General features: G+C 51.7%; 8 protein-coding genes across 8 annotated transcripts; 4 read left to right on the top strand and 4 right to left on the bottom strand.

Annotated features, from left to right (window-relative positions):
• The first annotated feature begins 8444 nt into the window (after positions 1–8444).
• LOC119041750 (keratin, type II cuticular Hb5) lies at positions 8445–14966 on the top strand. The gene is made up of 9 exons (XM_037135146.2): positions 8445–8864; positions 10545–10753; positions 11340–11400; positions 11549–11644; positions 12277–12441; positions 12664–12789; positions 13187–13407; positions 14293–14324; positions 14773–14966. Exons 1-9 carry the CDS (start codon positions 8445–8447, stop codon positions 14964–14966), a joined length of 1524 nt encoding a protein of 507 aa, XP_036991041.1.
• Positions 14967–23108: 8142 nt separating this feature from the next.
• LOC119041617 (keratin, type II cuticular Hb5-like) lies at positions 23109–32848 on the bottom strand. The gene is made up of 7 exons (XM_037134998.2): positions 32426–32848; positions 29452–29660; positions 27953–28013; positions 26849–26944; positions 26017–26181; positions 25634–25759; positions 23109–23333 (listed from the first exon to the last, which is right to left on the bottom strand). The coding sequence occupies exons 1-7, from the start codon at positions 32846–32848 to the stop codon at positions 23109–23111; spliced, it is 1305 nt and encodes a 434-aa protein (XP_036990893.2).
• Positions 32849–45637: 12789 nt separating this feature from the next.
• Positions 45638–52137, top strand: LOC119041744 (keratin, type II microfibrillar, component 7C). The gene is made up of 9 exons (XM_037135134.2): positions 45638–46021; positions 47590–47798; positions 48788–48848; positions 48977–49072; positions 49686–49850; positions 50106–50231; positions 50510–50730; positions 51420–51451; positions 51950–52137. Exons 1-9 carry the CDS (start codon positions 45638–45640, stop codon positions 52135–52137), a joined length of 1482 nt encoding a protein of 493 aa, XP_036991029.2.
• Positions 52138–58225: 6088 nt separating this feature from the next.
• LOC119041737 (keratin, type II cuticular Hb6) lies at positions 58226–64805 on the bottom strand. The gene is made up of 9 exons (XM_037135120.2): positions 64437–64805; positions 63433–63641; positions 62574–62634; positions 61695–61790; positions 61317–61481; positions 60936–61061; positions 60437–60657; positions 58547–58578; positions 58226–58407 (listed from the first exon to the last, which is right to left on the bottom strand). Exons 1-9 carry the CDS (start codon positions 64803–64805, stop codon positions 58226–58228), a joined length of 1461 nt encoding a protein of 486 aa, XP_036991015.1.
• An 8798-nt stretch (positions 64806–73603) lies between these two features.
• On the top strand, positions 73604–78717 carry LOC119041728 (keratin, type II cuticular Hb1). The gene is made up of 9 exons (XM_037135108.2): positions 73604–73972; positions 74731–74939; positions 75737–75797; positions 76580–76675; positions 76890–77054; positions 77310–77435; positions 77712–77932; positions 78185–78216; positions 78473–78717. Exons 1-9 carry the CDS (start codon positions 73604–73606, stop codon positions 78715–78717), a joined length of 1524 nt encoding a protein of 507 aa, XP_036991003.2.
• A 3825-nt stretch (positions 78718–82542) lies between these two features.
• On the bottom strand, positions 82543–97052 carry LOC119041611 (keratin, type II cuticular Hb5-like). Its single transcript, XM_037134984.2, has 5 exons — positions 96960–97052; positions 86029–86133; positions 84154–84374; positions 83211–83242; positions 82543–82718 (listed from the first exon to the last, which is right to left on the bottom strand). Exons 1-5 carry the CDS (start codon positions 97050–97052, stop codon positions 82543–82545), a joined length of 627 nt encoding a protein of 208 aa, XP_036990879.2.
• A 2581-nt stretch (positions 97053–99633) lies between these two features.
• LOC119041721 (keratin, type II cuticular Hb1-like) lies at positions 99634–107286 on the top strand. The gene is made up of 9 exons (XM_037135100.2): positions 99634–100198; positions 102362–102570; positions 103219–103279; positions 104170–104265; positions 104767–104931; positions 105079–105204; positions 105480–105700; positions 105874–105905; positions 106393–107286. Exons 1-9 carry the CDS (start codon positions 99815–99817, stop codon positions 106566–106568), a joined length of 1470 nt encoding a protein of 489 aa, XP_036990995.2. The 5' UTR covers positions 99634–99814; the 3' UTR covers positions 106569–107286.
• Positions 107287–108593: 1307 nt separating this feature from the next.
• KRT7 (keratin 7) lies at positions 108594–123023 on the bottom strand. Its single transcript, XM_037137488.2, has 9 exons — positions 122612–123023; positions 121080–121291; positions 118988–119048; positions 117730–117825; positions 116140–116304; positions 114973–115098; positions 111688–111908; positions 109333–109367; positions 108594–108945 (listed from the first exon to the last, which is right to left on the bottom strand). The coding sequence occupies exons 1-9, from the start codon at positions 122933–122935 to the stop codon at positions 108767–108769; spliced, it is 1419 nt and encodes a 472-aa protein (XP_036993383.2). The 5' UTR covers positions 122936–123023; the 3' UTR covers positions 108594–108766.
• Between the last annotated feature and the right edge of the window lie 691 nt (positions 123024–123714).

Raw genomic sequence — 123714 nt, 5'->3', positions numbered from 1 at the left:
CCGTGAGCTGAGGGTGGGCCCTGGCTGTGGGGCTGTGGACCACAACATGGCCAACCAAAACTCCAACAGAAACTCTTTCTTTCCAACCAGAGAAAGTAGAAAAAGGGGCCTCAGAGGCTGGAAAGTGTAGGGAGGAATCCTTTTTTTCTTTTTCCTCCCGTGGCTTTGCCAGAGGAGCAGATCCCGGCTGTGGAGCTGTGTGGCTGCAGTGGTTTGGGAGCAAAACTCGGAGAGAAACGTGATCTTCCAGCTGAGGGACCCCTGGACTGGGGGGAGGAGGGGGAGGAGTCCTCTCCTGTGAGCTTCACACTCAGCAGAGACCCAAAGCAGCGGGCGAAGGCTTTGAAAACTGAGGTGAGATGGAAAGCACTGCCCAAGTTTCAGGCAAACCACTAAGCGCCCTACACACAGGACAGGCACAGAGCAGTAAACAAAAGCTGAGAAAACTGAGTAAGTTTGGAATCACGGCCCACACAGGAGGGGCAGAACCTGCAGCCTGAACCTAACGAGGCTGATTCCGCACTAAAGCAAAACACGGCAGAACATTCTCCAGTGGATTTTAGCAGGGCCAACAGCCTATACATTATAATATTTTAAATATCCAGGACATGAACCAAAATTATTTTTTGACACTCAAGGAACCAGTAAAATGTGACCAATTCTCAAAGGGAAAGAAAATCAGCAGACGCCAATCCCAAGATGATTCAGACATTGAAATTATCATGCAAAGCCATGAAAGCCCAACTATAACTCTGTTCCAGGAGATAAAGGCAAATGCATTTGAAGTGAATAAAAGTTTCTCAGGAGAAAATAGAAACTGTGAAAACAGAGCTGAATGGAAATTTTAGAACCGAAAAAAAAACAAAACACTACCTTTAAAAATTCTAAATCACTGGTGAGCTCCAGGGCAAAAGGAGACAATATAAGACAGAGTCAATAACTTGAACATAAATTCATAGAAATTATCCAGTCTGAAGAATACAGGGAAAACATATTGGGAAAAATCTTTTTGAGCCACATAAAAATGGCACATTACATACGGGGGGGAACATGTCCAAGGACCTCAGATCTTTCATCAGAAACCATGAGAGACGGAGGGGGGCAGACCAGCATTAAGGGCTGCCAGCTCGGAATTCTGTATCTGGCAAAACCATCCTTCAGAAGGGAAAGCAAAAATAAAAAATAAAAAAGGACATTCTCCTATGAAAGAAAACGAAAAGAATGTGTCACCTGCAGAATGGCAGAAAATAATCCTGGAGGAAAACAGTAAGCCCCTTGCCTTATCCAGATAATGTCCTATGTCAAAGAGTTGTTGTGGAAATGTCACACAGTGGCACAACTAGCGTGTGTAGCACATAGCCTAGCGCACAGTGGGCACACAATAAATGGTTGCTAGTGTTTTGACGATGGTGGTAGTGGTGTTTCTAGTTTTATTACTAGCAGGGAATAGCTTTGATTGGCAGTCAGCCACTCGGGCGAAGCACAGGTGGATGCTGTAGTGGCAGTGGACTCTTTCCAGCATCTGCATGAACCCTGAGGTACAGGCGGGCAGGCAGGCAGGCTGCTGCCTGGCTTTTCCTGCTCCTGCTGCCAGGACTGAGCCTCTGCCCTCCAACTCTGGGGGTTTGCTGCCCTCTGCTGGCTACTAACTTCCCAGGTGCCACTGCACGTGCATTTTCAAAGCAAAGTAACCTAGTATTTGGTGATTTAACATTATGTGGGGAGAGGGGAGTTTAGAGGCTTTTAAAACAAATTTTTTCTCCCACAACTGCATTTAGGACACAGACACTACAACAACAAATAGCAACTTTAAGAAAGAAATTCACCCCCTCTCTTAGCGGCCCAACACAGCACTGTCTTCACTGTTCTGAGCTTATGTCAGTCTTTGTTCCCACAGGTGCTCAGAAAACCACAGCCTCGAAGCAGGAAAAAGCCACAGAGGTCTCTGAGTCCCATGGTTTTCAAGCTGGACATGATCCTTGGGGCCGAAGCACCAGAGCTTCCCACAAGGTGACATTTTCTGCCAAACATCAAATATCTAAAGAATCCAAGGTATCCATTCATTTATGCGCATTCAGTCAGTCAACAAACATTTACTGAGCACTTTCTATATTCCCAACAGTGCCGTGAGTGCTTGAAAGCCATCAATGAACAAAACAGACAAAAATCTTTGCCCTTATTCTATAAGCTTTTTTATTTTTAAAATTTATTTTTAACTTTTCTTGGTTAATTTTGGAGTTTATTTTGGAGTGAGAGGCAAGACTACAATCAATAAACAGAATAAATAAGTCAATTATGGAGTATGTTAGAAGGTGTTAAGTGCTATGGAACAAAGAGAAAGGTCAAGCAAGATAAGCCTACTGGAGAGTGCCTAGGAATGGGAGGACAGGTTGCCATTCTTAAAGGGCCATGGGCCCTTTAAGAAACCCCCTGCGAGAGGCGGTTTCCAGAGAAGCCTCTCTGGAAGGCAGCAATAGAGAAAGCCATGTGGCTGTGGGAAGAGCATTCTGGACAGAAAGGACGGTCAGTGCAAAGGCCCTGAGTCAGGAGTGTGCCAGTGTGTCTGAGGAGCAGCAGGAGGCTGGTGTGGTTGCCAAGAGCTGGAGCTGAGGTGAGAGAGGTAGGAAGAGGGGCAGGCGGTGCATGGCCCTGGTGGCCATTGTTCGGACGTGCCTTTTACTCCCAGTGGAGTGGCGGATTATTGGGGTGTCTGAGCAGAGGAGCGACACAACCCAACGGAACCCTGTAAGGGGGTCACTCTACTAGGTCGAGAATGGAGGGTAGGGGGCCAGGCCAAGCAGAGAGACGAGCATGTCAACCGTATCCATTTTTCTAAGTATATATCCAGTCGTGTGTCACTTAACAACAGGGACACATTCTGAGACATGTATCGTTAGGCAATTTCACCATCGTGTGAACACGAGAGCGTGTGCTCACACCCCTGGGGAGCACAGCCTGCTGCACACCCCGGCCGTGAGGTGCAGCCTGTTGCTCCCCGGCCGCAGGCCCGGGCAGCGTGGTGCTGTACTGGACACTGCAGACACTGTCACACAACGGCATTTGTGTCTCTACATACATCTAATGCTAAAATGGCACAGTAAAAATTTGGTATAAAAATGGTACGCCCATACAGGGTGCTTGCCATGAATGGAACTTGCGGGACTGAAACCGCCCTGGATGAGGCGTGAGTGCGGGGTGAGTGACGGCGAGGGCCCAGGATGGTGCTGCGCGCCACGGTGGACTTCACAACTGCTGACCTTGGCTCGCTGTAATGTTTTCACTGCACTGTGGAGACTCCTTTATAACTTTTTGATTCTTTTGTAATAACACTTAGCTTGAAACATAAACATATCATGCAGCTGTACAAAAAGATATTTTCTTTCTCGAAATCCTTATTCTATAAGCTTTTTTATTTTTAAAATTTATTTTTAACTTTTCTTGGTTAAAAACTAAGACATGAGCACACACATAAGCCTAAGTCTGCACAGTGTCAGGACCGTCTCCAACCTCCGCATCTTGTCCCACAGGAAGGTCCTCGGGGCGATGACACGCTTGGAGCTGTCGCCTCCGGTGATGACCAGTCCTTCTTCTGGAGCACCTCCAAGGGCCGCAGGAGGCTCTCCTGGACATGTGATTCTTTGCAGCAGTGTGTCCTTAGTGTCTGCTTGGTTTGTGTTATTTTTCATGATAGATTTTCTTGCAGGCAAATAATGCACCATGAACATTCCTCTCTGTTAGTGAGAACCTTTGAGATTCTGAGCCTGTGTTTTCAAACTTTTTACAGAGCTTGCTGAGGTCTGCAAAACCTTCTACTAAAGCCTTCACTGTGAATACTCTCAGGGGTTCTTTTTCTTCTGAATATTCTTGCCTCTTCTTCAGCCAGTGCTCCTGTTCCAGTTCCCACAACCCCTCGCCGGTCAGTTCCTCAGGGACCGTCTCGAGGGACTCTCCAACATCATCGCCATCCACACCCAGTTGAAGTTGTTTGCCATCTCAACAAGGGTTGGCTTTCGCAACCACCGCACTACAACATCACGAAGGCTACGATGTCACCTGGCAACGGGAATTTTTTGGCTCCATTATAATTTTATGGGGCCACTGTCACATTTGTGGTCTGTCATTAACCCAAACATCATGATGCAGCACATGGCTGTAGGTCAGTCCCCCAGCACCAAGATCTCAGGGGGGCTCCTTAGCCACATCCTGAGAGATGTCGGGGAGGCCTGACTCCCCCGAGGCCCTGCCTGTCTTCCCAGCACACGGCCGTGAGGGGTCCGGCTCAAACGACCATCCCCACTCTGCATTACATACCTGCTACCATCAATAATCAGCTTTAGGTAGCTGTTTTTCTCCTTCAATTTAGAAAAATGTTCCTGTGCTAAAAAGAAAAATGTCAAAGCCATTAATATGACCATTTTTTAAATTAAGGGCTCTGTATTTATTCAGCATCTGCTCTGACCCAAAGTAGCCATAGGACGCTGCCTGCAGGAGGGCGCGTTCGTGGCTTTTGGGAGGAGGCTAGAGCTCCTGGTGGAGGAGCCTGTGAGAGGAAAGGTGGGGCAGCCCAGGGAGCAGCTCTGCCACCTGGATGAGGGGCCGATGCATGGTGAGTGGCCCAGTGGTTCATCCAGCTCCTTCCAGCTGCTCCATCCTCACTCCTCTCTTATAGGATCTCTAAGTCATGCCCAAATTTTAATAAAAGCCAAAGAAAGTGTCACAGACCTAGAAGACCCTTCACAAGCTGTGCCCCAGCACCAGGCAGTGATGTAGATTCAAATACATAGTAAAAGTGTGGAGAAGACCTGCAGAGGAGATGGGCGGTGCCCGACTCCGGTGAGTCGTGTGGGCAGCCCTGCTCAGGACATGCCTTGTCCGTAGGGAGCCAGTCCGGGTCGATGCCCCAGAACCAGCCAGCCAGGAGAGACGGTGAGGTGACCCGTGAGAACCCGCAGGGATACAAACACGGAATCACAAGGGTCAACAAGGCAGGACGGGAAGGTGCCGCGCTGCCTTATCTTTGGACAAATGCGGAAAGCACTTCTAGAAGCAGGGGGACTTTGAGCCCAGTAGAGAGGGCAGCAGGAAAAGGAGGTAGAAGTGCCTTCTCCCTGAATGGAGAAGAGCAAGCCTTCCCCCAGCAGACATCACAGCTTAGGTACCATGAGGAGGATGACTTGGGAGCATTTTAAATTACAGGAAGGACATGGGTTCTTGAGTGGACATTCCCGACATTGGGTGTGACCTTCGAAATGTTTGGGAGCAGGAAAGTACAAGACCAAGAGGGCGATGAACAACAACACCCAAGACAAAAGGGTGTGGAGGGGGATAATTGGAGTTACCTGGGGAGCCCCGGAAAGGGCGTTTTATGAGATGCTTGCTGAGACAGGGAGGAGGAGGAATCACAGCCTCCCTCTGACTAGTTCACAAAAGCTTCCTGGCAGTGATGGCGAGCCATTCTGGGGCATTTCCGGCAAAGTGTAACCGGGGAGAATGCCTGGGGATGAATAGGGCACAGGTGGGCAGTAAGCGAGGAGGAGGAGGCCAGGGAAGGTAGGTCCAGCTCCCATCCCAGTGCAGGACAGGGATCCGGACCTACCGCACAGAGGTGGGAGGTGATGGGCAGAGACAGGCATGGAGCTATGGGTTTTCTGTCCTTCCCTTGGATGCAGATACATAGGACAAAGGCCTATGTGCCACGGGTCCAGGGCAGCTACGTCAGACTGGTCTGGTTCATGAGTTTCTCACTTGCTTTGAATGAACTGGTAACAGCTACAATAAGGACCTAGCCTCCTCTCCAGCCCAGCCCGTCCAATCCAAAGTGCAGACAGCCATCCCAAGCTGCCCCCACTGGCCCCAGTCTCAGCGGCCATCTGCAGTGACACAAACTTTACTCAGTGTCCATGAGTGCATCCCTGTGCTGGGTTGGGCCTTCCCTCACACCCAAGTGCCCACACCATCGTTCTGGATAGTCCTGCTGGTCCTAGGTGGGTAATCTTATCTGTGAAACCAGAGGGGCCTCTCCAGGCCTCCTGAGTCCTCCAGCTCCCCGTCCCCATCATCAGTGTCCAGGCCCAAATCAGGGTAGAGGTTTGGGAAGGGTGTGTGTGTTGGGCGCATAGGGAAGCAGCTGGCATGGGAGCCACCCTGTAGGAAAAAGACCTCACTCTTCCTGCTCCCAAGAAGAGGCAGAAATGGATCCACTTCTACCCTTTTCAATACACTGAAGGTGAGCAGAGGCTCATAGGAGTTTAGAGAAGAGGGTGAGGTTTTCATGGGCTCCTGAGGCTGGCTGAGCAGAGGGCTCACCCACCCTCCACCTCTCACACTCAGCCCCTATCTTCCTCCCCACTTTCGAAGGGCCAAATCCCTCTTGGCCCACACCACATCAGCTGCAGGGCTACGCTACTGTCAGCCAGCGAGCTCACTGTCCAAGGCACCAGAATACACCCCTGGCCCAGGCCAGCAAAGCCCCCGTGCTCCACAATCTAGCTTCTGCTCTCCACCCCCAGACTCCACCCCAAATTTTCACACTTGTGAAATCAGGTTGGAGAAAACATGAAAGGCAGCTGTGGACGGGTAAGGAGTCATAAACATGCAGAGGAGGTGAAGACCATGGGTGGGGCACAGAGCAGGCCCAGTCTCTGCCGGGGGGAGAGGTGCAGTGGGCTGAGGGAGGTGCTTCTGACCGGAAGCAAGAGTCCTTTCCTTGATCCAGTTTTCTGATCCCCAAAGCACATTTTTGTGTATTATCCACTTACTCCTCCCAACAGCCCTGGGAGATAAGGGTGAATTCCACATGACAATGAAAGAAATAGAAGCTCAGAGAAGTTAAGAATTCCCTCAAAGCCACACAGCTAGAAAGGCTCCAGGTTTGAACCAGGTCTTCCAACTTTGGTTTTGTTGCCCAAGTTGCTAAACCCCAGCAGCTTCCCCATCACTGACTGTGCTCTGAAGGTCATCTGGGGCCATAGTTACGTGACTGCTCCTACCCACCAGTTACCCGAGGTCGCCCTGCCCTACTCTAAAGAACGGGCGTGGAATGTGGGGCTAGAAACCAGCCTGGTCCTGGCCGTAGAGACGAAGGCAGACCCAGGACAGAAGGTTTTGCGTTTGAGGGAAGATTCAGGAGATGGGGGCACAGTGGCAGTGTCTGGTTCCGGAAGGCTCTCTGGAGGGATTGTCACCCTCAAAGGAATGTCATTGGCTCTTCTTCCTGAGGCTTCTAACACCTCAGGGTTCTAGCCAGCCTCCCTAGGCAGGGACCACATGCCCCAGGTCTATGCTCACTGAACCTTAAAAGAACAGCCATCATTTTCCTAATAAATCACCCCAGGGCACACAGGGTAGCAGGGAAACTAGAAGGAGCCAGAAATCACCATGCCTTTAGATGAGAAAAGCCACCTTCCCACCCAGCAGTCTCTAAACGTCCCTCTAAGAAACGTCCCTCTAAGAGGGACACCCCAAGGCTGATGGAGAGCATGGGGACCTCCTCTGGCTGATGGTCTTAAAAGAGAGATTCAAAGGGCCCGTTTCATCTTAAATAGCCAAGGAAAGCAGCCCAGAGCAACTGCACAGCAGCCAGGTTGTACCCCCAGGTCAGGTTTCTCCCTCCTGCAGCCCAAGCAGGAGAAAGTAGCTGAAGGGGAGGCTCCCCATTACCCACAAATGGCTGTTATTGGAGCCACCGAGTGTTATGTGGTTTGCAGTTTTGCTGGGTGAGAAATGAAGGCTCTCAAGCAGGGTCTTCTGGTCTGGAATCCAGAAGGTTCTGAAAGATGGCGCCCCACCCCTCGGTCCTGCAGGGAACATAATGGCCCCTCTGGCCCTGAACCACACCCTCCATGCTGCCCCCGTGTGGGTTTGGAGTCGCCTCACCTATCAGCCCCTGAAACAATGATTTACTTGACCACAAATGGTGCACAGAACCGGGAGGAAAGAGGTAATGACCCCTGGTGGTCTCACCCAATTTGGGACCCTGGAACTTCTCCCTGGGACAGTGGCCCCTGCCTCTATCCCAGGTCCACCCACCTCAGGCTGTTGTGGAGTTCAAATCTGTCTCTGGGTATGGGTTGAGGCCATCTCACAGGGAGAATACGAGAAAATTAATTACTTAATGTATGTAAACAAGCTTTGAAGATGAAAAGTGCAAACGCACAGTGTTCCTAATAACCTCTTCAACACTTCTACTGAGCCCCAGAGTCGCCACTGAGCTTGCCTTTAAGACGAGTCCTTGGGGAGTTGCTGGCGAACTCCCCAAGCCAATAAACAACATAAAATGCCTTTTCACTCCTTTTATGCAGCCAACCCTAGCTCTCCCCGCCAATAAAAGGACCAGGAAGGATCAGAGAGGCCAGAGGGAACCTAAGCAGCGCACCCGCAGCCCACGAAGACTCCCCGCAGCGCGAAGACTCCCGCAGCCCTCAGGCTGTGCTCAGTTCCACACGATGTCCTGCCGCTCCTACCGGATCAACCCTGGATGTGGGGTCACCAGGACCTTCAGCTCCTGCTCGGCTGTGGCCCCCAAAACCGGCAGCCGCTGCTGCATTACTGCCACCCCTTACCGAGGGGTGTCCTGCTACCGGGGGCTGGCTGGCTTCGGGAGCCGCAGCCTCTCTCACCTGGGCGCCTGCGGGCCCCGCATGGCTGTGGGCGGCTTCCGCGCTGGCTCCTGCGGCCGCAGCTTCGGATACCGCTCTGGCGGCGTGTGCGGACCCAGCCCGCCCTGCATCACCACCGTGTCGGTCAACGAGAGTCTCCTCACGCCCCTCAACCTGGAGATTGACCCCAACGCGCAGTGCGTGAAGCATGAGGAGAAGGAGCAGATTAAGTGTCTCAACAACAGATTTGCTGCCTTCATCGACAAGGTCAGTGAGGCCCAGGATGGTCCACAGAAGGTTCCAGCCCTGGCCTGCCTCCGGGAGGGCCCAGTCTGTTGGGGAGACAGTATGGCAGCCAGATTTGAGGCAGGAGAGAAGAGAGAAATGCAACCATTATACGCAGGATGATCAGTTTTCATTGTTTAATTTCAGCAGTGTTGAGGGCCCAGAGTAGTCCAGAAACCAGGTCTGTGATCTAAAGTGTCTGTGTGCTTCCGGAGACAGCGTAGGAATAGCAGAGTTGACCCCCCAAAACTAGACCGGGTGCTGGAAAAGCGGGAGCAAGTGGGGAGAACAGAAGGCGTGTAGCTCTTACCCCAGGCGGCCAGAAAGTGGCTGGGGCATGGCTGGGAGCCACGCCGCCTCCCCCACTTTCGCTCTGCCCCTCAGCAGTGTGGGTCCTCAGATGTGTATGTGTCTGGATAACAGCACCAGCCTCAAGAGGTGGTTGTGAGGAGTAATGGGTTTGTGCATGAAAAGTGCAGGCACATAGTAAGTGCTCAAAAATATTAGCTGTTAGTACTGTTTTCCAAGGACAGGAGTGAGTGCGGAGGTGTGAGAGATGACCAGCCAGGCCTGGCAGCCTCTCCCAGGGATGGAGGGCTGGGACCACGGCAGGGAAGGCATGCAGGCTGGCAACAGGAGGCCCACTGACGTGGTGTGAAACATGTCACACTGCCATGAGGCTGCCACCCAAGAAGGCCACCTCTGCACCGCCCTTCACGTTGGCCCCTCAGGGGCCACTCTGGTGGAGTGGACAGGACCAGCTCTGGGGTCTGGGATCAGGGGCTCCGGCAGCAACAGAGTGACCCTCCTATTGTCACTTTCTCTGTAGTGAACTTAGTTAATCCTCAAAATGCCCTAGGGGGGTATGTTATTATCTTCATTTTTGAATAATAAATTGAAGCTGGTAGAGTTTAGATGAGCTGCTTCGACATACGGTGGTGGGCCCGTGAAGGGGCCTGAAAGGGACCGTATCAGTGTGTGACAAGAAGCTAGCCATTCCACACCAAAGGACAGTCTCCCTGTCTGTTCGTTGGGGAAATAACATCCCCCACCCAAAGGATTGTAGTAACTGAGTGAAACAGGTAGGTAGATGGAGATAGATGGAGAGAGAGAGAGATACAGGTGCAGGTACAGACAGATGTAGATGGAAGTGTGTGTGCATGTATCTTGGCACAGGCCCTGGCACCACATAATATATATATTCAATGCGTTGTATAAATGAATTGAAATAATAGTTAATTTGAGTAATTGCAGTAATGATCAAACTGGTGAAGCACTTACTGTGTATCTGGGACTGTTCTAAACACTTGGCATGCATGAACTTGCTCAATCCTACAACCCTAGGGAAGGTACGACAATCATCTCTGTTTTAGAAATGAGCAACCCAGCACCAAGAGGTCCAACAACTTGCCTGCTTACAGTGACAGAACTGGGGCTTGACCCAGACTTTCGGTTTCAAACCTTGGTGCTTTTGCTCACACCCGCACCGCCCTGGGGAGCTGGGAGCTAGGCCCCTTTGATTGCAGACACTCAACCCCGTGGCTCAGCTCTTGGCTGGCCCTGGCTGTTCAGGAAGCATCAGGGCAGCAGGAGCTCTGTGGACTATGCAGCACCCCCCCAGAGACTCCCCACTGAGTCTCTCTCCCCACCCCTGGGCCGCAGGTGCGCTTCCTGGAGCAGCAGAACAAGCTGCTGGAGACCAAGTGGCAGTTCTACCAGAACCAGCGTTGCTGCGAGAGCAACCTGGAGCCGCTGTTCAATGGCTACATCGAGACGCTGAGAAGGGAGGCCGAGTGCGTGGAGGCCGACAGCGGGAGGCTGGCCTCGGAGCTCAACCACGTGCAGGAGGTGCTGGAGGGCTACAAGAAGAAGTGAGTTCAGCACAAGCCGGGGACCCAGGGGAAAGGGGAAAAAACCCACCCACAACCTGATGGAGGCAGCTTCTCTGAGATACCTGCCTGTCAATAGGAGCTACCTGGGACCCCAGGGAATGTCCAGCAGAAACCTAGATTTCTTTGGATTCTTTGGCTTCATCTCATCCCTTGAAGTCCTGGGGGGTCTTAGAGCTGGTTCCAGGGAAGTAAAGAAAGGCAGCCCAACGGAGTTCCGCAGCTGTCTTTGTTCCTGCCCCTCCCAGCTCAGTTGTATTACATAGGCTCTGTGCTCTCCCTGCCCAAGGCATTATCTCTCTGTGGATCGAGGGTGCACAGATGAGTCTAGACTTGGGGGGCAAATTGTGCTTCCCTGATCTCACCCCACAAGCAGAACAACTGGGGTAGAATAACCAGGCTGATACGAGGGCTAGCCCATGGATAACACAAAATAGACCCCGGCGAGAACGAGATAACATTTGCAGCAAGTTAATCCCTTTTGGCCCCCAGAAGAACTTGCCTAGGAACTGGGGCGGTATCCAAGCACTGATCCCTCAGCTCTGGCACCTCTGTCCCCCACACTCAGGTACGAAGAGGAGGTGGCTCTGAGAGCCACAGCAGAGAACGAGTTCGTGGTTCTAAAGAAGGTGAGTGGACGGGTTGAGGGGCAGGGCAGGAGGTGGACCCACCTGTGCAACCTCCCCTGGGGCACGGTCACCACACGGCCCACAGAGGCACCTTCCCTCTGTGGGCCTCCTCCCACACGCGTGCCCCTCCTCCTCTCCGCACCACCAGGACGTGGACTGCGCCTACCTGCGGAAATCAGACCTGGAGGCCAACGTGGAGGCCCTGGTGGAGGAGTCGAGCTTCCTGAAGCGCCTCTATGACGAGGTGAGGCCAACCAGCAGGGCAGTGGAGGGGACGGAGACCTGAGGGCGAGGGGCGAGGGTGCACTGTGTGCACGTGTTTACCCCATGTGTGATATAAGCATGAAAAGAACATGTATACACAAGCAAAGAGGGCATGTTGTGTGGCTGCCACAGACATGTGTGTGTGTGTGCTGAGTTGGGAGCCTGGCACACATGTATGAAGCCGGGATTGTGCATGGTCAGGACCTCTATGTCTTTGAGCACTTCTGCATGTCGCACTGTGTGTGCCTGTGTGCTGGTCTGTGCCCTGTCAGTCTGCACATGGACATGAAAATACCTATGTGGGGGTGGGCATCAGGGTGGGGTTCTAGCTAGAGAGGGGTCTTAATTAATGGACAAATCACTAGTCCTGGCACTGAAACGCCAGTTTTCTTGCTGGGTGACTTAGAGTTAGGCCTTTTCACACACACTAAGCTTCTTCCAGCTTCATTTTATGTGTCCGTGTAACAGAAAGAGAGTGGGAGCTTGGGGAGCAGGAGTCGTGTAACATTTATGACCAGTGTCCCTTCCAGAGAATGGGCACTGCCCCCAGGGGTGGAGCACATGGTCCAGATCAAGTAACAGAAACAAATGCATTGGCTGTTGGTCCCCCAGGAGATCCAGATTCTCCACGCCCACATCTCAGACACCTCGGTCATCGTTAAGATGGACAACAGCAGGGACTTGAACATGGACTGCGTTGTGGCCGAGATCAAGGCTCAGTACGATGACGTCGCCAGCCGCAGCCGGGCAGAGGCCGAGTCTTGGTACCGCAGCAAGGTGAGTGCCCTGCACCCCTGCCTCCTAGTCACGGCCTCAGGAAGGAGGGATGAGAGGTAGATATGAGAAGAGGCTTCTTTTGGCAGAGAGCTCTCGGGCTGAGGTGGCAGAGCAGGGCTGCCATGGAAGGTTGCACAGGCTGAGAGCTGTACAACCCGCACAGTCACGTGTGGTGTCCTGAGTGGGTGGGACACGCCATCCTGAGTCTCTGCTTCCCCACAGTGCGAGGAGATGAAGGCCACGGTCATCCGTCATGGGGAGACCCTGCGCCGCACCAAGGAGGAGATCAACGAGCTGAACCGCATGGTCCAGAGGCTGACAGCTGAGATCGAGAACGCCAAGTGCCAGGTAGGGTGTGGGGAGAGCTCAAATACCCAGAACAGGCAGACTGCAGCACTGAGCCCTTTGCCCTTCTGGCCCCAGTTGGGCCCCCCAGTGTGCATATGAGGAAGCAGGGACCCAGAGACAGGGCAGGGGCCCTACCACCTCACACAGCACTTGAGCTGGGTTGAGCTGTATCCCTGATGCCCCTTTCCTTGGCCACCCCGTGACCACCACCAAGGAGAGATGGTAAAAAGCTTACCACTCTCCTCCTTGTGTTTACATCATATTAACTACTTGGTCATAGGCAGTTAACCTGCCTTCTCTCTGGGACCCTCCTCTCCCTGTCCTCATCCATCAGCTCGAGTGAACCAAGCTGTGCTTCCTCTCTCTGATCCTTGTCTTTACACCTCATTCCCCACAGCGGGCCAAGCTGGAGGCTGCCGTGGCAGAGGCTGAGCAGCAGGGCGAGGCGGCCATCAGCGACGCCCGCTGCAAGCTGGCCGAGCTGGAGGCCGCCCTGCAGAAGGCCAAGCAGGACATGGCCTGCCTGCTCAAGGAGTACCAGGAGGTGATGAACTCCAAGCTGGGCCTGGACATTGAGATCGCCACCTACAGGCGCCTGTTGGAGGGCGAGGAGCACAGGTGGGACTAAGGAGGACCTTGTGGGGTATAGGAGGTGGAGGCCCTGGTCCCCTCAGAGTGAATTTCCTTAAGGCCAAGTGTGAGCTACATCTCCACCAACCACTCGTACAGGTCAAGCTTCAATAATAATAATTATCAAATTCTTATTATGTGTTAGGCCTGTTCTAAATGCTCACTGTAATCCTCACAATCCAATGGGGTAGGTATCAGTTTTCCCATCCAAAGATAAGGAATAAGGCTCAGTGCTCAGTGACTTTGTCATGACCATACAGTTACTAAGTCCAAGAGCCGGGACCTGCACCCAAGTCATGTGCCTCTGAAACCCATTGTCTTTAAGTAGCTTCCTATGTGAGGCTGTAGCTTGGCCTGCAGGCAGGCTTACCCATTTTAAGGACAATTTACTCTATACAGAGGTGGGCAAAAGTACAGTTGCTTGTATGAAAAATAATGTAATACAAGAATAAATAATACAAGAATACACTCTGAGTTTCAGGAACTCACAACTGTAAACCTACTTTTGCCTACCCCTGTATGCAGCTAGTGGCTCTTCATCGCCCACAAAACTCTTTCACACACGCCGGTGCCTGTGATTCGGCGCTTTCTGGGAGCCCAGTCCTACCACCCAGCGTGGGCCTGGGCTCTCAGGTTGGAAGCAGTAGGTCGGGTCTATAATCTCACCCCCCTCTGCGGAAAATCAAAAGGCCTTGTCTCCATGGTCACAGAACAGTTAGAGAAAAACGGTGAGCCTTTAGTGCAGACTGGGGGAGCCCTTCTTGCTTCTGGGGGTAGGATCCGTACACAGGAGGGCCCTCTCTGTCCCCAAGCAACCATCTTCTTAAAGAATGGGGCTCAGTGTCCAGAGTTAACAGTTTTCTTTCTCTACAGGCTATGTGAAGGAGTGAGCGCCGTGAACGTTTGTAAGTATCTGCTGGAAACCACCCCCACCCCCCCACAAAATGGCTCTGTGGGTGGGCAAAGCTGAACCCTACAATCTAACCCAATGAACCTGGAATGTTCCCGGACTGGGAGGCTGCCTTTCATCCTGCCCTGGCATCTCACTGGGAACACCAAGGGAGTTATAGGGAAAGTAGGGTTAAGCGCCCTCCCCTGGTGGCGATGTGAACTGCAGGCCATGGAAATCTGGCGGGGCAACTGGGTCCCACTGCTTTCCCACGGGCCCCCTTGTCTTTCTTGTCCCATTCCCCTAGAACGGCTGAGACACTGAGAACAGGGCCTGAGTTATTAACCACTAAAACTCTTTGAGGAGAAGGAACGTTCTACCATGTGGAAGCCAGTTAGGGCCTGTCCTGGGGTTGGTGAGATCACGGCAAGCCATTCATCCTTCCGTGTCCCCTCGTCCTACAGGCGTCAGCAGTTCCCGCGGCGGAGTCACCTGTGGGGGCCTCACATGTAGCACCACCCCTGGGCGCCAGATTGTCTCTGGCCCCATGGCCACGGGGGGCAGCATCACCGTGATGGCGCCAGACTCCTGCGCCCCCTGTCAGCCCTGCCCCTCCAGCTTCAGCTGCGGGAGCAGCCGGTCTGTCCGCTTTGCATAGGGTCCAGGGCTGCCTGTGTGTATTTGTGCACAGATGATGTGTGAATGGAAAATGTATGTTTGCTTCTGGAATCTTCCACATGTTCCTACAGAGATACAGACCCTGGAACCGCTCTGCTACCTTCTTTTTTTAGGGAGTTGTTTCCTGGTTCTCTTCTTGGCTTCAGTTAGAGTCATTCCCAGCTCTTCACTTAAGTCCAATTTGTCTCAGAAACACCCATGCCAATCTGTATTGTTTGCCAGTCACCCAGTGTGGCTGAACATCATGGGAACTTGATCTTCCCTGGGGACCAGAAATGAGCCTAACTCCTCAGGTCTCCCACAACCTGAGAATCAGAAAGGAAGCTACCTCCCCCATACTCAGTGGCTCCCTCTCCTGGTTGGGAATGTCTCAGCAGGGAGCACCTACCCAGTGGTCATTTTTGTGTGTGTTTCTCTGGTGTCTCTGACTGACTGCCTTCCTCTGGGTTAGCCTGTTCCAGCTCTCTCAGTGACCTCCCAGCTGAGAGGCCCATTATGGAAAGGGAAATCCTTCTGACTTTGGACAGGTACTGCTATTCAATGCACCTTATACATTTCAGAGAAAACTCCATGGTTGCTCCAGATCTGCCCCTGCCCGCGCAGGAGGGGTCTGTCCAACATGGAGAGGGTGAGATGGGGAAAGTTAGGCGACTTCCTGGGTCTTCCGCTTGTGAACGACTGTCTGTGGGTGGCTTGCCTTCTGGGTTGTCTCAATTGGTGTTTCAATAAATGCTGCCGCGATGCAAGGACATGCGATCTTATGAACACAATGTGCGTGCGTCCCCTCCAACGTTCTGACCCTCTGCTCCCTCTTGCCCCATCGCCAGCTGGCCAATCCTTTCCCCAATCCATGTGGTGTTTCCCCGATTCCCCAGTGACTCTGCTGCTTCCTATCCACTTCCATAGCCTGATTCCAATGCAGCACTTCTCAGTCCACTTAGGCCTGGACCGCAGCTCCAGCTTTGCCCATGACCTCTTTCTCCTTGACCATACCCACATACCCCCAGCAGCCGGAATCCCACCCCAAATTTATTATTCTCACCCCCTCGCCCCTGGTTCAAACCAGTTCCCAGCCTGTGTGTGTGCTCCTTATGCCAAACACAGGCTCCCTCCATCTCTTCTTCCCCCTGCTTCTCAACCCTGCACAACCCCTTCACCCAGTGCTGGTATCCTAGATGAGGGCACCACCTAATGGAGACAAGTCCACCCACTGAAGCCACCAAGGACCATCCCCCATGGACACATAGGCCATCCCACACCCCTCCTCCCACTTGCCTTTGCTCAGTGCTCTCTGTACTCTTCTGCCCTCCCCTCCCCCACCCCCCCCACATCCTCCTCCCCCTGCACCACAGTGTCCGGAACTCTGAGGATCTCTGGTTCTGTCCTTGTGGCTCAGGGCCAGGGGTGTCATTGGGTGTGTCTAGAGCCTGGATCAAGCTGGAGGTTCCTTGAGAGCAGGAGTGTCTCCTCCTGGCTCTGACCCCCAACTAAGCCCCAGGATGGGGGTCCAGGGCATATCAGGTCTGGGATGGTTGGGTGAACTCAGGCAGCGGGTAGAGCAGGAGTTGTAGACATCAGCCCTCTCGGACTCACCTCCATTTATCCATTGGAGGTGAGTCCAAGACTAGCTGTCACTATTCACAAATTGGCTGCCGCTATTTCACACAGATGTCCACCTGCCAGCCCCCTCTGCTACCCCATCCCCCCAGCCTTGCCCCTGGGAGAATAAGACCTTGCGCATTCTGATGAATTTCACTTCAAGCCCAAAGGGCTGTAGCTCTACTGGAGGCAGTGGCCTCTTCTGAGTGCTTAGGCTGCTGCTGTTTGAAGTTTGCCAGCTGGCACCATGCTGGCTTCCTCCAAGTTTCTGGCTTGTTCTGCTCTTTTCTCCCACCTGGCTGGGCCTTGAGGACATGGTCATAGTCACAACAGGCTAACACTTGATTTAGGGTACCACATTCAACCCCAGGAAGGGTAAATCTCAGGGGTTGAGAAGTCAGGAGATCAAAGTTTGGGCATCAACTCTGCCATGTCTCAGGGACACCTTGAACAAGAAGTGACCTCCGTGCTCCAGCAATCAGCCCGGGGAAGTGTGAGATGATCCCCGTCCAGCCTGGCTACCTCCTCTGGCTCTGGGTTGCTGGAGAGAGTCCATGTTGGGGAAAACACCCCGATGTTACCACGAGTCTGAGCCAAGCCTAACAAAAATGCCAAATCTGATACCTACCCCCAAATATGACACCATGCAGTGAAAAGTCAAACAGCCAGAAGCTTAGAGATATTAATGAGCTTTTTAATAAGTTCCCATGCTTTGTGTGCAGAGACCAGCCAACTGACTCAATCAGAGAGAGGCACCATTGGTTGGAGAAGGAAACTTCTCCCCCGGCCCTCCTTGCAGCCAACAGCAAAATGCAGAGCAAACTCTTCTGGTTCAGGATTCCAGGGCCCCCACAGCCCTCTGCTGATAGAAGAACTATCTCCCATGGAAATGAAAGGGTACGATTATAAGGGTAACTAAGAACTAAAGTTGTATTAGGAAATAACAAATTTAAAGGAGAAGCTGAGTGGTCTAGAATCAAGAGTTTGGGGGAAAAGCCAGAGAGCAGGTGGCCCAGATGACCAGGTTGGCCCATGTGGGTGATTCCAGTGCTCTCTCCCCGGGCTCCCCTCTCCTCTGAAACTCCACGGACCAAGCTAGGAACCTGACAGAGAAAAATCAGACCTTCTGCCTGTTTTCTACTCTTATTCAAATACTCACAGTACCCCCAAAAGTGCACAGGGTCTCCAAAGGATGAGAAAGTATGCATTACAGTCCTTTTGAAAACTCAGGGAAGCTTGGGCCTCAGAATCTTCTTTTCTCTCTGAGGTCACAAGCACTCCTTGCTCTCAAGTCCCCTCCACTTTGTACCATTGTCACCAACACCCACTTCCAGACTGGCTCCAGCTCCCAGCCCCAGCGTCTCCAACTGTCCCTTGCTTCATTCAGCCTTTGGGAACTCAGGAAACATAGATTGGTGTCACTATTCACCTGAGCCAAACATAGTGAGAAGATACAAATCAACCACAAGATCAAGGAAATCACACCGCATGTTCCCCCTTTGCAATGCACCTGGACCCAGGAAATGACCACCTGGGAATTCCCCCTGTGTGCGTACTCACAGCCCTGCTGCTCTCAGGAATGCGGACATCGAAGGAGACAGAACTGAGTGTTTTGTTCATTGCAAATTGGAGCAGTGAGGACACATGCACTAAGTTCTGCTCTCTTTGGGAGGGGAGACTTGCAGTGGGAAAGGCTTCATGCACGACTGCCTCACACCACTTTCCTGCCCCCCCACCAGACCCCTCTGTGCCCTCAGATGTCCCTGCCCACTTCTACTTTGTTGAAAAGCAAAGTGGTCCCCCAACATGCCCACTCTTCTTCCCCTGGGTGCTCTTGGATGGTGTTGGTGAGAGGCGAGCAGCCGGGGAATGGAGTGTAGTGGAGGCAGCCCTGGGAGGATGAGGATGGGCGTGAAGTAATGAGAAAACACCCGAGGCACACGTATGTGTATACACACATGTCCTCCACCGCCACCACCAGAAAGAAAAGCAGACACCCCCCTACACTCCCCCCAGAACCCTTCCTGGAGCAGCAGGCGCCTGGCGGGACTCCTTTCCCTCCTCACAGAAGACCTGGTAGTCCCTGAACCTGATTCCGCCCCTTGGTGGGATCCAGGCCATGATGTGCCCAGAATGCAGCCCAGGAAGTCTAGGAAGACTAGGGGATGCTGCACCGAGAGAAGTCCCCCCAAGGTCCCAAAGGATCGGTGTGCTCCCTGGGCACACATGCTGGAGGCATCGGAAGGACTGCATTGCCAGGGAGAAAACAGCTGAAAGGGTTTTCTATGTCTTGAGGTCAAATATATATTCTTGTGGCAAAATATCTTCTACCCATTCAGGTCTTTTTAAAAATCTTGTTTTTTCATCCCAAAATTTTTTTTAATGGGAGAAGTAGAGTTCTTCCTGTAAAACAAGTGAAAGAAAGTTGCCCATCAGAAAGCCCTCTCTCCAGCTCATCACACCTGGGGGACGCTGCTGACTTGCATCAGCAGGACACTGAACAGACTGCCCCAGGCGGCGCTTCTCAGAGACTGTCAGCTCAAGAGCAGGTCAGAGACAGAGCTCCCCAGTCAGTGGCCCCCATCCAGGCCATCGGGAAGACGCCCTCAACCAGAGGTCTGAGTTTTCGTTCTGGGTTCCCACGTAGGACACCTGACTTAACCACCCCAGAATGAGGTCTGTCCAAGATTCCCAGAGAGGAGAGAGTCTGGGGAGGCGTTTCTACAAACACCTCCAGGAGGTTCCTCTGTGTCGCCTTCCATCTCTTTTCTCCTGAGGGTCAGACTAGTGAGGTGGGACTGGTTAGAGCCCCTCATCCGGAGGCATTCTGCTGAGCCAGGGTGTTTAGCATGAAGGGAAAATTGGGGTGAGACAGTGGAAAGTCTATGAGCTTTGGCATTCTCTACATTCTCTGTTCGGGTCCCGGACTAGCTGTGTGACCAAAGTAAAGTTGCTTAACTTCTTTGGGTTTAACTTCCTTACCTGCAGAAAGAAGATAATAAGACTGTTGCTGCAACAATGAATAAAATACGTACGTAATGTATTGAGCAGCTGCTTGTGCACAGGCTCCCTTCTCTCCCCTTTTCTACCTTTGTCTCCACCACACACGGCCTAGGCATGCTAGACTGGCTCTGACCTTCTGCAAAGAGATGAACCTGATCCTGTGAGAGTCGAGGGAAAGCCTCCTTCACAGTCAGTTACCTGACCCTCCTGTTCCCTCGGCCCACACACAGCAACCAGCAGTTCTCAGCTTTGGTTCGCATAGGAGTCACCTGGGAACTTGTTAAATTCAGATTTCTGGGCTTATCTCCACTCCCCTGCCAGATGCTGATACAGGTTGTGGTCTGGGGATCACACTTGCAGAAGCAGTAAGACAATCGGGAATATGGTAGGCGGGGGGAGGTGAGGCGCAGAAAAAGGCAGACGTCAACTTGGTTAACCAGGAGAAAGCCATTAGCCTTCGACATTTAATTACAGGCACATGGAAGACAGAAGGAGCCATAACAGGAATCACCCAAATACAGTAAAATTTCAAACCACTGAAAACAAAACTCTCAGCAGAGGAGCCTCCGTGAGTCTCCCCATCCTGACTTATGAGTAGTTGGGGGACACTCCAGAGACATACAATCTGTCAGATCAAGTGAGGGTCTCCCTCAGCTGCACTTCCCCCACGGCCCCTCAACACTGAGGCGAGGACACACACAACCTCATCGAGGGCAAAAAGCCCAGAGGCTGCCCATACACTGACATCCCCTGACCTGGCTCCCGTCCCAGAGTGTCTGGCACTTGGTCAGTGCCTGGGAAATGTCTGCTAACCTGAAGTTAGTTGGGAGAAAAAGTGACTAGGCCATCTATATCAAAAAGCCTTTATGTCCTTTTCCGACCACATCAGTGGAAGTGGCAATAATGCCAAACCCAAGGTTTGCATCAGAGGAAATCACAGCTCCAACAAGAAGGAAACTGAGGCTTCCCAGTAAGAGGAAATGACAACATTGACTTTTGGGCCTGAGACAGAAAAGATTATGCCCTGCTGCTCCGCACCCTTGCCCCATCAGACCTCGTCCACCCAGAGTCCCAGCACCCAACACCCACTCCCACCCCCACGCCCCATCCCCGACCGCCGCTACGCAAACCGCACAGGTCTTGCACTGGAGCAGAGCCCTGCTGCAGAGGCAGAGCACAGAGCGCTGCTGCTGATGGCCACGCCGCCCAGGCCACGGGGGACACTGGAACTCAGGTCCCCGCAGACCACACCGCCCTGGGAACGGCTCACACCTGTGAGTGGAGACACCGGGTCAGAATTCTCTCCATCCCAGACATGGTGTGACCCAGAATTTTGGGGAACCAATAATTAGCTCTTGTCACACTCCAAGGGACCAACATGAATCTTTTAAACCCACTGCCATTTGCTTCTCGAAGAAGCTTGGTCAGAGAATTGGACACCTAACTCTGCTTGAACCAGACTAATGTTGAGATGTGTTTATTCAATCTTTGAGCAAAAACTGATGATCACAGTGGAGGAGTCATCCAGAAATATGGTTGCAGGGAAGATGAGGGCAACAGACAGACGCCCAGCCTAGGCTCTGTGTGCACACGGGACCATTAGACATAAAGATCTGAGAGTTGCCTGCAGTGGCCCCAAATGATCAGAACAGACACCTAGTGTCTCTTCTTATGAAAACATTGTACTGCCTAAGGAGTGCTTCTGTGTGAAATTGAAAGACTTGGGCTGTTTTTGCAGAACCAGTTGTGGGGGGCGGGCAGAATTCGCCACATTCATCAGCCTAGACTCCATGGATGTTCCAGATGGATCCATGTGGCGTCAAACATTTTGGACCATCAGTTTGTCCAGATCCCAGAGACCTCAGCTACCACCACCCTCCCCAGAGCCCCACAGACCGAGGTTCAGTCACTGTTTAGATGCAACCTAATGTTAAGACTGTTGACACCCAAAAGAGCCATGTCCACACACACCCCCAACTTACAGATGTTGACTGAGCCCACGCCTTCACACAGCCTGCAGGGGAGAGGGGAGAGTGAGCATTAGAACCGAGCTCCCCTGCCTTTGCAGCAGGCCTATTCTCCTTCAAGCAGGGGAGAGGTGGTGAGGGGGTGGGGTCAGGCTGTCCACCCACTGCAGACAGCATCAGGGTTGGCTCTGCTCCCTGGGCTCCCCAAAGGACAGGCATATTAAAAAGTCAATGGCTACAATATGCAAAGCAGAATCCACTAAACTTTTTAAAATCTCACGTGTTGGAGACAGTACATCATCCATTATATGACTGAGTTATCAACGTACTAATGATTATTATCACAATGAAAGTTTCACTATGCAAAGGCCAAGTGCTTCACAGAATGCTGGAGAATGGGTTGGGTTAAGGGCACAAAGGAGGAGATAGCTCTGTTGGCACCACCCGAAGTCCTGAGGAAATGAATGCAAAGTTTGCCTGCCTCGGTCAAGCATGGTGCAAGTCCAGCAGCAGGGCCAGCTGCCTTGGGTGGCACTCATGTCAGATTTTGGACACTAATCATGTTCACGGGGAGCATGGGTGCAGCCCTGCCTGGCTACCCTGGATAGAGATACTCTTATTCTGATAATAAACAGCTATCACTTTTGCTTACTGTGTTCCATTAACTTATTTAACCCTTGCACGAACCTTAAGTGGTGGGTCTTATGATGACCTGTTTTGTAGATGAGGACACTGAGGCATGGGGGTTCACAGCTAGAGCCGGGCTTTGAACCCAGATCTGGCTCACAGTTTGTGATCCGAACCTTGTATACTCCACTCCCCAGTGTAGCCTGCTGCCCGCTGATGGGACCCAGCCAGGAGGCAGTGGTGACACATTGACCTCAAGGCTAGGAGCCCAGGCACCGTCCCAGGCGTAGAGACACTTTGTTCCTTCCCAGGCAGACTTCACCTGCCTCCAATTCATGTTTGGAACTGTCAGCACAGCCCAAAGTGTCCTGTCCCTTTTCTACCTTGTCCTCTGAGACACCTCTGAGAGCCTCCCTGGGACACTAACCGCCAGCCACGCCCCACACCTGGAGGATGAGTCTGTGCCCACCTCTGTCTTCCCCTGTGCCACTCACTTCCGTTCACTGGTCCTGAGCACCCGAGTATCTAGGTTCATAGGATTCATGTCTGCACCTCCCAAATCAGATGGCCTCTAACGAGGCTTCTGAATGCTGGCAGCCTTTCCAACCCACTGAAATGTGACTGTGGAAATGTCCTCTCAGGCAGCAGGGTAGAGTCGTTGCCTTGGAATGGACTTTAGGTACAGCTGAGGGGAGGGCAGGGTAGGAGGGAAAAGACCACTGGAGTACTACTAACCAGGAGACTGGTATCATTTCAGCTCAGCCACTAACTAGCTGTGGTCTTGGACCAGGCCCTTCCCCTCTCTGGGCCTCCGTTTCTCTATCTGAAAAATGGGGAAATGGCTGGACCCCATGATCTCTGGAGTATTGCCCAGTTTGAACACCGTCAGTCTGAGTGGGGCTGGGAAGTGACCCTGAGTCCCATCCTCACCGGCTCTCCTCGCCCTCCAGCAGCTTGCGGTAGGTGGCGATCTCCACGTCCAGGCCCAGCTTGGAGTTCATCACCTCCTGGTACTCCTTGAGCAGGCAGGCCATGTCCTGCTTGGCCTTCTGCAGGGCGGCCTCCAGCTCGGCCAGCTTGCAGCGGGCGTCGCTGACAGCCGTCTCGCCCTGCTGCTCCGCCTGGGCCACAGCAATCTCCAGTTTGCACCGCTGGGGGAAGGAGGTGAGGGAAGGAGTTTGAGAGGGTGCAGGCTGTGGGACCCCTCGTGGGTCTCCCACACCTTGGGCATCCTATTTCATCTCTATTCAAAAGGTCAACTTTTAAATTAACTGAGCAGTGAAATAATAGCCATTCGGAGCTTTCTTCCTTTATTTTTACACCACTTTCTTGTAAAATTCAAGTCCATGGTAAGCCATTAGAGGGAGGAAATGTTAGCACTGGAGTAGGACTGACAACAATTAGTGATATTTTATATTTGTTTACTGTCATTAATGTACGGGGCACTTTCAGAGCAGGCCTTGTTATTCCCATTATGCAGATGAAGAGACAGACTCAGAGAGGCTGTGACTTCCCCTAAGCTACCCAATTAATTTTTGCCAACCCCAGGTTTTCAGAGGCCACTGTACAGGGTCTCATTCTTTGAGGTCAGCAAACTAATAGCTCAGTTTTAAAAATGAGTTAAGGACTTGAAAAGACATTTCTCCAAAGAAGACAGAGGTGTTCATTAGGTATATGAAAAACATACACAGTATCACTGGTCATCATAGAAACGCCAATCAGAACTACAATGAGGATCACCTCATACCTCTCAGCATCTCATGTGGCGTTCTTACAACGATAAAATTAACATTTTTTAAAAGCGCACCAGCATGCAAGTGAAGATGACTTCTAATCTCCTCTAAGGTCACTTCTGGAAAGTACGCCATTCTCGTATTTCATTTCCTCAGCTATTGACAGCAACCAATGACTTGTGACACACCCCACACAGTGGCCGAGAGCAGCGAGCGGAAGGGGAGGACAGGAACCGAGCCAGGGGTGTGTGGGAACTCGGCCCACGGCAGAGGTGGAATCACAAGCCCGTGGGTAAACAGTAGACTTCATGATACATGTTCTAGCTACAGTATATGTAGGAAATTTTAATGAAAACTCTACTTCTTAGCCCTGGCTGATGTAGCTCAATGGATTGAGCACAGGCCCGCGAACCAAAGGATTGGGGTTCGATTCCCAGTCAGGGCACATGCCTGGGTTGTAGGCCAGTTCCCAGCAGGGGATGTACGAGAGGCAACCGTACATTGATATTTCTCTCCCTCTCTCCTTCCCTTCCCCTCTAAAGGTAAATAAATAAAAATCTAAATTTTTTTAAAAAAAACTTTACTTCTTGTATATACAAAAAATAAATTTCAGATGGATTAAAGACCTAAACGTGAGAGTTAAAACTATACAACTGGTAGAGGACAAAACATAAGAGGACACATCTGTGACCATGAACCTTCATAAGTGTAGCACATTTACAGTAAGAAACAATGCATTTGGTCGTATCCAGGTGAAAGATTTCTGTTCAGAAAAGGACACCAGAGCAAAGCAGACAAACAAGTGACAGGTTGAGAGAATCGCAGCATGTGGGACTGACTAAGGATTAAAATCTAGATAGAATGGACAGAAGAATAACGCAAATCAGCAAGAAGAAGACAGGAATCACAACAGGAAAACGAGCAGACGATAGGAACAGGCAATTCTTAGAAAAGTGCAAATGAGTAGCAAGTGTATGAGGAGACATTCGATATCACCAGTTAACCAGAGAAGTGAAAACTTAAATACCAGTTAGATTCTGGTTCAGGTGTCTCACTTGCACAAGAATTTGAAAGTCTGGTGACAGCACGTGCTGAACTGAAACTCTCGCTTGCGACAGTGGGAACGAGCGCTGGCCCGCACCCCGCAAGTACCTATGGAAAGTAAATAAGTGAATGTCTTACACCCTGACAATTCCACTTCTTGCTTTACACTTTCAAACATCTCTCATGTAGGTGTAAATGGAGATGTGTACAAAAGTGTTTGTGATACAACTGGTTGAAGTAGCAAAAATTTGGAGGAGAACTAAATGTCATCAACAGGGGAATGGAGAAAAACTTTGGTTTATGAATATTACAAAATTCTACAAAGGAGAAATAACAAACAGATTATTTATAGCAGCATGCATGGTCTCAAAGAGATAATGTCAACTGGCAAAGGGAAGAATCAAAATAAGATTTATGATATAATATCATTATGTAAAGTTAAAACACTAAAATCTTTAACATATATAGTGTTTGTATGTAAATATATGTGTGAGAGAGGAACTGTGAGGACATATGTTAAGTAGATGGACTGATCTTCTGCCCAAAGTGTTTTGTGGACTGTTGGTCCTTCAGATGCAGGCAGTTAAAATATCAGCCTTTTTGAAGGTAGCAGGAGCCCTTCAAGGTAGAAAGCAGATCAGAAGCAGCATAAGTGGCTCTCCGCGTCCCCCTACCTGCTGCTTGGCATTCTCCACCTCTGCTGTCAGCCTCTGGATCATGCGGTTCAGGTCATTGAGCTCATCCTTGGTCCTACGGAGGTTCTCACCCTGCTGGGTCACCGTGGCCTTCATCTCCTCGCACTGCGGGTTGGGAGACAAACATGAGGAAACTCCCAACTATCGCCATGTGGATGGAGGGTGTGCTGGGAGATCGCTGACCGCTGCTCCTCAGCCCAGACCAACAGCCTGCTGCTTTGAGATAGTCCCACCTCCTTCCCCTGCTCTAAACTTGGACCTCAGCCGCAGCCCCTGGAAGTGCCTGGGTACATTTCCCAGGGAGGGACCAGGTTCATGGCTCTCTTCCACGCCCATCAGGGCAGCCTAGTCACCCAGTTTACCTTGTTCTGGTACCAGGACTTGGCCTCGGCCCGGCTGCGGCTGGCCACGTCATCATACTGAGCCTTGATCTCGGCCACAACCGAGTCCATGTTGAGCTCCCGACTGTTGTCCATCTTGACAACCACCGAGGTGTCAGAGATCTGTGACTGAAGGACGTGGATTTCCTGTAGGAGACAACAGCCAGAGCCCTCAGTTCCAAATCCCCTTCCAATCCCTGTCTCTCCATGTTATCAAAAGCACAGTCCCAACTCTAAAAATTTAGGAATTAAATCAGAAACCTACTGGCTAGTCAGGGAGATTTTAAGTGTAGCTTTAAGAAGAAAGGGCTGGAATGTGGGCCATGCCTCCAGGCAATGAGTAAGAAGGAATTCCATTAAAGCTGGGATACTTAGGGGCAGGTTTCTATGGTCGTGAACAAACTGGACTCCTGTGCCTAAAGCCTAAACTCTCCGGGTCAGCTATAGATGTCTGCATTAGTCCAGCCAACCGGGTGGTGGTCAGATTTGGAGTCCTGGGTTTTCCTACAATAATTATTATCATATCTATATGCCTCTATTATCAAATCTCTATTTCATGTTGTGCTGTGCAGACAGGCAGTGAATTACAGCCTTTCGAATCATTAAAGGAAAGACAGCATCCACTGTCATTTTTAAAGGAGGCCTAAACAAGAGAAGAATCTCCTTCAGTCATAAAAGGAAAGGATGTTGAGATCCTAGATGAGTTAGGAATGGGCCCCTTTCCCTAGACCCGAGGAACCGGGCAGGCCACACCCCAGGAAAACCCTCCTCTGCCTCCCCTCTCTGTGGCTCTTCCAGAGGCAGGGAGACTCACCTCCTCATAGAGGGCCCGCAGGAAGTGCATCTCCGCCCTCAGGGCCTCCACATTGGCCTCCAAGTCGGCCTTGCGCAGATAGGCGCTGTCTATGTCCTGGTGGAGAAGACAGAGAGCGTGGGGTGTGGGTCACTCAGTGTCCCTGGACACTGCACTCTACAGTGGCTCTCTGATGCCACCTCCTGGCCTGGCCCCCTTCCCCTGCTCAACCAACCTACAATTACAAGTCACCTTCAGGGCCCCACTAGTAGGGACTAGGCCTTAGATATCTGCCACTGCCATTACCTTCCATTGCAAACATCAGTGAGACCACGTGGGGTAGAAAGTGAAGAGAAGTCTGGCCCCTACAGATTTTTCCCAATTCCTACAGATCTGGGGATTTTGATGAAGCAGCTAGCCGAAGATCAAAACCCCAAACCTCAGGCTTCTGCCACCAAGCCAAACTGGCCCACAGAACATGGCCCAAGTTGTGGCCACAGAACCCTGGGTGCACCTCCCCAGTAGGTCATCCTTGGCACCCTGGTCAGGCAACCCCCAACCCGCAAGTAGCTGACTTTGCTGCCTGAGACCAAGGTCACAGCTCTATGGGCAGATGTTTTGTTGTTGTTTTTTTACTGGCCCTCTCTCCTTTCTGTGATTACTCACGATAAGATATCTGGTAAGCACATTATTTGTCAAACTACACAAGTATAGATATCAACTCAACAATTTGAAACCAAAGAGACATTATTGGCAGTTTTTTTCTTTTGGATTTTTCATCATCCACAATTGCCACGGCTCACAAAATTACTAGTAAACTGGGAACCAACTGGGAGGTGATGTGAACATGAGAGTGAAATGGATTTAAAGTGGCCATTTCAGTGAGTCGAAGAGTTTACAAAAAGTCAAACAGCAGTATGACGAGGTTTCCTTTCTAAGAAGCCTCATCGACATGGGCTCGATTCTCGAATAGGGGCCACAATGGCTGCCGAAGCCGGACCAACCTCCATTTGCCAGGGCACACGAGTGCCCTGCCACCTCAACTGGACTAACATGACCTTGGTCACATCTCAAGCATCCACCATTCAAGCGGTAGCCGCCTGACACCCAGGAAGAGTCACTCACCTTCTTCAGAACCACAAACTCGTTCTCAGCCGTGGCCCTCAGGACCACCTCTTCTTCATACCTGAGGGGAGAGAGTCCAGGGCTGTGGGCTGCCGGCTGGCTAGTGAACCTAGGTTTTCAAGACTCCCTGATTCTGCCTTTGACTTTCTGTGTGCTTTGGGAGAAGAGGCTTAGCCTCTCTCAACTCCTATTTCCCAGCCACAAAGAACCCGCCAAAGGGCTCTGAACATGGTGTTCAAATCCCTGGTTTCTGGTCCAAGCTTGGAAGTGAAGTCCCTGCAAAAAAGCTCAGGCAAGTCACTTGCATCTCTCTGCATCTTGGGTTAAATTGTCTGGTATGCAGTAGGGTGCTCAGTAAGTCTGTGGGGTGAATGAGAGACAGTTGCTCCAAGGAGTCCCGCATCCCTAAAATTGTGCGAAGCATAAAGTTTTATATGGCCATACATTCTTTTCGCCCCCCTCCTCCCCAATATCCGAGGACTTGACATACTGGAAGCAACCTGCTCTGCCCAGACCTCTGGGGGACACTTCCGCCGCCCTCGTCCACCAGCCTTATTGTTCTTTTGCTCTTGTCCATGAAGCCTTATTCCCCAGAGCAGTCTCACCCCTGTTGACAAGGGAGACCGAAGTTTCCGGAGCACGGTTTTCACAACTTTGTAATTACGGAGTAATTTGGGGCTGCTGTAAACTCTGAGCTCTGTGATTACCAGCCCTCACACCCTCAGAGTGGGAGACAGACTTTGACACTTGCAAACAGAACTGTGTCTGTATTTACGTCCCCCACCCCCAGGGGAAGTGAAGACCTATTGTTGTGTCTATCTGGATGGTAAAACCTGACCTTCCAAGACCAGGAATCCAATTACTTCTGGTTAGAATTACCAGAAGTGATTATGTCAAAATCACTCTGTGTCTACCAGACAGAGTGGGGCAAGTTAAGTGATCCCGTGGTTAAAACTAGATAATGGCTAAACTAAACAAGGCAGGTTAAAATAAAAGATTCACATGGACTCTTGAATTGCAGAGCCTTGTGGAACAAAAGCCTGATGATTTACGTGCAGTGTAAATAAAAGAAGTATCCAACTTTATCAGATATCTTGAATGGCATCAGCCTGATCATTCTGGGATTTCTCTTGCAGGATCTTTCCCTCCCACCCATCCTGGTGCTGCCTGCCTCTCACATTCAGCTTTCCTGCCCTGCTGATCTCAGTCCTCCTGTTTCCTCTGTTCTCTATCTCTGTGTCAGTCTGCACCCTGGATTCACATCCCCCCTCCCAGGCCAGGAGAACCCCTTCTCTCCTGACCATTGCCCAGACCCAAGGATGAGCTAGCTGCAAGAGCTTGGAGTCCAGACAAGACGGAGCAGACTGATAAAGAGAACCATCTGACTGGTAGCCTAGAATGACCCTGACCTTCAAACATGTCCGCCTCTAGGATAGTTGTATAGACCCAGCCAAGATCTACCTCACTTCTATTATCAGCCCTGGCTCTGTCATGCTTACTTCTTCTTGTAGCCCTCCAGCACCTCCTGCACGTGGTTGAGCTCCGAGACCAGCCTCCCGCTGTCGGCCTCCACGCACTCGGCCTCCCGCCTCAGTGTCTCGATGTAGCCGCTGAACAGAGGCCCCAGGTTGCTCTCACAGCACTTGCGGTTCTGGTAGAACTGCCACTTGGTCTCCAGCAGCTTGTTCTGCTGCTCCAGGAAGCGCACCTGCCACCAGGGGTGGGGAAAGAGACTTAGTGGGGAGTCTAGGGAGGTGCCTGCCCCCCGAACTCTCTCTGCCCTTGGGGATGGACTCTGACTTGCAGCAGCTTGTGGCCTTCCCCAAAGACCAAATCATCTACAAAGTCTGAAAGTACAGCTCACAATTGTTCCCCAAGTAACTTCCCCTCACCCCATCCCCATCTCCCAGAAACAGCACCCAATTCACGTGTGATTTGTTCACTCTGTGTAGACAGAATGAAATAACGTCTGATCCTGAAAAAATACTGCGGACTGCATGCGGCAGGTCAAAAACATCCCCCGAGGATGGCCACGTCCTAATCCCCGGAACCCATGTGGCATTACAGGAGAGAGGGACCTCACAGATGGAATTAAGGGTATGCACCTGAGAATCAGGAGATCACCCTGAATTATCCTGCTGGGCCCTGCAGTAGTCACCGTTCAACATGGAAGAGGAAGGTAGAAGAATGAGAGACATGTCCAGAAGGAGGAGGCAGAGGAGAGCTTTCGAACATGAGAAGCCAGAAACACTTGATCACTATCACTAGCTCTGAAGACAGAGAGGGGACCGTGAGTCAAGGACTGCAGGCAGGCAGCCTCTGGAAACTGAGGACACCCCTCACCCCGTTAACCAGCCAGGGACCTCGGGGAACAGGCACCTCAGTCCTACAATCACATGGAACTCAGTTCTGCCAAGAACCTGAAAGTCCCTGGAAGCAGACCTCCCCCAGGGTCTCCAGAAAGAACCACGGTCCTGCTGGCAGCTCAGTTCCAGCCTCAGGAGAGAAATGTATGTTGTTTTAGGCTGCTAAGTTTGCGGGAATTTATATGGCAGTGATTTAAAAATGCAGCCACCGTGACCTTCCTTCACTCTGCCTCTGGGGCCCCCAAGGGAGAATCCTGGACCGGCGGTTAGGAGATTTCCCACCGCCTAACTCACCCCCAACCAAACCACTGCGTCTCATTCTTTCTGAGCCTCACTATAAACCGAGGCAGTGGGAACACATTGTCCATTTACATGGGCAGCTCCCAGGCTCCATCTGGCCCACAGGCATGTTATATTTGGCTGCACTGATTTATAAAAATCTGATTAATTGCCAACATTTAATAATTCAGTGACTTCAGGCAAGAATCTAGAGTTCCCTGACCTTGACAAACAGGACACTCAGGTGATGCTGGGCCCGTGGATGGAGGTGAATGGCAGCAGCTGCCCCTGTCGGTGGGCCTGCCTCTCAGTTTGGCTTCACTCATCAGACACCATGCAGCTGCTGGTCCTAAACTATGATCTCCTCTCAAGCCCTAAACTTCTGGGAGCACAAGCCTGATATAAAGGAAGCAACACTCAATGAATGGCTCATGCTTGTGGAAAAAGCAACCAAAACCCTGATTATCCAAAAGGCACCTGCCTAGGGTCTGTGCATGCAGGCCCCGGCGGTGAAGGCAGCTCTCTGGCCTGCCTGCTCTGCAGGCTTAAACCCACCACGTGGATGCACATTGCATGTCTGGTGCTCATCCTAAAGGAAGAATGTTGGGAGGAGGCGAGTGGCTGGCAGCAATCCCAGGAGAGGGATTGATTCTTTCCAACAGAGAAAACAGTATACCTGCTTGATACCCAAAAGGCCTTTCCTTTCAAGGAACTTGATATTCCTTTCAAGTCTGCATGTTCAGGGTCCTCACTGTGTTTTTGAGCAAATTAGGAAAAGGTACCCCCTCCCAGCAGATGTAGCCCTCTGCCAGGGCACACAGCCTGGAGAGCAGAGCAAACATTGTATTTAATCCTCCCCCTCATCTCTCTTGGTGACAGTCTTCATGCAATGAGTAGCCCTCATGATCCTAAAGTCAGCTTCTGTATGCCGATGGAAGGGAAGAGTGGTTAGGACAGCCAGCAGCATGCTAAGTATTGATGCACAGCACCTTCACTTGCAGATATGCCTATTTCTGGTGGTGGTGTCTGTCTGGGAGCAAAGCTCCCACCTGCATTGCCCAGTGTGCACCTTCTGGGTGTAGCTATGCACACCAAGGAGCACTGGAAGATGAGCCTTTCCTCTCTTGGACTCCAGAGGCTATCCTCCCCCAAACATCGGATTGCAGGCTCTCAGGGGGTTATCACTGAATCAAAGGAAACCAGAATTGTGTATCCAGCAACCAGAAGGCTCTGAAACCACAACATTGGAAAAGTGCAATTCAACAGCCCCTCCAGGGGACCTCCCTTAAGTTTCTCAACTCATTGTTTTTCATCTGTGTAAGTGTTTGGTGGGGGAGGGCACCTGGGGCAGAAGTCCTGGGAATTCACAGCCTTCCTACCATGTCCCTGCCAGGAATGAGCAGGGAAGGAGCTTCTGGCCCTTCTTTGTCCTGGCTCCCCTCCGCGTGCTGCGGATGGCAGCATCTCCTTCAGGAGCAGGGTCAGACACCAGCCTTAGCAGAGATGCTCACCCCACCCACCCCCTCACTGTGTGATGGCTGAGACCCAGAGGGTGGGGCCCCAGACACACATTCAGATCTTGCTGGACGAGGTCAGCAGCAGCAGTAAACTTTCCTGCTCTGGCTGGTGGTTTCACATCCATTGTTGCAATTTTGACTTTCATGGCAGCATTTGACAACCAAGACCCTGATTCGGCCACATTCCTGAGGCCACCTGCTCATCGGTAGCAGGTCTGGGACCCCTCAATTTGAGCCCAGCCAGTCACTAGGCTCCAAGTCCCTTGCTGTTTCTTAACCCACAAGCCCCAGGGGACAACCCACAGACCCACCTTGTCAATGAAGGCAGCAAACTTGTTGTTGAGACACTTGATCTGCTCCTTCTCCTCGTGCTTCACGCACTGCGCGTTGGGGTCAATCTCCAGATTGAGGGGCATGAGCAGCCTCTCATTGACTGTTACAGTGGTGATGCAGGGTGGGCTGGCCCCACAAAGGCCACCTGCTCGGTAGCCAAAGCTTCCCCCACTGCGAAGGGGGCGCACACAACTCACTGCTATCCGTGGGGACCCCACAACACACAGGCTCCGGCTACCAAAGCCCCCAAGACGCCTGTAGCCTGGCCCCCCAGGACTGCCCCCTCGGTAGGCCATGGCACTGGCACAGCTGTGAGCCCCAGGCTTGGGCATGACGGCCGAGCAGGAGCTAAAATTCCTGGCCCCGTAGCCAGAGCTGATGCGGTAGGAACGGCTTGCCATGCCTCTGCTCTGCAGGCAATGCCAGGGAAGGTGGAGGGGACTGAAGGACACCGGGTCTCTTGCCAGAGACCTGCAAGTGCTCCTGCCTTTTATAGGTCAGACGACAGGCACCCCTACAACATGAAAGGCAGGAGAAAGTTATTAATGCCATTTATGAGCATGAGAATCACCCCAGGGGAAAATTGAGAAGGAAAGCTGAAACTTGCCACCTTTAATGGTATATCAAGGAGACCCTGAATCCCAATAAACCTGTCCCCTGCATGTTCAACCCCACAAGCCCAGACATATCTATCTATCCAGCCCTAATTCTTCCCCAGACCTCAGGTCATTATCCCACATAGGCAAGCAGAGGCCTGGGCCAGCACATTCCTGAGACTTGAAGGGCCCCGTGTCCTACTAAGGTCCCCAGCCATATTTCCAGACAAATTGCATACTTCCCTTCTAAGGCTTCAGGGATGCCCGGCTCATCCTCCCAGGGCTAGCAAACGTGGAGTGAGCTTCTTCAAGCCTTCCCTGTTACTGCTATGAACTATGGTCCACCTTATAGTAGAGTCATTGCAGTTGGTACTGCCCCCTGGATTCAGAAATCATGTCTTCTCTACTTTTATATACCTCGTGACAACCAGCAGATACTAGGTCCTCAGGAAGTATTGCCTGAATGGAATAGACTACACCCAGGAGGGAGCAGCCAGTAGATGCAGAGGTTCTTCATCTAATCGACGAATAGCAGCTGGCCCTCCACTATGTGCCCAGTGTAGGAGCTAGTTTGGAGGAGGCACCTTTATTCACAAGCAAGTGCTGAGGTCCCACCAGAACAAGGCATTAATTTAGATGCTGAGGGAAATCAAGCTGGGTGCGCAGGGTTTGCTCTTAAGGAAGCTGTGTCTTGTGGGGAGAGCAGACAGGGGCATGAAAGACCCACTGCAAGAGAGGGAAAAGATGACTGACCGGGCAGAAAGCGTGCTCTTGGTTTCTGAGGGGACACTCACTCATGGCAGGGGGGGGTCACGAAGAGGGGAGACCTGAGGCAGGTCCTAGAGGTTGATGAGATTTGGCAGAGAGAATCAAGGCAAGGATGCCAGCCTGACCCTCTGGTCTTCAGAGAGTCAGTTACTCAATCTTGAGATCCCTTGCAAAGCCAAGGCCCTCCCACCTTCATCCTACAGGATGCCTCCTCGTTGCACCCAGGAAGAGCAGGATGGAAATGCAACCCAGTGGGGAGAGCACCTGCCTCCTTGAAAGGGTATAATAGTGCCAATGCTCCCGGCTCCCCAGGCCTTGAGCAGAGCTCTCATTGCAGCGGATCGCTGTGCACCGAGACAAGAACAAGAAAATTTTCCAGAACGCCCAAATGAAACAAGTAAGAACGGGATTCTTTCTGATCTCTCTCTTTCTCTCCCTCTCTCTGTCTCTGTGTGTGTGTTGGTCTCTCTCCCCCTTTCCTATCACGTACACACACACACACACACACACACACACACACACACATCAAACACACTTCCTGTGGGGAATGTAGGAATGAATCCAGAGGAAGCAGGTGCTGCCCCAGGAGCACAGGTCTGAGATGAGGGCCTTGTTTCTGAGGATGAGCTCCGAGGATGAGCCAAGTCAGGAGGGAGGGCTGGGGAGACACCCTGTGAACTGAATTCCCACGGAAACAGCTTACTCCAGTCCTTTGTTCTTGAGGCCACACAGCTGCCTCAGCACTGGTGGGCCACAGAAGCACGACTCCCACACTAGCCTCACTGATAGGGAGGAGTCGAGTGTGCCAGAAGGCAAGAGAGCTCCTCCATGGTAAATGCACTGAACGAGGCTAGCAAAACAGGAACCGAATTCAAAACTGATGCTCTGGAAGGGACCTGCCTCACATTGGTCTCTATTTGTTTCTCTCTTTCAAGCAACAAGTGTTTATTGAGTACCCAGTATGTGCCAGGCATCATTCCAGGAGCTTGAGATGCACCAGTGAATAAAATAAAGATGTATACTATTGTTGGAAGTATTGACAATAAGCTTTAATGAATACACTATATGTTAGATGGTGATAAGTGTTATCAAAAGCAGTAATAGAACAGAATAAGGAAACAGAAAAGCTGGGATAAAGGCGGGGTCCAACTGGAACAGGAGGTCCGAGAGGGCTGCACTGAGAAGGTGGCATTGATTTTAGAGGAAGTAAGGGGATGAGCCCTGTGGGCAGAGGGAAAAGCCAGTGCAAAGGCCCAAGGTGGGAAGAGGCCTGGTGTGTTCCCACCAGCAGCAAGGAAGCCCCTGTGGTTTGCAGAGCAGGAGCCAGAGAGTTCCGTGTGCAGTGAGTTGGGGAGGCAGAGGGAAGGAGGTGCTCCCCTCCAACCGTGGAGGGCCAGCAGGCCATGCAGGGACTTCGGCCCCCACCGAGTGCAGTGGGGAGTTTCGGGGGCTCTGTGCAGAGGACAGACACGATCAGACATGCTAAATGATCGCAGTGCAGTGATGGCTGCCCAAAAACAGAGTGTAGGAGAGGCAATGGTGAAAGGAAAGAGAGGGGTCAGGAGGGTCGCAAAGTAATCCCAGGGAGATAACAGAGGCTCATGCCAGGATAGAAGCCCTAGGCAGGGTGAGAACAGAATGGTTTTGGATTAAATTCGAAGAAAATTTTGAAAAGAGATTTTGTGACAGACTGAATTTGAGATATGAGAGAAGGGGATGAGTCCAGAATGCCTCCACACTTTCTTGAGGGTTAAATTTGTCTCCACAGTAGAGTAAAACAGTGGTGCAGTGAGGGAAATGCCAAGGTGAGCACCCAGATGCTTGTCCTGGCTCTGCTGACTCTGCAACCTGGTGCACGGTGCCTCCCCACTGTTCGCAATGGTACACGTGAGGGTCGAACCATACATTGTCTAGACCATTCCATTGTCTGGAAACCATGAGTCTATTTTTTGTTGGAAATCCTTTAGGGTCCATCATTCCACTGGGCCCATGCTAAATACACTGGATGGATGGATGGATGGATGGTTGATAGACAGATACACACACATATCACTTAATCAATTCCCAGCACCACACATGGGTCTATAAAACCTCTTTTAATCTCTTTTTGTGGGAGTCATAGTGCATTCATTCTGTCAGCTCAGGCCAGGAGGTGTGACCGTGTAAGAAAAGTCTTGTTTTGTTTTGGTGCCACCCCCCTGTACGGAAGAACACCCTACAGAGTTGGCATCATTCTTGGAAGGCTCTCTGCTGAAAGTCAGTTAATTGGGTGTGGGTGGGGTCTGGAAGGGCCATAGGGAGAGCTGGAGAGTAATGAGAAATATTAGGGTCAACTTTGATGTGCAGGTAAATTATCAGGTTGTCAGTTTCTTGCCAGTATTGTGAAATCTGCTTAGTTAGCTACTACACTGCACGTTTCTGCCTACGCAGACCAGTCTGGTGCAGCACTGGCCAGGCTCTGGCTGCACTTCCTCTCATGTGCACTGACCCCCCTGAAACAACCCGCTCCAGATTTGTCCTTCACATGTCACATGACCGCTTTATCATTTCCAAAAGTGCTCTCTTCCCTGCTGTGACAATCAGGAGATCACCACCTCTCCAACCTCAGGGCCTGCTTTTGCTCCCCAAGGACCCACATTTCTGACAATCATGCCCATCATTTCTACTGTCTTTCAGGCCCCCTGGGGTGTGGGGTTACCTGAGCTGAAGGCCTTCAGAGCACTGAGGAGATGCGGCCTCACTATCATGACCCTGACCTCTTCTCTCACCTTGTGACTGTCTCCTGCTTTTCCAAGGGGATTCTTGGATTTCTTACTGACATCACCAACATTATGAGGGTGTCTCCCCCAAATAAAAATCTAGAAGGGAGGATCTCAGTTTGAGTGTTCTGCTGTGCTCAGATTCTGAAGGAATGTTGGCAGTCCCCAGCCAGATTCCCCAGCTGGAACACCACCAGGGCCGGAGCGTGGGGGGCCCTGTCAGCAGGGGACACAGCCGCCAGGGAACCCTGATCATCCCCTGCCAAGGAAGCCCTGCCCAGTGTTCCTGTTTGGCAGCAAGCCTTTCCCAAGCACCTAAATGTGCCTGGCAAGGGTATTACAGCCACGCAAGCTAGAGCTCTGTGGTTTAGGGCGGCATGGTGGCCACTGAACACCGGCTCTCTGCCCTCATCCATGAGTCCTTGTCCTGGCCTCCTCCACTCATTCATTCAATCAACAATTACTTACAAAGTGTCCGGGTGTTGTGCATAGCACTAAATGCTAGAAACATTGAGAGAGGCAAAACCCAGTCCTGTCCTCAAGTGGCTCACAGCCTACTGTTCCCGATGGAAAAATCAGTCACCTACAGTGAGATACCAGCCATGTGCAGAGATGTCTGAGGCCAGTCCTGAGTTCCCAAACCAGGGGATAGAGCACATAAAGGCATGGAGACTTGAGCAAGAATGACCCATTCAGGGTCAGAGCAGCTACTTGAGCATGGCTGGAGCACAGGGCGTTCTCTGAAAGGTGACAAGAAGCAAGGTTGGAAACATAAGCAGGCCAAGACATGAGGACCTGCGGGTGAGCCTTCTAAGAGTGTAGACTGTCCCGTCGGCAGTGGGGAATTTTCCTCTAATAGGGACACACAGAGGCGGGTGGGTTGGGATAGATAATGACAAATGTATGGATAGATGAGTGGAAGGGAAGTGACTGGATGTGTGGCCAGATCAACTACATAGTAGGATAAAGAGTGGATTGTGGGAATATAATAAAAAGCAGAAAATCCAGTTAGCAAGCTATTCCATGAAATGAAATGCGAAATAGCACGGGCCTGAGCCAAAACAGTGTTGAAGAAGTGGAGAAGAAGTGTAAAGAACCATGAAGTATTAGGACTTGTCAATTTAGTGAATGTGGGGAGAGAGGAAAGGAGTCCAGATGATGATTCTGCTGGCTAGTCCCCCCAAGTTCTAAGAGAACTACCCATTGGGCCTGGTCACTGCCCCTCATGGTCACAGGCCCCAAAGGTGGTCTACGAGGAAAGCTGAGCTAGAAGGGTCACAGTCTGGAAAGTGCTCAGCAGCATGGAGGGCAAGATACGGCCAAATGCTGCAAGGCAGCGCCAGTGTTGGGGGTCCTCATGGGAATCAACCCTCAAACCCAGGGCTCATGGGCCCACCACCCAACTCTACAGGCAGCCATGGAGCCTGCTGCCTCCACCAGCTGCCACTCTGGCAGGGGCCTGTTCGGCAGTGCCTCCCTGATGCAACGTGGGTTGAAAAACCTCAAAAAAAAAAAAAAAAAGGAGGAGGTGGAAGTGTATGATGAAAGACCCCACCCCAGTGAGCTGAACCATTAGAACCAGAAATAGCCAGCCATGGGGAGGTGGCTTAAGGGTAGAAAGAGAAGAGGTTTGAGAAGAGCTTAGAAATAAAATTTTACAATTTAAGGAGGTTAGAACTCCTTAAATACTGGAGTGAGATGATTCTGATAATTAAGAGTGATTGCAAATTATAGAACCTAGCCGAGAGGTAACTTGGCTATGTAGTAATCTACCCCAAAACTAAGCAGCCTTAAAAACCAGAGTTTGTTTCACTCATGAATCTGCAGTCTGGGCGGTGCTCAGCAGGGACAGCTCCTGCTTCCATCTGAAGGAGCCCCTGCTCCCTCGGGCAGCACCCAGGAGTGCACGGCATCCAGAACAGTGGCCCTTTGGCCTTCTGCTGCTCAGACCATCCAGGGAAGAGTGACCACTCTAAGCCTCCTCACTGCTTCTGGAGGGACACTGCTGGCCAAGCATCCAGCCGGCATCAGGTGTGCCCAGGGCCCCAAGGCCCAGCCCTGTGAGGGGTCCTGACAAAGAGGGGGCTTGGTGTCTGTCATGGGGGTGCAGGGGAGGAGAACACTGGAGGGAACATATAAGGCAGCTGTGCCCCCCAGGCACTAAGTGAGACTGCTGGGGGATAGGTTTGAGGTTGTGGGGGGCCCAAAGAGGTGGAGGACCTTCAGCCAATGGGCTGAAGTTACAGGAGACTCAGCTTTGGGCCTCGACACAAGGGGCTCTTCCAGGACTGCCAACCTGGTCCATGAGATGGGGAAGCAGCCAGCTGCCCGGAGGGTGCTGTGGGACACAGTGCCCTCCAGAGCCCCCCACCTTCAACCCACTCAGAAGGCTCTCCAGAGAAGGAGGAATTTCAGGACGCAAACAGGAAGAAAACTTGGCCCCGAAACACTTCTAATTACCCCTTTCCTGCCTCGCTCCTGGAGCTCACCAGCTGCATCACACCCACATGACACAAAGCCCTAAGCTCTGTGGCTCAGAGAAGCCCGTGGGGCGGTGTGAGTCACTGCTCTGCTGCACAGGTGCCTCAGAAAAGGCTCTCCTGGAATGCCACACTGCTCCCACTAGAGAGCACCCTAGGCTGGCTGCAGAAGGCACCCACTGCCATCATGGGGAAAGCCCTCTTCCTGCAGGAAGCCTTCTCAGGTTGATTGACATAAAGTGTGGTTTCCCTGGCTCTTCCCAGTCTGGATTTTTCACTCTCCCAGCAACTTCCCTCCAAGTGCTCAGCACCCCACGGTGTATCCTCCCTGGGGCCCACAGCCACCACCCCAACATGATAACCTCCTGACAGATCGATGTACCAGCCTTTCCTTTTCTGCTCCATCCTATGACTTGACAGTTTCAGCTCCCTAGAAATCTGCTTCCCTAGAAATCTGCTTCCAAGACACATCTGCCCAGGCATCAAAGGCTCCACAGATGTCTGAAGGCTCTGCAGCCAGTCCTCTAGGTCATCTCCTGGTCTTCCCCACTGTCTTTATTTTATGTTCTGTTTTTCCTTGGGGCCTCCTAAGCAGAAAGCTGTACCCATCAGTCTCCAGTCCTTTGCACAGTAACCTCATCAGCCCACAGAAGCCCCTTCTCTGTCTCACTCAGCTGTTCCTCTCATTTCCCTCCTTCCTCTCATTCTCCTTATCACACACACTCACTGTAACCCATGACACCACCCCAAATATGTGCTCATTACTGTGTGGTAAGTAGCAGTACTTTCCAAGTGAGTATGTTTTACTTAGATCAATGGTACAGTTTTGACATCTTTTAACCTAACACATGTTGTCCAGATGCCTGCACCAGCTCACATTCCCACCCCACCCTCCATGCATGAAGGTTTCCATCCTCCCACCTGCCCGTCATTCTGATGGTAAAAAGACACCTCACGGTTCCAGGCTGCATCCAGGATGGTGAAAGTCATTCTCTTCCCATGCATGTGTTAGCCATTTAGTCTCTCCCTTTGGGGAATGGTGCAGGCTCTGGCTAGCTTTCCCCTGGGTTTCCTGTCTTGGACTTGCTGCTCTGTAGAGTGATTTACATATGGTAGATGTATCAGCTAACTCTCTTGAGTTTTCCTCTATAGTCTTTCATTGAACTACAAATCTTAATTTCAACATGGTCATATCAGTCAATTTTTTACCTTGTCATTTTGATTTTTAAGACTTATGTAAGCCTGGGCTTGTATGGCTCAGTAGATTGAATGCTGGCCTGCAAACCAAAGGGTCGCTGGTTCAGTTCCCTGTCAAAGCACATGCCTGGGTTGCGGGCCAGGCCCCCATTGGGGGTGCGTAGAGGCAACCACACACTGATATTTCTCTCTCTTTCTCCCTCCTGTCCCCTCTCTCTAAAAATAAATAAATAAAATCTTTTTTTAAAAAGCTTACCTAAGAAATCTGTCCCCACCAGTAAGTTACAAGGATGCTCTCTTACACATCCCTCCGTCTGCTTTACAGTTCAGTGTCCCAGGTCCAGGCCTCTCACCCGTTGGCAGCCTCCCGTGGCAGCCGGCACAAACTGGAGTCCCGCTCTGACTTCCCACATGGTGAGTCTCTCCTGACTGATCTCACCAGCCGAATAAATGGCCCATCCCTGTCGCCACCTTTATCAAGTCCCAAATGTATCTTGTGTTAGATGGTCTGTTTGAGTTCCCTATTCTGTTCCAACGGGCCACTCACCCATTCCTGCACAAGTACCGCATTTCTCTCTTCCTATGGCTCTCTAACCCTCAGACATTTTCTTTGCTTCCCTTTTTCATTAATGGCTTTCCTCTAAATAGATGTTATTCTTTCATATAAATTTTAGATTGATCTTACCAAGTTCCTCAAAAGAAATACAGCAGAGTAGAAACCGACATTTTTACAAATGGCTTGGCAAACTGGCAGTTGTGACCTGCCTGTAAGCACGAAAAAAATCCTTTTGATTTCGAGCTCTTAAAAGCCAAGTTAACCCCAAATCCTTTTATTGACTAAAAGTAATAAAGTTAATAAAAGATCTTACAATAAAACAGAAATATCCAGCAGAATTTTTATTGGGTTTCCATGGTCGTTATAAACTAATTTAGTGGGAATTTATATCTTTAGAATATTAGGTCAAATATAATTTAACTACTAAATATAATTCCACTTAATCACTTTTTCTTGTATTTTTTATAAGAGTCTTACATTGCTCCTCAGTAAAGGTCTTGTGAATACTTTGTTGTTACATTGTAAATACTTCATTGTTTTCATCACTCTTAAGAATGGTATCTTTATTTTTCTACTTATTTTCAAAGTGGTTGTCACTGATATAGCTAGCAGCACTGCTCAGCTCGTCCGGTTGTTTTTATTGTTTATCGGTTTATTTTGTTGAGTTCTCTATGTAGCTGATGTCACTGTCTGCAAATAATACCAGTGCTATCTCTTCTAACGTTTACGCAAACTTCCAGGAGCTCAGGCACGGCGAGCGTGTGCTGAGAGCAGGCATCCTTGTCTTGCCCCCAGTCTTCACCGCACTGTGCCCACCGTCCATCCTGTAGGTCCAGCACCCTCCAAGAGCTCTTCCACTGCCCTTAAACAATCATGTGCTTTTCTCCTCTTCTCTATTTGGCATTGCCTCCACCCTTCGAACTCCTCCAAACCCTTTCCATCCTTCAAAACCCAGCTCGACTCTGACCTTTCCCACCAAGCCTCCCTGAACTGCACCAACTGCACCAGTGAGCCCCGGCTGGAGCCCTGTGACAAGATGCACCCTCTGAGTCAATGGACAATCAGGCATGAAAGGCCTTAAAATAAATACTGACCTATCATTTCATTCATGCTTATTTTCAAATCTACCCAATTAAGCAGTCAGCTCCTTGAGGACAGGGATGTGTTAAACTCCTCTTATCCCCTGCAACATATAGTACCTATTGAATGAACAGGTGGGGAGTAGATGAAGGGACCACATTTTATTAGCTCCGGCACATAGACCTCAGTGTGCTGTGAGTTCAAGGCCGGAAGGCAGCACTAGAGATGAGAAGTTGGAGAACCATGGCAGGAAAGGCCCAAGAGATGCCTGTCCCAAGTAGGGGGTGGGGGCCTTCTCAGCCTTCCGTGGGTTTACACATACCCCCCTCCTCCTGTCATCTCTCAGAGGCCCCGGGGCCAGTGCTCCGAGCCTGCTCTCCCAGGTGAGGACACAAGGCCCACGGAGGAAACTAACTCACCACACAGCCAGTAGGAGTCAGAAGGGGATTTGCATGCACACTCCCCAACTCCCGAATCCTACCACCTCACCGCACGGCCTCCCCACAGAAACGTCCCTCCTAGAAGCAGACAGGTGACAGACAGGCACATCCCGGACCACGACTGTCCCCTCAGACCTAGCAGTTCTGCCTCCAGAAACTGATTTTAAAGAAATTAGTGGGGGTGTACATGAAAATACATTGATGAAAGTTTATCACAGAGTTCTTTATCATAGCTCCATCGGGAAGGGACAAGAAATTAAAAGGCCCATGGATAGTAAGGCAAGAAGAAATGACAAAAGTCAGAGCATCCGCAGGTCAGAAGCCAGGCAGGCAAATGGGCAGAAAGCCGTCAGAAGAACATGGAGTTATGAGTAAGGCTAGACAAGGGTCACAATTCCAGGGAAGTAGGCAGGGCTCAGAGAAGCAGAACGACGGGGTTAGCAGTCATCCCTGGCAACAGGGACAAGTCAGCCCCGAAGGCCAACTCAGGCAGGCTGGGTGAAGGGCAGGCACAAGGCACAGGCCTTGGTGACTAAACAAGCCCGGGGCTTGACCAGAGCCCTACAAGCCCTTGGTAAGGACGGGAACCCATCATAGCCAGTGGCTCAGGTGGAAGGAAGCAGCCTGGTGGGCTGGGCTGCGGCTGTCCCTTTGTCAGCTTCCTGTCTAAATCTGTTTTCAAGGGGTTCACCCGGTCTGTAATTCTCTTTGTTCTGGGCCATTTACAAATAGGTGCTTTAATTAAAGCTTTCGGAGGTGCTGATGATTGCCTTATAAAAGCTGCTGGGCTGCTTTGTGCTCGTGCATGATGGCATCCCACAGCCCGCGCACACTGTCCCTTCGCAAGGTCCTGTTGCCTGTGTGTAACAAGGACAGTGACCTTGTTAGTAGGGGAAAAGGTGGAGGGGGCACCTCCCATCACCAGGTACTCCATTACCCCTCCCAACAGCCTAGCAAGGCATGGGCTGCCATTCATATTTCACAGGTTATGAAACTAGAGAAAAGTAAGTTGTCCCAGGTCCCACAGCTACCAAGTGGCAGAGATGGGCTTCAAACCTGCCATCATCTCCAACCAGGACAGGGGCCTGGGCACACTCATGGTCCCCCCCCACCTGAACCAAGGAGGTAGGTGTGTCTACACAGAGACCCTCAGCGAAGGGCATAACTCAATAATCCAGCTCACTGGGCTGAGACAGGAGTGGGGTCAGGGGACAGGGGCACAGTGACCAGCATGGTGATAGAGAAATGTTTTGTGAAGAATTTGCTGCCTTGCCTCATCCCTCAGCACTTTACCAAGAAATAAATCATTGGACATGGATGGAGAACCTTCCTGGTGCTCACCAGTTCCAATGTGTGGACTGAGACAAGAAGAAAGATTTCATTCTTTCTAGAATGTCTAGCAGACATTTGACCCAGCAAAGGCTCAGCATGAAGCCACACCTTCCACAGAAGTGCTCCAAAAATTCCACCAGCCATCCAGTCAGAATCAGTCACACCCCAGCCCCCAAACTTGCGGCCTTGTGTGTCTCTCACACCAGAAGTCCCCGGCCCACAGCCATGCCCACAGGGCTCCCGCCCCAGAACCCAGTCTGTGCAGATCCATCCACAGGGCCCAAAAGTGCGGCTGGGAGCACCCTTTTTTTAGAATCCACACAGAGGTTGCCCAGCTCCCTGGTAGATTTCCACAGCACCATCACCGCCTCCCAGAAGAGAGGTGTCCTCCTTCACTCTGGGATATAACTGGCCAGTCACCCTGAGAGGAAGTAGGGAGGCCCTGGTGAGGCTCTGGGAGGATCCGTGAAAAGCTATTTTTAGCCCAGGCTGGGTCAGCATTTGGTCATGGCCAGTCAGAAAACAGGCCCATCAGAGGAGTCATTCTTGGGTTCAAAGACGGTCAAGAGCCATGTGCTTGGAAGGGTTTATGGACTCAGATCCTTGGGTTAGGGGAACCTCCTGGCTTGGCCTCACTATCCACCCAACAAAGGCATCACTGTCCTAAGCCAAATGAATGAAGAAGCAAACTAAGGGAGTTTGGCTAAGGGACAGCCCTGTCACCTCCCACCTCCTCTCACCCCATGGGCCCTGTGAAGGAAGGAAGTGATGCCACTTTAGGACCCTGGTGACCTCCCCCACCCCATCTCCAGCACCTTTCATTCTTCCTGGTGAGTGTGTACGCACCAGTATTCATTGTTCAACTTCCCCTCTGGGAACCCAAAGGGCTCCCCTGCATCAGATCCCAATGCAGCCTGGGCATCGCAGAGTTACCTCTACTTGTCACTTGTTCCCCTTCCCCACTGGCCGAATGTCGCATGTGCATGCCACCCTCTCCTACCTCCAAACACACAGGTCTCTGCTGGATTCCCAGAACCCAGCAAATGTCTCCTGAATAGTTGGGACTCAAGCAGAATTTACTGAATGAATAAGAGGATGACTGATTACATAGTCTAGTCTCTAAATCAGAGTTGGACTCCTTTCTTGTCTCCTCCCAACCCTATCCCCAGCCCACCCCGGTCCTCCTTAAACCCACTTCTAAGAAGCCCTCCCTGATTAAGCCCTGTAGCTCTGGGGTACTCCACACTTCCACTCCTAACCTTATCCCAGCAGCAATGATGCCCAGAACTCTGAAGAATGGCCCTGCTTTTCTTCTGAACTCTGACTCAGTGTCTCCCATGCCCCATCTGGTGTCCTGTGGCTTCTATTTTCTTAGGGACACTCAAAGTACATGAACCATACTCCCCCCAAATTGCTACCCCCAGCCCCATCCCTAACTGGTCTCTAGGTAAGAACAGATTAGGAGAGGCTCATATTGACAGTGAAGAAAGGGATATTCTTCCTCCCTGGGACAGGCCAATCACTCCACCTGATGCCAGGTCAGAGGGCCGGGCCCGTAGCCCAGCTGTGCCCCTCGCAGAACAGGGTTTGGGGGCAAGCTCCACTCCAGTTCACTGCACCCATTCCCTACATCAGAGCATGGAATCCAAATGATGCTTCCAGGAGCCCTTCTCTCTTTTCCACTTCTCCACGTCCTCGTGGTCAGGGAGAGGCCACGAGGAAGCTTATAAAGGGCTTTGAAGATGAAACAGGCCTGCGGCTGGGGATTGTTGACACAACGACACTGAAGAAGCAAGCAGGGTTGGCTCTTAAGAGCCCAGGGTGATGCCAAGCCAATAAAATGCAGCTATTGTCTCTTTGCTGTCCCTTTTAATGCCAGATGCCCCAGTGCATAAAAGGCCTGCCACAGCCCAGAGAGCACAGGCATTTGGCTCCATCCTCTGCCAGCTTCTCCACTCTTCAGACATCTCTCTGTCTCCAGCATGACCTGTGGCTTCAGCTCCGTGGGCTGTGGATTTGGTCCTAGGACCTTCAGTTGTGCCTCGGCCTGCGGGCCCCGGCCCGGCCGCTGCTGCATCACGGCCGCCCCCTACCGCGGAGTCTCCTGCTACCGAGGCCTCACTGGGGGCTTTGGCAGCCAGAGCCTCTGCGGGGGCTTCCGCTCTGGCTCCTGCGGCCGCAGCTTCGGATACCGCTCTGGGGGCGTGTGCGGACCCAGCCCGCCCTGCATCACCACCGTGTCGGTCAACGAGAGTCTCCTCACGCCCCTCAACCTGGAGATTGACCCCAATGCGCAGTGTGTGAAGCATGAGGAGAAGGAGCAGATCAAGTGTCTCAACAGCAGGTTCGCTGCCTTCATTGACAAGGTGGGTGCCCCTGATCACACCCTTCCTGAACCCCATGTAGCTCAGGACTCAGGCTGGGCATCAAGGAGATAGGTGGAGGCAGGTCTAGAAAGTCCTAGAAAAGCTCTCAGTCCTAAGGGAAAGGCAGTTATACCTCTAGGACACAGAAAGAAAGACAAGAATAGGATCAAAAGGTGCCAGCCTGATGTGTGGGACAAACTGAAGGCACAAGCAGAACCAGGGGGAGAACCTGTAGGGCTGAGAGGTAACATCTTGTGAGCAAGGACCACCAGGTGAGGGTTCAACGTATTTGAAGCAAATGGCTGCTTACATGGCAAGAAGGTGCTTGCTATGTCCATGGCAGGACTAGTAAGTGCAGTACTGGAAGACAGCCTGCAGGGAGTCTCGTGGACCACACAGAGCTGTTTCACACCTGTGGTAACTCAGCTGCTTAACAGGGGCCAGAATGGTTTGTCCAAGCCACTGTGCCTGGGGCTGGGTATCCAGGAGTGAGCTACAGATACATTTCCTGCTCTTCCGGGCCCTACCAGAGACAGGCAGCGTGAGGTCTGGGTGCAGCTGAAACCATCTGTGGATGTCAGTGTCCAGCTCGGTGGTGTGAGGTGCCAGGAAGAGAAAGCCCCAGTGAGGAAGCAGTTCTGGGGCCAAGCAGAGCACTCCAGACCAACCTGGAGAGAAATCTCCATCAAACAAACAAACAAACGAACGAACGAACAAAAAAGAACACCCTGAAACTCCTAACTGCATGAGAGATCAAGAATAATGTAGAAAAGGACCTACCAAGGGTGTGGCAGTTGTTAGACAAAGGGATCTGAATCAGGTAGTGGGCCAGCCTCCTGGCAGGGAAGCGGAAGAAAAATTTTCCTTGGGCCCAATGGTCAATAACTACTGTAGTGAGAAAAGCGCCCCCCCCCCAGCCCTTGCAGGGCAGCAGGGCAGAGTTTGAGTTCTTCCTCTGCTATTTCGAGAGCCCAGGCTGGAGATCCCTTCAAGTCCTTGCCTGTAAAATGAGGGGGTTGGGGCACAGAACACTTTTGCACCAATATCCCAGGTGACTATTATTCTAATTGCACTGTTGTTGTAGGTGTTCAGTGATTGGCACATACTTTATTTTTTAACTTTTATAGTCCGCCTTTCTAAAAGGGTCAAACTGTTCATTTGCGCACTGACAACTACACCTGACTTGGTGTACTAGCTGTTCAGCTTGCAGGTGTCTTTCGGTATCTGGGCTCATTAAATCCTCATGACAAGGTGATCACTCAGCAGAGGGGTTAGTGCTGTGGCCAAAGACATATTATTAACAAGTGGCAGCAGAGTATGGACTCAGCATGCTTTAGTGCTTTTCAGGACACCAGGTAAATTGCTTTAAAAAAACTAAAGCTAGCTCACAAGATGGACCTGCAGGTGGTGAGCTGATTAAGCCCTGGCGTGACTTTGAGAGATGGCATCACCCCTGCCAGGGAGGATGCTGGGTCAGAGAGTTGGGGGCCTGCAGAGCCTGGTGCTGGGACCTCCTCCTGCCCTGATCCTGCAAGATGAGATTCTCAGGCTCTGCCTCTGGGTGGCAGGTTCGCTTCCTGGAGCAGCAGAACAAGCTGCTGGAGACCAAATGGCAGTTCTACCAGAACCGCAAGTGCTGCGAGAGCAACCTGGAGCCCCTGTTTGAGGGCTACGTCGAGACGCTGAGAAGGGAGGCCGAGTGCGTGGAGGCCGACAGCGGGAGGCTGGCCTCGGAGCTCAACCACGTGCAGGAGGTGATGGAGGGCTACAAGAAGAAGTAAGTGCAGGAAGGCCTGGCTCAGGAAAGGGCTTGAAGGAAGCTCCCAGCACAGGAAAGTGTCTGAGTCCATGCCTGGGCCTCTGCCGAGGATGGGGAGAGAACCAGCACTCTTTCCTCAAGGTGCATAGTCCCTTGGGTGGGTCCTGGCTCCTTACGGGTGGAGCTTTCCTTGGCTTCCTACCAGAAGCTCAAGGAAATGATGTTCTCTCCCTTCTTCCATCCACCATCCAGACCCTTCTCTTAAGACACCAGAAAAATATTCCTGGTCCCTTTAAGCATAGCCCCCAAAGCCATGGACATTCTTCTTGTGTTTACTCCTTTACTCAACCAACACTTTCTGAGCACCTAGCAAGTGCCAGCGAGACACTGGACTGCGTTCTGGAGATTCAGGGACAAACAGGGGACACTGTCCCTGTCCTTGTGGTGTCTACAGTCCGCTGAGAGACAGGCATGGCATAGTCACAGACAGGCCTTCGGTTACTGTGTGTGATGCAGGATATGAAGGGTGCAAGCCACGTACTCTGAAGGAATCTGGTTTCAAGGAGCACTGGCTTCCTTCAGTAAGGCTCCCAGCCATGGCCCGTCCACAGAGCAGGAGGAAGTGATGGGCTTGGCTTTTCTTGGCTGCACCCAGGAGAATGACAGAGATGGGGCCCCAAAGCCAGGGGCAAAAGGAAGGGTCAGAGGAAAGGTAAATGGAGACCTGGTGAGAAAATAAGCCACCTCCCATGCCCTGACCCCCACCACACACACATGCGCACATGCACACAGCTTCCAGATCCTGCCCTCCCACCCCCACTGAACAGCTCAGAGGTGCCTCAGTCCTCCGATGCATCCAAGGAGGCCTGGACCGGCAGCCTGATTTCTCCCTTGTGCTGCCCCATTTCTTGTGGAGGCACGGGGGTAATCAGGCACGTTTGCCTGCTTGCTTCATAGCCTAGTTGACAGCTGCTCAGGTTGGGTCCTGTTCTCCCTGCCCACCTCAGGTATGAAGAAGAAGTTGCACTTCGGGCCACAGCGGAGAATGAGTTTGTGGCTCTAAAGAAGGTGAGTGCCTGAAGCCAAGCCCCGCCCTGAGTCCCCAGGCACCCCACTCTCCACCCTGCCACATGGCAGCCAAGCCCTCAGAGCGTTGTGCAGAGAGCTGACCTCATGACCCCTCGAACCCCACACAGGATGTGGACTGCGCCTACATCCGCAAGTCGGACCTGGAGGCCAACGCGGAGGCCCTGACCCAGGAGATCGACTTCCTGCGGCGACTGTATGAGGAGGTGAGGGGCTCTCGGCCTTGATAGGCCCCATGACCCCTGTCTAGACCCAACAGGACAGCTGACAAGGGAACCCGTGCTTGAGGCTGGAGGGTTGGACGGGAGCAGGAAGAGAGAAGAAAGGAGACAGAGGGACACAGAACAAAAACAGACAGAGTAGTAAGAAGTAAGAAAGTGTGGTCTCCCGGACAGACAGCTGTGTCTTGGGAACCCAAGGCAGAGGCCACGGGAAGCATCACGCACCCTCAGCCGCATGTTCTCCAGCCCACGTTTCTCTGGCAGCCTTCCTCTCCGTGGCCATTCCAGGAGAATGTGACCCCTCCGCAGGGTCTGGCCCTGAGGAAGATTCCACAGCCTGCTGACTGGAGGAAGCTGCCTAGACTCACCTGGGCCTAAACAGTCCCAGAAGCAAGCATTGGAGAAGTAGTTGTATTTCCTTCTAACAGGGTTTTTTTTAATCTAGACAAAAAAAATTATTCAATTTCATCAGGAATTTTTTTCTCTCCAAACGAGAGACTTTGGCTCCAAATGGGCCAAAGATGATAGACATCAGCCACAAAGTGCGAGCAAAAGCTCAGGTAAATTGGTTGTTCTCTCCCCCACTCCTGCCCCACAGGAGATCCGCGTCCTCCATGCCCACATCTCAGACACCTCAGTGGTCGTCAAGATGGACAACAGCCGGGACCTGAACATGGACTGCGTCATTGCCGAGATCAAGGCTCAGTATGACGACATCGCCAGCCGCAGCCGGGCCGAGGCCGAGTCCTGGTACCGCAGCAAGGTGAGTGCCCAGCACCCCTGCCTCCTGGTCATGGCACCAGGAGGGACTGGATGTAAATATGAGAAGAGGCTTCTTTTGTGTGCGGATCCTGGTCCCTGGGGGTGGTAACAGAAGGGCACAGAGCTCTCGAGCTGAGGTGGCAGAGCAGGGCTGCCATGGAAGGTTGCACAGGCTGAGAGCTGTACAACCCGCACAGTCACTTGTGGTGTCCCGAGTGGGTGGGACACGCCGTCCTGAGTCTTTGCTTCCCCCCAGTGTGAGGAGATGAAGGCCACGGTGATCCGTCATGGGGAGACCCTGCGCCGCACCAAGGAGGAAATCAACGAGCTGAACCGCATGATCCAGAGGCTGACAGCCGAGGTTGAGAACGCCAAGTGCCAGGTACGGGTCCCCTGTGCCCTCCATCACCACACAGGCTGGGGGCCTAGCCAGGGCCTCACAGGCCGTGTGTGTTCCATCTGGATCTCACCATTTATTCTCCAGCCCATTTACGTGACTAGGGTCACGGGTTGTGGTCACTCAGGGGGACCCAGGTGATGAAGGTGAGAGGCCTGTTCCTAGGATGTTTCCAGCTGGCTGAGAGGAATTGAACACACCCAAGGAAATGGACAGAGAGACCCAGAGACCCTAACCCTCCTTGTTCCCTTCTGGGTCCTCAGAACACCAAGCTGGAGACTGCAGTGACCCAGGCAGAGCAGCAGGGCGAGACGGCCGTCAGCGATGCCCGCTGCAAACTGGCCGAGCTGGAGGCCGCCCTGCAGAAGGCCAAGCAGGACATGGCCTGCCTGCTCAAGGAGTACCAGGAGGTGATGAACTCCAAGCTGGGCCTGGACATCGAGATCGCCACCTACAGGCGCCTGCTGGAGGGCGAGGAGCAGAGGTGGGGCCCCTCTGCAGCCCAGTCACCCCAAGAATCCCACAAGCATAGATTTGCCCACTTTGGATTCCTCCACCTCAGTCTCAGTCTGAAGAACTGGCCCCAAGCTAGATTTTGGGATGTTTGGATCCTAAATTTCAAAGGACTGGAACTCAGATCTAGTATACAGAGGAAAACAAAAGCCCGAACCACTGTGATGTCTCAAGTTCCAAACAGTACAGGCCCTGCTAGGCTCAGAACTAGACACCCTTCCTCTCAGTTCAGAACATCCTTGAGTTATTTTATCCTCAATTCTTCCAGTACCTACTCCCTCCCTTGTTTCTAGAAGGTCACCTTGTCCTAAGGTAGAGTTGCTAGCCAAACTTGACCCTGACCTCACATCAGTGCCCAAGAGAATCTCCCCCTTCCTAAAACCAAACCTTATACATGTTTGCCAGGCGTGGTTGTTCGAGCTGCGTGCTGCGCACAGGCAGCCAGCTGAGGGTAGGGGAAAGCTGAAATCCAGCCTGTACACTGCTTGCCAAAGAGTGTGTGCCCTTTCTGCAACTGCTAGAAAGACACTTTAAAGTTCCAGAAAGGCTTAAATGTAGACCAGAGGTAGCTCTGAGAGGGCCCACTGAAGCCCCTAGGGAAAACTGGAGGGTCTCATTCTGATCTCTTCTCTTCCCCTTTCTTACCTTTTCCCCACTCAGGCTCTGTGAAGGTGTTGGAGCTGTGAATGTCTGTAAGTACCTTGAGCACTAAAAGGGAAAAACTGTGGGTTAGACAAGAAATTCCTGGATGTGAGTGTATAGAGACACTGGAAAGAACGTTTCTGACAATTCTCCCAGTAAATAGGGGTATGTTGGTCATGCAGCGAGAGAGACTGAGGTTGACTTGCAGTAAGGACCTCACAGCCTGAATGGGGTTGGAGAGGGAAAGAATAACACCATGTCACTGCAGGAAAGGACCTTAGATGTCACTCAGTATGACCCTCACCTTGTATAGGTGAGGAAGCCTAGACAGAGGAAAGGGCTTGCCCAAGGTCACAAAGTAGAACCAGTGCCAGAAAACTCAAGGTTCCTGGCTCCTGGGCTAAGGTTCCTTCTACACCTTCAGAACTAGAATTGAAGGTCCTTTGAGTCCTTCCCTGGTGGGCTGGCCAGATCACAGAAGCCAAAGGAAGGTGGCTGGAGGAAGTGGCCACCAGACAGGCCTCCTGACCCAACCTTTGTTCTCACAGGTGTCAGCAGTTCTCGAGGCGGGGTCGTCTGCGGAGACCTCTGCGTGTCGGGCTCCCGGCCTGTGACCGGCAGCGCCTGCAGCGCCCCCTGCAGCGGGAACCTGGCGGTGAGCACTGGACTGTGCGCGCCCTGCTGCCAGCTCAACACCACCTGTGGAGGGGGCCCCTGTGGCCCAGGGAGGTGTTAGGCTACTCCAAGAGCAAGCCGGAGAAGCCTCTTCTGCCAGCCAGCCGTGCCACTGCCTCCGCCCCAGCTGAGAACAGCGCCCCCTGGGTAGCTTTTCCCCATGCTCTGAGAATACGTCACACAGCTTGTTCGCACCAGCCACTCCCCTGCTCACCTTGTCCTACCAGATGGAGCTGCTGCTTGGAATGGACCCTTCTCTTCCACCGTCTTCTCTGGCCCCTCCCAGGAAGGAGGGCTCTCCTTTTCTGGAAGAAGCACTGCTGGAATGCCTCCCTTGCCTCTCTGGCCCCTTGTCCTCCATTTTCCCAATAAAGTGGGGGACCTGCCTTCTGTACTATGATGTCTTGCTCTCTCAGAGTAAGCCCATGCCCACCCACCAGTGAGCACCCCGGCTCAGCAAGGTGACCTGAGGACTGGGGTCATCCTGGTCCCAACCTGGATACCCACAGAACAACCTGTCCCCAAAGAGTGCCATCCTCCCCTGACCAGGCAGAGCTGATGGTACTCACAGCACCTTCCCCTAAATCACACCTGCCAGTCTGGGAGTTTGAGACTTGTCCCTCGGACTGGTTCTGAAGGAAACCAGAGGAAGCCATGGGATCTTCTGGAAGTCAGAGTGCGTGTGTGTGTGTGTGTGTGTGTGTGTGTGTGTGTGTGTGAGAGAGACAGAGAGAGAGAGAGAGAGAGAGAGAGTTTGGTTTTAACCCCCTTTCCCCACACACACCTTCACCAACACCACCACACACGCAGCACAGCAACCTCCAGAAGTGCCCACAGCCACCTCGGATGGCCACCCTGTATCAGTCTGGACCTCGCGCCATCCATTCCCACTACTGCCCATCACACAGGAAGGATGAGACTCTTAATACCCACCCCTTGCCCATCCTCCCCCCACCCGCCCATACACACACCTCTTCAGCACCCAGGAAATCCTCCTCAAATGTTCTTAACTGGTAAGGGAAGCTACTTCCCCCACATCTATTCACTTTCTCAACTGCCCCACTCATTACCCTCATCCCTAGATTCCTCACAGCTTCGATCCCAAGGCTAGGACAGCTTCCATTCCCCTGTATGGCCTGACTTCTTCTGTTCTCTGCTCAGAAAGAGGCCAAGAGCTCCCAGGAGGCAGACACTGAGAAGCCCCCAGCCCCACTGTGGAAGAACCAGGCATGGATTAGCCCCCCGCAGCCCCAGCCTGTCCCGTGCAGTCCTTTTCCTTCTTTTCCCCCTTTGCCCAGCCCCACCTCAGTGCCAGCGCTGACCAACCCTCCTCCAGCCTCTGACCTTCCTAGCCACGTCACCATGCTGTCCTGAAGGGCCCGCCACCTTTCCACACTCCTTCCTGAAATATCTAGGGCCCTTTTGGCTTCTCACCTGTCACCTTCTCTCCCTCCCATTTCCTGAGCCAGAGACTCATGTCTTTCACTTCCTTGTTCAACAGGCCAGGCTCTCAGCTCCTCCTGAGCCATTCCACTACTGGCTCACATCCCGCACCCAGGAAACCTTTGCCTCAAACATTAGAGGGTCTCGTGGCCCTTCCCTTGCCTCTCTGCACATGCTCCCTGAGCAATCAGTCTCTTGCCTTCAGTTACCACCATCATTAGTGTCCTCCCTGGTTAAAATCATCCAACTGTGCTTCAGAGACCTGATGACTCTCCTGCTGCCCTGACCTCGCAGCTCAGCTTCAGACCCACTTGCCCCAACCAGGTCCTATGGGACATCTCCACTTGGCAGTCCTAGAGACCCTTCCAACAGTCCTAGAGATTCCTCCAAGCTGATCTCGCTATTTCTCGCCTTCTCTATCCAAGTCTCCTCCTATCTCCCCTGTCAAGATGATCAACACAGCTGCCCAAACCTGAAACTATGATCTATGCCTGAACCCTTGACCTCAAATCAAATTAAACCCCAAGTGCTTTCTTTTCTACCTTCTATCCCTGTAATCCATCTCTTTCCTCTCTCCCTGCTACTACCGCCCATAGCCCAGCCACCACCATTTGGGTTGGAGCCCTGCTCTTCTCCCCCTTCCAATCCACACTACACAGCAAGCAGAGGTCCTTATAAAACCCAAGGCTAACCTTCCAGGGGTCCTCCACTGCCCTCAGGAGGCAGTTCAGGCTCTTGAACATGGCACACCAGTCCTACGTACCTGGCTCTAACGTCTCAGGGCCTCTCACCACTCTGCATTGTCCCCCCACCTCACCTCCTCCTCTGCTCTGGCTCAGGGTGCCCTGAGTATCTGTCAAATTGGGACTGGACCACAGCCTTTGAAAGGGCCTTTTTAGTTCCAACTTTCTTAGGTGATGATTCTGAGCTCTGCTCTGAGGTTATAATACTCTCTTCCCAGGAGGGTACTGTAAAAGGTACTGCAGGAGGGTACTGTAAAGACTGTCAGCCTTGGGAGCTCATCCAGATGCCACCCAGGAAGCCCAGGGAGGCTCCATGCCTCTGGAGTGATGCGCCTTCCTTCCAACCCACCAGCTCAAGGGACCAGGCAAGACTGATGTTGCAGACTCCCCATCTGTTAGAGCCTCCTGTCCTGAATCCCTGAGCCCCACCTCCTCTGCCACCTTCATCAAGGAGAGGTGGGTTGCAATGAGGCCTGGGCCTTTGTATCAGGGGAATAAGAAGCACAGTTGGAGGATTCTTTACCAGGGAAAGCTGGTTACCTCCTGAAAGAAAGGATATTGAAGCTGAGACCTAAAGGAAGACCAGGAGTTTGGTTTTTTCAATCAACAAATGATTATTTAGTGCTTAATATGTACCAAGTTGTGGAGGCAATTTCCCTTGCCCATCCCCCCATGTGCCACAGATGAAAGTAAACATGACTGAGATATGATGTGATCTGCTTGGGGAGGAGAAGTGACCAGTTTCCCAGAGGAAAAAGGCCATGAGCAATGGCCAGTTTCTCAGGGGAAAAAGGCATTTAGCCTCTTCCTCCAAGGGTTTTTATTGGATTATAATACACAGGAATACAGGGCAACAAGGATCAAACAGTAGATAACATTTCAAAGAAATCTGAGGGCTTAGTCTGAGCCCATGTCTGTCAGGAAAGTGGGTTTGCAGAAACTTTGGGAGATGTACTCATTTCCTGCTCGGACCCTTATCATATGAATGAAAGTACTCTTAGCAGAGCAGATTTCACAGGTTTATCAGGAAGTCTTTGTGATGCCAGATTTTCCCCCAGGACGCACTCTAGCAAGGCAAGGAGCTGCACCCCTCTCCAACAGGTATTCAGGTTTAAGAAGATTAGAACCAGGAAGTGCTTCTTCCAGAGAACAGGGGGACTTGGACTAGGGCTTTCTCAAAGCCTGGGGGGGGAGAGCTGTTCAAGAGAGTCCATTGCTATTCTTTGTTGCAGCACTGCCCCCCCCCCGCCCGAGTCCTTTCATGAGGGCCTCCCAAGTAATAGTGTCTGGCCTAGGTTGCCCCTCCTCTGAGGGGTCTTACCCGTCCGACCATGCTTTGGGGGCAGGGAGGAAACTGAGGCAGCATTTGCTACCAGAGACAAGCTTTGTCTCCTGTGGCTTGAGTTCCAGAGGTCCTTAGCCACAGGGGGTAGAGTTACAATTCCTAGAACCAGGCAGAGCGGTCCACAACACCGAGTACTGTTATACGAACGTGGGCTAATATGAGTGAAAAAAATAGACACCTGTCCTCCATGAAGCTTGTATTTTACACCAAAAAAAAAAAAAGGAAACATAAGTAGGCATTAACCAGGAAGAAGAGATGTGTCCTAGACGTGGGGAATGCAAGTGAAGAGGTGGGGTTGGTGAAGGAGTGTGCAAACTCCCTGGGACTCTGTTAAGTTCCTAAGGCCGGTGCAAGAGGATGGGGACTCACCAGTGCTCTCCAGAGCTTAAAACGGGCCCTTCATTCCTACACTCTGCTCCTCTGCCACCTCCTACCCCAGCCCCAACTCCACCCCATAAAGGCTTTCTTCATCCAAGGTCATTTCTCATTCCTACTTCCTTCTGGGCACTTCTCCATCATCTTGAAGAAGTAGGTGGTGTGGGCCAATGAGCGAGGACTGCCATGCTCCACATACAGCCAACCGCCTCCTCTCTGGAATGTTCCTGCTGCCTGCTAAGGAATATGATCCCTCCACACTGGCAGCTGAGACACGGCCAGCCGTGGTAGTGGCAGTGTCAGAGTGACAGCTCTTGGGCATCTGCCCTGCACAGCAGCTGAAATGCTTGCTCCTCTAGTAGCCCAGTCACTCCAAAACTCAGACAAACTAACTGAGGTTCCGAAACCTGAAGCGGCCTGGCCACACACTCCCGGTGACCCAACCAGGACCAGAGTCGAAGATTCCAGGCCTCCAGGCTTTGGTATCTCTCCGCCATCTCATTCTGCCCCTACTAGTCAGAGCCTAGGGAATCTGTGCTACTATATTACAGTAACAAAAACAACAATAATAAATGCAATTTTTGAGTATCAATTCTGTGCACACTGTACTCTAAACTTTTATTTGTATGGTCTCATTCACCCCTCCTGTGACAGCTCCCTTCAGAAATGGGCCCCACGTCTCCCCTCTCTGTGTGTGGCACTCCTCATCTCATAGACGGAGCTTACTTTCCTGCCTTGGAATCTGGACTGGCCCTGGCACAGCTTTGCTCGAGAGAACGTGGTGCGGGTAACATTTGGGGGCTCCTCCTTCGGTGCACTCCCTCAGTCCCGGGGTAGGGCTGCTCCTCCTATCTGCAGCTCCTGTCTTCACAGAGTTTCCTCTCAGATGTACAGAATTTATTCCCACAAATGGAGAACAGGGAAATGGCTCAACCAGCTTTCAAATATAGTTTTTTTTAAATTAACAAAACCCTTTTAAATAGGATTTACTTAGGGAGCTGGAAGAGACCTTAGGAGTGTGGCCCAGCCTCATCAAGGAGAGGTGGGTTGCTCTTTCTACAGCCAAGGAAACTGAAGCTTGGAAGGTAGAAGCCATTCGTCCAGAGTCACACGTTTGGGAAATGGCAGAGTCGGGACTGTGAGTTGGAAGCCCAGGTCTCCTGACTCTCCCGCACCTGCTTGTCTCACATGCCTTCCTTCCATTCTTACCTCCACATGTTTTCTCATGCACTTCTCCCTCCAGAAATGCCCCTGTGGGGAAAAATCTCCCTGTTTGAGAACCACTAGGGCACATTCGACAGTGTCTAGAGACATCTTTAGTTGTCGCAGTTGGGGCTGGGGGAGGACTATTGGTATCTAGAGACCAGGAACACTACTAAACCCGCCATGGTGCACAGGACAGCCCCACCACAGAGAATCCTCCAGCCCAAGATATCAACAGGGTCGAAGGTGAGAAAACTGGCCTAGAGGAGCCATGACCACACAAGGTGCCCGGCTTCCCTCAGCCTTCTCCCACTCTCCCAAGGCTCAGGTTGCCCAAGCCGGAGGGGCAGCATGCACCACAGTCATTTTCTCCTGCCGAAAAATAACTGAGTGGGTGGAGAGGTCCTGAGGAAATCTCCCACAGAAAGCACTTCTCACAGAGGGGGCCTGGCATTCTCAAGACTCTGAAGGAACCAGGTTTGATTAGCTACAATTAGTTTATTGAAAACATAGAGTGAAACAAAGGCAAACCAACTAGCTGGCAGTTGACTCATTGGCTTTTCAGAAGCTCCTGCAGGCGGCACTCACAAAGTTACAGGAGAACCACCACCAGTGTGCCCCATCCCCACTCCGCAGGTCCAAACACAGGAGCACATTCCGGGAAGGGCAGACAGGGAGGTTCCGGGGCCTGCCCTGTACCCCCAAGCGTGGGTGAAGGGGTCAAGGGGGACCAATGAATCCAGCAAAAAACAGAAGGTGGAAGGAAGGATGAATGCTCAGGAAAACAAATCAACTACTAAGAAAGACTATAAAAGACACCAAGGTGCTGCCCTAGCCTCCCTGGGGCTTGGGGCATCTGGGAGGTGTCACTCGGAGGAAGCAGGTAGAGAAGATATGCAGAGTACACATCTGGGGACCAGTTCTTGGGAGGCCTGCGGCTGGCGATGTGTGGGGGAGCAGCGGGAAGGGCGTTCTGGTTTCATGAGGTTCTGGCTAGGCCGGGGGAGCCTGGGAGACACGCTGGCAGAGGCTGCAGCCCCCTAGCACCTCTTACAGACCCCGCCGCAGGAGCTGACGCCGGAGCAGGGGCCGCAGGCGTTGGCGGTGCCCACCACCACGTTGCCGCAGCAGGGGGCGCTGCAGACGCCGGTGGTGACAGCAGGGGCAGTACCGCTGGCACAGAGATTGCCACAGACGACGCCACCGCGGGAGCTGCTGACGCCTGAAAGAGGGGAGAACAGGCCCAGATGTGCATGAGGCACTGCCAAAGCCAGGCAGCTTTGGGGCAAGCCAAAATGCCCCCTCCCCAAAGGCTCTGGGACGACCCCAGTGGGAGAAGGGTAAGAGCCTGAGCTACTTACAGACATTTACGGAACCAACGCCCTCACACAACCTGTTGGGAAAAGAAAAGAAGGTCAGCGCTGGGGGAAAACCGCCTGGAGGATACAGCCAACTGTGAAAGGTGAGACCCCGTGGTCCTCCTTCTGGGTAATAAACGGGCTAATCCAGAAGCCAGGAGAGCCCCCATCAAAGTGTGTCTTCTGGAGACAATAGCTGGGGTGCCTGGCTCTCCACTCACTGTTAGCTGAGCACCCTCAGATTTACACTCCAGAATCCTAACCTCCTCATGGAGGTGATCTGTAGTGAGGATGAAATCGAATGATACATGCAAGTGCTTCGTGCCTACCACACTGAGCACTTCAGAGATGTTAGCTGCTACTATTTGTGCTGGTTCTCTATACATTGACTTGTAAATGCAAGGAGCAGCAGGTGTACCTGCCTGAATCTGCTCTGGTTGGTGTCACTAGAGTGTGGGCTTCAGGAGGACAGCAGTTTTTGTCTCTTGTCCACACTGCAGAATCAGCAATGCCTAAAACAATGCCTGGCTCCGTGAGGAACTGTTGCACTGAGCGAATGGATACGACTTTAGAACCCGCCGAGAACAGGCTCAGCGACCGCCTTCACCAGCTTCCTAATTTGACATATGGAGAAACTGAGGCCCAGAGAGAAGGGGGAGAGACAGGATTAAGGCAGAGCTGTAACTTGGGCCTGTGACTCCCCCCAGCCTGCTGTGCCCTTCAGGGGAACACACAGTCCATGTGGGAGCACAGTGGCAAAGGGCTGTTGAGTTAGCTTCAATGTGAGGAGAATCCACAGCTAATCCACCATCTGATCATCCATACCCAAGGTTCTGAGGAAACCCACACCAAAGCTTCTGAGTTCACTCCAAGAGCCCTGTGTGGCAGAGAGGTGGGCCACCCAGTTTCCAAAGCCATTTTCACATGTGTCTCCAACTTCCAAACTCAGTCTTGAAAAACTCCTCCTCCCAGAATTCTTCATTAATGAAACTCTCCAGCCCCAGCAAGCTCTTATGCCTCCGAGCTCTCCAGAGAAGACATTGTGAGTGTCTCCATGTGATTCCAGCCACTAAACCTGTGTTCCCACTGCCCCAGTACCCAGGATGCCCCTGGGTGCTCCCTCAGCATCCCCACCCTCCGACCAGGGCCAGAGCCTGGATGTCTGCAGGAAGAAGAAAGCTCAGGTGGTGAGCACCTGACCAACCTGGGGAGAGAACCTGAGGGGGACATTCTGGGAGTGTGCCTGTCGTAGGAGCTGCCCAGCTGCCCTCCAGCTGTTAGAAGGCTGAAGTATTAATGAGTCTGCCCCGGGCCCAACCCCTAAAGCAAGCCACACACAAAAATGCACAGTGTAGGATACAGCTGCCCCAAAGGACAGAGCCCTGCTGCCAAGTCCTCCTCGCTGTGATGGAAGACTACTTATGGATACTCACTATTGTTAGAATATCTAAGTTTGAGTTAATAAAATCCCTCACTGAGGCTGTCCTATGGGATAAATCTGAAGTCCCTGGGCTGAGGCCAGAGCCAGGCTTAAAAAGAGAGCTGGAATCCAGAATGGCATGTGTAATGAGGGCACAGGGGGAAAGAAGCACTATGGAGGGAAGGAGACCAGAAGCGTAGGCTGGGCTTCTCAGGGGCAGCAACTGCTACTGTCTGACCTGACCTGAGGAGCAGATTTGTACAAGGAACTAATTCCAGGTCAGCACCAGGTGGGCATGAGAGACAGAAATGGAGCTAGAAATGTACCCAAAGAACTTATGCAAATTACCTGTCCAGTTGCATGATCAGGATGTGTGCAAACAAGAGAGAAGAGATGCCACGACTGTGAGGGACAGGCAGGGCACGCTGAGAACCCAGGCAAGGCTGGGAGAGAAGACTGCTCATGATACCCACCTCTGCTCCTCGCCCTCCAGAAGGCGCCTGTAGGTGGCGATCTCGATGTCCAGGCCCAGCTTGGAGTTCATCACCTCCTGGTACTCCTTGAGCAGGCAGGCCATGTCCTGCTTGGCCTTCTGCAGGGCGGCCTCCAGCTCAGCCAGCTTGCAGCGGGCGTCGCTGACGGCCGTCTCGCCCTGCTGCTCTGCCTGGGTCACTGCAGTCTCCAGCTTGGTGTTCTGAGGACCCAGAAGGGAACAAGGAGGGTTAGGGTCTCTGGGTCTCTCTGTCCATTTCCTTGGGTGTGTTCAATTCCTCTCAGCCAGCTGGAAACATCCTAGGAACAGGCCTCTCACCTTTGTCACATGGGTCCCCCTGAGTGACCACAACCCGTGACCCTAGTCACGTAAATGGGCTGGAGAATAAATGGTGAGATCCAGATGGAACACACACGGCCTGTGAGGCCCTGGCTAGGCCCCCAGCCTGTGTGGTGATGGAGGGCACAGGGGACCCGTACCTGGCACTTGGCGTTCTCAACCTCGGCTGTCAGCCTCTGGATCATGCGGTTCAGCTCGTTGATTTCCTCCTTGGTGCGGCGCAGGGTCTCCCCATGACGGATCACCGTGGCCTTCATCTCCTCGCACTGGGGGGAAGCAGAGACTCAGGATGGCGTGTCCCACCCACTCGGGACACCACAAGTGACTGTGCGGGTTGTACAGCTCTCAGCCTGTGCAACCTTCCATGGCAGCCCTGCTCTGCCACCTCAGCCCGAGAGCTCTCTGCCCTTCTGTTACCACCCCCAGGGACCAGGATCCGCACACAAAAGAAGCCTCTTCTCATATTTACATCCAATCCCTCCTGGTGCCATGACCAGGAGGCAGGGGTGCTGGGCATTCACCTTGCTGCGGTACCAGGACTCGGCCTCGGCCCGGCTGCGGCTGGCGATGTCGTCATACTGAGCCTTGATCTCGGCAATGACGCAGTCCATGTTCAGGTCCCGGCTGTTGTCCATCTTGACGACCACTGAGGTGTCTGAGATGTGGGCGTGGAGGACGCGGATCTCCTGGGGAGATGAGAGGAGGAAGCATCCTGTTTGTGCCTCAGCCTCACACAGCCTAGCATGTACCCAGCCTTCTCAGCTCTCCCCTGGCCTCCAGCCCCCTCATCCTTCTGGACTGCAGCCTCGTGCCCAAGTCCCTGTCCTCCTCCTGTCTCAGGCCAAAGCCCTCTCCCCCAGGCCAGCTGCCAGCTTTCTGCCCAGACCACAACCCCTCACCTCCTCATACAGTCGCCTCAGGAAGTCGATCTCCTGGGTCAGGGCCTCTGCGTTGGCCTCCAGGTCCGACTTGCGGAGGTAGGCGCAGTCCACGTCCTGGGGAGGTGGGCAGTCTTTGAGCTCAGAGGACCCCTGGTGATCGTCACCCCAACCTCCTCTCTCTCCTCACCCATGCATGGAGGCAGGCTGGGGGAAGCATTCCCAGTGTTTCCATTCCCTTCCCATCTCCACACCCTCTCACCTTCCTGGGATGGGCCTCACAACCCCCTCCCCATCTGAGAACAAGCCCCTTTGTGCCTTGAAGATGCCTTTGTGCCACCAGCCTTTCCACCTCCCAACTGACACAGCTTACCTCCCATTTCTCCTTTGACTCATCCTGTTCCAGGGCACCTGCCCACACTCACTCCCCACTCAGCCATCCTAACCCCTCCCTTTACCCCTACTCTGCTCCCAGACTCCACTGGGCCACTCCTGCTTCTGTTCCTTCCTCCCCCACACTCTGGGTCTCTGCCCCTCCTTTTGCTCAGACATCCCACAGCCCTAGACAGGACACTGTCCCTCAAGAGACTGAAGATGCCAGGCCTCCATGGGACCCACAGACCACAACCTCTGAGGCAGAGCAGGACATCCACAGGCCAACCCAGCCATCCCCCTGCCCAGGACAGGGTGCTAGAGGATAGTGCAAGGTCATTGTCCTTTGTTAAAGCTCTGGATGTGTTTTCCTTGACCTGATTGATCTCTGGGAACCCGCCCCCCCACCTGATCTGGCAAGGTCACTGCATCACGCACAGAGCAGTTGAGAACCCCTGGGTCTTTCCAAGGACAGTCTGTCATTCTGAGGTCCCTTGGGCCTCTACTCCTGGACACCACGTTACTCACCTTCTTCAGAGCCACAAACTCATTCTCGGCTGTTGCTCTCAGAGACACTTCCTCCTCATACCTGAGGCAGAGGAGGCAGAGAGGGAGGTCAGGGAAGGGCAGGTCTCCCACCAGACCCCTCCACTTCAGACCAGGGAAGGGGACAATGTGAGGAAGTGACAACCACAACTGGACCCCTGGCAGCCCCGTGGGGTCCTTTTGCTTTGATTTGGGATGTTTGCACTTTGAACTGAGGAGCCATGGGGTTAATCTTCTGGGACCTCATAGCCCTGTGTCCCCAAGCTGCTCTGAAGTGATCTCTGGAGGGAAAGAAGACCTCAGTGCACTGCCCCATGCTAGGAGTGGACAACATGCACTCTGGGTTGCTGCAGCCCCTGCCTCCCCTCCCCTGGGTGTCCATCCTAGCTCAGGTGAGGGGCCTTCAAGTCCTAGAGGCCATCAGCACTGAACACCCTGGGCAGTAGGACACCCAGAGCCCCAGGACATGGCAGCCCTGATGACACTGGGGTTCATTCATATCACATCCGTGATCCATGGCTAGAGGTGGGAGGTGAGGTGTGGAAGCCTGGAAGACAGCAGAGGCCCCCTCCCCACAGAGCAGACGTGACAGCTGCTGGGTTACTAGGCTCAGGAAGAGAAGGCTGAAGGAGGGGAGAGATCTCCCAGGGGAATCACAGCCCTACTCTTAGATGGGCCTCTGGACAGCCACTGCTCAGGTGAGAGGATCCTGCTGCACACGCCACCCTGGCCTGCAGCGCTGCTCACCCTACTCCGGAAGTTCTTCTCACGTCTAGTCCAATGGGCTTTAAGCTCAGTCATTTCCTGTGCCCAGCGTCAAACCCAGCCACACTCCACTCACTTCTTCTTGTAGCCCTCCATCACCTCCTGCACGTGGTTGAGCTCTGAGGCCAGCCTCCCGCTGTCGGCCTCTGCACACTCGGCCTCCCTTCTCAGCGTCTCGACGTAGCCCTCAAACAGGGGCTCCAGGTTGCTCTCACAGCACTTGCGGTTCTGGTAGAACTGCCACTTGGTCTCTAGAACCTTGTTCTGCTGCTCCAGGAAGCGCACCTGTCATTCCGGGTGAATAAGAAGGGTCAGATGGCTCTTGATGCCCCATAACCAAATTGGAGTGTTGCTGTAAGACAAACTGCCAAACCTGCAGCTCAGCAGAAATTAGAAGTGGACTGTGGCAGACAAATCAGCTTCTGGATTTCCTGATTATGGTCTATGTCTGGATTTTCGATTTTAAGGATGGGAGCAAGGGCCTGGAAAACGTCGATTCCTTCTCTCAGATTACTGAGTTGTCCCACCCTGATGAGTCCCAGAGGCAGGTAGTCAGGCTCCAGGTGGAAAGCTCACTCCCTCACCTTGAAGCTAGAAGTGCCTTCTTAGACAGAGTTCCCGGATTCAGATCACAGCATGGGGTTTCTGGTGACATGTTACAGGGGGATGATGTCACAAGCCATCTATCTAAAGGGGTGCGCTGCTGCCCTGGCCCCTGCCGCACTTCGCTGAGTAGCCAATCCACTCTACACCCTCTGAGGGAACAGAGGCCTCTGCCTGGGCCTGGACACCTCTGTAATTTCAGAAGCAGCCGTCGTTTTCCTCCTCAATTTCCTGAACTCTACTTGTGCCTCAGAGCAACCCAGTCACACTTCTCTTCCATAAGCTCTGCCTATCTGAGCTCCCAGCTGAGTCTTCTGGGTCTGGCGCCAGGGCCTGTTTCCGTTTGCTGTCCTCTTGGAACAGGACTCAGGCAGGCAAAGCTCTTTCTGCCTCTGACCCCCCCCCCCACACTCAGGGACCACGCCTGAGTCCTGAGCATGGGTGGGGTTCAGGAAGGGCGTGTTTAAGGACACCCACCTTGTCGATGAAGGCAGCGAACTTGCTGTTAAGACACTTGATCTGCTCCTTCTCCTCATGCTTCACACACTGCGCATTGGGGTCAATCTCCAGGTTGAGGGGCGTGAGGAGACTCTCGTTGACCGACACGGTGGTGATGCAGGGCGGGCTGGGTCCGCACACGCCCCCAGAGCGGTATCCGAAGCTGCGGCCGCAGGAGCCAGAGCGGAAGCCCCCGCAGAGGCTCTGGCTGCCAAAGCCCCCAGTGAGGCCTCGGTAGCAGGAGACTCCGCGGTAGGGGGCGGCCGTGATGCAGCAGCGGCCGGGCCGGGGCCCGCAGGCCGAGGCGCAGCTGAAGGCGCTGCCAGCACAGTAAGATCCACAAGTCATTGTGTTTCTTTGGTACAAGGGAGGCTCTGAGGAGGGAAAGATCAGAATGGAGGGTATAGTGGACGAGGTGTTTACGCCTCGGACATCTTTGGGCCTTTTATATATGTGGGGAGCCTGGTGCATCCGTGGGTTAGAAGCAATTAGATGTCTTTTATGGGCTTGGGGTTTTTAGCTGCTGTCGCTCCTCCCTTAATGGTCTTAATTGGGTGCCAGATGCGGCCAACGTTTATGGCCTTTTACCTTAAACTGCACAATTTTTATCTTCAAAGAGCCAGGTCACTTCCCCCACACCCACCCCAACCTCCCTATACACAGCTGGGGAAACTCAGGAACTGGAGGATGGGGAGCAGTGACTCAGGTTGGGATGGGAAGGCAGGGCTGCGGCTCTTCCAGCACCGCCCACTTGATGAAGTCAACGCCGCTGTCCTTGGTGCTGATAGGACCGTCCCTCCCCGCCCCTTCCAAACACTGCGGGAATGTGAGATCAACAAATGATGTGAAACTTGGGGTGAGCTTGGTGATTTCCTTCACACTGGTGGCCTCTTTCTGCACTGCCAAAGCCACACGCTTAAACAATCTCTTAATTACCTCTACACGTATCTAACACTCCCACACTTTCCCAAAACCTTCACATCTATCAACATATCCCACCCCCTACACACACACACACACACACACACACACACACACACACACAATGCACCTACATGCTGGCCTTCCCACCCACAGTCTCACACAGGTACTCATGTGCTCACGTGCACTTTCACCCACTCCCTACCCCCCTTACACACCAACTAGATCCTAAGCCAACTTATTAGACCTTCTTGGCCAGCCTATGCTGAGTGGAGACATCCCCTCCCTCAGAGTTCTGCATGATGCTCAGTGGGTACACACTGGCTCGCTGGCCTCAGAAATGCCCAACCATTTCCAACAAGCTCCCAAGGAAGGATAGTATGTCTGGGTTTCAACTCAACCCTCTGTGTTTTCTCCAGGGCCCAGAAGGCCTAGGATGGACACCAGAGTTATGAGTCTGCATGGCATTTGGCTCAGAATATAATAGAACCAATCTAGACAATCCATATGAGGAGAGCAGCCAGCTCCCTGCCATTACCACCTTGACTCTGTGCTGCTTTCCATGCTATACCAACCCTGCCACCCCATTCCCCTCACAGCAGCCTGTCAGCAACCTTGGAAGATGTCATAACAGATCCACATTGGTGTGTGCTGTCCATCCAGTGTGGATAGTATGGGCCTTCAACCCAGAAGGGCTGGGTAGGAACCAAGACTCTGCTGTGGTGATTGCTGTGTGAATGGGGCAAGGAATGCCCTCCTTTGAGAAATAGAGTAAGCCTTTCCTTCCCAGCATTAATTTGAGGAATTATATAGGTTGGCACATGCTCAGTAAAATCCAGAGCACAAAAGCCTATGTGCTTTATTGTAATCATTAAGAAGCAGGAGGCTCTGGGGCAGCATTTCTTCAGATTCACGTTGGGACCCACTCATGCAAGCAACTAGAATTTTAATTTAATCTATTTAATAGATTAGAATAAAATAGAAAATATCAGACTGCATCATATGTAGTAAGAATAACATTTCATGATTTTTTTGTTCCAAGTGCATATGGTATGTAAATATGTGTGTACTTTGCCACTATGCAAAATCATTTCTTAATGTGCTTGAAACTAAAAAGTTTAAATACCTAACATATCAGTGAAGAACACAGATTCCAAAATGCCTGCTTTCCAAGTCCAGCTCTGCCACTCTCTAGCATAACCTTAGGCAATTACTTAACCTCTCTGTATCTCATTTTATTGTTTGTAAAGTGGGGATAATAGTACCCACCTGATAAAGTTGTAAGGATTAAAAGAATTAATCCATGTAAAGCACTTAGAATAGAGCCTCTAGGGATGTATTCACACATGTAGGTAGTGGTTGTTGCTACTACCGCAGTAGTTATAGCGACAGGTTTGCTGGGGAAGTAGAGGTATATGTCATTGATGCTGTTGTTCTTTTTGTTCTTGTTGCTGCTGGTGGTGTGAATATATCGGCATGTTTGATGGAATGTACCTACTCACATTCCTAAACCATATATGTAAAATTCTCACGAATGTTGCCTTTCTTAAAGGACTAATAGAAGGATTAAGTGAAATAATGTATGGACGATGATTAACACAGCACCTGGCACACAGCAAGTGCTCAGTAAATGTTATCTACTGTTGTTCTACCATGGGAATCAGCCCAAGCGGCAGGGAGGACCTGAGACCTTTGGCCATGGCTACTTCCTTTACCCCAGAAAAGAACCCCAAATCAGATGCCCCTCCTTCAGTCCCCACTGTATCCCAGCTACTGCAGGGAAGAATCTTTCTTCTTAAGCAAAGGGAATATGTCACCAATCCTTGGGCCATTACACGACTGAATGAAAAGAGAATTTGGGGCAATCCAAAAAGTCTGTTTCTAGTGAATAATTCATGAATTTGTATTTCCTAACGGATCATCAGAACATTCTCATGATTTCTGATAATATTATAATGTAAGTTATAAATCAATAACATACTCACTCATCTTGCTTTTTACCTAATCCTGAAACCTGCTGAATGGTCAGTAGCTTAGGGATACCATTGGCCTGAGGATGAGGGACATGCTGTTGATGACCCATGCAAGTATAATGTAAGTCCGAAGAGAGCAAGAGAAGTCAAGCTTTCATTGCAGCTAGACAGATAGAAGTTGGAGTTGAGAAAGAACTTCCCAGGAGGGCAGGTAGTCATGGTTTCCTAAAGGAGCTTGTGTTATATCTCCCATTTAGGGAAGCTTTATATAAATAAGGAAACTCAATATTCTGGAGGAGAGCAGGTGAACCCAAAGACCTTCAGATCTGGAGATCAGAACCTCCTCTTTTAGCTCAAGTGGATTTTTTTCCAAGGGACACCAGAAAAGAAAGGGTAAATCAAGTGGATTTAACATTAGGAAGTTTTTTTGTCAGTTCATTCTGTTCCTGTGGGGGGTGTTGAAGCAGACTTCTCAAGATGGATCGTGAGTTAGACAAAATAATGTCTTGTTGGGGGGATTCAAGGATTCTGTGATTAATATGTCCCTGCCATATCCTGAATGCTGTCTCAGTTTTTGGAGTGAGGGAAGAAGGCACTAAGAGAAAGAAGCAGACATGGATTCTGGAGCTCCCCAACTGACAGGGAAGACAGAGCCACATTTATGAGAAAGGCCAGAAGTCTGAGGAGGGCAGCTTTTGAGATGTATCATCAGATGCTCAGGAATGCAATGCCTACTGACAGTGCTCATTCTCAGGCAATGGAGTGCAACTACTCTGATGGGAAAGGCAAGAATGTCTCCTTGGAAAGAGTGAAGACAGGCTTCGGTAAACAGGCAGGTAGGACAGTGCTGGTGCAAAAGTGGGCATGGAGGTATTTCACAGAGTGGGTAGACAGTAGAAGAACCTGAGGGTCCTCGCAGAAGAGGAATGAATCATGAGGTGCTGTGATAGTAAAGAGCCCATAGAGACAGACCTAAGAAGTAGGGCCTGTGTTGTCTCGGATTCTGCTCCATGGCTGAGGGCTGGGAGGCAGCCTGTGTGCTCTACATTTGGAGGACACCAAAGCCTCTGCACACTAGGCCTGAAGGGATCAAAGAGCCCCTGCCTTTTCTAAACTTGCAGCTCATGCTTCTGTTCACAGGAAGAAGGTGCAGGCCAGGTTCCAGGGAGAGAAACTGAGGTGTGAGGAAGTGGATGTTTACACAGCAACTGAGCTGTTCATGACAGAATTGACCTCAGGTACAGTCACTAGGCAGGGCACTTGGGTTGGTGAGTTAATGAAAGGCCCAAGTCAGAGCCTGGCCTCCTCAGCCAACATGCCTGGGACAGTGGCCAATTATCTGTGAGAGGACAAGGGGCCAAAGACCCTTGTGGGGATCCTAGGGGAAGTTAAGCTTAACTCAGGAGTTCTGCCATTGGTGAGGTCTGTCCCGTTAACCAGGCTAAGCCCCTGCCAGTTCCCTGTCCCAGGTCCCTGCCCTGCAGAGATTCAATGTTATAAAGCTGAGGCCGAGGTTGCCCACCTCTCCAGGTAGATGCAGCACCCTTCTCTCATATGCTCTTTCAACCCGAAAGTGTCCCCTCACCATTTTCCCCTGGGTTTTTTCCCATTGTTCCTCCACTTTCCTCCTCTTCTCTCTTTCTACCCAAAGCTCCCCTATCTGCCATCCACCTTGCCACCCAGCCAATCTCTGTCCTTTGTCCGAGTGGCCCTGGAGAGTAATAAGCTAAGATAACCAAGCATCTTCTCCCTCTTTTTCCTGAAAGTCTACTTCTCACTTTCCTTCCCAAACTCTACCACTAGTCTCTACACTACTCCGATGCCTTCTGGATCCTTGCCCTTGTTGACTGCCTTTTCTGTCACCCCCATCATAGCTCAGGTTAAGGATTTTGCTCTGGCTAAAGACACATCTACTCACTTTACTCCTCCGCGAGGCCCCATCCAGAAATGTCTCCCCACCCCACCCCCAACCCCAGGAATGACGGCCCTCTGGTCTGCTTCACCTGGTCCCCAACCCATCCTACCAGAAAGCTTTATACAATTAACCACCAAGCTTTGATGGCTCCATTACTCAGCACTTAATATGCAGCTGGTATTCATTTCATTCATTCAACAAATATTTATTGAGCACCTACTATATGTCAAGACCTTGGAATATATCCATGAACCAAATATCTGTACCCACTGGTGTGTTGCCAGGTTTGAATTTTTGTTCATAATCTGGGTATATATCCAACTTTTTTCTTAAAACTGGAAACTCACCACAAAAATAGGTGAGCACCCCTCCTTGCTCTGGTCCTAAACCCTGAGAACACTCCAAAGGTCCCAGAAAAGGGCACTGGAAGGAGGGGATTAGTGAGTGTGTGTGTGTGTGCGTGTGCGTGTGCGTGTGTGTGTGTATGTGTGTGTGCATGTGAACATGTTATATGCAAACACCATCTACTGTTTGATACTTTTAATGATGGTGGGTGGTGGGTCGATGGGAGTGCAACGAGATAAACTCATCTCTTCGTCAGGTCCAAACACACCAGGTTCTGAGTTCCAGCTCAGCCACTAACCACACAACCAGAGCCAGTCTTTTCACCTCCCTCGGCCTCAGTGTCCTCCTCTGTAAAGCTAGAGTAACACACCTGCCTCAGAGGGCCAGTGTAAAAATCAAATGCATGAATGAGTGTTGGACTCTTAGTATAGTATCTACTATGAAGCAAGACGCACAAGAGATGTTATTATCTTTTAGGTTTGGAACTATCTTTTAGGTTATGAAACTATTTCATAAAATAGTTTCTACACCAAGTATGTACTACTTCATAGTTCTTTTTAATAACCATATACCCCAGGAAAATTCTCGCACAATTATACTAGAAGACATAGGAAAGAGTGTTCATGGCAGCTATGTTCAGAATACAAGCTCCAGAAACAACCATGAGACCATCAGCATAGAAAGGTGAGTAAAATGAGCACAATCCACAGTGAAATGAATGCCATAGAGCTACAGGAAGGAGCGCTGAATAACAACAAAAAAAACAGACATGGAAGAATACATGCAATATGATCCCATTCATATGATGTTTAAAAACTAGAAAATTAAGTAATCTATGGTTCAGTAGTGAAACTGTACAGAAAAGCGAAGGAATAATTTAACACAAAATCCCAGAGAAGAACCATCCCTGGGCCAGGCAGGAAGGGGACACAATCAGTGAGGCTCAGAGGGAGGCGCTAAATTACATATCTGTTCTCATTCTTCCACCTATACAGTCTTTTGTGTGTGTGACATATTTCACAATAAAAACCACTTTAATTTCATAAAGCTCACGTTGCCAGAGTCAAGACAATAGAGTGATGACTCTGCCAACCACCCCTCCCAAAAAAAGTTGTTCACTCAAAGGAAACATGCAGGTTGAATGTCCCTTTAGGTCTTCAAAAATTAGCAACAACTAGTAATGTCTGAATGTAACAAAATGATGTCACGTTTGCATTTTTTCTGATTTTAAACTTATTCTTGCTTTTTAAGAATTGCTTGGCAAGGATCAGCCATTAGTAATTGGCTCATGTTTATGCATGTTATTTTTATAAGGAGTTATACTGGCGGAAAAGGTAAAGTGAGTGTGAAGTGCACCCTGACTCACTGTACTTCTGGGGACACCCCGCCAGCTGGCTTGCTGGGAGCACCACTGCTCACTGTGGGCAGTGTCCAAGATTGCAATGGAGGTTATAAAGGCCTCAGAAGTGCTGGCCAGCTCCCCAAACACATAAAGTGACAGCAGGTGCCACACCCTCCTCTGGGGTGACCGAATGACTGACACAGGCTGTTACCCCATGTCTGCCGTGTCACAAGGCCCCACTCCTGAATGGTTTGCACGGACACCCAGAGCCCAACTCCCGGCAAACCCTGTTTTCTTCTCTTCGTCTCCTTTCTTCTCTTTTCCCATCAACCCCTCCCCCACTTGTTCCCCCTCAGCTGCTCTGCCTACCTCTGCCCTCTTGCAAAGGCCCAGCAGCTACGGGGGCTGCCAGGCAAGTCATTTCACTTCCCCTTTCATCCCTCCCACTTACGAAAACCTCTTACTTTATGAGATAATTTTTCTAGAGCTGCTCTGTCAGAGCAGGGTGCTTCACGGATAAGTAGAACACAGCATGCTCTATCATGATTACTTCCAACACACTGTAACTATACAGATAATTTAAAGTATTGCTTTCTACCCCTCCCTTCAGTTCTTTGGCAAAGGATCCTGGAGATCTAATGCATGCCCCTTCCCAGCACCCAGCCTCATATGGCCCTTATGCCACATTTGCACCCCATTTCCCCTCCTGGTTCTAACCATTCCTGCCCCACTGACTCTGCCCATCTTCCTTAGACTGACTCCCCAACCCTGAACCCACAGATATCCCCTCCTGAGCAACTCTCTCCACCCTCCCGATTTTCCAGCTATTAGGCAACCCAGGGTTGTCACAGCTTGTAGGTAAGAAGGCACGATATCTCCTGAGCTCCTCTACTGGCAAGCTGGAGACTTTCAGCAAGTTATTTAGTCTCTCTGAGCCTCAGTTTTCTCATCTGTAAAATGGGGATAATGGTGCCTACTTCAAATGATTGGGAGAATTAGAGATCATTTATAGCATGTAATGATGGCAGATGACTAATAAAAAGAAAATATCCTCTAATCAAAATATGTCTCTACAGAGTACTTTCTGATTGTAAAGGGGAAAATGTACTGAAGTGATCTGATTTAGCATTACCAGTAACAGAACGACCGGACACTTTGTGCTTCTCGGGTGATACAGTAAGAGTTGTACAGCATCATTTATGAAGTATTCTGCCCCAAAATGTTTCCGTTAAACCCAATCAAGCCTCTAGACCAGTGTGATCCAATAGATCCTGGTGTGATTGTGGAAATGTCTCTTATCTACACTGTCCAATAAGTAACGTAGCCACTAGTCCTGTGTGATATGTGGTTAGTACAACTGAAATTTTCAATTTTGAATTCATTTATTATCAACTAATTTAGCCACATGAGCCTATGGGCCGTCATACTGAACAGCCCAGCTCCAGAGTAAACTTCCAGGTTATAGAAAATGCAGGGGCTGTGGCCACAAGTTAAACCACATTAAACCATTTAAAAAATTGGGGGGGACAGTTGGGAAAACTGAAATGGAATGGGTAGTTAATGACTCTTTGGATTGTTGTTTGTTCTCTTGAATGTGAAAACGGTCCGGTCTTTAGTGTTAAGAAATGCAGGCCGAAACGTGTAAGGGTGACGTGCCATGCTGCCCGTAACTGTCAAGTAATTAGACCAATGCAGAGGGGAATACAACACAATGTTAACATCTACAAATCTAGCTATGTAGGTGAAGCATCCAGGATGTTTGTTATACTAATCTTTCAACTTGTCTGTATGTTTGGAAACTTTCATTAAAAAGCTGAAAAAGACATCAAATATGCCCTAGCTGGTGTAGCTCAGTGGACTGAGTGCTGACCTGCAAACCAAAGGGTGGCCGGTTCAATTCCCAGTCGGGATACATGCCTGGGTTACAGACCAGGTCCCCAGTAGGGGGCGAGTGAGATGGAACCACACACTGATATTTCTCTCCCTCGCTTTCTCCCTCCCTTCCTCTCTCTCTAAAAATAAATAAAATCTTTTTTGAAAGAGACATCAAATATATAATAATGCAGTATCTGCTGCCATGGTAAGAAAAATCAGATGTTTCCAGTGGCCCACCGGACCATCCAGAGAGGAAAAAAATCCAGAGTTGTGATTTGGTGGCACTTTGGCCACTCCTGGAATGGAATTTAGACCTCAGACTCTCCCGGCACTCACTCCCCAACACACGCGCAGGCCCCTCCTCCCTGCTTCTCCCAACATCTGGCCTCTCTTCTCGTCCTCTTCTCCTGAGCCTATTCTCCCCTCCCTTCCCCTGCCCTTCTCTGCTCAGTGCCCAGAGATGAGTGCATGCCCTGCTGGCTGGCACTTTGAAGATGAGACGTGCTGAGTCCCCCTATGGCCCAGAGACTGGCATCCTTTACACAGAGGCGGGTTCAAACCACTCCACCACTAAAGCACATTCTACAGAGGGGTTGGACTGCACTAACCGCCCAAGCTCATAAAGCACAAATTGCACCGACTCCATCTGCATAGCCAAGCCCCTTCCCATCCGAGCATAAATAGGACTGGGGCGCCTTGAGGAACACATTGGAGTTTCCACCAAGACTCCAGATCTCATCTCCTCTACTCTGCAACCCAAACCTCCAAGAGCACCATGACCTGTGGATCAGCATTCTGCGGCCAGACCTTCAGCTGCGCCTCGGCCTGCGGGCCCCGGCCCGGCCGCTGCTGCATCACGGCCGCCCCCTACCGCGGAGTCTCCTGCTACCGAGGCCTCACTGGGGGCTTTGGCAGCCAGAGCCTCTGCGGGGGCTTCCTCTCTGGCTCCTGCGGCCGCAGCTTCGGATACCGCTCTGGGGGCGTGTGCGGACCCAGCCCGCCCTGCATCACCACCGTGTCGGTCAACGAGAGTCTCCTCACGCCCCTCAACCTGGAGATTGACCCCAATGCGCAGTGTGTGAAGCATGAGGAGAAGGAGCAGATCAAGTGTCTCAACAGCAGGTTCGCTGCCTTCATTGACAAGGTGTGTGTTCTTGATCAGCCCTTTCCTGAACTTTCACTTCGTTTGCAAGGCACTTAAAGGATAGACAGGGCAAGGCAAGAGAGATGATGTGGTCCAGGTGAGCTCCCAGTTTGATGAGGACAGGACACACATCCAGGACAAAGACAGGCACAGGGAGATGTGTATGGGGGGAGAAGGAGCACCTGATTTGATTATATATATAATATCCTATATTGTATACATTATACATATATAGATGCATATGTGCATCTATATATATATCCTTTGTTCACACAGGCAGAGTCCTCACAGAGAGACAAGGACAAGGCTTCAAGCCAAATCAGAGAAAGGAGGCTGTACATGCACACAAGACACAATTAATGCACATAAGAAATAGGAGCAGGACCACAGGAACATCCTTTTGAAAGGTGTCTTTGATCATACTGTTCCTGAAACTCACCCATGCTCACGACTCAGGAGAGCCACTGAGGGGAGAATCAAAAGCAAAACAACCTGACTACAGGCCACCTGGACTTATCAGGTCAGATAACTCAGTTCACCTGGGGCAGGAACTGACCTTTCCAAGCTCCTAGTTCCCATGCCTAAAATGGAAAACCAGATATGGATTATATCAGGAAATCTAGAACTTGCCTTGTCTTTCCTGCAACCCTATCTAAGCTCTACTGAGCTCTAGCCTTGGAAATTTATGTAAAGGACCCCCCAGATTGGCTTTCAGGCACCAAGAGACATCTCACCCATCTTGCAAACCCAAATGGCAGGTGCGCTTCCTGGAGCAGCAGAACAAGCTGCTGGAGACCAAGTGGCAGTTCTACCAGAACCGCAAGTGCTGTGAGAGCAACCTGGAGCCCCTGTTTGAGGGCTACGTCGAGACGCTGAGAAGGGAGGCCGAGTGTGCAGAGGCCGACAGCGGGAGGCTGGCCTCAGAGCTCAACCACGTGCAGGAGGTGATGGAGGGCTACAAGAAGAAGTGAGTGGAGTGTGGCTGGGTTTGACGCTGGGCACAGGAAATGACTGAGCTTAAAGCCCATTGGACTAGACGTGAGAAGAACTTCCGAGTAGGGTGAGCAGCGCTGCAGGCCAGGGTGGCGTGTGCAGCAGGATCCTCTCACCTGAGCAGTGGCTGTCCAGAGGCCCATCTAAGAGTAGGGCTGTGATTCCCCTGGGAGATCTCTCCCCTCCTTCAGCCTTCTCTTCCTGAGCCTAGTAACCCAGCAGCTGTCACGTCTGCTCTGTGGGGAGGGGGCCTCTGCTGTCTTCCAGGCTTCTATACCTCACCTCCCACCTATAGCCATGGATCACAAATGTGATATGAATGAACCCCAGTGTCATCAGGGCTGCCATGTCCTGGGGCTCTGGGTGTCCTATTGCCCAGGGTGTTCAGTGCTGATGGCCTCTAGGACTTGAAGGCCCCTCACCTGAGCTAGGATGGCCACCCAGGGGAGGGGAGGCAGGGGCTGCAGCAACCCAGAGTGCATGTTGTCCACTCCTAGCATGGGGCAGTGCACTGAGGTCTTCTTTCCCTCCAGAGATCACTTCAGAGCAGCTTGGGGACACAGGGCTATGAGGTCCCAGAAGATTAACCCCATGGCTCCTCAGTTCAAAGTGCAAACATCCCAAATCAAAGCAAAAGGACCCCACGGGGCTGCCAGGGGTCCAGTTGTGGTTGTCACTTCCTCACGTTGTCCCCTTCCCTGGTCTGAAGTAGAGGGGTCTGGTGGGAGACCTGCCCTTCCCTGACCTCCCTCTCTGCCTCCTCTGCCTCAGGTATGAGGAGGAAGTGTCTCTGAGAGCAACAGCCGAGAATGAGTTTGTGGCTCTGAAGAAGGTGAGTAACGTGGTGTCCAGGAGTAGAGGCCCAAGGGACCTCAGAATGACAGACTGTCCTTGGAAAGACCCAGGGATTCTCGACTGCTCTGTGCGTGATGCAGTGACCTTGCCAGATCAGGTGGGGGGCGGGTTCCCAGAGATCAATCAGGTCAAGGAAAACACATCCAGAGCTTTAACAAAGGACAATGACCTTGCACTATCCTCTAGCACCCTGTCCTGGGCAGGGGGATGGCTGGGTTGGCCTGTGGATGTCCTGCTCTGCCTCAGAGGCTGTGGTCTGTGGGTCCCATGGAGGCCTGGCATCTTCAGTCTCTTGAGGGACACTGTCCTGTCTAGGGCTGTGGGATGTCTGAGCAAAAGGAGGGGCAGAGACCCAGAGTGTGGGGGAGGAAGGAACAGAAGCAGGAGTGGCCCAGTGGAGTCTGGGAGCAGAGTAGGGGTAAAGGGAGGGGTTAGGATGGCTGAGTGGGGAGTGAGTGTGGGCAGGTGCCCTGGAACAGGATGAGTCAAAGGAGAAATGGGAGGTAAGCTGTGTCAGTTGGGAGGTGGAAAGGCTGGTGGCACAAAGGCATCTTCAAGGCACAAAGGGGTTTGTTCTCAGATGGGGAGGGGGTTGTGAGGCCCATCCCAGGGAGGTGAGAGGGTGTGGAGATGGGAAGGGAATGGAAACACTGGGAATGCTTCCCCCAGCCTGCCTCCATGCATGGGTGAGGAGAGAGAGGAGGTTGGGGTGACGATCACCAGGGGTCCTCTGAGCTCAAAGACTGCCCACCTCCCCAGGACGTGGACTGCGCCTACCTCCGCAAGTCGGACCTGGAGGCCAACGCAGAGGCCCTGACCCAGGAGATCGACTTCCTGAGGCGACTGTATGAGGAGGTGAGGGGGTTGTGGTCTGGGCAGAAAGCTGGCAGCTGGCCTGGGGGAGAGGGCTTTGGCCTGAGACAGGAGGAGGACAGGGACTTGGGCACGAGGCTGCAGTCCAGGAGGATGAGGGGGCTGGAGGCCAGGGGAGAGCTGAGAAGGCTGGGTACATGCTAGGCTGTGTGAGGCTGAGGCACAAACAGGATGCTTCCTCCTCTCATCTCCCCAGGAGATCCGCGTCCTCCACGCCCACATCTCAGACACCTCAGTGGTCGTCAAGATGGACAACAGCCGGGACCTGAACATGGACTGCGTCATTGCCGAGATCAAGGCTCAGTATGACGACATTGCCAGCCGCAGCCGGGCGGAGGCCGAGTCCTGGTACCGCAGCAAGGTGAATGCCCAACACCCCTGCCTCCTGGTCATGGCACCAGGAGGGATTGGATGTAAATATGAGAAGAGGCTTCTTTTGTGTGCGGATCCTGGTCCCTGGGGGTGGTAACAGAAGGGCAGAGAGCTCTCGGGCTGAGGTGGCAGAGCAGGGCTGCCATGGAAGGTTGCACAGGCTGAGAGCTGTACAACCCGCACAGTCACTTGTGGTGTCCCGAGTGGGTGGGACACGCCGTCCTGAGTCTCTGCTTCCCCCCAGTGCGAGGAGATGAAGGCCACGGTGATCCGTCATGGGGAGACCCTGCGCCGCACCAAGGAAGAGATCAACGAGCTGAACCGCATGATCCAGAGGCTGACAGCCGAGGTTGAGAACGCCAAGTGCCAGGTACGGGTCCCCTGTGCCCTCCATCACCACACAGGCTGGGGGCCTAGCCAGGGCCTCACAGCCCATGTGTGTTCCATCTGGATCTCACCATTTATTCTCCAGCCCATTTACGTGACTAGGGTCATGGGTTGTGGTCACTCAGAGGGACCCAAGCGATGAAGGTGAGAGGCCTGTTCCTGGTATGATCCCAACAGGGTTAGAGGAATGACACACCCAAGGAAATAGGCCGAGAGATCTGGGAACCCTAACCCTCCTTGTTCCCTTCTGGGTCCCCAGAACACCAAGCTGGAGACTGCAGTGACCCAGGCAGAGCAGCAGGGCGAGACGGCCGTCAGCGACGCCCGCTGCAAGCTGGCCGAGCTGGAGGCCGCCCTGCAGAAGGCCAAGCAGGACATGGCCTGCCTGCTCAAGGAGTACCAGGAGGTGATGAACTCCAAGCTGGGCCTGGACATCGAGATCGCCACCTACAGGCGCCTGCTGGAGGGCGAGGAGTGCAGGTGGGACCCTACCTGGCTAACCTGCCATTTTTCTCCATAAACAAAGACCACCTTTTCTCAGAGCTGAGCAAGGTGCAGGAGTCTGGGGAAAACCTGTGTTTTATCACTTTGGGGGTGGGGTCAATTTAGGAGGGCTTCCCTGAGACCTCTGCTTGTCTCTTCCTGACTTGTGGACCTACCCCTCAAATTTGTGGAGCTCTGTCTGCTAGTCTGGCCGAGTCGCTAATCGTCCCCTTTCTTCTTTCTTCTCAGACTGTGTGAAGGTGTTGGTGCTGTGAATGTTTGTAAGTGACATAGGCCCTGAGTGGGTGGATGTACCTCCCTGGAAGGGAGGACAGAGTCCAGAAGGAGGGATTTCACTGGGATCTACCTAGAGAAGGAAGGGTTGGCCTCCCAGCAGGAGAGGTTGCGGTCAGACAGCAGAAAGACCGCAGCTGTGGGACTGGAGGACCTAGAGTTGTCAAGTAGAGATACTTGGGGAGGGGCATTGTTTGGGGATAACTCGCCTCAGAATTTTGACTCAGACTTTGTGGTTGGCAGGTGTCAGCAGCTCCCGGGGTGGAGTTGTCTGTGGCGACCTCTGCACGTCGGGTTCCAGGCCGGTGACAGGTAGTGCCTGCAGCGCCCCCTGCAGTGGGAACCTGGCGGTGAGCACAGGAATGTGTGCGCCCTGCGGCCCCTGCAATTCCATCACATCTTGTGGCCTGGGCACCTGCGGCGTGGGCTCCTGCGGCATCAGCTCCTACGGCGTGGGCTCCTGTGCCAGCAGCTGCCGCAAGTGTTAGGCGCCCCAACTCAAGCCCCAACCTTGCTTCTCTCCCACCCAGTAGGGCCTGGTCCAGCCCTGGGGCAGAGCAAGCACTGGGTCACTTCTGCACTTTGAAAGGTCCATCCTGCTCCTAGACTCATATGTATCTGTGGTCCCCTCTTCCTTGATCCTGCCCTCTCACACCTACTCACCCCACCCTGCGCTGGGAAAGGCTACCCCAGAAAGAAGTCCCCACAGTGCCCTGGGAAGGAGGTTCCATGGCAGGAAGGACTAGGACCAGGGCCCTATCCTGGGCTGCCATGGGGCCGGTGGCCAGAGTCCCCCAGCCTCTCTCTCCCCTTCCTCTTCTGTTCACCTCTGTCTTGACCTGTGCTTCCAATAAATCAATGTAGCCAACAATGGGCCTTGGTCTCCAGCTCTGTTGTCCCATAAAGGGCTGGGGTTTGGGAAGGTCTCAAAAGCAACATGGAGCAGAAAAAGACCTAGTCTGGGGTTCTGGAACAGTCGTCTGTCCCTGGGCTCACAGCAGTCTCAGATTTAGCCAAGGATTGTGCTAGGCCCCCACACAACGTAACTCACACAACCTTACTGATTTTGTCCACACCACCTTTTATGGTACACCTTGAAGATGAAGAAACCAACGCTCAAAGATGCTCAGTAATGGGGCTCCACACTGAGTTCAGTGGCAGGGCTGGGGATTGAACCCGTGTGCATCTCTAGTGCTCATTTTACCAAACCACAGCTTCCCCCCAGAAAAAAATCCCTGTGCACCCCTCGGAACAGATGGATCATGAAAATGAGGCTCTCCAATCACTCAACGCTTAAGGAAAATTCCCCATTGCTGTAGCGGGGAAGACTCATGCCTCAGCGATTTATTAGAATTCTTTAAGGGGTGAATACATGAACATGACTTAAACTTTCAAAAAGCCTTTGATATGGTGACCTGTTTTTTAATGGAGTCCCTTTGAGGTTTGGCAACCTGCCATAGCTGACAAATCACCTCAAAAGCAGAAAATCGCACCTAACAAGATGATGCGGCAGAGAGGTGAGCACCCAGACGCTGGGGCCAGACTGCCTGGGCCCCGAACTGGGCTCTGTCCCTTCCTCACTGAGTGACCTGGGACAACTTACTCACCCTCTCTGTGCCTCGGTGTCCACATCTCTAGTGAGAATGACAAAAAGAGCACCTACCTCGGGGTTGATGGAGCACAGAATTTCATACCCGTAAAATGCTCAGACAGTGCCTGACACGAAATCATCCTGGTGTGTTTATCATTAGTTTTGGTTTTGGTTTGGGGTTTTTTCAGAATGTAAAGCAGATGCCCCTCCAGAAATCAGAGCCATGGCCAGCCTCTCATTGCACTTGTATCTGTGATCAGAGATGGCAAGTGCAGAGAGAAATCTCAATGTCTTCCAAAGTCGTTGAGCTCCTTCATTCAGGGAAATGTCCTCCTCCACACTCCCACTCTCGCTGATGAGGATCTCACCGAAGTGATGATGTGAGTGGAGAGACAGCCCCTTAGCTTCACTATGGATCCAGGCGAGTCCCTGAACATATTATCTGTACAGCAGGGTGAATCACTAAATTTTCAGTCCCAGGCCCAGAAAACTTAGCCCCCCGTAGCAGAAATGTTAGCCCCCATCCCTCAGGGCAACAGAAATTATTACTAAAACGTGTGACAGACCAGAAGCGAGCTGGCTGTTGTTAGATTGTTCTTAACTTCGATGTCTCTGGTTATATTTTGTTTGCGAGAAAACAAAAAGGCTCTTTTAAGGAATGGCATCCGTCCCGGGCGTCCTGGCCACCAGTGTGGCTCCTCTACCCTCCTGACGGAATTCTGAGCAGGGCAGAGCCCTGGGGGAGTTCCAGAGCATGCCTTTGTCCTAACCAGCCCTCTACGCTGCGACACCACTCAGCCCAGCAGGCCCTGTCAAGAGTCCAGCCCTGAGGCTCCCACACAGACACTCACATAGCCAAGTTGCATCTGACATCTTTAAGTATAATTAAGTGTGAGACAGACATCCAAAGCCAACAGAGGGCTGACCCCTGGAGGTCCCCAAAGCGATGACTGCACTGGTGACCACCCTCCTCCCTTCAGAAGTCACCCCAACTCATAAAGGTGATAAATGGGCTGGTGAATGACTCTCCATAAATATACAAGTAATTCTCTCCCACCCCAGCCTGGAATGTGGCCCATGGCCAGGGAGCCTGCTCAAAGAATCAGTCCCCAAACTGCAAACATTGCTGGTGGCCCACGTGGCCCTGGCTCAGCAAGAGACTCAAACCTGCCCCTGCAGCCCCTGGTATCTCCTGGACTGATGTCAGGCTTGGAATTTAGAAAGGGAAAATCACAGGCAACAACCGGTCCTCTGCGATGCGGGCTGCAGAAGGCTCTTGGGGCTGTTCCCTTCTGTGTTTCCCACAAACGATCAGCACAGCCAGAGCTAAATAAAACCTCACCTTGAAGATCACAGAATGTCATTACCTAGCAAAATGCGGGGAACACAGAGCCCAACCAAAAAGTCTTGCAGAAGGGCAAGCTCTGCTTTCAGGAGCTGCCCTGCACTGGGAGTGTTGGTAAGAACGTTTACATAGTTAGTGTCAGTAAGTTTGGATCAAACGGGGCTGATGCCAGAGTCCGGTGAGGCCAGGTCTCCTACCCTTCAGGTGGGTGGCAGCCTGCCAGACAAGTTTCCATCCCATTCCTCTAGCATGAGAGTGCTCTGTTTAACCAGGAAGGGAGCCATTCAGATACTTTTGGGCAGGGACCCAGGAAAACACAGCAGACACCTTGGCACTGGTACACCTTAAAAGGTAAAGCCAGAGCCTCTGGCCAATCCTGCACCTTAGCCTTACCCAGGGACTTAGAGAGCAGGAACCTTTGTTCCCCAGATGCGTTGGTAATGTAACCTTTGTGCAATAGAAAAGAATGTGAGCTTTGTGAATGGAGGCATCTCTCAGGCTCTGTGGCAAGAAAAGAGCTCAGAAACCCCAAACTTCACTGGCCACCCCACCCCAAACTGGCCTATCTTCTGCCCCCTAAAGTCCAGTTACCCTGTGAAAAAATAAGTAAATAAACCACAATACAGACCTGGAGTAGAGGCAGAACTGGAGCCTGGGTCTGATTCCATAGACAAGCTTTTCCCCACCATACTATGTTGCCCCCAGCCCACCATTAGATCAGTTGTTAAACTAGAACCCCGGCCTGAGCCACCCAGTTGTGCTCATACCCCCAGCCCCAGTCTGCGATGGCCATCTCCCCGTGGGCCCGCCTTCAAGTGCCCCTGCCTGGGCAGTCGAAGGCTCGTCCTCATCCCTCTCCCACTCTGTTCTCTTTCTGGTCTGTTTCCGTGTTTGTGGCCTGCCTCCCCACCAGAATGTCGTCTCCAAAGAGCTAGGACTAGAGGTTGTCTTGCTTACCAAACACCATGTCTGGCCTTCTGAGGACATTCAGTGTTCGTAGAGTGAGTGAGTGGATGAATGAATGCAGTTTTCAGCCCCTCTGCCAAGTAGAACTAGGACCGTTGCTTCTTGGTAGTGCCCCCAACCCCAAATCTGGGCAGTTTTGTCTTCATTCTAGGAATAGCCCCAAGAATCCAGATGCAAAGAGCCTGGCGGCTCAGCCCACTGCAGAACATTTTTATTGTGAAAGAGGGGTCCCAGGAAAAGAGGAGTGGGGGTAGTTCAGAGGGGCAAAATACATTCAGAGGCTTTATGCTCTAAGGTGAGGGGCAGGAGGGAGAGGTGAGATGAGGGCCAGATCCATGGGAGGGGCATCTGAGACCAAGTCTTTGGGGCAAAATGTAGGGGTTTTTGACTTCTGTGCGGGGCGGAAAGTGTTCAACATCCGCGGAAGCCTCTGCTGCTGAAATCCCCGACACAGCCGGAGGAGCTGCAGAGCGCACAGCCGTCGCCAGGGGCGCTCGCATCCAGGGTGTCGGAACCCGCTGGTGGCGGCAGTAGGCTAGCGGAGCCCAAGGCGGAGCCTGGCCGGCTGGTGGGATCACCGCCCTGGGCTGAGCAGAGAGCAGCTGCTGGAGGGGAGGCTATCCCCTTCCCTCCCTCCACCCCAGAAGACCGACACACAAACAGCTCGACCAGGAAGCAATGCACAGACCCTCCCCACTCAGAGACAGTCGTGCAAAATCCCCAAAAGAATAGATACAGACTGCTTTCGCCCCAGAAACAGACTGGAGAATCTGTCCCTCCCTGAAGTCAGACACAGATTCCTCCCACCCATGACTAAAACGGTCTTCTCCACGAGGATAAATCCACAGAACTTCTTTCTACACACCAGGCAAAACCAACAGAACCTCCCCACAAAGGGCAGACCATAGGACCCCCTCCCCCCAACACACGCAAACACAAAGACCCCCAAGAGAAGAAATAGCCCCTGGCAAAGGGAGGCAGAGGAAGCAGACCCCTTCTCCCTTCCTAAGAGGATACACACGAGGAGGGGGAATAAGATTTGGGCCCTCTACCCTAAGTTATGCCTATTATGTACTTACTGAGGCTCCCTGCTCCCAGTCTTAGGCCAAGCCTGCAGGGAGGAGGAAACGGTGAAGTGTCTCTATCTCCCTGCTGTAACCCGCTCCATTCGCTAAGACAAAACACGCCTGGCCCTCTCCAGGAAGGCAGAAATCATTCCATTCTGCAAGCTCTTTGGTTCTCTCAGATCCCCACAGACTTCTGAGTAAATTTAAATAACTCGCTTTTATACTGATGACTTCTTGGAAGAGGAAGAAGGCAAGAGATATACACTTTTTTTGGAGCCTAAATGTCTTGAAAGGGGAGACCATGGGTGGGGATGCATTTTAAAGGAGACCATAGAGAAGACGGCTCAATTATCTGAAGGATATTGTTCAAGCCGCACTTAATCCCTTTCTACCTGTGCATCCCTGAAGTCATCCTTTTGCCCTTTCTAAGACTCAGTTTCCTCATCTGTGAAATTGGGATAGAAACATTCTCCCAGGGTTTCTGTGGGCTTAAAGGAGATAATAAATGTAGCATGCTTGCCACATGGTAGATTCCCTCCCCCTCCCCTAAGCCTTGTGTCCCCAATCAGATGGAGCTGGCAGTCCTTGAGTCCCTACTGCTGCCTAAGGGTAAAAGCCAGGCCCTACTTATTGCCACAAACACTGCCTTCCCCAGGTCTCAGGAAGGGGGCAGAGCTGAGAAGGAGGCACTTCACAATGAGACCTTACTCCCCCTAGCTGAGCAAACTCGCCCCTTCTGTCTGATCCTGGGGATGAATGGCTTTATGAGTTGTCCATTGGCTAGGGCCTTTGTCTACGGGGCTGTTGAATATTGGGAACAAATTGGCCCTAGGAAAACAAGTTCTTGGATATTCAGGTCACCTTTTCCCACCCCGTCCTCATTTGCTGAGTACCCAGGTGATGACCCCCCACGACACCCCATCTGTATGCTTGCTATATCTGAAGCACCCCTCACCTGCTCTGCTCATCCTCCAGCAGCTTGCGGTAGGTGGCGATCTCAAAGTCCAGGCCCAGCTTGACTATCATTAGCTCCTGGTACTCCCGAAGCTGTCGCACCATGTCCTGCTTGGCCCGTTGCAGAGCAGCCTCCAGTGAGGCCAGCTTGCCCTTGGCACTGCCTGAGGCACCCTGCTCCTGCAGAGCTGGTGGGTGCTTGGCTCCTTCTAGTTTGCAGGGCTGAGGGTGAAAGAAAGACCACAGACAGAAGGTCATCCTTGGTCCTCACCCATCTCCCCTCAAGGGCTCAGACCTTTCCCAGAGGATGGAAGGCCAATGAAGACTACAGATCATTGTGTAGGATGGCTGAGAGAAAGCCTTTTACACCAGTACAGTGTAATATGACCTCAGATGTGAAAAGCCTCAAATGCTCCTTGGCTCAAAATGCTGGCATTATTGTTTTATCAGGGAAACTAACAAGAAGGCTATCCTATTCTCACAAAATACTGAAATTTGAAGTCTTGGGGGAAAAATAATAATAATAACTGCTTGCCTTGGGGAGGTGTGCTTGCTGCTTAGAAAGCCAGCAGAGGGGATCAGAGCAGCTGTGGCTGATGGGAAACTGCACCCCAACATGACTACCCTCTCACTCTGCCATGCACCCCTGGAATCTGCCATCTAGTCCCCTCAGAGTCATCGGTTCTTAGAGGAGGGAGAATCCCCACAAGTCTCCCTCAGAGCCTAGACACGTCTCTCTGCAAAAAGCAAGAAAAGATCAAAGCAGAACCTCTTCCCTGGGCAGTGTGGAGTGTGAGCTGGGAGGGCTTGGCAGAACGCATGCTGGAAGAGAGGAGGTGCACAGGGAAAGAAGTCAGGAGAAAGAAAGCATTCATGTGGGAACTCTCTCAGTCCTGCAGCCTGACTGGCAAACACAAATGCCTACAGAGGTGAGGCTGGAGGCATCAAAAGGTAAAGGTGGAATGTTAACTACATGCAACAGTAACCAGTTCCACAGAGAAGTGTGCGTGCTCTCATTGTCCTGAAATCACCAGGACCTCTTTCATGTTCCCTGTCTTTCATTTCTCAGCCTTAGAGAGAGACGTAGCTTCAGCACCTGTCCTCTTCTACAGGGAAGGGGAGATAAATGGTGAAGAACCTTCTGCCTCGGTGTCAAAGGAGGCAGTCCAAGGTGAGGGGCGCTGTGGCATGCAAAGGAGCACATCCCCACATGGGTGGACAGGGGCCTCTCTCCTCTAGCCAAATGGTACCATGTGCAATCAAAGTTTAATGTCACCAGATCTGCACATTTTTAGAGAACCCAGAAAACTGGATTTCTAGGTAAAATCTTGCAATTTCTGAAGATGAGCTCAAATTTAATGCTACATAAGACAAAACACACAGACATAAAAATGTACATACACATAAAAAACGATATACGGCCCTGGCTGGTGTAGCTTAGTGGATTGAGCGTAGGCCTCAAAGGATCAAGGTTTGATTCCCAGTCAGGGCACATGCCTGGGTTGCAGGCCAGTTCCCAGCAGGGGATGAACGAGAGGCAACCATACATTGATATTTCTCTCCCTCTCTCCTTCCCTTCCCCTCTAAAGATAAATAAAATCTTTTAAAAAAACATGATATACAACAAGCATACATATTCAAACACATTTATCTGCATGCTAATCACTTATCCACATGAACTACAGGGAGTCGTAGGCAAATGTAAGCATGACATTCATACAGCCACACTCCTATTTACTCAGACATTTACAAATAGAAACTCTATTTCAAAGGGGGGGGCTCTAGCCTAGTTATCACAAATAAGGGACACACCCCTAAGGTCACCACTGTGTCCCCTACCCCTGGTACCCCTCACCCGACTCTTCGCACTGTCCACCTCCACAGTCAGCTGCTGGATGGCCTGGTTAAGACTGTTCAGCTCTTCCTTGCTGTGCCTCAGGTTCTGCATGTGTCTCTGCATGGTCACCTTTGTCTCTTCACACTGGGGGTAGGGGCAGCAGAGTGAGGGGAGGATCAGGGAAGTGAGGAGACTAAATAAGGAGGCCGATAAAACAGTCAACTACCCACCCACCTGCCTGCTACTGAGCATTGATCATCAACTTTTCTGGGCCTCTGCTGCTCCCTCTGTTAAGTGGGGATGGTAATGTATCCTGTCTGCAGAGGTTGTTGGGAAAATGAAATGAGCTTGGCTGGCATAGCGGTGGGTGTTCCACCAGGCCCTGAGATCCAGAAGTAACATGAACTCAAGGACAAGGGGCAAGAATGCGGGGCAACAACCTACTGAACTGAGTTTTTGTACTAAGACCACAATAGAGTTTATCCCACATAGAGGAATAGGAAATCTGCTCTAGGAAATCAATTGTCATTCACCACTTATACACCATCTAAATGAATGCAAAAAGCTTTTAACAAAATTCAATATTTTCTAATTTTAAAAATACATTTTAAAAACCTAAGTATGAATAAACTTCCTTAACTGGATGAATGTCAATAAGAGATGAATCCAGATTTCGGCTCCTCCTACAAACTGAAGGGAAGGAGCCAGATCTCTGGATGCGAAGGGCTGTCTACAAGGAACAAAATCAGCGGCTTTTCCTCTCTGGCACGGTCTCCACAGACCAACATATAAACAGCCCGGGCACAGTAAGCGACACTAGCACAATGCCTTACACTCTTCAAAGTCTTTTACCTCCACCCCCTCGCTGGGGCCCACAGCCACCCATGCAGTGGGCCAGGTAGATGTTACTGTCCCCACTGCCTTTCCTTGGGCAAGCTGACGCTCATAACATCCACCACACTAGGAAGTAAGGACCCAGAGGGACAGGAATAACCCAGCCAGTCAAAAGCTGAGACAGATCAAATCTTAAACCCATGCTCTTTCCTCTGAGGGACAGATTAAGTCACACACCCTTCCACCCAAAGAATAGGAACCATTCACACCAGTTCAGTGCAAACTTCCTTCTAGGGAAGATGAGGTTTGGAGGAAAAGATATAAATGGGCTAAGAAACATCATCTCCCACCAATCTCTGCCTCATCCCCCGCTCACTTCCCATCATTTTCTGCTCCGGTTTCCAAAAGCTGTAGACACAGCAGACAAGCTTGTCCCAGATGTGGATGAAGTCCAAGACCCTTCATCCCATGCAAGCCTGCGAACCGTGTGGGAAAGTCTTACCATGATGAGAAGAGGTGTATGGCCTCCAAGCCTCCCGTGAGCACTGAGCTGAGCTCCAGTCCAAGGAGCTTCCAGAATCCTCACCTCTGAGGACACAGCCTCTCCTTCTTAAGGGCTTTGTGACCTCACCTTGTTACATTTGCAGAATTCTGGCATGGAGTACAAGGGGGCCATTCAGTGGGCTCAGATAGAAAAGCAGAGGTCCCAGGCCTGGAATAGGCCTAAAGAAGAAGGAAGGGAGGAAGGGGTGATTCAGGTAGGAGAAATGTGTGGAGATGAGGAGTTTGGGCTTACGCGGTGGGCAGTGGAGAGCCACAAAATGTGAGCAGACCAGTCACATTGCCACCAGATATGCAACTTGGGGAGGCTTCTCTGGTAGCCGTGTGGGAGACAGACAGGAGGGAGAGAAACCGGGGTTCCAGTTTGAAGACTAGGTAAGAAATCTGGGGTTATAATTCCAAGCTGAAGTAACCATAGGCCTGGAGAGTGCATGCTGCTGTTGGCATGGCTTTTTGTTCACAAATTTCTCATACATGTGAAAAAGTTATATATAACATACATTTAATAATTTAAATGCAAAAATAATAAAACAAATCTTTACGTGTCCACCAGTGCCTTCAGAGCCCCCTGTGAGACCCTTCATCCCTGACCCCATACAATCTCCAAAGTAACCAATATCCTGGTTTTTGTGTTAAGCATTCTCTTGCTTTTCTTTATCATTTTATCATGTGTGAATGAACACTTAAGCAATCATTTAATTTAGACTACTTTTATGCTTTATACAAATAAAATTACCCTGTATGCTTCTGCAACTTGCTTTTCCTCCTCAACATTCCATTTGTGAGATTTGCCCATTAGTTTCTTTTTTTGTTGTTGCATAGTATTCCAGTGTACGAAAAATCCTCCATTCTCCTATGGGTATGCATATGTGTATTTTTGGTTTTGTTATAACAAACAATGCTGCTATGAACTTTTTGGTACATATCTACTGGCATACCTTGCCAAGAGGTTCTTTAGGAGCCTATCAAATGTTTTTTACTTCTTTTTTTAAAAGTTGTATTTTATTGATTATGCTATTACAGTTGTCCTGATTTTCCCCTTTGCCCCCTCCACCAACAACCCCCACTCCCTCAGACAATCTCCACACCTCTGTTCATGTCCATGAGTCATGTGTATAAGTACTTTGGCTACTCCATTTCTTATACAATACATCACATCCCTATGGCTATTCTGTAACTACCTATTTATACTTCTTAATCCCCTCTCCTCTTCACCCATTCCCCCAAAACCCCTCTCCCATTTGGCAACCATGAAAACGCTCTCCATATCCATGATTCTGTCTCCTTATTGTTTTCTTAGTTTGTTTTTTAGATTCAATTTTCGATAAATATGCATTTATTGCCATTTTATGATTCATAGTTTTGATCTTTTTTTCCCTTACATAAGTCCCTTTAACATTTCCTGTAATAATGACTTGGTGATAATGAACTCCTTTAGTTCTTGTCTGGGAAGCTCTTTAACTGTCCTTCTATTCTAAAGGATAGCTTTGCTAGATAGAGTAATCTTGGTTGTAGTCCTTGCTTTTCATCACTTTGATTATTTCTTGCCAATTCCTTCTAGCCTGCAAAATTTCTTTTGAGAAATCAGCTGACAGTTTCATGGGAACTCCCTCATAGGTAACTATCTGCTTTCCTCTTGCTGCTTTTAAGATTTTCTCTTTATCTTTAACCTTTGGCATTTTAATTCTGATGTAGCTTGCAGGGCCAAACATCTATCTTGTTTGGGACTCTCTGTGCTTCTGGGACTTGCCTGTCTATTTACCAAATTAGGGAAGTTTGCTCTCATTGTTTTTTTCTAATAGATTTATCATTTCTTGCTCTTCTCTTTCTGGTCCCCCTATGCTGAGAATTTCAGAACTATCCTCGTTTTTCCAGATTCTTTGTTCTTCTTCTGGTTCTGATTGTTTGTTTTTGGCTTCCTTATGTTCTTCATCAATTCTACTGTTGTTTCCCTGTAAATTGTTCTTTATCTCAATTAGTGTATCCTTCATTTCTGACTGGATCTTTTTATGCTGTTGATGTCCTTACGAAGTTCCTTGAGTATCTTTATAAACAGTGTTTTGAACTCTGCATCTGATAGATTGCTTATCTCCATTTTGTTCAGTCCTTTTTCTGGAGTTTTGATCTGTTCTTTCATTTGGGCCATGTTTCTTTGTCTCCTCATTTTATCAGCCTCCCTGTGTTTGTTTCTATGTATTAGGTAGAGCTAATACATAGCTCTACCTAACATGAAATAATATAATAGGTGTCATGTAGGGCCCAGTGGTAGCCTCCCCTATCACCTGAGCTGGGTATTTGAGGTGCACCCCTCACGTAGGCTGAGTACACCCTCCTTTTGTCATTGAGGCCTTGATTGCTATTAGCAGATCAATGGGAGGGAATTACCCAGGCCAGTTACTTTCAAAGACCAGCTGTGACCACTGACCACCAACCACCACCTCTATGGAGGATCGGTTGTGCACAGTCAGGGTGGTATGCCAAAATGGTCTATAGCCATCAACTGGGTTTTTAGGCTCTAGGGTTTCCCAGGTGGTGCAGGCCAAGGTCAGCCCCCACCTATGTTCTGCCTGGGGCCACATTGCATAAGCTGTGAATCAATCCAAGATGGCTGCTGACTTGTGCTGGGCTTAAAGTTTCCCAGGAGAAGCCAAGCTGTGAACCTAGGCTGGCTGCTACTAGAGTCATGCCTGGGGCCCCTTAGCAAGAGGTATGGGGGGGGGGCTGGCTGTTACTTGTTTGAGAGGATTTAAGAACTTGTGAAGCATGAGCCAAGACCAGCCATTCATATGGAAAAACCACTCTTAACAGCTTGGGTGGGCCTGGAAGTTGGGTGGGGCAGAGTCTCAGGGGATCTCCAGGGCAGGGCAAACAGTGTTTGCCAGTTTGATGGAGTCTCAGATATGGCACCCACCTGCAGGTGTCATGGCTCTGTCGGGGGAAGGGTTCAGAAAAGGGACGATGGCTTCTGCCAGCTTTTCTGTCTGGGAGTAAGCTGTTCCCCTGCTCTCGCCATGATGCCAGACACTTCCATTCCTCCCCATATGCCACTGGTACCTTTCAAGCTGCTACACCAGTCCAGTGCTGGAGCCCAGAGGGAGTGAATCTGAGTAAGTCCGTGTGTAGGTTCCTGAAGAGCAACTGTTTGGGACTACAGAAGTTTCTTCCACCAACTCAATTCCCCACTGTTTTTTGTAGCCAGAAGTCATGGGTACTTATCTCTTGGCACTGGGACTATGAGCTGGGGGCATGGTATGGGGCTGGGACTCCTCGCTCCTGAGATATTTCTCCCAAATTGTATCCACTACACATGGACCAGCCCATTCCACATCTCATCTCCTTGTCTCTTATCCATCTAGATGAATGTGGTTTCTTTAATTCTGTAGTTGTCAGTCTTTCATTCAACTCAATTTTGGACAGTTCTGAGTTATGGTTGTTCTATATTTTAGTTGTAATTTTGATGTGGTTGTGCAAGGAGGTAAGCCACATTTACCTACTCCTCTACCTTGACCAGAAGTCCCCCAGACTTTTTTAACCACAACTCAAAATAAGAAATCTATTTTATATCATGAATCAGTTTCTATGTACATACCCATGCAGATAAACTGAAATAAGTTTCATGAAAAATTACTCCTACTGTATACAATTCACTCTTGATCCTCTAATCAATTACCTTAATGTGCTCTTTCACTTTCAACTTACAAACTCACATTTTAGGTTAATTTTCATAAATAGCATATTGATTTTATTACTTATTTAATAATATAACAAATATTAAATACCCATGAGCCTACTTGCTGACACAAGAACCACAACATCACTAATAATTTTTATCTACCTACATACTACCTTGAATTTGTGTCATTATTCCCTTGCTTTTTTTTTTAAGTTTCATTATAAACATGCATATACCTAATAATATTTTTTCTGGGGTTGTTCTTGTTTATGTTTGTTTTTAACCAAAAAAAGGGCACTTGCTTTTAAAAATATATATATTATGTAACTTGGATTCCTCCACTAGGATTCCTAGTATTCTAATGAGTGAATATATCACACGTGATGTAATTGTTGTATTGTTTTGTTTTTCCTCTTTCAAAGCTGGTGCTATGGTCATTTTTCTAAATGTCTCATGATACATACATGTGAGAATTTCTTTTTTATATACACCTAGGAGTGGAATTTCTTGATCATAGAATGAATGACCAAATGTTCAATGTTATAACACACAAAAAAAATATTTGCCGAAGTCATTATAATAACAATTTATACTTTGATCAGCAATATCAAAAATTATATCAAAAATTATGGGGAGGATGTAAAAAATTATATCCTCTCCAACACAAAAAGCAATTTTATTTTTTGGCCTATGAGAAATTGGAAAGCTTAGAGATGAATTCATTCATTCTCTCAACATTGCTCAGTGCCTGCTATGAGCCAGCACTGTGCCGGACACTTCCTAGCACTTGAGGATTATCCCGAGGATCCCTGAGCCATGAAAGCACCCAACCTCAGTATTCCCAGTATTCCCAGCCCTAAGCACACCAATGAGTAAACAGCTGGCATGACCTTAGCAGTCCCCAACACATTAAATGCCCTTCTGGAGATCCCATCCACCCCCTCCAGGCCTGAAACAATGGACAAAAAAGAGTGACAAGCATGGCAGGAACTGTGTGACTTTATTTAAGCACAAGAGAGCAAGAAGGAAATGGAGATTAGGGAAGGGAAGGGAGAAGCAAGAGTACAAGAGAAGGGGACGGTTGAGAGGTGGGGGCTGAGGGGAGGTCCCTTAGTCGGTTCAGGCAACCCAGAATCTCCAACAGAACACATCCACATGTTGGACCCAAGATGGCAGAGGAGTAGGTGGAAGCTACACTAACCTCCTCCCAGAACCATCTGGAATTACAACTGAATTGTAGAGAAATCATCCTGAACAACCAACTGGATACTAGCTGGAGAGAAGCCTTATAATGAAGGGCAGACGGAAAAAACCACCTCATCACAATGAGACTCCTAAGGAATTCAGGGGAGGCACAGGAGCACTGGCTGGGCTCCCACTGGTGGAACCTTAAGTTCTGAAGAGATAATTCAGCAGCTGGGGTGGGGGGTGGGGTTGGGGAGCAGATTCCCCTGAGAGGTATGATGTCTAAATCTCAAACTAGGTTCCCAACCCTACAGCACCAGAGCCAGAAAGGAACCCAGATAACATCCAGCTGTGAAAAGCAGCAGGGATTCTATCTGCCAGAGAGAGTTGGCTGGAGACCCAGAGAGCCTCTTAAAGAGCCAACACACAAAATTTTGTTTGCAGCCACTTACCCTGGGCTCCAGCAGAGGGAGGGCAGAGTGGACTAGAGATGTTTGAGGAGAGTCTGGGGTTTGAGGCTTGAGAGAAAACTGAACAAACAGCTGCCAGGATCCCTGTGCTGAGTCATTTCCCATCCTGCAGAGGCCATCCTTCTCAGGAAGAGCACTCCTCTCTGAATGGCATCAACCTGAGTGGGAGCAATAGCCTGCCCCCAGGAATTACTCTGTCCCACCCTGTGGTGCTTAAGCCAGGTTGCTAATTACAGCTTGAGGCTATATCACTGATCAGTTTAACAATTAAGGCAGAAAATGCAAAAAAGGCAGCCAAAATGGGAAGACAAAGAATCAGACCCCAAATGAAAGAACAAGAGTATTGTCTAGAAGAACCAGATGAAGTGGAAGCAAACAATTTATCAGATAGAGTGTTTAGAGTAATGATTGTAAGGATACTCAAGAGCATGAAAAAACACATTGAACCCATAAAAAAGGACCAGTCAGAAATAAAGAATAAAACATCTGAAATAAATAATACACTGGAAGGAATAAACAGTAGGTTATAGATGAAGCAAAGGATCAGATCAGTGATTTGGAAGACAAGGTAGAAAAAAAACTCAAGCAGAGCTGGAAAAAGAATTTTAAAAAGTGAGGAGACCTTAAGAAACATTTTGGAGAACATGAGGCATAACAACATCTACATAGTGAGAATATATAAGAAGAGAAGATAACAAGCAAGGGATCGGGACCTATTTGAACAAATAGTGACTAAAAACTTCCCTAATCTGATAAAGGAAAAAGATACACAAGTTCAGGGAGCTCAGAGAGTCCTAAACAAGTTGGACATAGGCTGACAACGAGACACATCATAATTAAAATGACAAGGTTTAAAGACAAGGAAAGAATCCTAAAAGCCAAGAAAGAAAAGCAGGTAGTTACCTACAAGGGAGCACCAATTAGATTGTTATCTGGTTTCTCAACAGGAACATCTCAGCTAAAAGGGAGGGGCATGAAATATTCAAGGTGATGAAAAAAGCAAAGATCCACAACCAAGACTACTTTACCCAGCAAGGATATCATTTAAAATTGAAGGAGAAACAAGGAGCTTCTCAGACAAGTTAAAGCTAAAGGAGTTAACACCAAACAAGTACTGCAACTGTTAAATGTTAAAGGGCTTGCTTTAAGACAGAGAAGGAAAAGAGAAAGAAAAGGACAGAAAAAATTTGTTTAACAATAAATGTCACTAAATATGTATCTCTCAATAATCACCTTAAATGTAAATGATGCCCTGGCTGGTTTGGTGCTGTGGATTGAGTGCCAGCCTGCAAACTAAAAGGTCACTGGTTCAATTCCCAGTCAGGGCACATGCTTGGGTTATGGGCTGGGTCCACAGTTGGGTGAGTGCAAGAGGCAACCAATCGATGTATCTCTCACACATCGATGATTCTCTCCCTCTCTTTCTCTTTCCTTGCTCCTCTCCCTAAAAATAAAGAAATAAAATTTAAATATGTAAATGGTTTAAATGCTCCAACCAAAAGACATAAGGTAGCTGAATGAATAAGAGAACAAGACCCATATATATGCTGCCTCCAAGAGACCCATCTCAGATCGAAAGATACACACAGACTAAAAGTAAAGGTATGGAAAGAGATGTTTCATACAAACGGAAAGGGAAAAAAGCTGGAGTAGCAGTACTTTTATCCAACAAAATAGTCTTTAAAACAAAGACTATAATAAGAGAAAAAGAAGGACATTACATAATGATAAAGGGAACAATCCAAAAAGGGGATATAGCCCCAGTAAACATTTATGCACCCAATATAGGAGCACCTAAATATGTGAAGAAAATATTGATGGACATAAAGGGAGAGATTGACAGAAATACAGTTATAGTCAGGGATGTTAACACCTATTGACTTCAAGGGATAGATCTTCCAGGCAGAAAATCAACAAGGAGACAGCAGCCTGAAATGATACAGTAGATCAAATGGATTTAATTGACATCTTCAGAGCATTTCAGCCTGAAGCAGAAGAATATACATACTTTTCAAGTGTACATAGAACATTTTCTAGGCTAGACTATGTTAGGACACAAAATAAGTGCAACCAATTTAAGAAGATGGGAATCATATCAAGCATCTTCTCTGACCACAATGCTATGAAAGTAGAAATTAATCACAAGAAGACTGAAAAACATGCAGATATGAAAACTAAGTAACATGTTATTAGACAATGAATGGGTCAACGCAAGATCAAGGAAGAAATAAAGATATCTTGTAACAAGTGGAAATGAGGACACGACAATCCAAAGTCTGTGGGACACTGGGAAAGCAATCCTAAGAGGGAAATTCATTGCGTTACAGCCTATCTCAAAAAAGAAAAAAGAAAAATAAAGACAACCAACAGAATGGGAGAACACATTTGCCAGTACATCTGATAAGGGGTTAATATCCAAAATTTATAAAGAACTTACAAAACTCAACACCAAAAAACCCAAACAACCCAATTGAAAAATGGGCAAAGGACCTGAATAGACACTTCTCCAAAGAGGACATACAGATAGCCAATACACATGATAAGATGCTCAACATCACTAATCATCAAAGAAATGCAAATTAAAACCACAATGATGTCATCTCACACCTGTTTGAATTGCTATCATCAATAAATCAACAAACAACAAATGCTGGCAAAGATGTAGAGAAAGGGAAATAGTTTTGCACTGTTGGTGGGAATGCAGACTAGTGCAGCCACTGTGGAAAGCAGTATGAAGATATCACAAAAAATTTTAAATGGATCTGCCTTTTGACCCAGTGATCCCAGTTCTGGAAATATATCTGAAGGAACCCAAAACACCAATTCAAAAGAATATAAGCCCTACTGTGTTCATGCAACATTATTTACAATTGCCAAGATATGGAAGCAGCCCAAGTGTCCACAAGTAGATGAGTGGATAAAACAACTATGGGACCTTTACACAATGGAATACTACTCAGCTGTAAAAAAAGAAGAAAATTTTACCCTTTGCAACAGTATGGATGGACCTGTACAACATTATGCTAAGTGAAATAAGCCAGTCAGAGAAAGACAAATGCCATATGATTTTACACATATGTGGAATTTAATGAACAAACTGAACTAACAAAGTGAGGCCAGACTCACAGATGGAGAGCAGGATGACAGCCAATGCAGGGGTGAGGGGGTGGAGGGATTGAACAAAAAGTTAAAAGGACTCATGGACATGGACAATAGTGTGGTGATTGCTGGGGGTATAAGGGTACTAAATGGTAATGGAAAATACAATAAAGATTAAATCCAAAAATATAAAATAAATTAAAGGAAATAAATAAATAAATCCCCATGTCACCCCTCCCAGTAGCCGTCCTTGGCCTGGGGGAGGCAGGAGACAAGGACTGAGTTTCTTACACAACAGGCAATGAGAAGTGGACAGCAGGGAAGATGGCTCAGGGTGGGGTCCACCAGTTATAGCCACCACCGGGCTGCGCATGGTTGGGTTGTGCACAAGGGCCAGCTGGGGTTCTCGGGGAGGAGAAAAGGCCGGGGACTTGGGGGGTTTCCTCAAGCCCTGCCGACTTAACACTTCTTACAGCTTCTGCTGCAGGCTCGCATCCCACCGCACCTGGTGTCACAGGGACAGGTGGCAGAGAGGTTCCCACAAACGACACTGCCCTGGGAGAGGCTCACACTGGCACGGGGACAGTAACGATAATTCAGAACCTTTGGTGGGAGTGGGGAGCTGGTCCCAAGCCACCCCCAGACCTGGAAGATCAGGTTGACATGGGGATTTGGGGGGAGGCTGGGGATGATTACCGGGGCAGGTACCTGGGGTGACGAATGGGCAATAGAAGGAAAATAATAGTAACAACAATAATAGCAACAGCTAGGATTTGTTGACAACTTACTATGCACCCGGAATTCTACTAATGATTTACATACACACCTCACTTTATCCTCACCACCTCCCTGAGCAAGTTTTATGCTTTATTCTAGATACAAAGGAAACTGATGTTCAGAGAGGTTGTGGGATTTTTTCACCCAGATTGTAAGTGGCAGAGCCCAGGCTTGATCCTAATTGTGTCTGATTCCAGAAACACCCTTGACCACTACGCTATTAAGAAGGAGGACTGATTTCCAAAATGGGCACTGCGATATTCAAGATGTTTCATAATGATGCCTTGGATTAGCAAAACTAGACACACACATCCACACTTTCACACACATCCACTCCATATACTGTCTCCGTGTCCCATTGGCTCACACACCTCCGGGCACACCATGGGTCTCTCCAGGTCCAGCACCTCCAGTGCTCGGCCTGACATTCCAAGCCTGCCCTGTTCATCCACCACATCCACCATCTAGCCCCAGCCTGCCTCCTTTCCCCCGGCCCTCATTCATCCCCTATTTTCCAGCTAAGTGGACTGCCAGCTGTCCCTTTCACGTCTATAGTTTCTGCTGCTTTGTGTCTTTGTTTACATCATTTCCCTCCTCCCTCTCTCATCTCAGTACATCCAATTCTTCACCATTCTTCAGGCCCAATCAAACTGTCATCTTCTCAAGGACCCTGCCCTGACCTCTGGCCCCAAGTTCCTTGGCATGATGTTCCTCCATTAGAGCCAGACACCCTGCAGCTTTGCATTAAGGCCCTCGGTGTCTGCCTGCCCCGCCTGGGAAACGCGGTCTTCTCCTTCTGCTCTCAGCCAGGCTCCTGCTGAGTGCTCAGCAGGTGTTTTCTCCCTGCCTCGAATTGGCTCCTGGGGCCCCTTGGAGGCAGTGGGGGTTAAGAAGAAACCTGAGGACCAAGACAGAGCATTTGCTTTCCATCAACAGACTGGTGGACTGGAGATAAAAGGGGCAAGGGAATGATTTCTAGGAGAGCTGGCCAAGAATGGAGCAGCCCTCCTTTCCCTCAAGGAAGCGTAACTACCAACCCTCTCTGTGGGGAAACCTCTTCTTGATTGCGTCTGATCTCTCATGCTGCAGCGATCTCTCTCACTTAGGTTCCCAGAATAATAAAGAGGACACCAGGGAGTATGTTGCCCTGAGGCGAGGTCAGAGACTAGCACTAACACTTTGGGGGACACTGTATTCTAGCTGTCGAGGCTTTCAATTCCCTCCCCTCTGGGTTATGTTCTTAGTGGGCACAAATCAACCTGCAGCCCTCTGGTCTCTCTGGATTTTAATGCATTTAATTATCTATGTGGACAAAAGCTGATTAGTAACCTCCTCATTGATTGTGACAGCACAGAAAGTCTGATCCATCTACCCACCAAAACCCAGAAAGAGGTCCAAGCAAGCATCATGTAAGTGCCTCCACGAGGCTAACTTAAGTCCTCCATGCTTCAGGGCAGGTTCATTTCCTCTCATGAGGGGGACACCAGAGGGGGATGTCTCTGTCACTGCTAGTATTCCCTGGAGAAAGTTGGTGTAGGAATACATAATCCTAAAGCCACATAGCTGGCAACTCCAGTTGCAGCTGGAAGTAGAAGCATAAGACACTGGAGCTGGGCTCCATCTTCTACAGAGGAGAGAACTAAGGTTAGGCTGAAACTCCCACAAAACCAAGGCTGGATCAAAGGGCTTTGGGCTCTCTGGAATGTTGGAAGGGCAGCAAAGGGGGCAGTGGGGCACTCCCCAGAAATGAGATGCCAGGCAGCCCAAAGCCAGGCATGGCTGGCCACCACAACCTCTGGGATTCCAGGATTTAATCACCCTTTGCACAATAATAACTCGTATTTTAAAACAAAGGAAGCTAAGGATGATTTACACGTTTCTTTTTAATTGCTGAGTTCACACTTTGGTTACGTCTGTCTATAACTAGACACATACTTAGCTTTCATTATGACGGGCTTGGCCTTCAAGAGTTGGTGGCCATGACCAAGCACCAGTTGAAGGGAAGACTTTGGATCAGACTGATTTCTCTAAGGGCCCAAAGCCCAGCAGTCTGGGCTCCTGCCTCCTCGAGGAGCCCAACCCTCCTGAGCCCCCAAAGACTCAGACCCTAGAGGGGCCAGTGAGGGGGAGGGCTGGGAGCCGCCTGTCAGATTCGGACTCTGCCTCTCTACGGAGCCTTCTATGCGTGACCTCAGACAAGTCACTGGACCACTCTGAGTTCACCTTCAAAATCAGGTAAACCTCAGAAGGATGTCTGGAGGTTAGACGAAAGAATGCATTTTAAGGCCCTCACACACAACAGTTAAAATAATTTTTTTAAAGAATACAAAATAAATAAAGCCCTCACACACTATAGGCACTCCATAAATGCGACCCCCTCCCATCCACCTACCAGAGTGCAGAGGGGTACAGGACAGGGTGCAACATTACTAGGAGAGGAGCTATAAGCTGAGTTCTGATGAAGAGAGAAGAGAATTTTTCCCAAAGAGAGGCAGGATGAACGGCAAATTAATAATAGTAGAACAAACAGAACAAACAAATAAGCAAACAATTAAGGAGCTCTTATTAAGTGGAAGGTAGGGCCCTAAATGCTTTCCCGTCCATTACCTCATTAGGTCCTCTTAACAGCTCTCAGATGGGTACTGTTATCCCTATTTTGCACTTGAGGAAATATTTACAAATATTCACTTTGCACGATCATGACAACAAAATGCAAAACTGACTTCAGACACCCCTGCCCTTCAACGTACACAAACACGCACGCCCCCACACCGTGTGAAGAAGCACAAATAACTAAGACGAAGGCTTCGCAGCCCAAAGGGTGGTTTGGTGGGCCTGGGTGCCCAGGAGGGGCCCGGTACGCCCAGCCAGCTGCCCAGCCCGGGCGTGGAGCCAGAGATCCAGCGCTACTCGGGCCTAACCCAGCAGAGGGGTGTAGGGGGCTGGTCCTGAGCGCACGGCACAGGGCCTGCGGAGCTGACCAGGCAATTCCCGGCCCCATAAAGCACGGGGAAGGGTGGGGGGCGGGTAGCAAACGCGGTTTTATGGAGGCGGCCGGGCGGGCAGCCGGCCCGCTTTGATTCCGGGTGGAACGGGGAGCAAGGGCCGACCTCCAAGCTAGTAAACGCGTTGGCTGCTCGCTCCCTCCCGGGGCCAGCAGGCAGCGATATAAGGCTCTACGCGGACTTCGAGGTCCAGAGCCCGCCACTGCCACCACTGCTGCGCCATGTCCTGCCTGGCCTCCGGTCTCGGAGCCCCAAGTGGGGTCCGCGCCTTCAGCTGCGCCTCGGCCTGCGGGCCCCGGCCCGGCCGCTGCTGCATCACGGCCGCCCCCTACCGCGGAGTCTCCTGCTACCGAGGCCTCACTGGGGGCTTTGGCAGCCAGAGCCTCTGCGGGGGCTTCCGCTCTGGCTCCTGCGGCCGCAGCTTCGGATACCGCTCTGGGGGCGTGTGCGGACCCAGCCCGCCCTGCATCACCACCGTGTCGGTCAACGAGAGTCTCCTCACGCCCCTCAACCTGGAGATTGACCCCAATGCGCAGTGTGTGAAGCATGAGGAGAAGGAGCAGATCAAGTGTCTCAACAGCAGGTTCGCTGCCTTCATTGACAAGGTGCGTGTTCTTGATCAGCCCTTTCCTAAATCTTCAGGTGCTGGGCTGGGCACTGAAGGGGAGTCAGGGGCAGGAGGGACATGGTCCAGGTGGGCTCCCAGTAGGTGGAGGAGATGGACACAGATCCAGAGCACAGGCAGACACCGAGAGATGTGTATTGGGCAGGGCCCTTGATTCCATAGCACTGTTGTACACAACCTCTGTCCCGGCAGGCAGGGTCGCCACAGACAAGGCGGGTGTTCTTGAGCTCGCCCTTCCAGAGCTTGGAGGTCTGGGGGGACCAGAATTCCCAGGCAGGCAGTCACTCTAGAAATAGGAATGGGAAGTGCTGGTATTTTACATGGTAATTTTAAGTGGTGCATTCTCCTGTCACGAATGCTTCAATACTTGAGATTAATGGAGAAAATTCCATTGAGTGCTAAATGTCTTTAACATCCCTCTAACACTTGCTGCTTTCCTACTTTTAATAAAGAGAGCAAGCTTCAGGTTCAGAGCTGTCTGAGGCAACAGTTTCAACAACAATTTGTTTATGATTTCCTTTTACAAATGCATAGTGATAACGGTTTTACAACTCCAACGGTAATATTAAGTTACTCCTTTAACCCCATTTAAGTGTGAATGTTCAGCAAATCCACTTATAGATAAATAATAAATAAAATAATACAAGGGGATGGCAAAATTTTGAAGTCAGCCTGTGAAGGGTTCATATTTGAGAATCACTGCCACCCCCAGTCCAGCCCTCAGAGTGCAAACAGAACGGAAAGGAGACCAGGCGAGGGGCCTGCCCTAGGGCCCACCGAGAGTGGGTGGCAGAGCAGGACTCCAAGCCTGGGCTCTCTCCAGCTCCCCAGCCCCCAGAAGCTAAAAGTCCCAAAACTTGGGGTCAAGGGCCCCTTGCCCCCCCATTAGGAGCTGCTCCACCTCAGCAGACACTGCACCCGGAGTGTGCTGGCGCTCACACCTGGGAAAGGTGTCCAGGAATGGAGTTGGAAGAAGCTCCTGGCCTAGGACCAGGCAGCTGGGCTCCATGCCCAGCTTCTCCGCTGATTCACTGTATGATGCTGGGTAGCAGTGTCCCCTCTTGGCCCCAGTGCTCTCCACACCAGAACTGTGTGTGGTGCAGTGTGGGAGCTGACCATGACTTTGAAAGGGAAGATGAGAGACAAGGCAGCCATGAGACTCCCACCATGCTGGATCCCCACCAGCCAAGACCACCTAAAGTGATCCCTTATAATATCAGCAGTCCCGGTTCCCTGTTTCTGAGCACTTGTTCCAACCAGGGAATTCCCAGCTGCAGTCTGTGGAGTTGGACGAAAGGATGCCAAGACAAAGGTAACGTCTCAACTCCAGCAAAACACATGAGAAACAGGAAACTGGAGCCAAGGGCCTAGTCGCGTTTGCGGATGTCCTGTCTGGCCAGCACATGGCTGCCATTGCAGCTCTCCGAGTTGAATGACTCCCAGCGATGGCCTGCATACTTCATTTCCCTACAGTTCTCACCCTCCCTTCTTCCCCCAGTCTTCCCCATTCACATTACCTGCCCGGCTTCCAGAGCCATCTGAGTGTCCAACATAAAGTTTTGGCCACTTAAGACCAGAAGCCACCCACCCCTGTTCCTCTCCAGAACTCAGCCACCCTGCTTGGTGACAGCTGTCCCTCTGACCTCCGCAGCTAGGAAGCCCTTCCCATCTTGACCATCCATTCAAACTACTGCTCCCCCTGCCCCAGCCCGGCCACTGAGGACATAGAAAAAGGAGCCATAGGCCCTGCCCTGGGAAAGCTCAGAGTAAAAGGCTTTCATCCTAGTTTATCCTCCCACCCCTGCTCTACATTCCTTTCCTTCAGGAGGCCTTCCCTGAGTATGACTACCTTCCATCCCCACCTGCCACCTCAGCCTGACTATAATCCAGCACAGCACATACACCCCTGTTTCTCGCTCATCCCATCCAGGCCCACCTGAACAGACCCTCACCAGGTCTGAACAAGCAACCGTGAGACGAGGACTCTGCTGGTGTGTCCTCAGGCCAGGGGAGCCCGGCAGGGCCCGGTGCTGTCACCACTCGCCTCTGCACAACTCGCTTCCAGTTCTGACTCCGCCTGCTCTCTGAGGAGGGCTGGGGATGTTGACTCCTCCCACCAACTGTTCTCCCACCTCCACACCAGGTGCGCTTCCTGGAGCAGCAGAACAAGCTGCTGGAGACCAAGTGGCAGTTCTACCAGAACCGCAAGTGCTGCGAGAGCAACCTGGAGCCCCTGTTTGAGGGCTACCTCGAGACGCTGAGAAGGGAGGCCGAGTGCGTGGAGGCCGACAGCGGGAGGCTGGCCTCGGAGCTCAACCACGTGCAGGAGGTGATGGAGGGCTACAAGAAGAAGTGAGTGCATCAGGAAGAAGGATTTGGAGAAGAGAAATGGGATTAATTCAGAGCAGGGTAGATTTGGATTGGACCACAAGAGGAACTTTCTAAGAGGAAGAAAACAGTGACAGGAAGTTTGTGGAGAAAATTATTTTTCTGGGATGGGAATTTAAACATTCAAGAGTCTAAGCTGACCCAGTTACCTCGTTATTATGTGTTTATTTCATTAATCCCTCAAACATTTGTTGAACATGTACTCTATGTTCTAAGTGTTGTGTTAGGCCCTGAGGTACGGGAAGGATAAGAAAGTAATAAGAAGGGGTCGGGGGGATAGCAGAACTAGAGCATCGTTCTTGCCCCGCCTTGGAGTTGCAGTCCAGAAGCAGAGAGAAGGCCTAGGAAAACGTGCAAGGCGCCCACCCTGGCCCACATCACGTGTAAGAATTCCTGGTTCAGGAAGAGCATTGGGTGACGTGGGTTGCTCTGAGTGACAAGAAGAAAGAGATGAACAAGGTTCATCCTAATCCAACACTCTTTGATTCTATGACCCCCTGCAAATGGTCCACTTCCTGGAGTGTGTTTGTCTAGGCCTTAATTCACCTTTATTCTCTCCAAATCCTAGGCTATTGAAGTTTTAGCCACTGAACCTGTGCCCTTTGTCCCCAGGTATGAAGAGGAGGTTGCACTAAGGGCCACTGCTGAGAATGAATTTGTAGCCCTAAAGAAGGTGAGTGACCCCAGAATATTCCTCCTGCAACTCAGAACCAAGGGCAGAGGCAGGAGGGAGCTCTCTGTAACTCAGAGAGGCTGAGCGCCTCCCCCAGAACCCCATACCCCACCCTTTCCTCTGTTCTTTTTCCCAAATGCCCCAGTGCTCCTGGTGGCCCCGGACACCAGAGCACACTGCCTGCTTCAAGCAGAGCAGGCTTCTCTGTCCGTGGCAACTCCCCTCTGGCTGATGGCTTCCCACCTCCTTCTGCCTGTGCCTGGCAGAGAGTAGGCACTCAAAAAATATTTATAGATGAAAAAGCACACTCATACAAGGCGAAGATTAAATCCTCAGACCACCAAGAGTTGGAAATGCATGAGCAGGGCCGTTGCGCCTCACCTTTTAGACCTGACCCAGCACACGTGCCATCACGTGGACTCTCACCGGGTCCTGCCAACCGCTTCCTTGTGAGGAGACAGACTCAGAGGCCAGGGCTCTTGCCCTGAGTCGCAGTGGCTTGAAAGGAGCAGAACCGATCCCTGAGACCTCTTCTCTGACCACCAGTCTGTACTTCTTGCTGCAAAATTCCAGAGCAGAGAGGGGTGGGGCATCATTAGAATTCAGCCGTCTTACACTGGATCTTAAGCTTCAGTGATGGTACAAGATGTGGATTCTAGAGGCATCACCCCAGTGGGTACCAGAGGATGTGCCTGGACACCTCGGGGTCTCCCTCCCTGACCCAGACCTGCTCCTGACCCCTCTCACTGCAACAAGGACTTGACCAGTGCCACAATACCAGGCACTGGGGTGACCAGCGGAGGGGTGTCTCCAGGGAGTTCACCTCCCTGGTGGGAGGGGCTCTGTGTTGTCCCCTCAGTGAGACTCCTGTGCCACTCTCTGTCCTCTAGGACGTGGACTGTGCCTACCTGCGCAAGTCGGACCTGCAGGCCAATGCGGAGGCCCTGACCCAGGAGATTGATTTCCTGCGGCGACTGTATGAGGAGGTGAGGGGAGCACAGAGCGGTGGAGCAGCACGGAGGATACGAGTTAGACGGTGGGAAGCACTTGCTGCCACTTGGCTTTTGAACCCCCTGGGTTGGGGGAGTGCAGAGCAGAATCGAGATACCTGAGGCAGGTTTACTGTCACAAGGTGAAGAGGTCTAGTTTGATGTCTTTTCTGCCATGGCCCAGACAAGCTAGAGTCCCTGGTTAGTGTGCTGACTGACGGAGACCACAAACTGGTAAGTTCTGGTCGTGCACCCCAAGGACCCAGACAGGGAGCCCTGACAGAAGTCAGACCCCAGCCTCAGACATGGGCTCCGCTCAGCCTGGGACTGTGGGTCTGAGGCGCACGGAGAGGTCCCGGTGGAGGGGCAGACCTCACCTTGGAGGCTGGGGCTTCAGACAGTGAGTCTGGGAAGAAGCAGAGGAAGGGAACAGGGAGGAGGTGGGCTGCTGAGAGCAGGGTTCTGGTCAAAGAAGCTCTTACACTCCTACCCCCACAGGAGATCCGCGTCCTCCACGCCCACATCTCAGACACCTCGGTGGTCGTCAAGATGGACAACAGCCGGGACCTGAACATGGACTGCGTCATTGCCGAGATCAAGGCTCAGTATGACGACATCGCCAGCCGCAGCCGGGCCGAGGCCGAGTCCTGGTACCGCAGCAAGGTGAGTGCCCAGCACCCCAGCAGGAGGGATGCTAAAAGGGCCCGGGAAGGGCATACAGCTCTCAGGATGGGGTGGCAGATGAGCAAGCTGCGGGGCTCAGTGGAACGACATATCCTGTGTCCCATGAGTGTCTCTGCTTCCCCGCAGTGCGAGGAGATGAAGGCCACGGTGATCCGTCATGGGGAGACCCTGCGCCGCACCAAGGAGGAGATCAACGAGCTGAACCGCATGGTCCAGAGGCTGACAGCTGAGGTTGAGAATGCCAAGTGCCAGGTATGGGTCCCCTGTGCCCTCCATCACCACACAGGCTGGGGGCCTAGCCAGGGCCTCACAGGCCGTGTGTGTTCCATCTGGATCTCACCATTTATTCTCCAGCCCATTTACGTGACTAGGGTCACGGGTTGTGGTCACTCAGAGAGACCTAAGCGATGAAGGTGAGAGGCCTGTTCCTGGTATGATCCCAACAGGGTTCAAGAGGCGACACACCCAGGAAATAGGCTGAGAGATCTGGGAACCCTAACCCTCCTTGTTCCCTTCTGGGTCCCCAGAACACCAAGCTGGAGACTGCAGTGACCCAGGCAGAGCAGCAGGGCGAGACGGCCGTCAGCGACGCCCGCTGCAAGCTGGCCGAGCTGGAGGCCGCCCTGCAGAAGGCCAAGCAGGACATGGCCTGCCTGCTGAAGGAGTACCAGGAGGTGATGAACTCCAAGCTGGGCCTGGACATCGAGATCGCCACCTACAGGCGCCTGCTGGAGGGCGAGGAGCAGAGGTGAGGACCACACCTTGGGAATGGTGTCTCCTCAATCTTTCCAAATTGTGCTTAGAGCCAGGAACGTGTGTCATGTTATTTTCATGTAACTTGCATCAGGATTACTTGGAGGAGAGATTTTGCAAGCTTTACACTACCCCAATTAATTTTTATCTCTCTTCTGTCCCCACAAGATTGTGTGAAGGCATCAGTGCTGTAAATGTCTGTAAGTAACCTATACTATGGGTTCTCAAATAAGGACAAACTTTCTTAAAGGGCTAGATAGTAAATATTTTAGACTGTGGGTCATGTAGTCTGTCAACTAAATTCTGTGGTTGTAAGGTTAAAGTAGCCACAGCCATAAGCAATACCTACCAAATAGGCCTGACTGGGTTCCAATAAAATTTTATTTACAAATATACAACCACAATCTGAAGACACTGGAAGGAAGAAGTGGAATGTGGCAGTGAATGAATATAACATGAATAGCTATTTCTGCCTGTAGGGAGGGCCTGGGCTAACAGTTTATCAAGGATGATCCTTGAAGGTAGACTGTGGGAAGGACTGCCCAGCTATGAGGGGGAGCCAGGAATAAAAATTAAGGGGAGGATCTCTGAACAAGAGAAGTGGGCTCTGGTCAGCAGGCAGGAACCGCTGCCCCCACTCCCACCTGCACAGGGACTAAGCCCTGCCCTCCCTACCCCTCTCCACAGGTGTCAGCAGCTCTCGGGGCGGGGTCGTCTGCGGGGACCTCTGCGTGTCGGGCTCCGGGCCTGTGACCGGCAGCGCCTGCAGCGCCCCCTGCAGCGGGAACCTGGCGGTGAGCACCGGACTGTGCGCGCCCTGCGGACAGAGCTGCCCCAGCGGCCGCCTGGTGCGGTTTGCCTAGTGCCTCCGACCCTGTGCAGACACGCTCGGCGAGGGAAAGGGCCCCAACTCCAGCAGCCGGCCCGGGGCTCCAAAAGTGCCTGGGTTTCAGATAGACGAGCCTTGGGAACCAGTCGGCCTGACCTGCTCACACTGCTGCCTTAATTTCTTGTTCTTCATCCCCCACTCCCCCTTCCCGTCTCTTCATTTCTTCCAGGGAGATGGGGCTCTCTGTGCTGGCATGTCTTGGCAGCTCTTCCCCACCCCCGAGAGTCTGAACAACTGACTTTCTTAAAACCTTGGGCAATGGTCCAGTCCTGACTGGGCTGCTCTGGACTTGGGCTTGGACTCCTGTGGCTTCTAAGGGCTGGCCCCAGGGCACTACTGGTGTGTGAGTGGTTCCGGTGCTGTGCCTCCCCAGCCCTCTAAACCCACGCACAGCCCTGGCCTGTGTGGTTCAGCTGTCCTGTAACCAAAGGGTGGCAGGTTTGATTCCAGGTCAGGGCATATACCTGGATGCAGGCTCGTCCTCCATCCAGGTGCATACGATCCCCAGTCCAGATGCATGCAGGAAGCAACCAGTCCGTGTTCCTCTTTCACATCGGTGTCTCTGTCTCTCTCTCTCTCTGTCTGTCTCCACCCCTGCTCCACCCTTCCTCTTTCCCTTCCTCTCCAAAAGCGATGGGCGGGGGGAATGTCTTCTGGTGAGGAATAAATAAATAAATAAACAAATAAACAAACTCACGCTCAATGGCAGGTTGTGTCCCCCAGGGGACAACTTTCTTCAGCTGCCTGGGCTCCCTCTCCCTTTCCCCGCACTTGGCCTCCACGTTTCCAGTGAAGCTCAGGGGTCATGTAGAAGGCCCTGGAGACACTCCCTGTGAGCACGCATGCTTACTCCTGTGACTTCCGGCCTGGTTTTCACCCCCACGGGAGACCGCAGAGGAGCTGTTCTCAGCCAGAGGCAGAGAGGGCTGTCTCTGAGGCACTCTACCCACGGTGCCTTACTTCCACATCCTGAAGGGTGCAGGGGCGTGGGCTGGCAGCCCCCAAACCCAGACACACGGAAGGAGCTGGAAGGGCAACAGGGAGGAGCCTTAGCAAAAAGGGGAGGGCCTGGCTCTCCTGATACCTTGGGTGGGGACCCTGTCACTTGGGCTGCTGGGACACCAAGTGATCCACTTCCTTCACTCCCCTACGCCACCCCCACCTCAACAGGTGAAAATTCCTGACCAGGGATCAAATATGTGGACTCCTCCCACCCTTAGAAACCAACACTCCCTTGATAGACCCCATTCCCCACCACACACCACCACTCCCTGAGGGGCTCAGACACAGACCTCCCACCCGCCTCCCCAGCACCCACCATGGGCTGCTGTCCATCCTGGGTGGACACCCCCAAGCACAGGCCACAGAAACACCCCCCGGTTACACAGACCCTGGGTCAGAGACCTGACACGTGGGCGCCCCAGTCAGTGCAGGCTTACACACAGACATACCCTCAGGAACCCAGACAGACCGACCCTCAGCCCACCGACCTAGGGCTGAGCCACTACCAGGGACCCAGACTCTACCCCTCTCCCAAACACACTTGGACCTCCTCCCACTGCCACCCCCCCCCCCAGAATCCCAGACCCAGAAAGCCCCTCCAGGACCTCAAAACACACACTGTCCAGGGCCCCAGGGCCTGGCAGACAAAGCACCAGGAAGGGCTGAGAGCAGCTCCTTGGCCCTGACTGGTCCACCCAGAAACCAGGGCCTGAGGAATGCACTCTGTCAGCCCCGCCCCCTCAGCAGGAGAGGACTCCACTGCCCACTTCCCGGCAGGGCCACAACCTCCCCAGGGTGTCGCTGGGCTTCTTCAGAAGACTTGGAACTGGCCCTAGCCCTGGGAGGGGGCCAAGCCTCACCCCCAAAAAGAGCCAAGTTCCTTAGAGCAGCACCCGAGTCTCCTGCACAAGAGGCTTCCAGTTGTCGGGACAGACCCGCCTCTCCAGGACTCCTCCCTCCCCGCTCACTCTCCGCCCAGCCAAAGGAAGCCAGGATGCCAGGTGCTGGCCATGGGCTCCCCCAGGCCTCAGAAAGAGACTTTATTGGAAGCTATTCTGACATCATTTTTCAGACTCTTTTGCAGTCTTGGGACCAAGGATGGGACCAGGATGGGAGGGAATCTTCTTGTGACTGTGGGGGAAGGGACGTGGGTCTCCCCATATGTGGCGCTCAGTTGAGGACACTCCTGTGAGTGGCAGATGTGGTCCTCACGGAATAGGCCTTGTTGGCTCCACTGGAGAATCTCAGCGCGTTGCTGCCCATAGTTCCCCCGAAGGCCAGCCCGCTGCCACCACCGGTTCCCCCAAAGGTCATTCTGCTGCCACCGCCACCAGTGGTGTTCACCACAGCTGGGAGAGAAGAGAGAAGGACTCTGTCAGCACGGGCCCACCACCGAGGCCCCACCCCTGCCCTCCACCCCACTCTCCTGCTGCGACTGCCCCACCCTCTGCCCCCACCGTCACCTCCCTCTCCCACCACCCACCAAGGGCCAGCCCAGAAGGAGCCTTGGACAGTGGGGGGTGGGGCATGTCCCCTGCCTGACCCTGCCCGACCCTGCCCTCTTTCAACACTTCCCTGGGCCCTTAAGTCTGGCTGACTGGGAGCTCTAGGGCACCTGCTGGAAGCTACTGAAGGTAGAGAGGCCCCAGGTGCCCAGGAGGCCGGGCCAGTGTGCCATCCTATAGACCCCACCCAGTCTGGTGACCACAACAGGTGAGCCGAAGCCAAGGACTTACAGATGTTCAGGGTTCCCACTCCATCTCCGTGCAACCTGAGGGTAGAGGACAGATCTGTGAGAACAGCTCTCTCCTCAGCACTGGAGGAGCACCCCCAGGCACCACTCTGACTGGGCCCCAGGCAAGATTGGTATTCTTTCCCGTGCCTCCACACCACAGGTCTTCCTTCAGCCTTGCTGCAAAATGAGCAAGGAGGAATGGCGGCCAGAGTTCACTTAGGCCCTCCCACCTACTGGCTACATGACCTTGGGAACCTCTTAGTGCCTCTGTTTCCTCACCTATAAAAAGGGCCAAACTTAGTACCAGCCTCACAGGGTTGTTTGCGAGGATTAAATGACATAATTCACCTAAAGCTCTGGGCACACAGGATTCGGTAAATGGTAGCCGCTCTTACTATTACATCAACAGCTCCCTCCCCCACCCAGGTCATAAGATCCTCAAAGTGCACTGTAGCTTACTGATTACTGTGTCTCCAGGCCCTGCATGAGGTTGGCATGTAGTGATTGATATGACTTGAAATAATTAGTGTATTGTTGACTGAACGAATGCAGCTCCAGCAGGGACTGAGGAGGGAATGGGGAGTCAGGTGGGCTGGCTTTAGCAGCCTGTGGGGCTGAAACACTTCCTGTACTGGAAATTAAAAATTCACACAAGACAGCTGGGTGTGTTTTCTTTGTGACACACAGCTCCATTGTCACCAAGCCCTTGGCCTTGAGGATGAGTGTAGGGGAGAGGACACTTCACGTTTGTGCAGGGAGTGAGGTAGCCACCTGGTCTCAGCAGCCCCAAGTCCAGGGAGCCGAGTGAAGGCCAAGAGCAAGAGATGACTATGATAGGAGGCTTCTAGGCCCCTTGTTCAAATGCCCCTGCAAGTGTTGGGGGTTACTGGCAGCTGGGAAGGGCAGAGGGATTGAGGAATAAAAACCACGTATCCATCTCCATGTCCCCTAAGCAGTGGAGACAGGACAGTCTCTTCTAAGAGAACCAGGACCTAAGCCCCAATGACAGCAACCTGGTCTGAAGTTAGGCTTTCAGAAGGAATGTCTCTGCTTGCTTCGGCCCCATCATTCGCCCACAGGAGGAAGTGGGTCAGGCCGAACTCTAAGGGTCCCCCAGCACCGATTCTAGGAGGAAAAGAGGCCCAGGGTATGCATTCCCAAGAAAGTGAGACTCCGGCACCCACAGTGGAGGAGGGCACAGAGAGAAGCACCTTGGCTGGGACAGTTGGGCTCGTGCACTGCCTTATGCCCCAGATCAGCTGCTCTCTCTTCCCAGAGGCCTTTGGTGTTCCATTCCTCTTCCATAAAGACTAGGAGCCAACCTTCCTCCTCCTACCCACCACTCCTTCCAGACTGACCTCAGCACTCAGACCCCCTGCTTCCAGTGCTCTCTTGTTCCCCAACTCCTTCCTCTCCACTCCATTCATTCATTACCCGTCTCTATCCCCAGCCCTCTGGGATAATACTCAGAGAAGAAAAAGTTCTTTGTAAATTCAGCACTCTATAGGTCGAAATTACTGGTCTCCGAGTGCTTCCTTTGCAGATATTTTGTCTTCTCTGCCCCTCTGCAAGCTCCCTGAGGGCAGAAACATGTTTTACATATTATTTACTTCTGTTGGGTTCCAACAAGCCAAGCCATGATGAGACCTACTTCCAGGCCTTTGCCCATGCGGTTCCCTCTCACCCTCACCAAATCCTAACCTTCCCCCAAGGTCCACTCAAAAGCCATCTATTGGCCGATTGAATCAACCAACCCATCAAGGTGAGAATGAAAGCATAACTTCATGGACACAGTTTCTCTGTCTTTCATGAAGAATTTCCTGCGACTAACCCATCCCAGCCTCCTCTCAGACTGCAGATAAGTATGCAAATATCTCCAGGGACAGGGAGAAATTAACCTCCTCCACCACATTCAGTCAATACCACATGACTTAGCACTTTGTAGAGTGAGAAGAAGCCTGGAGTTATGGAAGATGCTTGAACCAGAAATCAGCAGAGCTTGACTGCACATCAGCCCTGTCCCCTCGATTAATAAAACTGAACCAGTTTCCCCTCTGTATTAACATCATCTGACCTGTTTACCTGAATGTGTTCTAAGGATCAGAGAAGATGACCCTGCTAATGGCCAGACAAATGAAGTTACTACTTCAGCTTTACACTGAGCTTTACACCACATGGTCTTTCCTTCTAGGTCATCTCATCAAGGGCAAAGAAGTAAGTGTCAGCCGTACCCTCCCTGCACCTCCCACCTCCAGGGCCCTGCACAGGAGGGTACATAGGAAATGCTTGTTGATGGATAAATGTCAAGCTGCAGGCCACACTGAGCCCTAGAAGGATCCCTTTCTCAGTTTCTCACCGGCTCTCCTCGCCCTCCAGCAGCTTGCGGTAGGTGGCAATCTCCACGTCCAGGGCCAGCTTGACATTCATGAGTTCTTGGTACTCACGCAGCTGCCGGGCCATGTCCTGCCTGGCTCGCTGCAGGGCAGCCTCCAGCTCCTCCTGTTTGGTACGTGCATCCTTGAGGGCCAGCTCCCCCTGGTCTTCAGCTTCAGCAATGGCGGCCTCCAGCTTGGCACGCTGTGGGCAGTAGAGGAGCTGTGAGGCTGGGGCCGGCCTCACCAGTCACTGTCTTCCTGCCTCCCGGTCCTGCGGTAAGCACCTGGGCAACTTGCTTACGAGGCTTCTTTGGCACCAGCCTACTTCCCCAAGCACGGAAGGATGCCAAGGGTTAAAAACATGGGTTCTGAACCTATGGACCCCAATGTTCATAGTATCACAATTTACAATAGCCAAGTGCTGGAAACAGCCTAAGTGCACATCAGTAAATGAATGAATCAAAAAACTGTGGTACATTTACACAATGGAATACTACGCAGCAGAAAGAAAGAAGGAGCTCCTACAGTTAGCCACAGCATGGATGGAACAGGAGAGCGTTCTGCTAAGTGAAGTAAGCCAGGCGGTAAAATACAAATACCATATGATCTCACCTATCAGTGGAACTTAATCAACAAAACAAAGAAGCAAGCAAAATAGTACCAGAGACATTGAAATAAAAAACAAACTTGTGTTTGTTCTTTACAGTAACCAGACAGAAGTGGGGAAGGAGATAATGAAGAAAAGAAGGGGAAGGGTGGTTAAGGAACATGTATACAGAACCCATGGACAAAGACAACTGGGGGGTAGGACTGAATGTGGGAGGTGAGGGTGAGTAGGCAGGGAGAGTAGTGGGGCAAGATGGGGACAACTGTAACCGAACAAAAACCGAAAAAATTAAAAAAATGGGTTCTGATGCACAATGCCTAGGTTCCAATTCTGTCTCTGCCACTTACCAGCTATGTGATCTTAGATAAATCAACCCTTCTAAGCCAAAGTCTCCTCTTTTTATTTTTTTTCCTCACCCGAGGGCATTTTTAAATTGCCTTTAGAGAGAGAGGAAGGGAGAAAGTAAGGAAGAAAGAGAAACATCAATTGGTTGCCTCCCGTGTGTGCCCGGACTGGGGGTCAAATGCTCCCAGACCGAGGATCAAACCCACAACCTAGGTATGTACCTGTTGGGGAATCAAACCCATAGTCCCTCGGTTCCAGGACAATGCTCCAACCAACCAAGCCATACCAGCCAGAGCCAAAGTCTCCTCTTTTCTAAGACAGCAATAATCATAGTGTCTACCTCACACAGATATTTCGAGAATTAAATGAGGTAATACACAAGTCCTTGGCACAGTGTCCAGCACACAGCAAGCACTTAATAAATGCTATTACGATGTGCAAATGCCCAGCTCCCCAGCCCCAACAAGAGCACCTCCAAAGCCACTGGATCCTAGTTAGGTTCCCAAATTTCAGGGAGTTGATAAGAACCAAAACCACCTTCAAAACAGGTACCAGTGTGGAACAGGGAGGACTTGGAGCAGAGACACTACTTGGAACCCCCAAGCCTAAAATGCATGATCAGCAGCCCCCAGGGTTTGGGAGGAGTAATTAGATTCACGATGGACCTGAGCAATGACTGTCACTTCCTGCCCGGCCTTGGGCTTCCTTGTGTGTAGCTCACCCCCCACCACCAGGAGCTTATCTAGTGCTGGGCCTCCTCTTGTCAGCTCAGAGGACCACCATCCCCACACCCTACCCCAGTCTCCTTCTCCTTCCTTCTCACCCACCATTCCTTGCCCTCAGAGCCTCTCCCCTCAGCTTATGCACTCAGCCTCTCTGCCCATCCCCCCCCAACCCTCCTCAGGAGGCCCTCCGGTGCTCTGCCCCTCAACCACCTCCCCTGTTATACTGGTGCCCCTTGGCCAAGCCCATCCCACTCTCTCTGAGTCCCTCAATGGTGGCAGACACCCCAACTCTGGGGCCTGGTTCTGCCCTGTTGTGTGAGAGGATACCCGGATGTGACAGAAGCTGCAGGGTTTTGGGCCCATGCCATTCATTATGCTGAGTCTCCCCACTGGCCTGGAGGCTGGCTTGCTTCCCTAGTGATTCACGGCCCCACATCTGTGCCAGGAGGTAGCCTCCGCCCTCATATCAACAGGCCTTCAGGGGTTCAAGGGGAGGAGACTTCTGGGCAAACCACCCCACATCCCATCCTCCCAGCTCATCTGGAAGTTAGGTCTCTGAGGCTGCCACAGTGGTTACCTTCCCTCCCTCCCCACTGCAAACACCTGCTCAGGTTTAGCTGCACCTCCCTGACCGGCCCCCTACTCGTGCCTCCACCAGGGCTTAGAAGACCCTTCCCTCATCAACACCCCCACGTCAGCTTCACAGCCTGTTTTCCCATCAGTCTATCGTTGGAGACCTTTGCCCTAACCGTGAGCCAGGTGCTAGAAAGGGAGGAGCAGTGAACCAGACAAATGGGGCCCCTGCTCTAAGGCATTTTCTATATTCCAGTGTGGGGCACAGTCAAAATACTTAATAAGACAGAACATTTCAGGCAGTGATAGGTGCTTCAGGGAACTTCAGACAGACTCCTGATAGATTAGCTTGGTAGTTGAAAAAGTTATCTCTGAGATCTTTTGTCCTAAACCACAGGAATAGGAAAGGGGCAGCCACATACAGAGCTGGGAGAACCACATTCCAAGTAGAGGGAACACCAAGTGCAAAGGCCCTGAAGCATGCAGATGCCTGGCAAATGCAAGGTACGGAAGTGGGCTAGTGTGGCCGGAGCACAGCGAGTGAGGGAGCAGTGGAAAGTGAGGTCAGGATTGTCACGGGCCTTGTGAGCCATAGTGAGGGTTTCTATTGGCCGCTGTCCCCCTGTTCCCCACAAGTGTGAGCTCCCAGGTATACCACATTGCTCACAAAGCTAAGGGCAAGGAGAGAGAGAGCTCAGTACCAGTTTGGTAACAAGGTGGTTCTTTTCTGGCCAGACAGCCTAAGCCTTCTTCCATAGGCTCAGCTAGGACTCCTCTCCTCTGTTTGGCCTGAGCCAAAACCTGGCCAAGAACATTCTGTTCTAGAGCTTTCACAAGTGGGTCTGAGCTGCACCAGCCTCTGCCTGGCCCACCAGGGGGAGAGGTTAGGGGGAGGGGATTGGGAGAGGGGCAGGGCTGACACCTGTGCCCCCAGTCCCCTGCTCCTGATTGTCAGCTGGCTACCCTGCCCATGCCCTAAGAAATAGGGAGAGGTGAGGAGGAGGGCTTGTGCCCACCTGGTTCTTGATGTTGTCGATCTCAGCCTGCAGCCCCTGGATGGCCCGGTTCATCTCCGCAATCTCATTCCGGGTGTTCCGGAGGTCATCCCCATGCTTCCCAGCCTGGGCTTGGAGGGTCTCAAACTGGAACAGCCACACAGAGAGGTATGGCAATGGGTGAGCGATGATCACAGGGGACTTGTCCCTTTCTCCACCCAAGGAAGGCCCCAGGTTCTGACTGACCAGCCCGCTCGGCTTATCTTCCCAGGGAGAGACAGTGTGACTCCCAGCAACCATCACCCAGTGCTCAAAAGCCAGGCATAGGACAGTGGGGTGGCTCAGGGGCTCAGTTTCCTCCCAGCTGGGACAGAGAGGACAAGGACAGCTCCTGGGGCCCATCACCATCGATCCCGGGGCTCTTCCCATTCCCGTCACACCTTACTGCTAGAGACCCCCGGGAAGTCTGAGACCCTCACCTACCAAGCACTCCCTCCTCAGCACCACCCACTTCACAGATTAGGAGAGCGGATCCCGGGGAATGACGGCATTGCCCGAGGACCACACAGCAAATCTGAGCCCAGGTCTCCTGTTGGCTTACCTGCGTGCTCACCTGTGCGCCGTGGATGACTCCCTGTAAGCTGCTTAAACCCTGCCTCAGGCTCCCTCCCCCAGCAGCCCCACCCACTCCCTCAGCACCTGCACAGTCAGCTGTGCTGCCACCACACGGTGCCTGGTCTGCGGCCCTTGGACCCTGCTTTCCCATCTACAAGCTGTGTGGAGTTAGGCAAATTACTGAACCTCTCTGAGCCTCAGTCTCCTCATGTACATATAAAATGGGGATAATATAGTACCTACCTAGTAGGGCTGTTCTGTGGGTTAAATGAGTCAGTACAGGCAAAACTTATGAAACACTGCTTAGCACTCTGAGCACTTGCCACATTTTGGCCATTATAATTACTAAACCATGTCCACTTCCTCTGCCCTGCACTCCCCCCCATGAGGGAAGGACCCTGTCCTTTGCTTCCTCTTTTTCCCAGGACACAAGAGAACACCACAGATTTAAACACCGGTGCCTGCCAGACCAGTGGGACCAGGCCCTAAAGGCTTCGGACAGGGTAAGGAATAAGGGAAACTGCCACCAAGGACCCTGCAGGAGGAGGGAATGTGTCCCCGGTGGCTGCACACCTTGGTCTGGTACCAGGTCTCAGCCTCGGCCCGGCTGCGGTTGGCGATGTCCTCGTACTGGGCCTTGACCTCGGCAATGATGCCGTCCAGGTCCAGGGAGCGGCTGTTGTCCATGGAGAGGACCACGGACGTGTCGGAGATCTGGGACTGCAGCTCTGACAGCTCCTGTAGGGACCAGACAGAACCCGAGGGCTTGGGAGCAGGACCCACCCTGCACCCAGGCCCATCCTGGGATTCCCCACACACCAGGGAAAGAAAAAGGTAGAAAAGGCCAGAGCGGGTGTGAGTCACCAGGCAGGGAGGGGCCACAGACCAGAATCTGCTAAACGGCCCATCCCACCAGGGCTCCCTGAAGAGCCCACTAGCAGCTTCTGAAATAAGAGTCTGGTGGGATTACAGCTGATAGAAAAGTGAGAGGGCGTGGAAGCGGTGGTGGCCCCACTGTGAGGTGCTGCCCAGGGGCAAGAGCTCTACTGTGAAGGGGGTCGCTGGCGGGTGAGTAAATAAGTCCTGTTCTGCCCAATAATGAAACACTCTGCAGCCTTTAAATCAGATGATATGGCTGTATTTAAGGTCAGGGACATATACCCATGACATATCATTACATGGAAAGAATATGGTTCTATTTTTATTAAAATATATGTTTCTATAGCTCTGTATATGTATGCACAGAAAAAAATCTGAAAAGGTAGATGATAAGAGAGGGTGTGGGTGACTTATTTTTAATTTTATACTTTACTTAATTTTCTGGATGTTTTGCAACGAGCACACATTTTATAATGAGAAAAAATATATACACATATACACACAGATAGACACACAAATATGTATGGCATGTGACGGACATATGAAGACCTGCACTAAGATTAAAAATGCTCAGAGAAAGTCTCAAGGATCCAGCCCCTTGGAAATTCACCCTGAGAGGCTGCTGGAGGCGGACTATTCAGACACAGACGGGACTGAACTGAGAAATGAGAACTGTATGTAGGGCCACGTGTAATTATGTCCCAGACCAGTCCTGCCAGATGACTGGCCACCCTTTCTTCCTCTTAAGCCAGAGCTTCATACTGATGGGAGTACAAAGGGTGTTAAGTCCTGTGAGGGAAAGAGCTGGAAGCCCAGGGCAGGGCAAGGGTGGGAGGCAGAGGATGAGATGGGAGGGTAGACGGACAGAGTGGCCCATTGGTGAGCAGCCTCCTGCCCAGTCCCTCTGGTGGACACTCTCAGGCCCTCCAGTCTCTCCTGACTTGGGCTACCTCGCCTGCCCCACCCAGCCCACCGGAACTCCGGCACAGCCGGGGACCCCTTCACATCCTCCTGGCTCCTTCGGCCCCTCCCTATTACACTTCCAGACAAATGGCCATTCCACATCTGTAAAAGGCCAATCCTGACGGACTCTGCCACCCTGCTCTAACAAGGCCAGCTCCTCCTGAACTGCCCATCATCAAGGACTCCTGAGTCCAGAAAGGATAAAGAGCAGGACAAAGGCAACCCCCACACAGTCAGCACACCCCCAGACTAGCCCAGAGGCAGGGGGTTGACCAGATGGCTCCCTGGTTAGGACGTGCCTCCCAGCCCTGAGGTCCTCACCGTCTCATAGAAGCTCCTGAGGAAGTTGATCTCCTCATTCAGGCCGTTCACCTTGGCCTCCAACTCCACCTTGTTCATGTAGGCAGCATCCACATCCTGGTGGGGGAGGCGGGGGCAGGCGGGGTAAGAAGCACACAGACCATTCAGCAGGGGTGGGAGTAAGCCAGTACTGTCCAACCTCAGGGCCAAACACCACTGCCCTACCAAGAAACACACAGTTTCTCCAGGCTGCCTGATGTGCCCACAGCAGGAAATTTCCTCCGCTCGACCCTCCCAGGCTGCATGACAGGCCTCATCTCCAGGGAGCCCCAGGACCAGAGGCGCCCTCTCAATGCCAGTAGCCCAGAGTGCCCCAAAGCCCCAACCCCAGCACTTCACCAGTTCCTAAGGGCCTTGGTGGTCTGGACACACCCCTGGCTCTGCCACCTGCTACTAGCTGTATAACCTTGAACAAATCACTTCGATTCTATGAGCTTCAACTTCTGATCAGGCGAATAAGAGAGCATAAAACCATTCAGACTCCAGGGCACCACTCTCAGATGAGTATTTAACTTGCAGCACGGCTGACTCTGGCATAGGTGGGCCCCAGATAGCACTGCAGGTCCAGGCGATGTCTGGATGCCTTCCAGCCACACTTTACTTTGGTGAACTCCTGTGGGTAGCACCCACTTGCACCCATCCCTGAACCCCAAGGGCCAGCACTCTGGGGGCAGGCTGCATTTACATGGATGGTCCTGAAAAACTCAGCGGCTCAGTGAATATGCATTGAATCAGAATCTTAAATTGAGTCGCTCTTTCAAGGCCTTCCAACTTGGGCTTGTACAACTCGAGGGACGGGGAACTTACTCTGCCTCAAGGCAGCCTATTCCATTCACTCAGCAAGTATTTCAGGCCTGCCACGTGCTACCTTGTCTGTAATGAAATGTTGGGACTATGACTGAACATGTCCTTATTTGGAGTTGGAATCTCCCTTTCTAACCTTTACCCTTTGGTATTAATTCCAACCCCTCCAGGCCCAGAAACAAGTCTAGCAACTAACCAGACACACACACACGTGCGCACACACAAGACAGGCTCTGCTATAAGGGCCTGACTTCCATATCTGTCCTTCTCCCAGCCCATCACTCCCTTCTCACAGTCCCCCAGGCCAGACCTTGGCCACAGGTCCCCTACAGGGCTGCTCAGGTCAGAGGGCCATGTGATCCCCTGTCCCGTGCGCTCAGACAACATCCCCCACCCGCCTCTCTGGCCCCCTCACCTTTTTCAGCAACACAAACTCATTCTCAGCAGCCATGCGCCGGTTGATTTCCTCTTCATACCTGCAGTAGAGGAGGCGGGCGCGGTGTCAGTGCAGCTTTGCCTCTGTCCACCCTCAGATGCAGGTGTGAAAGTCCACACTGCACCACCCTCACCTTCTCCTTAATGACACATCTGGAAAAATAAGTATCAGCTATGAAACCCAGCGCCCCTGACTTTTCGATTGCTAAGGCTTTGAGTCTAGCCATGGGATGGGGTGGGAGAGCAGGGGCCACGTGAATTCAAGGACAAAGCCTGCATATTCTGGGAGAAAGAGAAGAATAAAAGTCATGCCTACGGACCGCTTCATGTGGGGCCTGCCCTGTTCTGAGCTTCCTGCGCATTAGCTCATTTAATCCTCACAATGATCCTTTGACAATGGCACGGTGACTAGCAGGGCAGCGGACAGAGGCACGGAGAGGCCAAGTAATCTGTCCAGTCACTAAGCTGCTAAGTGGCAAAGCCCAGACTTGAGACCTGGAGGCCTGACTCTAAGCCCTTGCCTTAACCACTATCTAATCATACAGCCTGAGGGGGAAGAAGGGGCCTGAAGAGGAGGAACCTTGTAGAATAGGGGGCGGGGGGGGCATACATTCTTGGAATAACGAGGCCCCAACTGCGTGGTCTGGTCCCAGGGCCCCTCCCACTCCTTTTTCTCCCAAGGAGCCAGCCCCGCCCATAGGAGGACACCAGCAAAGCAGGGCACAGAGCAAGAGAGCAGGTGGGCTTAACCTAGGATTTATTTAGAAACTTAAATAAAAAGGTGTCAGAAACAGAAACTCAGCAGTGCTCAAGAGCTGCTGGGGAGCAACTGTGGTGGGAAGCAGGACTCTGGGCAGACAGAGGCCCTCCGGGATTCCCGACTCTCAAGGTCCCCCTCCCTCAGTTCTGTAGAAGAGTACAGAAACATCCTGGAGGCCGCTGCCCCCCCCCCCCAGGGATGGGGCCCTGCGGCCCGGAGAGAGTGCCGATGGGAGTTTCTGGGCAGCGGCACGCAGGGCCCTCCCTGTGCCTCCCTCTGCCCCAGCCCAGCGCTCGGCCTGGCTCCACAGGGAAGCTCTGTGGGCTTTGGGGTAGGGAAAGCATGAGTGCCCACATCTGCAAACTCACAGAACAAAAGGCCTTCCCCGCCCAGCACCTGTCTCATTCCACCTGTTGACTGTTGCCCCAGGGCAGAATGGGAAGGGCACTCTCCAGAGGCCTTTGTTTGTTCTGCCTCTCGTCAGTGCCAGTGTCCCTGCTCTGGCTTAGTAGTCACGCACCTCCAGGCAGAGAGCAGAACTCACTCATTACCCGCCCCTGCCCAGGGTGCGGGCATGCGCATGTGGGGAGCAGCCCAAGCCTAAAGCTTTGGTTTCTATTCAGTGAGAAAAGAAAACTCAGTGCCTGTCTCAAAGGCCCGTCATCAAAGCCCCAGCCTTCCTGTCCCCTGCACTCCCTGCCCCTTCTCACAGCCTCCTCCACATTCCTGCCTGGATCACACCGCACATCAGCCTCTGCACCCCCTCTCCTGGCTCACAATGGTCATTCCCTCTCCTTGTTTCTCTCTAGCCCAGGTTGGTTCCATGACTCCTCCTGGGAGTCAGGGGTCCAAATTTCAAGTCCCGGCTCTCCCGACGATCTGCCGTGTGAGCTCGGTCAAGTCCCTGGACCTCTCTTGTCTCTGATTCCTCACCTGAACAAAATGAAGTTGCTCTAGAATAGTTGGTGAGAGTTGCACAACTTCGGAAGTACATCTGTGGTACCTTCTGCCCTACCCTCTTTTGGGGTCCAGGTCAGACACCCAAAAGGAAACAGGCAGGTCAGGGCTGGGCAGAGATATTTTACTGGGAGTAACTCAGGAGAAAAGACCAGAAATACTTGGAAGCACCCCCAGGGACAAAGGGACTAGGACTGGCAGGGAATGTGTTAGTCAAGACCCTTCATGGGTTAGTGTACTAAGCAGCTTCACCCCTAACCCAGAGGGGACTTGCAGGGGTCCAGCCGATTGGCCCAAGACAAAGGACAGATGGAACCCCTCCCATACTCCCACAGGTCACAGTGGGAGGCAGTACTTATTCTTGAAGTCTTCTACCACATCCTGTGTGTTCTGAAGCTCCATCTCCAAGCGGCTGCCATCCATCTGCAAGGCCTCAAGCTGTTTGCGCAGGCCAGCTATACTGGCTTCAAAGATGCCTGGGAGGCGGCTGCTCTTGACCGACTTCTGCTCCTGCAGCAGAGCCCACTTGGTCTCCAACAGCTTGTTCTGCTGCTCCAGAAACCGCACCTACAAGGGAAATGGAGGAGGAAACTCCTGAGCAGCAGGCCATGCTGTGCACAGTGGGGCTGGGAGGGTCTCCAGCCACCCAGCAGAACCCACACTCCCACTGGCTATTCCTCCAACCTTGGACCCCAGCCCTTGGCCCTCTCCTCCAGGCAAATAACCCCAGATAAGCCTCTTCTCCAGGACTCTCTGTCTCAAGTGTCTTAGAGGGTAACCCAGGGGTCAGGTGTACCTAGTTCAACAATGTGCCCTGGCACTGTGCTTTAAGTCTCCTCCCTCCTACACTCCTCATCAAAATACAGGGGATCTCCACCTCCCTCCCTGAAGGGGTTCCCCTTCCCGCCTGTGTCCTGGGCTCGACCAGCCTCCTGCCTTCAGGCTGGAACCTGTCTGTCCTCCCTCAGTATCCTCTCACCCCTTCTTCCCTCCAGCAAGGCCTCAGGACAGGGCACTACAATCTGGTCAGTGTAAAATGAGCACCTATTTTGTGCTCAGTCCTGAAGCCCAAAAAGCCTCTAAGGAGCACCCTGTATGACTGTGGGTGGGAAGCAGGCCTCCCCAGAACCAGCAACTCAGGGTGGCGGGCCCTGGGGGTTGCAGACAGTGAGACAGCGAAAAGGAACTCAGGTCTGGGAGGCTTCAGCAGAACCTGAAGGACATGTATGCTCAGCATGGCGACATTGGAGGCTGGGGAAGTGGCGGGGGGAGGGGTGTACACGAAGGAAGGAGAGAGAAGGCCTGGTCTACACCTAAGGGAGGAGGCCCTGGCAGCGGACGCCGGAGCTAGCCCTTCGTTCAGGGGTCCAGCCCCACTTTGTCCCTCATCTAGACCCACCAGTCAAGCCTGCCTCCTCCCTCCCAACACCCACTCTCACTCCCCACTCCACCCTCTGGAACCCAAACAGCCAGGAAAAACACCTCCCAAATGTCCCTTCCCCCTCATTGCCCCCTAACGGGCTGTCTCCAAAGGCAGTTATAACCTCATTCAGTTCCAAACACCAAATGGAAGCGGCAGGACCAGGTAGGGTGGGGCGAGTGTGACCCGGAGCCTCCCTCCGGCCCTTTATTTTTAGCATCTGCCTCCAGGTAGAGAGTGAGGGTGAGGAGGGCCTCCTCAGCTGGGAAGGGCGTTTCACCCCTACCTCACCTCCGACTCCACGCAGCCCCCTCACAGGGAAAGGGGCCCAGAAAGAGAGGAACTCCCGGCCCTGGCCTCTGGAGTTCCCGATGTTGGTGAATAGAGACTCGTTCTTCCAGCGCCTAGCTCAGTAGCCGCTTGGCCTGGAGCGTGGCATGGCTCCGGGCAGGTTGCAGCCCGCTCACCTTGTCGATGAAGGAGGCGAACTTGTTGTTGAGGGTCTTGATCTGCTCACGCTCCTCCTGACGCGCCTGCTGGATGGAGGGGTCAATGTGCACCTGCAGCGGGGTCAGCAGGCTCTGATTGATGGTGACCTGGTGAATGCCGGGGCCCACCGGATCCCCGTAGGCCGAGTGCACGGCCACCCGCGGCCGCAAGGTGCCCAGGCCGTAGAGGCTGATGCCGCGGGAGGCCCCGGGGCGCACCGAGCTCAGGCGCACCTGGGCACCGCGCCCCGGGAACGTGGCGGAGCGCGAGCTGAAGACTTGGGAGCTGAAGTGGGTGGACATGCTGGCTGCACCAGAGCGGACCTAGCAGTGGGCGAGAGGGAGCCGAATTCGCTGACCTCCGGCGTACCTGGCCGCTTTTATCCGCTAGGCTCCGGCAGATCGCCTTACACAGGTAGGGGCGGGGCTGGCCGCCTGCCACCTTTCTCCGCTCGCCCCCTCCGCCCCTCCCAGGGCTGTGCTTCCGCCCTCCGCGCCTCCCACCCGGCCAAGCCCAAGCTTTCCGTCCAAACTCAAAACAGTCCAGATTGGGAAGGAGGGCTGCAGTCCCCCAGAGCTGTAGGAAACAATGGCCCGAGCCCAACTCAGTCAGGGGAGCTTCCTAGAGGGGTTTGGGGGGTGGGTGAAGATGTCTGGATCCCTGAGGCCAGAGCGGAGAGATCAAGCGCTGAAAAACTGGCGAAGAGGTGGACAAAAACGCTCTAGTCCAAGAGTCCACTCCCACCCACCCCACCCCCAGACTACTGAAAGCCGGAAAAGCGCTCCCTGACGGCCTCCCTCCAAGTGCAGCTCCCCCTTGAGAAATCAGCCCAGTTCTTGCGTTTTCTGACCCCAGGGTGTGCCTGGCCTAGCCGGTTTCCCTGGCCCCATGCCCCCGCCCCCAGTTCTATAGAGAAGGCGGGCCGAGTAGCGTATGAGCCCCCTTCTCACAGCGCTCCTCCTCAATCCAGTAGGCATGTGAAGCCCAGAGGCAGGTGGGAATGGCCACCCTGCCCACCATGTGCCTCCACAGAGGAAGGGGACACTGCATGTATTCGGGACACTTTGAGCATATCTCTTCA

The sequence above is a fragment of the Artibeus jamaicensis genome, unplaced genomic scaffold (assembly GCF_021234435.1).
Source record: "Artibeus jamaicensis isolate MK-2021 breed Jamaican fruit bat unplaced genomic scaffold, CSHL_Jam_final contig_233, whole genome shotgun sequence".
In the NCBI taxonomy this organism is placed as follows: domain Eukaryota; kingdom Metazoa; phylum Chordata; class Mammalia; order Chiroptera; family Phyllostomidae; genus Artibeus; species Artibeus jamaicensis.
Note: the sequence above shows the minus strand (reverse complement) of the source record. Positions and strands in the feature narration are given on the sequence as shown.

Bases quoted from the DNA above. Each gene is read 5' to 3' on its own strand.
- LOC119041750 (XM_037135146.2), top strand. From the start codon at position 8,445: ATGTCCTGCCGCTCCTACCGGATCAACCCTGGATGTGGGGTCACCAGG. The intron at 11,401-11,548 runs GTGAGTGGACGG...CCGCACCACCAG, and splicing joins AGTTCGTGGTTCTAAAGAAG to GACGTGGACTGCGCCTACCT. The intron at 11,645-12,276 runs GTGAGGCCAACC...TTGGTCCCCCAG, and splicing joins TGAAGCGCCTCTATGACGAG to GAGATCCAGATTCTCCACGC.
- LOC119041617 (XM_037134998.2), bottom strand. From the start codon at position 32,848: ATGGCAAGCCGTTCCTACCGCATCAGCTCTGGCTACGGGGCCAGGAAT. The intron at 28,014-29,451 runs GTAAGCATGACA...CTCTCCCCTCAG, and splicing joins CTGGAGGGCTACAAGAAGAA to GTATGAAGAAGAGGTGGTCC. The intron at 23,334-25,633 runs GTAGGGGGACGC...TCCTTCCCCCAG, and splicing joins TGGAGAATGCCAAGCAGCAG to CGGTGCAAACTGGAGATTGC.
- LOC119041744 (XM_037135134.2), top strand. From the start codon at position 45,638: ATGACCTGTGGCTTCAGCTCCGTGGGCTGTGGATTTGGTCCTAGGACC. The intron at 49,851-50,105 runs GTGAGTGCCCAG...GCTTCCCCCCAG, and splicing joins AGTCCTGGTACCGCAGCAAG to TGTGAGGAGATGAAGGCCAC. The intron at 50,731-51,419 runs GTGGGGCCCCTC...TTCCCCACTCAG, and splicing joins CTGGAGGGCGAGGAGCAGAG to GCTCTGTGAAGGTGTTGGAG.
- LOC119041737 (XM_037135120.2), bottom strand. From the start codon at position 64,805: ATGACTTGTGGATCTTACTGTGCTGGCAGCGCCTTCAGCTGCGCCTCG. The intron at 63,642-64,436 runs GTGGGTGTCCTT...CCGGAATGACAG, and splicing joins TCGCTGCCTTCATCGACAAG to GTGCGCTTCCTGGAGCAGCA. The intron at 61,482-61,694 runs GTGAGGGGTTGT...TCATCTCCCCAG, and splicing joins TGAGGCGACTGTATGAGGAG to GAGATCCGCGTCCTCCACGC.
- LOC119041728 (XM_037135108.2), top strand. From the start codon at position 73,604: ATGACCTGTGGATCAGCATTCTGCGGCCAGACCTTCAGCTGCGCCTCG. The intron at 75,798-76,579 runs GTGAGTAACGTG...CCACCTCCCCAG, and splicing joins AGTTTGTGGCTCTGAAGAAG to GACGTGGACTGCGCCTACCT. The intron at 76,676-76,889 runs GTGAGGGGGTTG...TCATCTCCCCAG, and splicing joins TGAGGCGACTGTATGAGGAG to GAGATCCGCGTCCTCCACGC.
- LOC119041611 (XM_037134984.2), bottom strand. From the start codon at position 97,052: ATGGTGGATGTGGTGGATGAACAGGGCAGGCTTGGAATGTCAGGCCGA. The intron at 84,375-86,028 runs GTGGACAGTGCG...TTTCACCCTCAG, and splicing joins TCCAGCAGCTGACTGTGGAG to CCCTGCAAACTAGAAGGAGC. The intron at 83,243-84,153 runs GTGAGGGGTGCT...TCCTCCCTGCAG, and splicing joins CTGGAGGATGAGCAGAGCAG to GCTTGGCCTAAGACTGGGAG.
- LOC119041721 (XM_037135100.2), top strand. From the start codon at position 99,815: ATGTCCTGCCTGGCCTCCGGTCTCGGAGCCCCAAGTGGGGTCCGCGCC. The intron at 102,571-103,218 runs GTGAGTGCATCA...CTTTGTCCCCAG, and splicing joins ATGGAGGGCTACAAGAAGAA to GTATGAAGAGGAGGTTGCAC. The intron at 105,701-105,873 runs GTGAGGACCACA...TGTCCCCACAAG, and splicing joins CTGGAGGGCGAGGAGCAGAG to ATTGTGTGAAGGCATCAGTG.
- KRT7 (XM_037137488.2), bottom strand. From the start codon at position 122,935: ATGTCCACCCACTTCAGCTCCCAAGTCTTCAGCTCGCGCTCCGCCACG. The intron at 121,292-122,611 runs GTGAGCGGGCTG...TTTCCCTTGTAG, and splicing joins TCGCCTCCTTCATCGACAAG to GTGCGGTTTCTGGAGCAGCA. The intron at 111,909-114,972 runs GTGGGCACAAGC...TACTGCCCACAG, and splicing joins TCGACAACATCAAGAACCAG to CGTGCCAAGCTGGAGGCCGC.